General features: G+C 40.9%; 4 protein-coding genes and 1 non-coding gene across 10 annotated transcripts; all 5 read right to left on the bottom strand.

Moving 5' to 3' along the window:
* Positions 1-890: 890 nt before the first annotated feature.
* On the bottom strand, positions 891-51904 carry nckap5l (NCK-associated protein 5-like). 3 transcript variants are annotated; one of them, XM_075475255.1, is made up of 13 exons: positions 51490-51904; positions 22178-22245; positions 14777-14917; positions 12824-12892; positions 12700-12738; positions 12498-12617; positions 12120-12212; positions 7311-10216; positions 6192-6321; positions 5980-6052; positions 4063-4341; positions 3244-3395; positions 891-2690 (listed from the first exon to the last, which is right to left on the bottom strand). In XM_075475255.1, exons 3-13 carry the CDS (start codon positions 14915-14917, stop codon positions 2430-2432), a joined length of 4263 nt encoding a protein of 1420 aa, XP_075331370.1. In that variant the 5' UTR covers positions 22178-22245; positions 51490-51904; the 3' UTR covers positions 891-2429. The 3 variants fall into 3 exon arrangements, with proteins under 3 accessions (XP_075331370.1, XP_075331372.1, XP_075331369.1); XM_075475257.1 differs by lacking the exon at positions 51490-51904 and adding an exon at positions 51038-51438; XM_075475254.1 differs by lacking the exon at positions 51490-51904 and adding an exon at positions 24493-24873.
* A 576-nt stretch (positions 51905-52480) lies between these two features.
* Positions 52481-79578, bottom strand: kansl2 (KAT8 regulatory NSL complex subunit 2). 3 transcript variants are annotated; one of them, XM_075475251.1, is made up of 11 exons: positions 79503-79566; positions 72968-73060; positions 66950-67207; positions 66623-66795; positions 66354-66468; positions 65935-66098; positions 65676-65839; positions 60050-60146; positions 59137-59390; positions 56539-56745; positions 52481-53068 (listed from the first exon to the last, which is right to left on the bottom strand). In XM_075475251.1, exons 2-11 carry the CDS (start codon positions 72985-72987, stop codon positions 53000-53002), a joined length of 1521 nt encoding a protein of 506 aa, XP_075331366.1. In that variant the 5' UTR covers positions 72988-73060; positions 79503-79566; the 3' UTR covers positions 52481-52999. The 3 variants fall into 3 exon arrangements, with proteins under 3 accessions (XP_075331366.1, XP_075331367.1, XP_075331368.1); XM_075475253.1 differs by lacking the exon at positions 52481-53068 and adding an exon at positions 53704-56296 and having other exon boundaries at positions 79503-79567; XM_075475252.1 differs by lacking the exon at positions 72968-73060 and having other exon boundaries at positions 52482-53068; positions 79503-79578.
* Positions 59782-59923, bottom strand: LOC142390996 (small nucleolar RNA SNORA2/SNORA34 family). The gene has a single exon (XR_012770515.1). It is a non-coding gene; the product is annotated as a small nucleolar RNA SNORA2/SNORA34 family (small nucleolar RNA).
* Positions 79579-79764: 186 nt separating the features above from the next.
* On the bottom strand, positions 79765-86660 carry ccnt1 (cyclin T1). 2 transcript variants are annotated; one of them, XM_075475250.1, is made up of 9 exons: positions 86469-86660; positions 85737-85818; positions 85518-85646; positions 84743-84803; positions 84079-84141; positions 83902-83947; positions 83533-83696; positions 83374-83444; positions 79765-83268 (listed from the first exon to the last, which is right to left on the bottom strand). In XM_075475250.1, the coding sequence occupies exons 1-9, from the start codon at positions 86639-86641 to the stop codon at positions 81973-81975; spliced, it is 2085 nt and encodes a 694-aa protein (XP_075331365.1). In that variant the 5' UTR covers positions 86642-86660; the 3' UTR covers positions 79765-81972. The 2 variants fall into 2 exon arrangements, with proteins under 2 accessions (XP_075331365.1, XP_075331364.1); XM_075475249.1 differs by having other exon boundaries at positions 83902-83957; positions 84080-84141.
* A 12545-nt stretch (positions 86661-99205) lies between these two features.
* sarnp (SAP domain containing ribonucleoprotein) lies at positions 99206-108660 on the bottom strand. The gene is made up of 11 exons (XM_075475248.1): positions 108573-108660; positions 106406-106505; positions 105058-105101; positions 104872-104942; positions 103988-104039; positions 103588-103661; positions 103033-103070; positions 102473-102498; positions 102304-102372; positions 100263-100349; positions 99206-100166 (listed from the first exon to the last, which is right to left on the bottom strand). The coding sequence occupies exons 1-11, from the start codon at positions 108603-108605 to the stop codon at positions 100125-100127; spliced, it is 636 nt and encodes a 211-aa protein (XP_075331363.1). The 5' UTR covers positions 108606-108660; the 3' UTR covers positions 99206-100124.
* Positions 108661-111453: the final 2793 nt, after the last annotated feature.

Raw genomic sequence — 111453 nt, 5'->3', positions numbered from 1 at the left:
GAACGAAACGTATAAAAGATATCACTAAACAATTTCATTCAACTGCTGAACAGTCTTGAGTTGTCAAAAAAAAAACATACCAAAATAATTGGTAATGGTTCTTTCCAGAATGATTTAAAATAAAAAAAATCATTCAATCGTGGGGAAAAAATATGGACTCACGTTGTATTGTGCATCTCTGAAAGTCAAATTTAATATGCAAACGAGTCTGCAGGTAAAAGAAAGTGCTTGCAGACCTTCACAAGTTGTTGTACCTGGCTGCTTGACATGAAACATGAACCCCCCCCCAAAAAAAAAAAAACAAGTGCTTCGTTAAAGGATAAGACCGGTTTTTTGACATTGGGCCCTTGATTTCACATTATAACATGATGTTCTACTCACCCCTGCTTGTTGTTGGTCATTTGGAGCTGTTCCGAAGATATTCGCGAGGCGTCTGGCTGCTCTCTTGAGATATTCGGCCATGAAACGGTTTCCTATGGGCAAGCTTATACAGGCACAAACTATGCTGTTTATAATTTATCAATTACTCTACACTAGCACTGATAACGTGGAGGTGCGTCGCTTACTTAAAAAAATCCGGGTTATTGTAATTTTGATTTTTTTGTCGTAAAGTGGGTGTTACTGACGTCATCGTCGTGCTACTGCCACAGGCAGCCCACAGACCTGCTGCCTATTTATTCATTCGGCTAAAATTTAAAATTAGTAACCCGGATTTTTTTAAGTAAGCGACGCACCTCCACGTTATCAGTGCTAGTGTACAGTATTAATAATTTATAAACAGCAGAGTTTGTGCCTGTATAAACTTGCCCATAGGAAACCGTTTCATGGCCGAATATCTCAAGAGAGCAGCCAGACGCCTCGCGAATATCTTCGGAACAGCTCCAAATGACCAACAACAAGCAGGGGTGAGTAGAACATCATGTTATAATGTGAAATCAAGGGCCCAATGTCAAAAAAACGGTCTTATCCTTTAAGTCGGTGAAAAGGATGTAATTCAGCAGGAAGTGTGGAAAAGGGTGTTGGTTTGGCTGTGGACAGTCAGAGGGTTGTAAAAGTGAAGGTCGATTAAGGAAGAAGTCGAAGCTTCAGGGCAGATCGCTAAAAGCAATATGCCTGAAAATAGGAAATGACGAACAACTGAGCAGAAACTGGAGTCAACATGTGCGTCCAAATGTAACCCTAACCAGGGTTAACACCTAAACAGAAGAGACCAAGGTTACAGTGGGCTAAAAAGTAGCAGTCACGGACTGTCGGGTGACGGTAGAATGCAGTTAGGAATCACCAGTCTGCAATGGGAATGGAGAGGACGCTGGAACCTTTGTTTGAAGTGGAAACGTGAAGATTTCTCTGATCATTGACGTGGGGTTGATGTCAGACTTTACCCTTAAAGTAAATGCACAGGTGGACACTTTTTTTTTTTTTTTTTTCCTCTTGTCATTCCTTCAGTCAAAAGTATATTTGGTGATGCTAAGGTCATTTTTCAGGATCTTGCAACATCTTGCCACAGAGCAGAGAGCACTCGAACTGTTCCACAGGAAGGAAATGTCAACTCGGTGGTCTGCAAACATTCTGGATCTCAATCCGATTGGAAACTTATGGTGGAAACTGAAGTGAGAGCGAGAAAAAAATATATATATATTAGATCCATGACGTGTCTCCATCCTGCGAAGCGGTTCTGCCAACTGCTCTACGAGAAAGTTGGAACCTGATTGTTGAAGAATATCTTTTTCCCTTAGAGAGAGAGAAAAGTCCTGGTTGGTTCAGGGTTCCATAATTGCTTTTCCTCAAGAATGAGTGATTTCAGATTTTTTTTTTCTGTAGAAAAAAGAAATGCAAAATATGACGATTTCAGATATGTGTTTTACGAGGCCAGAATGTTCACCTCTTAATTTCAATATTTTTGCATCATAAGTGTGGTTTGTTCATTTTTATAAATACAAAAGAAAATTAAAAACTAATCCTACAAAGAGACGTAATTCCATAATTTTTGGTTGTATTGACACAGTAATTTACTTCATCTATTGAACGGCTCACTGCTGCCTGGATGCACACAACAGATAGCGTTCCACCAGAGTGAGAAAGAAGGAGTTCTGAACGACTCGCGGGAGTGACAAACCTCTCGCACTGATCGCTAGCTTGGCCATGCATTTTGCAGTCGTCTATACACGAGTTCAAGAGAAGTAACCACAGTTAAGACCGACTGTGAAAAGGTGAACAATCTATTTTATTTGGGTGGCTTTTGGTGTCGTGTTCATTGGAAATCCTGAGGAGAAGAGATCCATCTTTCCAGTTTCAACAGCTGAGACGTCCCCAGATTATTCTCTCCAGCCGTCGACAGTTGCTTTTCCTCAAAGGTGGAGATGTCTAAGCAGCATTAAAGTACAGCCAGCAAACAAGTCATCGGTGGAATAGCTCCCAGTCCCTCCCTTTCATCCTTGGCTGCCACAGGATGACAGACTGTCGTACAGAGAGTCGCTCAGAGACTCGGGGGTCTCCAGGACTTGAGGGCGGCTGGGGGAGAGCGCTTCCTCGGGTCGCTCCCTGAGCAGCTCCAGCCCCGCCTCCCGGCTCATCTCGGGAACGCTGGGAGTACGCGTCTTTCCCCTGCGACTCACCCCCGACTGAGCCGGGACCGGCAGACTTCCTGGGTCGATGACTCGGCTGGAGGAGGGACCGCCAGCCTTCATGTTCTAAATATACGGAGAGGGATTGGAGAAAAAAAATTCAGGTCATATTGTGGAATGAGAAAAAAAGCGGGTTAAAGAACACACTGCATTTTTAATATCATTTCTGAGGGGCGAATATGGTCCTGTGTTTTTACATTCTGCACGATGTGAGCACAAATTCAGAGATATACATATACTCTACAACCTGCTAAATATTTAGTCTTTGAGTGACCCGTTCCTTTTCTCATCTGTCGTTGTCATCATGCACAGACAAAGAAAATCTCATGAGCCAGCTGTATTAAGTAAAAGACAATTTTCCACCCGACTCAACTTGTTTTTATATGAATTTTTACCCTTTATTTATTTCCTCATCTGATTTAGAGAATAAATTCAGATGTACAGATCTTCATCTCTCCTGAGGAAACGTTGTGATATGTGATGTTTATTTGATAAACATAACTGAGTCCGCCTCATGTGAAACAAAGGTTTGATGATGAGTTCTCTTGAGCAGATGATAACGTCTTTGCCCTATGAGGTCATTAACCTGGCTTCAGTTTGCATTTGAGCGTGTGCTCACCCCTCTGAATGGTGACCCAAAGGACACGGCCTCCTCCTCCTCCTCTTCCACTGCCAGGTACACCTCTGCCGGGCCTGCAGGAGTCTTCAGGTTGGGGAAAGTCCAGGTCTTCGATCGAGGCGAAAACATGTTCGCTCCGTGGACTTCTTTGTCTGCAGACAGAACAAGAAAAGTCCAAATAAGAACGATTTACAATAGTGGGTTATCAACAAAAGTCCAATTAAGGAGCAAAAGTGCTTTTCAAAAATCCAAAAGTCAGGAAAGTTAAAATGATGGAAGGTGCAACAAAAGGAAATCATGCAGTGGCCGACGTGGTTGCACAACAATTTCTCAACAAGTAATGGCTGGACAGACATAACATTTTGTACAGCTCTTCATAGTTTCCAGAGAATTAACTCCGGGTGTAAGGGGTCATCTGACAGACTTTACTGAGATACAAAGTCATTCTACAAGTAGATTCCACGTTATCGCCGAACTGCAGGGAAGAGGGAAGAATTACTCGTTCTTCATCCCAAAAATCTTAGTGATTTTCACGGCTCTTCAAGGTGTGTTCCTGTACCAGACCGTCAAAATAAAAATGTTCGAAACGTTGTGATTTCTTTCTTTTTTTTTTTATGCCTTTAATGATAGGACAGTATGAGAGAGACAGGAAGCAGGGGGCAGAGAGAGGGGGAAGACATGCAGCACAGGGCCGGCCGGTGCGGGACTGTAGCCTCTGTACAGGGGGCGCCTGCTTAACCCGCTACGCCACCCACCGCCCCTACAGCATGTTGTGATTTCTACCAGCTGTTATGTGTAAGTGGGGCGGTTTACGGTCACCTTCGTGGATGACGCTGGTTGAGCTTCTCCCCTCCAGGATGGAGCCGTACTGAATTGTGGGAATCAGCTGTTTGTGCGGCACGAAGCACTCTTCGTGTGACGTTAGCTCTCTGTCCAGGGTGCGGGCCCGTCGCCCGGCCCTTCCTGGAGATTCAGAGGAGTGATGCTCGGCCCCCGGCCTCGTCTTGGACAGGCCCTTGCCTGTTGCCCCGCTGCTGCAGTCGGGGAGGGGGAACGTACCGATGCCACTGTCCAGGGTGTATGTCGAAGCTCCAGAGCCTGCAGAGGAGGGAAGAAGCATTTAGGAGACAAGCGGGCAGCTTTGTCCAGCGTTGGTTTTCTCACAAGCTGAAGGCCAATACAAGCATCTCCCTTCAGTCTGCAAAATGTCATTTGATCAAACCCTTTAGTGTTAGATGTGTTGGAAAAGGGCTAAAAAGACGAGTGGCTTTATCATTATGTTGACGCCCTGGTCATTTTAACCTTAATATTCCTCAGAGGGAGCTGGCTCAGAAGGCCAACACACTGAACCCATGGCCACCAATGCGTTCACCAGTGTTAGTGAGTGTATGATAGAGACTGGCTGAGAAAACACAGCAAAAACTATGAAGCGCTGTATGATTGCTTCTGTGAATGTTATGTAAAAGCACCTTGAGTGGATAACAGGACCAGCAAATCTCTCTAAAAGATGCATTACCGTTTACCCACACCAGTGGTGAGGAGAACCATGCTGTACACACCATAAATGGCAGACTTGTCAGATCAGACAGTAATTCAAGGGGACTTTATTACAACATTCCATTTTTTGCGTAACAACCCAAAAATGGAAACGGATATTTTGAGCGATTTTATGTGAAAAAAAAAAAAAATCTAGAAAAAGTTGTCGAAATTGGTAAAGCAAAATAAAAAATATATCTTTTTTTTTTTTTTTTTTTTTTTAAATGGAATACATGAACAAAAGTTGTGCAGGCGTATGTATTAAGCCCTGCAAAGAGCCACCCTTTAAGACCTTTCCATATCTAGCCACCGGGAGTTTTGCCCATTCTTCAAAGCAAGACTGTTCCAGCTCCTTCAAGTGGCGTCTGAAAATCAGACCACAGATTCTCCATTGGATCGAGGTATGGGCTTTGACTTGGAACATTACAACACACAAAAACATTTCCCCTTCAACCACTTGAGTGCCGCGTTAGCAGTATGCTGAGGGTCATTGTCCCGCTGGAAGGTGAACCTCCATCCTGGCTCAAATCTCTGCAATTTCCTCGTATTCAGCACCATCCATCATTCTCTGAATTATGACCAGTGCTCCAGTCCCTGCTGATGAAAACATCCCTGCAGCATGATGCTGTCACTACCTCGCTTTACTGTAGGGCTGGTGTTTTTGGGCTGATGAGAAGTGAGCGGTGTGTTTTCCACGATGGCCAAAGAAAGTTAAGTCTTAGTCTCATCTGACCAGTTGAATTGTCGAGTCTTTGAATGTCCGTGTTTAGGCAGGTTTGTTGTGGTACCGATTCTCTCCATTCTAATTTAAATATAATTCTGATTTAATGGTGCTTCACGAGTTATCAGAGTTTCAGATTTTTTTTCTCTCACAACCCAAACTTTATTCGTACTACTCCACAACTTTGTCCTTGTGGATTCACATCACTTTTAAATTAAAAAAAAAAATAAAATTTCACTTAACTAATTTGGACATTTTTAAATAAGAATAAAATCTGGGGGGGGGGGGGGAAATAAATTACAGGTTGTACAGCAAAAAAACAAGAAAAAAGCCAAAGTGGATGAATAATTTTGCACTTAATATCCTTACTTTGCATCAGTTTTAGGAAAAAAGTTTCAAAAAAATTGAATTTCCTCAGCATCAGCTCATATACTTATTTCCCATTCTAAAGTCCCAAACTCCCAGCAGACTTTTCTTACCTGCAAAGTGTTGAGAGTGAACTGAATCGGATAGGTTTTCATCTGATGTGATCTTGCCAATTCTATCCGATCCCTGCATGAAAGAACAACAAGGAAGCACAAGCAGCTAGTAAATGGAAATCACCACTCAGGTGATGATCACAACCAATTAGATGCCAGGTCACAACTTTTTCGATCATGTCAGTCTCTGAATTACACAAGTGAAAAGTTACCTTCTCCATGTTTTCATGGCTGGTGGTGTGACTGATGATGTCGCTCTGCTGAGTGAACACTGGCTTGGAGGTCTTACAGTCAAACGAGAGGCGGCGCTGGGGCAAACTGATCATGTCCTTCCCATCCACTCTACATTTATCAAAATATAAAACTTGGGTTAAGATATTTAATGTTAGCATTCCATTGAATGCCCATTTACAGACTTACATCTTGTAGGTAGTCTAAATAGCTCTTTATCCTCGTTTAAAGACTTTATATTGAGCTAATCTAGCATGCTGCAGATCGTTTATATTTACAGCAGAGTACATCACATGCAACATGTTCAGACACGTGCAACATGTCTTGGCTTCATTAAGCTTTTAATGCATTTGGACAGAGGTGGTTTTACGTCAACATTTTACAAGACTAAAAGCTTAGATTCCCATACCTTAAACAGTCTACTGCACATACGCTTCTGTGCGGCTTCAAAATACAAATGTGTGCACTGAAAATACTAAGGTTTCGGTCATTCACAACTCCATCATTCAAACCCAAAACAACCTTTGCAAAAAGAACACTGAGCATGATGCTCATTGAAGTTGAGGCATGTAGGCATGGGAGACTACACCCCGCCCGACCACTTGGCTCTGCGGCCTCCAGGCGGCCGGCTGCCCCGTCACTCAGCGGTCCCTGCGCACCATCCACACGGTCACGGCTTTTCTCTGTTCTGCACCCCGATGGTGGAACCATCTCCCGACTGATGTCAGGACAGCTGAGTCGCTGCCCATCTCTTCAGGAAACACTACCCTGATCCGCCCTCTTAGGACATCACCTGCTCCGTCCTAGCTCCTTACGCACTTATTTGTTTCCTAAATTGTCTTTGTTTTCTAAATTGTCTTCCCATTTGTCTCAGTACCTAACTTACCGCACTTACTCTAGCACTAGTTATGCTCTTAGCTGTTTGGTTTTGGAAGGAAATGCACTTCTGATTTCTTGTGACCTGAAGTTCTTTTGCCTACCGATGTGGAACACACTTATTGTAAGTCGCTTTGGATAAAAGCGTCTGCAGAATGACCGTAATGTAATGTAATGTAATGTAAAGCTGCATTTGTTATGAGCTTGACATCCTAAGTTGTCACCTGTTTAGCAGCTGTTGCATGAAGCTGTCGGAGCGCGCTCCTCTGTACATAACAGCCAACTGTCCCTGTGCTTGGTCCATCACCACCTCACAGGAGTGGCCCCTGCCTGACCTCTCCACATAGGCCCTCTCCTCCTCCAGGGCTCTCCTCAGCCCTTCGGCCTTCTCCATCAGAGTCGAGATGTTGAGACCTTCCACTCCTTCTTTACACCTGGTGGCCATTTTCACAGAGTCCCTACCCACTGACGGAATGTTTATCTTCCACTCCTTCTTCTCGTCCTTTGCTTTGGTGGCGTCAGTCTTGCGGCTCAGTGCAGGCAGCTTACTTTTCTTCAGACCGAACCAGCTGGCAATGCCATTGGAGGCTTTTTGCTTGACCTCACTCGCCTGCCCTCCTCTGTCCTGCTCCTGGAGCTTCAGCATGTTCTCTTCAATGCCCTTCATCACTTTCTGCTCAATAGCAGAGTGGGGGCTGGGGGCCGGCTGCAGCGGCTTCTCCGCCTCAGCTGTAGGAGGTCTTGGTGGAGGAGGTGGGAGGCTGTCTCCAAACATCGGATTCTTTTTCCCTTTCCCACTGATCTTGGTCCTCTCCTCTGATTTGGATGAATAACGGGGGGCCTCTGACGACTTGCCCCCTCGGTGGACAGAAGGCCCTTGGCAAGGTTTAGATGGCGACTTTGGGGGGATTTTGTTGGGGCTGTTGCTACTGTGAGAACCAAGGCCGGCCTTAACATTGTAAGATAGATTCAAAGAGCCAGGACACTTAACGTTATTGCGTAGCACATGTGAAGCATCTGCGTTGGGAGACGGCAGGCCAGTTTTACCTTTAGAGCCCTCTGGTTTAGTCACACACAACTCTTGCTTAACCACAGCTGGAGCAGATGATTGAGGTTTGACAGCATGTTCATACAGCTGAGATGAGCCCGGATACTTCAAACCAACACTGCTACCTTTGGGCTTCCCATCCAAAGAGTCTGTGTATTTTGAATGTCTCTGCTCCTCTTTATGGATCTCAATGGGCCTCTCTGCTGTCTTGCTCCTTTCCTCTCCATGGGTGCCCTCATTCACTGTGTCAACGGGCCTGAGACCGACTTGTAGATCCTCAGAGCTCCTCAGCTTGCCCAGTGCAGCCAGTCTGTCTTTGAAAGCGTGGTGGCTCGAGTCACCTTGAGCTCTTGCTGCCCCGGCTGTGGGTCTCTTAGGGATGGATGAGGAGTCACTCCTCCGGACTGGAGGAGGAGGTGGGGTGACCTCAGACTTTGACACCCTGGCTTCTCTCATGTCTGCCTCCTGCTTCTCTGTGGTTCGTGAGTAATTTGTTCTGCCAGGAGCTTTGCTGAGGGCAGCTGAGTTGGGTAAGCTGTGATGATTAACCCACACCGGGCTGTCTGAATCCTCCTCATCGTCTGATGTGGACTCTGAAGTCGATGAGGACGACTGCTTTTGTTGAGCGGGAGGATTCAGAACACTTTCTGGTAGCGATTTAACAAGCTTCCGTTCACTGTTCACCTTTGCCTGAGGTGGAAGAGTGGTTCTTTTTTCGAAACCTTGAGTTGGTTCCTCGTCTCGAGAGCTGGACATATCACAGACATTTTCATAATGAGGAACCCTTTGAGAAACTTTGGGGGAGCACAAGGATGTGGCTGAAGGAGCCCCCAGCTTTGAGCCGGCACCGGTCTTAGGCGCAGAGAGGCTGCTGTAGCTTATGTCCTTAGTCTGTGGGGAACAACTGTCTTCGGGCTGTGGAGGGGAGGTCGGTGCCGAGTGTGTGGCTGGGTAGGACTCAGACCTGGACGGCGGGGGAGGGGGCTGTCGGCACCTCTCTGTGGTGGTGGCTCTGCGTGTGGGGACAGGAGAGTGGTACACTTCGTAGTTATTGGTGCGACAGGGGATCCTGGAGTTGCGGGTCAGCTGCGGGCTGAGGCGGATCGCTGAGGTCGGGGGCTGAGACTTTTCCCCTATCGACGGAATCTTCAAGAACTTGAGCAGTTTGGACGGCGAGTTTATGGCTGCGGCTTTGACGTCGCTGAGGCAGGAGGGGCTCGGGCTGACGGACGCACCGGCTCGGACGGATGTAGCCTCCTGATCTGCGCCGTCCTTCTCAGGGACGGATGAAGGGTCATTCGACATGCTGTTGGAGGAGAATGCCAAGCCGTTGGGAGCATCATCACTTGTATCCATGTCACAGTGGGAGATCTGTGAGCTCTCATTCACAGAAGTGGGCAGGCAGGAGGTGGCGCAAAAACTAGTGAGATCCTCGGAAACACCAGCTTTTAGGAAACCCTCAGAGTTATCCTGCTCCACCACCACCACCTCAAGGATCTGATGACCCGTTTCTGTACCTGAGTGGGTGGTGGTGCCCTCTGGTTTCTGGTAGGCTTCATTCACAGTGCAGTGTTTGGGTGGGGTTACAGACTCTCCTGGTCTGGTCTTACTGTGACATTGGCTCGTGGCAGCTGCAGGAGCAACATGGCTTTGGGTGATGGCGTTGGCTTTTGAAGGACTACAGATGTGGTTGCAGGGCTTCGGAGGACCGTCGGGGCTTCTTTTGCAGTGTAAACAGCAGCTGTTTCCTCCTTCACACTTCACCGCCCCGTCACCATTGACATGCTGGTGTGTGTCGCTGTTAGAACAGGAGCAGTGGCAGTGTGTGTGGTGGGACTTGCACGGCAGAGGGACGGGGTCCACAGTGGCCAACACAGCCTCTGTGGACATCAGCACCTGGCTGTAGTCGCAGAAAGACAAGCTTGTGGTGGAGGGGTGGAACTTCAGGGGGTCCGTCTCTTCCATTTTTCGCAGAACCTCCAGGATGTGTGCTTTCTTCTTGAAGAAGGGAGACAGGGCCTCCATTGAGGTGGCAGGGCCACGAGGGCCTGGGGAGGCATGTTGTGCGCGGTAGCCATTTCCCTTTGGAAAGAAAGAGAGATTAATATCAGCACATTATTAAAGTGGAATGGAACAATCAGCCTTTTAAGGTTGCTGTAATAAAACCTTTACTTGAAAAACCTACTCTTGATTCAGAAGTGTTGGCTCATTATAGACCAATATCCAATCTCCTTTTTATGTCTAAAGTTCTTGAAAAAATAGTTGCAGCTCAGCTTTGTGATCATTTCCACAGAAATAATCTGTTTGAAGAGTTTCAGTCAGGATTCAGAGTGCATCATAGCACAGAAACGGCACTGCTGAAAGTTACCAATGATCTCCTCTTAGCCTCTGATAGCGGACTTGTGTCTGTGCTTGTCCTGTTGGATCTCAGTGCTGCATTTGACAAGACAAAGCATTTGATTCAGACAAAACTGAAGTCGTTATCTTTGGACCTGAGCGCTTCAGGGAGAAATTGTCTAGCTATATAGTTATTCTAGATGGTATTTCCTTGGCTTCTAGTTCTACAGTGAGGAACCTTGGAGTTATTTTTGACCAGAATTTATCATTTGACTCGCATATAAAACAGGTTTCTAGGACTGCCTTCTTTCATCTTCGTAATATTGTTAAAATCAGGAACATCTAGTCTCAGAGTGACGCAGAAAAACTAGTCCATGCATTTGTTACTTCAAGATTGGACTACTGTAATTCTTTATTATTGGGCTGTCCCACATATTCTCTGAAAAGCCTTCAGTTGATCCAAAATGCTGCAGCCAGAGTTTTGATGAGAACTAACAGGAGAGATCATATTTCTCCAGTTTTAGCTTCTCTTCATTGGCTCCCTGTTAAATTCAGAATAGAATTTAAGATTCTTCTCCTCACATATAAAGCTCTTAATGACCGAGCTCCATCATATCTTAAAGATCTCATTATAAGATATTTTCCTAACAGAGCACTTCGTTCCCAAACTGCAGGTTTATTTGAGGTTCCCAGAGTTTCTAAAAGTAGAATGGGAGGCAGAGCCTTCAGTTATCAGGCCCCTCTATTGTGGAATAAGCTGCCAGTAAATGTCCGGGAAGCAGACACCCTTTCCACTTTTAAGACCAGGCTTAAAACTTTCCTTTTTGATAAAGCTTATAGTTAGGGATGGCTCAGGTGATCCTGAAACATCCCATAGTTAAGCTGCTATAGGCCCAGACTGCTGGGGGGCCTCATCTGTCACACCTTTCCTCACTTTACTCTCTTTATGTATATGTGACATTATTGTGGTCATTAACTCATGTTTCCCTGTTCCAACAGATATCCTTTGAATGGTGTTACAGTGCCGCCCCCGCCCCCCTCCCCCTCCCCCCCTTTCTGTCTTCTCAAACCCCAGCTGGTCGAGGCGGATGGCCACCCTTCCTGAGTCTGGTTCTGCCAGAGGTTTCTTCCTGTTAAAAGGGAGTCGTTTCTCTCCACAGTCGCCTCAAGCACGCTCAGGCCGGGAGATTGGACCGAAAAGGAAAAAGTTTTCAGTGCAATCTGTTGGTTTCCTTAGCTAGGAAATTGTTTTTGAATTGGCTCTATATGAACGAATTGGATTACAGTATTTTATGAATAATTATGATCACAATTAATTGAATTCCAATTGGCTTGAATTGGACTTTATTATCTAAGTGCCTTGAGATGACATTTGTTGTATTTGGCGCTATATAAATAAAAATTAATTGAATGGAACAATCCAGTTCACGAAGACCCTGAGTGCATTGAGTGTATGCGTACAGGAAATTAGTGTGTGAGAGATTAGCAGCGAGGTCCAACAATGACTGAAAACATAGCAAATGCCAGAAGGACTCTGATGTCCCATACAAGTGGGGATTGTGGTGTCATCCAGAGCTTGATGATATAATCCCACTGTTGCTCTCTCAATGTTTGGTAAAGCTTTGCTGTTTGGCTTTGTGATAATCACCTTGGCTTGTGCTTCAGTCTGTGCAGGCTCCACCTGTTTGGCCGAGTCATTATGCAACTGTGCATTGTAGTCTGGGAGGGGTCCCGCCTGGATCTGCAAGATGAAACAATTAGGAGGACACTACATACACTCCAGGCTATGATATACTCAGACAACTAGGGTCTGCGTTATCCTGTGTGGAGCATAGTAGAAATGCCAGAGATCATTACTGCTTCACCAGCATTTTAAAGGATTAAGCTGAAATTTAAAAAAAAAAAATGAAGCTTTGCAGCTTAATCTGATCTAGAATCAGGGATTTGCATGAACAAACAGAGAAATAGTCCTTATTACTGTATATGTCATAAAGGAGTCGGCACGGAGGAGTGCGAGTTGAGTTACCTGGTAGTGAGCAGTCGGGTGGTTTGGCAGCTTCTGCTGGAAAAGCTCACAAAGAGCTCGGTTCTGTTTCTCCAGGTCAAACACCAACATCTTCAGCTTAATGCACTCCTCTCTCAGATCCTGCTCAGAACAAACAGTGATGCATGGTGAATGTCAGTAAGTCTGTGGTGAACATAGACAGCCAGATAGTGTTTAATGTTACCTTCTGATTTAGCAGAGCTTGGACCACATGGTTAGCCACCTGAGAAATAAGAGAATATTTACATGGATTAACGTTTGTACATCGAGTTCACTGAGCAGATTTTCTAATCATTTTCAAAGCTCACCTCATCCAAGCATCTCTCGTAGGCTTCTCTTTGATTCTCATTTGCCAGCATCAGAGCAGAATTCTCTGCCTGCAACACAACATGAAAAGCAGATTCCATTTTGTGGTAGTTATGGTATGGAATGTTCCATGCACAAGCAAACACCCATCAAGTGTACTTCTGTCAACAACAAAAAAAAACTTGACCAGAGTGTTTCTTTGAACCTTCGACAACCAGAAGTTCTCTAGAAACGCTGAAGAATTCTTTGACATATTTGGGAAAAGTTTATTGCAAATACTGCTGCAGTTATTTTTATAATTGGGTGTTTTTGTGACTTAAAGTCATAATGAAAACATTTTCCTGGTTCTAATCCTGTATTAGTACAGAAATCCCAGAGACAGACACTGGGCTGTGTTTTTCTTTTTTTTGGCCAAGCAGTGAAACTGCATCACTTCAACCCCACAAATGATAACAGGAAAAAGAGATGCTGTAACACAGAAACAAAATGTCAAGCCTAAAAAACGCTTGAAAGGACTTCATTTTTAAGATGTAAGCCATTTTGTTCAATAACATAGAACAAAACTACTACAAAAGCATCACGACTGTTACACACACACATACAGTCAAAGGTGCATCTTCAGGAAAATCCCACTTACAGGCTCTTTCTGCCGTCCAGCAGACAGTCGTGGACACATTTTACTTACCTTTTTACCTGCTTCTCCCCTTAAATAAGTCATCTTGAAATGTGTAGTTTTACCCCGTCATTTGGTAGTTGTATCATGCAATACTATACATTCACAGACAGACTATCTTGCTCTATTACCTTGACTTAGCAAGATGTTAGGGAGCATGCTCTATGGTTGAAAAAACTGAGCAGGGAAGCAGAACATCTGGGTGTCTCAGAGGAATTTTGGAGGAAAAAAAGTATTTTTCAGTCAAATGAAATTTTTTTTATATATATATGTACCTGTTATATATAACTGTTGGCTATGGTTATCTGGTAGAAGCAGTGTCACTGTGCAGAGTAGGTGCAGCCAATTTGATTTAGTCTCCTCTAAGGAATCTGATCGAAATACCAGATGGATATATTTTTCAAAGTAGTCGTGAATGCATCACTGGAAATAAATATGCAATAACTTCGGTGACGCAGCGTGTGCATTTGTAATTTCATTACCTTTGATCACATCCAGGCCAGCTGTTTCCTTGTTACAGTATTAATATGCTAAGCTGAGCTAACAGGCTGCCAGCAGCAGCTTCATACTTGAGAGCAGACATGAGAATTGTATCAGACCACTCATTTACTACCAAGCAAATAAACTAGTAATTGTCAAGGTGTTGAACGCTTCCTTTAAATCTGGCAAATCGTAAGTTAAGAGAATACAAAAAAGATTTTATCGTCAATCTTAAAACTATGACAATATCTATCTGTATCTATAGATAACATTAATACACCTGAATCTGCATTACGTGAATTACAGCGACAATTAACAGTTTTTAATAACTACAATACCAACATCTACTTTTCTCTATTTTACCACTGGGATAGGAAACTGGACAGCCTAATACAGAGCCTCATCAACTGATGGCATGAAAATGATGGGGAAACACTTCATTAAACATCTTTTGCTTTTCAACCTTTTCAAACAACCAGTTGGTACAAGAGAATATTTCAATTGTGAGGATTATTTTCTGTAATTTTATTCACTAAATTAAAGATTTATAATTGAAGACACAAAGTTATTGATAGTGAAAGCAATTAAAAAAAAGCTATCGTGAATATCTTTTATCAACTTAACACATCTATATGTGTGAGCAGTTCATTTCCTTTTATGTATTACAATTCTTATTTTTTATTTTCAATGTCATTTTGTCACCTCTTTTGGTGGGAGTGATGGGGGGGGGGGGGGGGGGGGGGTGAGAGACTAAAAAGACGCAGATAAGGTTTGGATCAGCGCATTCTGTTGACTTCCTCACCTCCAGCTCTCTCAGTCTGTCCATGAGCTCGCTGCTGTTGTCCTCCATGTAAGACTCCACGTCTCCTTCCTCGCCCTCCTCGTCTGATACAAAATCCTCGTCACACATTCTCTGTTCTGTCTCATCAGACATTGTTTTCATCTGCAACACAGAGCATGACACTGCAACTATCAGTTCTCCCACGAACACAGACATCAGCCAGTCAGGAACATTAAGTTTCATTTTGGGAAGACACAAGTTAGATATTTGTGTGTACTATATATATATATATATATATATATATATATATACATATCTTGCTTCTGTAGTTTTAGAAATGAAAGTAATAAAGTTGACTTAGTCGGTGAATTTGAACTGATTGTCAAAAAACTAACATGACTTTTAGAAAAGGACTAAACACCGTTTATCAAATTTCTAGGAAATTAATCAAAATATTGTTGAGATTTCGAGTCCGAACCATTTTAATGGATGAACTGACCCCTCTAGCCAATGAGCCAATGGCCAAAACAATCAGCAATCACCTTCGAGCCTTCAGTGGTTTGGTTTCAGAGCTCTGCAGAATGATTTTAAAAGCCATGAAGTTCACCTATACGCACTGTCGTGATGACATTTTAAACTTTCTAGACAACAACTGACATCAAATAAAAAATAAGAGTGAGAAAACAGGATTTTTAAAAAAGATTTCAAGGGTCCCACATTTTCATACATCCTAGTTTAGCTCGGTTTATGGTTCCTTGTTAGATGAAAGCATAACTTGGGGCAGAGCTTACATTAGTAGATATTAAGTGACAGTGAAGAAACAATGCAGCGAAACCTCAAATTCTTTGAGTGGATAAATGGTATATATCTTTGCTTTAAGTATTCTTATTGCCTGCAAGGAAGGAAGCAAGAAAGCAAGAAACAAACAAACAAAGCAAGAAAATAAATAAAAATAACTTCTGGGATGCTGCCATGGTTGCAGATTGATTGTTTCAGGACCAGCTGATGATGTGTTGCTCCATTAACCCCCCCCCCCCCCCACAAGTTTTTCAAGGAAACCAACAGAAACACTGGAAATTCAGGCCTGTTCCACATCTAACTCTAATCCAAAGAATGGCATTACGGTTATTATCACCATGACACACTGTTTATCAGACTGCAGCAGCATCTCATTTCTATCCTGCTTCAAAGTGGAGCCCTCTACGCTCCACACTGGATTTTCACTGTTCACACATATTACTTCATACATTGTTGCAGTCAAACACATTGTTTTCAGAGGTGAGCCTTCGTGTCCATATTCTGCTTCAAAACATCCACCAATCACACGGCAGCATCACGCTGAGCACACCGGCTGCCTGAGTCCGTGAGTGTGGTGCACTGCAGGGCCTGTGGCTTAGAACCAGCGTAGTAGGCTCGGCTCCAGGTGAGTGTGTGAGAGAGCAGCAAAGGATTGCGAGGGGAAGTAGGCATATCAATCCGACTGACACCTCTTAAGGTGTCTTTAGAGCGGATGAGACGAGCCCGATTCTGTGGCTGAAAGCCGATCAGGAATTGGCACAGTTTTCCTGACACGGAAACTGCAATGAGCCCATAATGCGTGCAGAGACATTTAAATGTTCAACACTCACTATGTTTTATATCCTTTGAAATACTTTTTTTGGTGTAATTTTTAATTGTATTACACATAATGTTGAGGTTGCTTTTATAGAATTTTTGAAGAAAAGGATTGCTTCCTCTCGAAAGTCTTCTGTGTATCCAAAGTTTATCAACCTGTGCCAACAACACATCAGGGTACATTTTCCCTCGATACCATTAGCATTCAATGCAGTGTATTTAACATCTGTCTCTTACTTAGATATTAATCAATTACGCCCACAGATTAATGTTTTCTAAAACCTTCTGCACCAAGCTGTTTTAATTCAATTTTCCACTTTAAAACAGGATGTTGTCTAAACTTGGCTTGATGTTGTTAATCAAATAGTCTTTCCATTCAACTCTGTTTTGGTGTGAGAAAAAACACCAGGTTCTTTGGCTACTACAAATGCTCCGCCACGGTCAGCAGCTACTCATTCATTTTGTAATCGAAAGCCAAGCTGACACTAAAATATGTTAACACATTTGGGGAAAGGATGAGGTCAGCTGCAGTCTGTGAGCAACATCACAAATGAACGTTGTTCAAGAGTTTATTTATGAGTTGTTCTTCTTTGGACATATCCTGCTTTTAAATTCATTAAAAAAAAAAAGGTCAGGAAACACAAAACCTGCCCCGAATTACCTATGAATCAGTGTAATAATGTACTGAAACCTCATCAGAAATGGCTTCCATGGAAAGATGGCTGTCTTTTTAGTCTTTGGAAAGAGAATAAAGGAAATGTCAAAATACACAAGAACTGGACTAAAAATCAGGGCTAACAAGTTCTTTGGAGTGATGAATTCTCCATTAAGCCCGACATTATTGAAGCAGTGTGGGATCATCTTGACAGAGCACGGAACAAAAGGCAGCCGACATCCAAAGAAGAGCTTTGGAATGTCCTTCGAGAGGCCTGGAGAACTATTCCTTTAGATTACCTAAAGAAAAGAAAAACTACACGAGAGCTTGTCTATGATGGGTCAGACTAACTTTCAAGTCAGTTAGAATTGTACAAGCTCTGTTTTAGCTTTGCATACTGTAGTTTCATTTGTGTTTGTACAAGTTTCAGCAAAGCGCATCGATTTCCCATTTCCCTAAAAATATATTCAGAAATTAGGGGTGGCACGAGACTTGAACAGTAACGTCCGCAACAACTTGGAAAGGTCCAGAGTGAATAATGTAGGAAGAGTTAAATACAAAAGGCTCACCCTGCAGCCAGGAAATGCTTTGACTTTCAAAGGATAAGGAAAAAGAACTAATGTATTGACTCCGGACATAAATGGTTCTTTTTAAGGTGAGGAAAACACAACAACTTGCAATTCTACACGAATGAAAAAACAAACAAAAAAAAACCAAAAACACCACGAGTATCATATTGTATTTCTGTCAATGTTACACACTGGAGCTTTAAATTCAACAAACTACACAAATAAAACTAAAACCTAAATGTGTACACGTCAAAATGTACAGAATAAGAACAAGAATAAAAGCCATTGATAAGAAATGCTCAGCAGCTTCCAAGCTGCCACACTTTGTGTAACAGGAGCTGTTTGCAAAGCATTTACAGGAAGATTATCGAACGTCACCGATTATGAACCCGTATGAGCAAACCACCACCCAAAGCAGCACCATCCAAAGGGTAGGCTGATTATTGAGCTATGATTGACTCAACACAGCCAAATCTAAACGTATAATGGAAACCTGATCAATGAAGCCCATTTAAGACCTGAAGCAGATATTCCCCATCCCTTTGACCTTGGCTGCAAGAATGATGAGTGGTTATAAACACCAACTGTTCTCTTCTGTAATGCATGCTTTTTTTTGGCCCTGCTGCTACAGCCAGACCAAATGTGAACACATCTTTGTACAAGCATTCACATGAAAATGACCATGTCAACCAAAAGACAACAAACGTCAGGCTAAATATAACATGGAAATGTGCTGCTGCCTTCGCAGCTGTGGTTTCTTTTGAAGTGCAAAGTAAATGTATCTTGTAACTTATCTAAATCTAAAACAACTGGGTTGAACTAAATTCAGTCACGATAACATTTCTTCACATACGTCTTTCATAACACTACTATTAGTTGGCGACAACTAACAATTCTTTAATCAGAAATTGTTCTGCTTGTTAATGTTGATCCTAGTTTCCCCAGCAGCAACTTTAGTGGTGTCTTTACCTGTTTGGTTAAGTTCAGTGAACTGTGATAAAAAAAAATTTAAAAAACACACACTGCAAGGGCTGTGGCCAGAGATCTGAAATGATCATTTAAAAATAAAAATAAATTTTCTCAGGAAAACCATTTAATGATAACAATCAGCAATATTTTATAATAATTAACCAATTATTGGACTAATCAGACACATTTCTGACATGCTGCTATGCTACTTTAGCGCCCTGAACTCAGTTTCTTTACTTTAAAACCAAATACAGAGAAGCATCTTTTGGTTTGTATACTGCACCAAGTTGAGACTAACCGGAATAAACTGGAATCTGTTTAAATTCAACTTTTCAAACTTGCTTTCTACTTCTGACTGATTCTTTCCGACTTCATTTTTCATCTTTACATTCTGGATTAACTTTATCCCTTTAAGTATTTACAGAATCAAACTTCTTCAGTAGGACTGAGTGGGTGTGGTGTAATGGCTTCAGTTGGCGGATTCATTAAAGATTGTCTCCTGATACATTCACTAATCAAATGTCTGGTGTACTTTCAGAGAATGATCCTGTTTTTTTCAAAATATATTCAGTTATCAATATCATTTCGAGCAAAGGAAAGCATTAAAAGCTTTTGTTTGAGAAAATGAAACCGTTTAACTGCCTTACTGTTAAAAGGAGATTCACGGGTAAAATTGGCTTTTATGTCTGACAAGACATCTTCAGGAAACACAGCGAGGGGGAAAACGACACAAAGAAAGAGTATGAAGGAAAGTGCTGCTGGCTGCTTTCTAAACTGCAGTATTGTCAGGGTGACTGTGCTTTAGGAGGCTGTGACTGGCCTGAAACTGCACACAGAGGCTCATTGACAGGGCCGAGGAGAGGCTGCGTCCCAGAGGGGCCGCAGTGTGGAGTCACAGCTGCTGGTGCTGTCAGAAAGAAGCCATGAGAGGAATGCAAACGGGGTAACGCTGCTGCTCTGCTCGGATTTCTACCCACATATGATGGAATAATGTAATACACAGAAATGAATGTTAATAGCTTCAAAGAAGAATTTATGAAAAAAAAAACAATTGTTCCTGTTGGGTTATTATCCAAAAGGACTAGAGATTAATCTTTGCATGACAAGGATGAGTTATGCTTTTAATCCCATTTTATCAACCTGATTGTTCGATTATTGAGTCCGATTATTTTTCATACTCACAGTCACTCTGACGATGTCATTGTGAGGCTAACTCTCAGTGAAGATTTCTAAACTTAAAAATGTAACCTTCATCTTGAATTGCAGCGTTCTCAACAAGACAAAACGTACAATCGTGCACTGGCTCACGGATTCTGCCGCTTCAGTTTCTAATTAAGTTGTTTAAATCTTTCTCTGAGTCCTTCAGGTTTGTGGGAGATAATATTATATTTGATAATTATAAATTTAAAAAGAAAAGCTGCAAACAAGCCAAATTAATGCGGTAACTAGAACCATAAAACTGAATCAATAATGATCATCGATTAATCAACAATATTCCAAAAATCTGCTTGGTCTAACCTCTAATATGTGAAGCTTTCCTACTCGAATTTCTAATGTATACTAAATAAATTTAGTTTGGGTTCAAAACAAAACTGTTTTAATTTGTCACCTTTGATATTTTTCACTTTTTGATCTGATTAGCAGTAAGTCAAAAATGTGTTTCACAACCAAAGTCTGACAGTAACGGTGAAACAGTCAGTTATTTCCTATAAGAGTAGCTGATCTCACACATCATTTAGTTACGCTGTTATACGCCCGGGCTGCTCGGAAACCTCCCATGATGCACTGATCACCTCTCCACTCTCTTCATGCATTTATTACATGTTCGATCGTCAGTTGCCTCATCGTAAAGTGTTGCACAACGGGAGTCACTGGGTTTTTCAAAGGTTTGTACTTTATCGACAACAAAAATGAAGAGATACACCAGAGAACACAAGCAGGAGATGCTTTTAAGTGATAATGACAAGGAGAAACAAGATGTAAACAGATAACAGAAAGGTCAAAGTCAGCACAAAGCTTTTTGTTTTGCATTTGTAAATTCAATTCAATTCAAGTTTTATTGATATAGCTCCAAATTATCTCAAGGCCCTTAAATAATACAGTCCAATTCAAGTCAATTGGAGTTCAATTCATTGTAATTCATCCATCCATCCATTTTCTATACCCGCTTAATCCGTCGGTCGGGTCGCGGGGGGGCTGGAGCCTATCCCAGCAGTCATCGGGCGAGAGGCGGGGTACACCCTGGACAGGCCGCCAGTCCATCACAGGGCCACACAGAGACAAACGAGACAAACAACCACACACACTCACACTCACTCCTAAGGACAATTTTAGGGACACCAATTAACCTAACATGCATGTTAGTGGGAGGAAGCCAGAGTACTCAGAGAAAACCCACGCACACACGGGGAGAACATGCAAACTCCACACAGAAAGGCCCCAGCCGGGAGTTGAACCTGCAACCCTCTCGCTGTGAGGCGACGGCGCTAACCACTATTCATTGTAATCAGAATCATAAATGTACCCTTCTCAAAAACACAGCCACTGAAATGGATCCAAAGTGCAGCAAGGTGCTGCGTTCACAGCTTAAGGCTCCAATCACTGAACAAAACAAGCAGGATCATGTGTTAGCCTCAGAGCCAAGTTAGCATGTGCTGCTTTTGTCCCTCTTAAAATGACTCAAACCTGTGCACGAAGAATGTGAGCTGCGAGGACACTGGGGTGCATTCATCAGCAAACAAACACAATGCAACTCGACACCAGAGGAAAACTAACCTGTTCTCTACAGTAAAATAAAGAGCCATAGTGTCCTTTATACAAATTACCCAGCAGCGACTGCTCCTAAGATTGCTTTACCTTTTCATGGGTGTATACAGCCAACAAAGAGAGAGCTTTTTATTTTTTTCAAACTTTTTTTGAAAAAAATAAAAAGCCATTCTTTATCAAGACGCCCGATGAGAAGCACAGACGAAGGAAATTAAACAGGGGCCACAAATTCTTCAACGTTTCAAATACCAGCTCAAAAACTTCAGGACTGTACAATAAACAAGATGCATCAGTTAATGGAGAGCATAAAAGAATCTTCTGTATACTGTTGCATATTCAGTCAGTAACTAAAAAAAACCGACGGTGAATAAAATGATTTCAATCTTAAGCTTAAAAAATATCTTTTTGTTCCAACTTGTACGCTGAGAAGAGTTGCTGTTGTAAATGTGAAGTTTTGTCTGGATAAAGCAAGAAATGTGAAGCTAAAAAAAATAAATCTTGTAAGTTGTTTCAGAATTAAAAAGCCATGTGTTTCATGTTTCATGCTTCCAAATGGGAGGATTTGCTGCTTTTCTAAGGTTTGTACGAGTAAAACTTTAATATATTTGGATTTTTTTAACTCAAATGTGGAAAAGGGACCCCATCCTGAGGATGTCACCTGCTGACAGGCAATGTCCACCACTATGGGATATTTTTGATGACAAAAACAAGAAGATAAATAATCAATGACAAAAAAAAAAAAAAGATTAACTAAGAAAGGAATCAGTGCATTTTTACAGAGAAAATGTCTTAGCTGCTACAGAATTATCAGGCTACTCGTGCAGAATAACAAAACATGGAAACACTTACATGTGGGTTGAGCTCTTGTTAGGATCTCCGGTCAGGCACCTCTGTCCCTCATCAACAATACCACAGAGCTGAGGGAACACAAGGACAAGTTTTAATAAATCCGTTCCAAGCCTCTTCTTTCCTACACTAAGGAGTTTCCTTGCATCTTTGTGCATCATTTTTGGCTCTTCAATTAGAAGACAGAAACCACAAGAAGGCTGTGTGTAATGAGAGCTTCAACAGTTCAATGGCAAGGATTATGCTGGGTGGTCTGAGGGCAGTGTCACCTCTATTGGGCTGTGGTGGACTAAGGCTGTAACCTTCCTCCACTCTGAGTGAACAGGAAACTTAGAAGCTGTGGCAGCTAGGAGGATGCTCCATTGCCCCTGGGGAGATACCAGTGCTTGGCAGACACCAGCCCAGCAAAGCCTGCATGCCCCCACTCCTCCATTTTGCTTTCTTCCCTCTCATCTTTCCTTTAATCTCTGAGTCATTGTAAAGTGTAATGAAAGAAAGACTGATGAATAATTCAGCAGTTTAAGAATGACCCTTTTATGTATTTCTGGTAAGACAGGATGCACAGAGTGCCACACTATGATTTTATTTTCATGTTTCAGTCTAATGTAGGATTACCCATCTTGTTAATTAGCTTCCCTTGCTACAAAGAATTAGTATCTAATATAAATGGGACACCGTGTCTGCTGCAGAGACTCCTCGACCAGCTTTTTGTCTCACTGAGCGAGGTTTGTTTCGGCACCGAGCTGCACCATGGACTCTTCCTTTAAAAAAGCAGTCGACAGAGTAGCTGACCCTGATCCTACCAGATCTGGCCCAACTGAAATGGGATTAGAGGTGTTGAGCATCTGCCCACTAAATCTGGCTTTTAATGGGAGATCATCTGGTGTGGCTGTACCATGCTCTGTACACCTGGTCCTGGGAAACAAAACTGTGATCTGTGATCCATGTCAGGAAACCGGCTCACACAGACAGCAGATCACAAAGCCGAAAAGCAAAAGGCACACAACCCCTCTGTGACTGTATATCCAAAGCATTTACTAGCGGAGAAGGCACTTTGATTTGTGATGGTTGATTTCAGGGAAAGGAATATTTAAATATATAGTAACTCAAATCAGGCTTTAAAAAAGGTTTTTGGGAATGCTGTAGATGAAGATTAGATTCATGAACTGGGGGCGTGGAATGAAAAAATAAATCAAAAGCGCCTCGGCTGCGGCTGAGAGAAGAAATGCACAAAAGCTTCTTAAATCATGTCAGTCTCACTGTTGGGGATTTGGCAAAGGCAAGTACATCTGAGGATATGTCAAGCACCTCCCTTTCCATCTGCCAATCGGCAAAGGCACTGACTGAAGTACTTGCTGTGTTGGCAAAGTGTGTAGGTGGAAGATGTAAACAATGTGACAAAAATCTAAATCCTCACATGGTGGAATTAAACAAGACTGGAACTAGCTGCATCCGCCTTGCCCTCCAAAAGAAAAAAAGTAGGCCAAATTTGATTCTTTTTGCAGACATCGCATTACCAACTGTGCCATAAATACAGATGTAGATAAATATCAAAGAGGGGGAGTGATGTGGGTGAGGCAGAATCAGGCTCGCAGGCTCCCTCTGTATTGCTTCCTGTCTGGTGTTTGGCTACACAAACCAAGTCGAATCATACACAAGCAGTATTTGGGATGAGAAGTAGAGGCAGTGGAGGGAAAGTGGGGGAGGGGGATGGAGGAAGAGGAGGAGGAAGGGAGCTCCTTTACCCAAATGATCCTCAAACACTGTATGTTCTCCATATATGTCTGAAAGATTAAAAAAAAACAAAATAAAAAAACACCTTCTTTAATCTCTGCAAAGCTACCTCTACACTCAGCCGGCATTGAGAGACAACACGTCACAGGACCTCCATTTCTGATATCACAAACTAAATCCCACTCAGCATTCACACAGACTGTGCTCTCCGACAGCCATTCAGTAGATTTATGGCACATTGTTAGCTGCAACCAAAACAGTCCGACATGCTTCTGTGTCTCAGCTAAAATAACACAGAGCAGTAACACTGCTGTGAAAAGAGCTAGCCCACATATCTATGCTAACCGAAAGACAAAGTCAATCAGAGCTGCTCTAAGAGTTGTCCAATGTCTAATCATGACAAGACAGCACACACAGAACTACAATAATAAAATATGTGCTTCATTTCAACCCAGAAATAGTGTCCCATAGGACACACAGAGCTGTAGGCCCTGAAAATAGCATGTCAGCTGTAAATACTGCATTACCTTACACACATCTCCAAATAACTCCCTGTTCTGCAAGTACAAATTGTGTCAGCTCACCTTGCTCCTACTGCCTTTTCAGTCATCCAGTCAGAGCATATGAGATCTCCTTCCAGCAAAATTAAATATATGGCATCAGGAGGAGGAAAGCGAAAAAAAAAACAAAAAAAAAACAAAGAGGCTGCAACCCTACATTTCTGTTTTCAGGCATCTGAGGAGAATATTTTCTCCCCTGTTAAATGTGCCGTCACTTTGGAAGTGAGGCGAGGAAGCCGGTTTCCTCTACGCTGCAGCTACAAGAGGCCTGTCCTTGGGCATGTGCATTGTGTGTGTGTGTCTATGCTGTCTGCAGAGGCTGCCATGTCTCCCATTGTTTCGGGACCAGTGAGGCTAGCTTCCTACCCCAATAGACCCTGCCTTCTACAACAGCTGTGGACCAGCCCCCATCTCTCTGCTACTCTGCCCTGTCCCTCCTCCTCTTCCTGCTCCTACAACTCCTGCCTCTCCGCCTGTGCTGCTGGTAAACATTAACCCCACAGCTGCCGGATCGAGCCATAAAGACGAGGAGAGGGGGGTTGCGTTTCATGAAAGACCCTACCATGTAGCAGACAAAGAGACAGAACAGAGAAAGGATATCCGACAGCTCGGATGAACTGACACGAGTTTTGAAAAGAGCCCTTCAGTGCCCTAGAAATAAAACAGGCTCTGTGGTAAGAGGATTGTCTTTCTCAGTCACATTGGTAAGAGGTGTGCACGAGTCCTGGATGAATGCACAGAGGAAAAGAAAACTCTCCAGAAATGAGAATGAATTTAGAAAAAGGAAGTGGCAGCTCAGAGCACATGATTGTTAGTTTAACTTATGAAATGACAAAAAAAAAAACTGTGACAAAAAGGCCACATGCAATCCAATCAACACATATAGACACTGACATAATTACTGGCAGAGACCTCTAAACCTCGCTACTGTGAAAAAAAAAAACACGTGCAGATCTGAGCTCATTTTAGGGACCATTTCAGTTATGGCACTGTAAATATTGGTTGCTAAAATGTTGTACAGAAATCATGTTTCAGGAGGTGTAATAAATATATTTCCAAATCATTCTAACCAAATCACAACTTACAAATGGACTAGGTCTGTTACCAGAAGTCCACCAAGAGCACAAAGTTATACTATTAGTTGTTCAAGAGTCTTAACGTTGATTGTTGACACTAGGAGTTCTGTCACCATGCTTCTACTGATCATTTGTTTTGATTCATTTGAGGTTCCCCCTCTTCTTCTACCGTTCTTATAGGTGAATTTGCACTATCAACTGTTTAGCTGTATGAACAAACCCTTTACTACATAGCATTGGATGGAAATTATGCTTGAAACTAAATGTTATTTTGCAAATTTTCTGAAAATTTGTTGAGAATTCTTTAGGACAAAAAGTCCAGTCAGAGCTCCATTACAAAGCTTGTCTGCTGTAATGGAGACGAGCTTCATGTAGACCTATTGTAGAACAGAGTGCTGCTGAAATCTTTCCATTGCAAAGTGTCCTTCTACAACTAGTGTCAACAAAGAACATTAAGATAATCTAGTGGCATGTACAATACTGTGCAAACGTCTTGAGTTGACCCTCATTTCTGTATACCTTGCCTGGAAAACAGATGCTCCACGGGGTCATCTTTTTATGTCTCAGGGACAACAGTAAACAGTAAAGTTCAAGGACTGGACTGAAAATTAGTGAAAAAACAGTCATCTCCAAAGAAAAATCTTTGTAAGAGTACTAAGGGAACTATAGCTAAAGACCACTTTAAAAGGTTACAAGAAAGTCTATCTCCTTGGATATAAAACTTAAATGAATGAGGGGCGAGTTAAAGTTTTTTCCCCCCACAATTTTGTCATTGTAAACCATTTTAAAACTTGTTTGTAGCTGAAGCAATTTCTGTTAATGATTCAACTACACCAATATGCTTTGGTCATTCTTAAATCACAAGATCAACATTCTATTCATCGTCGTAGTTCTCTTTCAAGCAAAAAATATAAATCCTTTGTTCCTTTAAGGTTTTGTAGGTGATATTGTACAGCTTTACTGATCGCAAATTCAGTGTTTGTTTGCGCATTTTATATACAAAACAACAAATTGATTAGTTATAAAAAAACTGGGTAAAATTAAACCTCAATCAAAATAAAACTACAATATCACAGCTGAAAAGCTGGAGCTGAATGAATACTGCCTTCAGTGAAATTTCATTTGTCGAATATGTTTTTTTTCTAGTTGTTGTCCCCTATCTCCCAAAATGACTCATTCAAATGTTTAGTTTTGTCTAACAGTCCCAAAACCCAAATAAAAAAACTAAAAAAAACTTGAAAATACGAAGCATGTTTGAATTTAGCTCCAGATCTACCTCATCCACCAACTAATCAGTGAACAGTATTCAATTGTTTTGACACATGCACAGTAGCCATAAAAAATTCTAGATATGTTATGTTGGGATGTATATGTAAATACATGCAGCATTTGCTCCAGACTTATAGCAGAAATTTTCCAGCCAGCTATGTTTTATAAAGTGCAGATCAGTGAGTGAGACCATCCTTGAATGCAGCAGTTAATACTCCAACCCATTAAAAATGTCCTCACAGAGTTGAACCATTGCTTCTGCTTCGTCTTATTTTCTGCTGAGCTGGATGCTGCTTTCCATCAACAAATCAGCAGTTGTTATTTGTCATTATACATCCAAATATAAGCGGTATTGATATAAACACAAAAACACAATCAAGGAGCCTCTTTGATGAGCCCCATTAAGTGCTGCAAACAGTGCTTTTCACAGTGCACATTTTGCAACATGAGCCGTCACTCTGTAATATTTCAAGCTGTGAGAACTCCAGTAGTAAATCAACTGTGGAGAAGGTCTGGACCTTAATCTCTGAAAACACCTCAACTGCAGGAATTGCGGTGAACGAGTTTTGCAGTTGTGGCATGTGTTGTCTGAACTAGTCAGCGGCATTCAGCGTTTCTCAGCCCAGGGCTTCAACTTGGTTTGTCTCGCTAGGTTTTACCCCTGTGTGACTCATCTGCTGTCCTTGTTAATGAAGCTACATCATCCCCGTTCTCCAGACATACCAGGCATACTAAACAGAGTCTGATGACAAAATGACTGGGAGCTAAAGCAACAACAGCAGGAGGAGGAAAACAAGGACTTGTGACCATAATGTAAGAGGATAAACATTAAAGCAGCTACCAGGGCGCTACCAGGGCACCGTCCTCCACCAGATCTTGTGATTTTAAAATGAATCGTCTTCCTTTTTGATATCCCAAATCATTTTTGTGTACTGTGTTTAATACAAAGGATCCATACATTCTGATTTGAAAGTTGACTTTTAAAATTTGGCCTGAATTGAGCAGACAAAGAGAGTTGACCTGATTCGACCTGGCAAGTGTAGAACCGTCCCATGCTCATAAAGGATTTCCTGCTCCCATATCTGAAATGAGAGGGGTTATCCTTTTCTTATAATTATTTTTTTTCTTAGATTGATACTGACAACCTTTCAGACATTTCAACATTCACGTTTCAATGTCTTCAAGATTCAAGAAGAAGTCCAGTTGCACTTTTTCAAGCTCTTAGGAATACCATGGCCTGGATGACTGAGAATCTACATCAACATAAATGCTGATGCTGATAAATCATATGGAAAAATCAGGGAAAACCAAAAGACTAAATGCATCTAATCAACTGAAATAAGCATTTTATCTTTGGAAAGTGCACAGGTCATCATCAAGAATTAACCACAACAAAGCATGACAACAGAGCAGAGAGACCAAGCTTCTCATCATCTCCCGGATCAAAGGAGCTTGTGTCGAGTGAGGATTTATCACCTTATTGCTAACACATGTTGCAATCCTGCTCAGGCTGTCCTCTTGTCCAAGCCTTGTGTTCACCAAGGAGGAACATTTCATTGAAAAGATCAGTTTAGTTGTTTCTTCAAGCAATAATTAGCTTCTGTTGCAATCATTCTATTGTTGCTGTCACGATCATGCTTGGCTGTGTTGTTGTTGTCGTTTCTGGGCCTCAGGTGGGGCTTAGGCATGGGCCGGTATGAGATTCTGACGGTATGATAACCTTAGGCAAAAATATCACGGTTTCACAGTATTATGATTACAGCTCTAAAATTTATATTTTGAATGTCTGCAGACCTATTTAAAAACAAGGAAAATAAAAAAACTTTTCTTTCTCAAAGCCACTTCTAGTGAATACCAGTGAATGAAACAACAGCAAATTCCCCAAAAATCTGCCAATCTCCATCAAAGAGTTCTGGGAGTTGATGTGGTCACTATGTTGTTTCAGTGCAGTGTTGTACAGGTGCATGTACCACACTTCTTTGGTGAGTCTGGATTCGAATTGGTCCATCCTGTTTGTCGTTCTCCGCACGCACCAAGTTCCAAATTTTGACTGGTGCACGACTACGCGGCAACCAAAAAACAGACAGGGGGAAAAGTTTGGGGGGCTCGTCTCCTTCGGTCATCATACAGCCTGCAGAGCTGCCTGCTTGTCACTCACAGCAAGCGGAGGTGCGCGGGGGGAGGGGCACTATGCTGCAGCTGCACACGGCGTGAGGGACCTCTCCTTTCTCTGACGAGATGTCACATAAAGAAATAAAAAATAAAGAAACGCTCATACTGCAGGGACGGTATGATAGAAAATTTTAGTGGTTTTGAAACCTTGACTTTTTCATACCATGGTATACCTTGAAACCGTCAACCGGCCCATGCCTAGTGGGGCTGAGCAAGTTTCTAGATTGCTTCTGCCTTCACACCTGTTCCTCGTTGGTCCTCATCAAGACACAGTCTTAGGGAGCTGCAGGAACAGCCAGCTTTGCCAGATTGTCTCACTTCACCAGTTGTAATTAGGCTGACTCCTGTGTTCCATAGAGAGTTATTTTGTAGTACTTACCTTGCCTTGTTTTCTTCAGTACCGCTTCTGTTGTCGATTCTCCTCACTCTGGATTCCCATGCTAAGGACTTAGCATTCATTGTTGGATTCTTGTTTCCACTACCTGCCTGCTCGCCCTTCCCGACCAGGCACATTACCACCAGCCAACCCACCAGTTCTCAGCCAGCTATGACGTTCCACCCGAGTCAGTCTTCTGTGACGCTTCCTTTCCCACCCCGGACCACTTCTCTGGTAATATCAACAACTGTGGAGGCTTCATGCTTTAGTGCTCATTAGCTTTTGCTCGTTCTCTACGTTCCTTCCCCACCGAGTCCTCAAAAATCTCCTACATCATTGGGTTACTAAGAGGTAAAGCACTAGACTGGGCACTAGCCTTTTTTTGTCAAAATGCTATTGACTTTTATCCTTTTACTTCCTTTCAGGGGAACTTTAAGAGAACATTCAATGCTGCCAAAAGACTGTTAAATCTAAAATGGGGAAGTCAGTCAGTGGCTGAATTTATCATTGAATTCCGCATTGTGGGAGCAGAAACTGGATGGCCGTCAAATGCTCTTCAGGGCGTATTGTTGAATGCATTCAATTATCAAATGACAGACCAGTTGGCCTCCAGGCCTCCAGAGAGGAGCAGTCCTCCTTCGAGGATCTCATTACCTTGGGAATCCGAACAGACACTCAGCTAGCAGAGTGGAGGAGGGAGAGGACCTCACGCACCCAACTACCACCACCTCGGCGGACCTCACCCAATTGGTACCTCTTCACCTTTCACTGGACGTGCCTTGCCAGAATCACCCCCGTCAGAGGAATTCCCAGAGCCCATGCAGGTGGGTCGGGCGAGACCCTTTAAGGGCCAATGAGGGCATCTACTGTAGTTCCAAGAATCATTGAATTACCACCTGTCCAATGTGGCCAAAAGACAGAGCCCATCAGTAGAGGCAGGATTACTGGTGGGCGGTACTAAGAATGATAATCCTCCTCACTTAACACTACCTGTGACCATCCAGCTTGGTAACTCCACTAAAGAACTTTTACCACTAGTTGATTGAGGAGCCAAGTAAAAACCTTCTGGATCCTGGTGTGGCCTCTCCGCTTCTTCTTGCACTGGAACCGCTGCCTTCAGCCATCATGGTCACGGCTGTGGATAGAGGTATCTTAACCACTATCACACACAAAACCTAACCCATCAACTTGATTATTTCTGGTAACCACTGTGGAAAAATTTTGTTTGTTTTGTTCCCCATCTCTAGCATTCGTTTAATCCCTGGTTTTCTCTTTACCCCACCCTCTGGTCTGACCACCAGATTGAGAGTTGGAGTCTCTTCTGCTTCTCTAACTGCCTCACATCGGCTCTCCAGTCCTCCAGTTCACCACCACCCAGTACCCCTTTTCCACCGGTGGACCCGTCTTTGGTTTCTACCAAAAGACGGCCTTGTCTGTACCTCCTCACTGCCTTATGACTGCACTATAAATCTATTACCTTGAGCACCCCTACTTTCTAGCAGACAGTACAACTTGTCCCATCCTGAGTGCGAAGCCAAGGAGCTCCACATTAGGCCTTCCTCTTCTCCAGTTCTAGCAGGCTTCTTCTTTGTACATAAGAAGGATAAGAGCCTGAGACCCTGCATTGATTATAGGGACTTAAATCAAATCACTGTAAGAAATAAATATCCTCTGTCACTCGTGAGGTCTGCTTTTGAACCCATCCAGGGGCCACCATCTTCACTAAACTCGATCTCCGCAATGCTTACCACCTGGTCTGAATTTGTGAGGGAAATGAGTGGAAGACGGCCTTTAACACACACACTTCAAGTAACTGGTCATGCCTTTCGGCCTCACAAATGATCCTGCAGTATTCCAAGCCCTCATTAATGACATTTTGAGAGACTATTTAAACCTATTTGTGTTTGTATACCTTGATGTCATCTTGATATTCTCTAAATCTCCCACAGAACACAGGCAGCATGTCCGTTGTGTACTCCAAAGACTACTGGAGAACCGTCTCTACATCAAAGCTGAAAAATGTTATTTTCACGCACCTCCTGTCTCCTTTCTTGGCTACATCTTCCAGGACGGACAGTTGAAGACAGACCCGGATAAAAATTAAGGCGGTGGCAGAGTGGCCCACTCCCATCAACCATAAGCAACTCCAAAGATTTCTTGTTTTCACAAACTTTTAATAGCAGATTCATCCGGAACTATAGCATCATTGCATCTCCCCTAACCAGTTATCCTCTGTTAAAAAACACCTTTGTCTGGACCCCTGAAGCCAACCTGGCGTTCCAACAGCTCAAAGACAAATTCACTTCTGCACCCATTCTCCTTCAGCAGTTCATTCTGGAGGTGGATGTTTCAGACTCAGGTTTGGGTGCCGTACTGTCTCAAAGGTGTGAATCTGAGGGTAAGCTTCACCCCTGCGCATTCTTCTCCCAACGACTGTCCGTCGCTGAGCAAAACTATGATGTGGGCAATCGGGAACTTTTAGCAATCAAACTTGCTCTTGAAGAATGGAGACATTGGTTGGAGGGAGCCAAACAGCCCTTCATATTGTGGAAAGAGCATAAGAACCAAGATCCAGGCACTGGACCTTCCGGTCGCCAGTTTGTTCTCTCTGCAGCCCGCTCCGCCGTTATCCACTGGGTTCGTACCTCCAAGTTTGCCTGCCACCCAGGAATACACTGCACCATCACATTTCTTCAGCACTATTTCTGGTGGCCATCCCTTGAGACGTATACCAGAGAGTACTTGACTGCTTGTACTACGTGTGCAAGAAGTAAGAATAACAACTGACCACTGTTTGGACTTCTGCTACCCCTGAAGGTCCCCGGTTGACCCCTTTCTCATATCTCCCTGGATTTTGTCACTGTACTGCCAGTACTTGCAAGGTAAAACCACTATTCTCACCATTATTGACCGTTTTTCTGAGGCCACTCATTTCATTCCCCGAGAGAAACTTCCATCATCCGCTGAAATTGCAGATCTTCTGGTCAAGCAGGTTTTCCGTCTTCATGGCATTCCCTCTGAAATGGTGTCTGACCAGGGGTTCCCAAATCATCTCGCAGGTATGGCAAACTTTTTGTGCTGCTCTGGGGGATAAGTTTTTGTTGAGCACTGGTTACCACCCCCAGTCCAACAGGCAGAATGAGCAGCTTAATCAGGAGTTCAAGGCTGCTCTCTGCTTTTTCACTGCCAACAATCCATCCTCCTGGAGCCGGCAGTTGTCGAATATACACAACAATCTCACCTCTTCCGCCCACTGGATTATCTCCATTGGAGGCCTCACTGGGTTATCAACCACTCTTGGTTATCAACACCACCTCCAGAGAGCCCAGTGTATTTGGACCCAGACCCCTGAGGCTTTGCTACGCACAGTTGTACGCAACCACCGCTGAGCGGATTGGCACTGTGTCCCAACCCCAAAGTAAGCCCCTGGCCAATGGGTTTTGGCAATGAAAAGTATTATTGTTCTGGTAAGAGGCTAAGCCATTGAAGCCATGAATCAAGAAAACAATCCCATCGATTGATGCAAAAATAATTTATCCTTCTCACACTGGCAATTTAAAAATCAATAATGACTTTCGAAAGGTATAGAAAAATGGTGAAATATTATGAAATTATCTGAAATTCAAACAAGGTTTCAGCAGTCTGTATACATCAAATCAAGTTGATTTGTTACTAAACTTTTCTTTGTCTTAAAATCCGTTATATGAAGGAATCTTTAACTACTTTTAAACCTATGTTTTTTGCACACAAAGTTTTTTCATGAAAAAAAAAGAAGAAATTTTTGGGGAGAAATTAAAACTAAAACTGTAACAAAGTATAATGGTTAGCAACAGTGGAAAAGCATAACGTTACATCAGGACCAACATACTAGCTCTCCCAATTTGTCACATACCATGTTTGATCAAGAGCCCTTTTCAACACACTGGGTTCACTTTAACATCAATTTCCATCACATTGGGAACTGCTATGCAGCTGCATATTGCCAGCTATCCTTCTGCAGTAGTAAGTGGTGCACCAGTTGCACCAAATAGTAAATGACAACAGGATAACATTATTCGAAAGTACTGGGTTATAAACAAATAACATTGTTATTACATGAGGGGGATAGTCAACCGACTCCAATGTTCAAGTTCAACTTTAAGAGTGTTGTTTTTCACTTCACTTTTTTTTTTTTTAATGTTTAAAACTGGATTGTGTTTTTACTTTCTTTCTTCATTATGCAGTTTACAGAAATGTGTTTAAATAAGCTCTTCAAACAGGAGTACATCTACTAAAACAAGCCAATTAAATTTGTTCTCATTGCCAGTAATAGCATGTTAACTTTCAGTGCTCTGAACTACAATAAAATGAAGTGATTATCTTATTCTGTATCCAACACGCTGTTTTGGACAGATTAAGATAATTATAAACCACTAAGATAAGTAGCCTGGTTTATTATGTCATATGGAACTGCAGACATCACCCCACACAGAAGCAGAGTGTGCGCTGTCATGCAGAAGGTAAAATTGATCAATCTCTTCTCTTTTTGTGGAAGAGTTGTTGCTGTCAGTTTAAGAACGCCATGAGGGACAATAAGGCAGGTAAATGCGTGACTCTGACCGCAGCATGAAAATTAGCATGTGCACCCAGGTGTCGTGTTCCAATCTGTGTCGTGCCGAGCCAGAACTGAATAAAAACCTGCATCTACTGAAGAGTCATTTGAGGCAGGAATATAGCGATTAAAACACTTTCACATTGGACTCAAAAGCCAGGTGGGTGGGTGGATGTTCCTTCTTAGGAAAGATTTGTCCATGTTTCCTACGTTGTCATAGAGACACATTATGTAATGGTTATGTTACCAGCTTGGGAAGCCCCGCATGTTCAAAAGTGACATTTTGGGGTACTCTATGTTCAAAACAAATGCAGGTGGCTCCTGCACAAGCATCAGTATGTTAAAAGTTGGGAGTGAAAATGGGTTGTTTGGACTAATCAGGTATGTGAAGTTCAGGCAAAGGTGCTCAATGTGCTGCGATTGTATCTAAAAAGATCTTTCAAGCCAGGTTCTATTAACTTCTGCAGTTCCCAGTGCTTGCAGTGCAACTGAAAAAAAGAAGGCATCTGCTATAACAACTATGGAATTAGAATAGTTTAATTAGTTTTCATTTTTAATCATAAACGTAATCTGAGAACACCATTCCCAGCAAATGTTAATATGCATCTGACTGGAAAATTAGCAACAAAAATGGCTTTGCAGATTTTCCAGATATTCATTATGCATAGGTTCTTTTGCCCATTTTCAGGACATGACGTGAATGAGAGCTGGTCACATGTTGGCCTGGAGCTCACACAAGGATAACTTTCAACATAAAAGTTGGGGGTGACAAAAGGCTTTTTGTAACCCCCTTTTGCCATCTACTTCCCTTTGGAGTGAAGATCTTCACTAACAGCCCAGAAAAACTCTTTAAAGAGAGCTAACATACAAATGTCAATGGGCTATAAAAATGCATTCAAATTGAATTCAAACAATGAGTAAAGTAGTCCCAGTCATGCCATCCGTTTCTCAACTGTTTCTCAAACAGCCCATTGACACTCCACGCAGACAGCATGGCTTCCTTCCTGTGTAACAGCTCAGGTTGCATTTCTGGATATAGCAATAAACTGTGATGGGTGCAAATGCTTTCTAAGGTGCTCCTGAGCCCGTGTGGCTATACTGACTCCTCCCCTCCCCACGAAGAAAAAACAAAGAAAAGAAAAAGAAATTAATTATGGATTCTCTCAAGTGGTAAGCCACGACCCATCCTTACTTGTAAAGATTCATGATTCACATGAAAATGAAGTTATTTCATTATCCCAAAGAGAAATAATATGAGAGAAAAGTGAGTAATTTTCAATAAAACCTTAGGGATTAACTTCTCAAAATGTTTCTAGTTTTTTGAGGCTGGGAAATAAAACATTTTAGGCGACAGTTTTACATTAATGACAGCCTTCATGTTTCAAAGTAACACTCGAGATCAGTTTAGTAAAAAACACAGACAGACCTATACTCATGCATTTGTTTTCATGCCAAAGAGGCAAACAAGGACACCTCAGGAACGATCTAACAATGTCAAGCGACAGTGTAAGGTATTGTTACAGGAAGTAAAAAAAAATAATACAGCTTTTTCTTTTTTTTAAACAATGATATATGTGACGAGCAAACACACTCAAAAAAGAAAGAAAAAATAAATAAAACAAAATGCTCTTGTTTATCTGTAATACGTGTTGCTTCTTCTGATTTACATTGTTGGGAGACTTGAATGGGGCAAATGTCTAATATCAACACGTGCAACAGAATTCACTTTGCTGCTGTAGCTCAGGAAGAAGAACACTTTAATTTGTGCATTTAATTTTCAAAATAAAAACAACAACAACTAAAACAGCTCATTTTTTCCAATTTTTGTTTGTATCATTTGAGACGTGCGTTTGCTGTGATATTTGCACAAACGATAGGCTATTTTTCGCATTACCAAGGGAACCTACAGCATGAGATGTTGAGGCTATGCTTTAATATTGAATATTTGCTGATGTCTGCTCTACACGTTGGATGTGTTTCTAACACAGATTACACAATGAATGAGTCTGTGGTATTTATCACAGAAAATAAATGTTTAATTAAGAAAATAAACATAAGTAACGTTGATTTGCTCAAAAACTAAAGTGCTGTATTTGCTAATGCCACTTGCTAAATGCTGCTTTTGGGAAAACTCAAGCTAAAGAGTTGCAGTTTGTGGGTACTGGGTGGCTGAATGTTGGGGACTGCCTGGATCAGAGCTGTAAATCAGACTCTGGAGAACAAACAGTCATTGAGGAAAAGACAGCTTGATGAGAAATTATGTTCAAGTTCTAACAAAGGAAGCAAAGCTAAAGATGCCTAGATGTGCTAGGTCCACCAAGCTATTAAAATGCCAAATGGACGGGCGGTGTTCTCATCTTTTCGCATGACATCCGGGTTCAAAAGTAAATGGTAAATGGACTGTACTTGCATCGTGCTTTTCTAGTCTAGCTGACCACTAAAAACACTTCAACACTACATGCCACATTCACCCATTCACTCACAGCACTTCTTAGTCCTTAGTACTATACAGTGCTTTCTTCTATCACACATACATACAGCAACATCAGTGGGCAATATGGGGTTCAGTGTCTTGCCCAAGGACGCTTCGACATGTGGCCCAGGCAAGCCGGAAGTAGAACCACCAACTTTCTGATTGGCAGGCAACTGCTCTTCCTCCCGAGTTACAGCTGCTGTATGCGGATGAGCGGATGTGTGAGCGGATGTCATAAATGGTGACAGCCAGTGAAAAAATCTTTGCTTCAAAATAGTGATCATTAACCAACAGATGATGCCATGGCAGCCCCATCTATCCATTAGATACAGTCAATACTCAGGTTTTTATTGCTATTTTTATTCCCATTTAGAGGATGTGAATGAGATTAATAGAAAAGGTAGAATTGTTTCCCTTCTGGAAGTTTTTCAAAGTTGCTTTTGTATTTTATTCCCCCTCGAGTTGTTTCCGGATAGGCTATGCTGTCACAGTCTGGCAACACTGCACAGTCAATGGAAACAGATCACATACCATTTTTTTTCTTTTTTCACACTTGCTTTTTGGTTATTCAATTGTTTAGTGACCTTCAATGAGTATCAGTATTTAATCAAAGTTTCCCTATAATCTTTATGATGCACATTGAAAAAACAAACAAACATGGCTGACGAGGCCAAAGAAGTCATGTCAGGAAACTGAATACACGGGGATTTAAACTACCAGTATCTGTTCCATTTCTGTTTGCTGCTCATCTGAATCGACATTAAGTCGTACAAAAGTTAAAAAAAAAGTAAAAGTAAAATTAATTCAAGCAACATAATTAATTCCTTTTCTATTGGAGTATTATGTTTTTGTGATTGGTTAACTCACATTTGACCCAAATTTGGAAGCACTGCTTCTCCACTACAAATCTATTTAGCACAATATTGCGTATTCATGTACAATTAAGGGCTGCACTTTGTTGTGGTGGTTAGCAACGTTCCTGGTTCCAAATCCCAGCTGGGGCGACCCTGAATTAGATTAAGCCGGTATAGAAAATGGATGGAGGGATGTTCAATTAACAAGTTTTTGGACCAATCATGTTGGTTAAAACTCCCTCTGTTCCCTTAGCTAATCAAAGCTTTACTAACGTTCAATGCTGTACTGAGAATTTACAGCAATAAACAATGACCTCTGCGTGACAGGATCTTTGTTAGATGGAGTGTTGCCATCATTCCCCATAAAGTGAAAGCTCTCTGCAGCTTCAGTTAGTCAGATCAGTGTCATTTTAAATCTTAATTTGCCAGTCTGTTACACTGGACAAATATTCTCTCATGTTATAAAATGAAACTTGCTCACTGTGACTCCTACATTATTACATTTAAATCATATTATCCATATAACGAATAAAAAAATAAATACATTTCCCACTATTATAACAGAAGCATATAGAGCTCGTTATTATGAGAATCATTAGATGACAAGCTTAACATTGATCTGCAAATTATTTTCTGAGATGATCAGAAAATAGTCTTGAGCTCAGAGAGACGCCATTACAACGTGGGATTGGTTCACACCTCTCACTAAACAAATTAAATCTTTGCCATGTATTATTAGTATTAGCTCCAAATAATCTTTGTCAAAATCTTCTTGTGGAAAATAACTTGTATGTTTAGTGCTGTAACACCATTACTGTAATCTCCTTTTAAGTGCTGATCTTTGAACATTTTATTCTTGGGGATAATGACCCTGGCCAGCTCTTCTGTAGCTTATCTGACTGACAATTTTGTGCTTTATGCTCTGCTTCAACCCACATCATGTCGGGACATAAAGCCAAAAAGAGGCTCTAGACTGTGCATTGAGTATTTTGCGTTATATTCATATCAAAATTGATTGTTCTTGTGATGATTTTCACCAGACAAACATGACATTCAATCACTCCCCATTCCCAAAAATGGGAAAAGAATTTATCAGTCGTCAAAACAATTGTTTGATTAATAAAGGACAAATACTGACGCGCAACCTTTCTCGTGTGTACCACCTCAGAGCAGCTTTTATCAGTCTCATTCCAGAGCTCCACAGTCCTTAACAAGACCTATATATGTGAAAAGATCCAAAGTATATAAGGATTTAAATGCTCCTCTCCTGTTAATTTCTGAGATCTTAAAGCATGGTAATGAAAAGCATTTGTTGGAGAGAGGTGCTGTCCCCCGCCAACCAGACTACAAGCCATGTAACCAGGCTGCTTGCCAGAGGAACAACTGCAGTTTCTCCAATTCTACACTACATTTCCACGTGTGTCAGCAAATGCTTTTACGATTGGTCCTCAGTGACTTATTTCACATCAAACTACTGAGCCCTGACAGGCCAGAAAAAAATGTGGAGGTTGAACGAGAGAAGTTGGTGAGACCAGACAAGCTTCCCCACATCAGAGGCAGCCATCCTTTCCAGTGTGAAGCTGCTGAGGCGATGTGAGCATTCTGTTTAACGGGCAAGACTGAGAATGGCGCGCTGAACAGTGGAGCTATTTATGTGGTGCCATATCCCAGAGTTTCCCTTTTAATGTAAAAAAAAAAAAAAAAAAAAAAAAAGCTTCTTCCACACAAACCATTTTCTCTGCACTCACATTACAACACCAAAATGAGTAACTCTTCACCTACAAGGATCCACAAGCGGGTCACACCAAGCAGCAAAAAAACTTTGCTTGAAACTGAAACAAAGGCTCATGAAACTACAATACGAATCCCACTGAAAAGTGATGGATTTTCTCAAAAGACTATCAAGTCGACCAAGTCATTATGGGGTCATTGTGCTGAGGGCTTAAAAAGCCCACAGACACTGATACAAGAGGGTAAACCCGAATGACTGTGAGAATTTATGTAATAAATACACAAAAACAGACTTAAAAATGTTTCCAGTAAAGTTAAAGAGAACCCTTGCCAGTCCCAACAGGCTATTTCAAGTTGACTCGATGATGATTTTCAGCAGACAAAGATGGCCAGAAAAGGAAAATGTCTGGAAACATTTAGGCTGTTTTAGATTTGAACTTATTGTTATGAGCCAGGTTTGGGCTATTTCAAGAGGCAAGAGAAAGAGAAATGCCCACACCATAGATATAAGAGCTGGAAAAACATAAGCGTGTCTTGATATAAAAATGAAGACAGCAAAGCTCATCTGATGCTGTGATACCTTGACCACGGCATAATCATCCATAACCATGTTAACACGAAGGGCAACAGGGTGAGTCTACAGAAAGAATTTAAGAACTTATAAAACCGATACTTCACGATGCACACACGAGTCACCGTGGCTATGCCTTGCTGCAAATCAATTTTAAATAGACAGCAAAAAAAAAAGATGACGTTCCAATAAATGAAATGTGAAATGGACCACCCACTCTCTTGCTTTAAGTCAATCTTGCTCCCCCGTTAATTTCCCCCTTTCTCATCCACAGAAATAGCAAGAAAAAACAATAAATAATCTGAATAGGACACATTTGACATGACGTGACATATTTGCTTTAAATGAAAGATTTTATCCGAACGGATGGATGTACACAGCAAAAAATAAACATCGTAGTTCCAGTCAACATTCAGATGAGACCCTATGTGTAAGCTATATGTTATAATTAGGTTTTAAGTGTCAATCTGCCTTACTTTCCATATTTGGAAGGTTTAACGCCATCATAAAGGCACTTTCTGGTTTGATACAGCTCAATTGTATATCAGTGGATTACATAATGACTTGATAAAATCACTCTTGATTATACAGTCTATTGGCCTGACCACGCTAAGCTAGGGAAATGTTTAAAACCAGACTGAAACTGGAACTCTTCTTCTAGGAAAGACACAAGAAGTTTTGGCTTATCGTCCACACAAGCACAGTTTTTTTTTCACTCAAAACAAACTTTTGGAAAACTACATCCACGTTAAAGAAAATGCTTCTCTCAGTGCTATGGTGTGGACAGGGTGTCCCGCCTTTTTGGTGTCAAATTGAGCGTTATCCTCTTTGTTTACATGAGAACAGATGATGTGGACAGGACAATGTAAATGTTAAAAGGACATTTTACACATAAATGTAAAGTGGCTCACCAACTACATTGAGAAACAGAGGTGCCAGAAAGTGCCACTAAGGCCACGACTACATAATCCAAGATAGAACCTGCTGCCAACATCCCCAGTTTTGGAGTTTTTTTGACAAAAAAATCCAATCACAGTAACTTTGAGAATGAAGTAGTTGTAACTGAAATAACTTCACTTGCACACTGAGGGGATGAAAAACTGAGATTACCTGTCAGTGCTTTCAGAAAAGCTGTATGCCTGTATAATTCAACAGGCAATGGGAGATCACACAGGACAGTCGAGGCTTTTCCATTTATCTTCACCAAGGCAGCTTTCTACCATCTCAGAAACATCAACAGAATTAAAGGTTTCCTCTCCCAAAAAGACCAGGAGAAACTCATCCATGCATTCATCTCCAGTAGACTCGATTACTGTAATGCTCTTTCAACTGGACTTCCCAAAAAGAGCATTAAACATCTGCAGCTCATCCAGAACGCTGCTGCTAGAGTTTTAACCCGGACTAAGAGATCTGAACACATCACAGCAGCTTTAAAATCTTTACTCTGGCTTCCAGTCAGTCACAGAATAGATTTGGTTTACAAATCCCAGAACGGTTTAGGCCCAAAATACATCTGTGATATGTTCAGAGAATATAAACCCAGCAGAGCTCTTAGATCCAAGGACTCAGGTCAGCTGGTCCAGTCCAGAGTCCAGACTAAACATGGAGAAGCAGCATTTAGCTGTTATGCTGCCAACAAGTGAAACAAACTGCCAGTGGAAATTAAACTTTCACCAAATGTAGACATTTTTGTCTTTATGTTCGTTTATGTATTTTTAATGCTTATTATACTCCCTGCTGTAATGCTTTTATTTTATGTAAAGCACTTTGAATTGTTTTGTACATGAAATGTGCTATACAAATAAACTTGATTTGATTTATAGGACATTTATTAGGCCTTACAGAGCAAAACTTGGTTAACAATTCCTTCATAATTTCGATTAAAAATCCTCCCATGCTTTTATACTGAGACATGGACAATTGTTTCATTAACTGACCCAGCCTGCAGATGTATGTGTACTGACTGAAACAACTAAAGTTCCATGCTTTTATCAAACTTAACTGGTAAGACGAAGGAGAAACATTAAATCGTTCTACAAAACAGTTTGAATTCTGCTTCTTTTGTTAAAATGCTGTAACTCAGGACCTTCTTTCACTGAAGAGGTTGTTGTAATCTGATAGCAAGAGACAATAGCCAGAAGCTACCACGTTTCTTTGCTGGTTTTCTGTCACTGGTTCAAGCTCACGTGCCCTCCACCATTGCACAGTAACACAGGTGTTTTCAAATGGACAAAAGCTTTGCATTAATGAGCTGAAGTGCCTGGTGTAGATGTATGTGGTTTTTGTATGAGAACAATGATTTCCAATTTAGATGGCAGATTCGGAAACTTGCTTTTAATCATTGAAGCTGTTTTGCACTGAAAAATTAGCTAAAGTTCCTCTGATCCCATGTGCACGGCTGATAAACAGTTACTGGAAATTCTAGATTTAATTCAACTCTACTTAAACAGCACCTATCCAAGGGGTTACAACAAGTTCTGAAAGCAGTGGCTAACATCCTGTGTCACTCACATACTCTAAATATGATATTAGATTATTTTACTCCATTTACTTATTTTTGTCATTTGATTCTATTTAGAAACTTTTAAGATCTAACCAAAATAAATAAAGTATAGAAATGAATGGACTTTAAAAGACCTAAGAATAGCAGTTTTCAACCACATGCTAACTGAATGAGCCTTTTTTCTTACATCATATACATTTTCCCTAATTCCAAATCAATTTCTGCTGCCACAGTAACTACATCAATCATTTCACCTCCCACACCTCATTATCTCATTTTCACCCATATTAGGGTCGGTGAGGCCAGTTGACCCCCCGAGCACTGGACAGATTGAGGGGTTCGGAGAGCAATGACAACAGACAAAAGAAGAATCACGTGTGGCATGACAATTGACTGGACACATCTGGTCGCCAGCAGCATCAGCTCAGAATCAGACGTTCTCACAATCCACATCCTTTTCCCAAAGTCTGGCCAACAGAAAGACCCATTTATGGTACGTACTCATACATAAATACATACATACATACATGTATGTGTAAAAAGGGAGGGTTATATATGGAGATCCTTGTACCCTCCATGGCACCCACAAAGAACCTTCGGTATACAGTCTGAGGCGATGGGAGAGGCTTTGAAACAGGAAGCTTGTGAGAATTTGAAAACACTCACACAGCAGCAGTTTATTGAGCACTTTTTCAAAGAGATTTGGGAATTGAGTAGGTGGTGGTGGGGTGCCTAAAGCTCCTAAATAACATCTTATTTGAAGACAAATGAAAATAAACTACAGTTCTGCACAAAGAAACCTTCCACTGTAGGTGCTTCTCTTTATCTGCTGTCTTAATCACAGCTATCACATCTCATAACTCTAAACTGCTTCTGCAAAATAAGTCAACCAATCTGTGGCCATTCAACCCCTTTTTGGTCTAACAGGACATAGTGTGGATCCAGTTAGCTTTTGATTAAAGCTACATTCCAAGCGTTATTTTCTCAGGCCAGACTGATAAATTGAATGCGTGTCACAGCTGTAGTGGTTAAAGAGGTGTTTGGCCAGCTTAAGTTGTCTGTATAACCTCAAATTCCTCTGTTGGGGGGATTTTGAAGTCCTCTACATTTGAATGGGGCTCTTTCACACACGATCAGGATTCCTTCAATATACACGATCATGTGTATTTCACAGAAGACAGTGAGCTCAAGTACAAATTATTCAAAAGGGAGAAGAAGAAAAAACAGGTCTATGGGGAAACAATTCAGGCGAAGACGATTCCTTTGATGTGAGGATCTGCCGTGCGTGCGCGCCTGTGTGAACACTTGTGATGAAGATGATGACATCTTGCAGTCGGCTTACCCCCTGCTGGGAGTCTGTTGTATCGTATCACCTCTGTGGGCTAACAGGAATATTTCACTAAGCTAATGCAGATTCTAGAGATGCCTTTGGTGTATAACCATGGTAACTACAGTACCTGCATGCACTGCGTGATAAAGGACTGAGCTGATAAGGAGGGGTCTCAGCCCAAGCCTGCCCTATCTTCAAAGCAGAGCCCTTTCTGCAGAGGGGAGGGGGGGTATAAGAGAGACGGGGTGACTGCATTAAGGTCGGACCTGTCTGTTCTCCCATACTAGACATAAATCCGAATAAATGATTGTCCTGTTGCCCTTTCCTCTCTATAAAAGCAGAAAAATGCCTATAGTGCACTAAAAAGTTGCCCATGAAATCAAAGCCATTGTGATGGGGGGAAAAAATGCTCAGAGGAGCTGAAATGATTAGCTGATTAACAGGTTAATCAACTGAGAAATAATCACCGTCTAAATTCTGATAATTTGGTGATTTTTTTTAGGCTAAATGTCAGACAAACGTGATACATTTCTCCATCGTGATCATCTACTGCTTTTACATTCCAAAGCTTTGGGTTCAGACATTTGAAAATGTCTGTTTTCACTATAAAGAGGGAGCAACATTTTCATGCCATCATCTGATATTGCTTGGAAAAACCACAGAGAAAAGGTAATAAAACACCAATGATGTGCTTTAGGGAACTGCAGCTACCAACTATTTCGTTACTGATTTATCTTGTGATTTTTGTTCAGTTGTCCAAGCTCTTCAGTTTGACATGATACGAAGCACAGAAAAGCAAATCCTCTTATTTGAGAGTTTTGCTTTGGAAATGCTTAAAACTATAAACAAACCATGTAAATTTGGTTTAAAGTCATAAAAAGTCATAAAAACAACCTCAACACAGCTGAAGTATAACAATGTGGAAACCATGAAAAAAGAATGTATTTAGCTATCACAGTGGAAACATAACAAATGGAAGTTAAAAAAAATAACAAAAGAGAAAAGCAAAACCTATCAAGAAACAAAGCAAAAGCAAATAGCATAAGCAACAAGGAAATGAGAAGAAATTAGTAAAGCAAATGCAAAAGAATCTTGAAGAATTACATGAGTAAACTTAGTAAATTTGAATGAAAATGAATATATTTCCATATTCTATCCTCATCTATACCTATTTGTATTTCTGTTGATAGACTTCCTTTTTAAAGCAGAATTTTTTGGCAAAAGATTTGCACTTTTCAATTTAAGTTTCTTATTATTTTAGCATGTTATTATTTAGAAACATGCGTTACATTTGGCGGTACAAAACAACTTCAAGGACAAGGGGGCCTTAAACAGTTATCAAAGTTGTTTATTGATTTTCTGTGGATCAACAAATTGACTGCTTTCCTTATCGTTTCAACCCCGCTTTGTCAACAGTCAGTCAGTCTACGGAACCAAGAACCAAATTAAACACCAACTCTATGCCATGTGACCCCCACGTTGGTAATAAAGTCTTCAGACTGTATGAAGCATCTGCACCGGCCGCCTGCTAGAAGACGTGGGACAAAAAGGCGTGCAGTACACCTGTGAACAATTACAGGCGAACCGAGAGCGCCAGCACTTATACTGCCCATTACACTTGAACAAGTCACTGGCTCGGCTTTTCATGATGTAATGAGGCACAGCTTGGAAACACTATCTCAAAATTGCACTGAGACTGGACCCTTGCAAAACTTCAATCAAGCCCCAACATAGGCCCACACACCATAAATGTTAGCTAGGCAGTGCCTCTCAGAAACACCCAACCCCCACCTCAGGATCACATGTTGGCGGCTCTCCGTGTTTCACAATAAATATTGTTGCGAATGTGACACATTCATACACAGTAAGTCTGAAATGTTTCCAACATTTCCAAAACCAATCCGGTCAACAACCCAAAAAAATCCAATTATTCCACAAACATAGAAGGCGGACTGCACATTTACAGCACACTGCCACTGTCGTAGAAGTTAGGCCCTACTCAACGAAAAAATGGGCTCTTTTTGAGTATGTTCGAGCTCAATTGTGCAAATTTTTGTTCTAATAAGCCAATTCAACTTCTATTACCCGCACCGCGGTTTAAAACAATTTCAAGCCAAAATCATTTAGGGGTGTAGTCTGCAGTAAGTCGAATGTTGTTTGTATATCCTTGATATCCTGATGCCAGACCTGAGGTGTATGGATATGAATTTTACTGTTTAGTTGTCTGCCAGCAGGATTACGCAAAAACTATCAAGTTAAATTTCCGGAAACTTGGTGGCGATGTGGAATAAGGGCAAATAAAGACTCCATGTGCAGTTAAATAAATGGAAGAAAAAAAAGCTAGCTTTTCAACGCCCTGGAGAGGAAAGCATACTTACACTTAGCAAACTGTTCTTATCGAGTCTAGAGGACCACTTAAAGTGCTTTTACACCATAAGCCATATTCACTCATAAATCAGGTCTTAGTCTGTACAGTGCTACAAGCTACACGGTGCTCTTTTCTCTATCACACACATTCACACACTAATGGACAGGGTTCAGCATCTTGTCCAACGGCACGTGGAAGACGGAAATCGAACCACTGACCTTTTAATTGGCAGGCGACTGAGCTATTACCCTCTCCCTGTTACTTCTTTAATAAACTCACTGGCACAGACTGTTTAGCTTAATATTTGAATGACAGTTCTGAGTTTTGATGAGCATCTACTGACAGGGTTACTCGTGGCTTTAGTTGCAATGCGCCGCTGTACGTACACTTTGATTTAAGCCAAATAAAGACAGAAAACTTAACAACTTAGAGGAAGTGAAGTGTCAGCAAATAGTGGTGGGCACAGTCATTGAAACCTAAAATTCAAAGAGAGTAGCAAAAAAAAAAAAAAAAGAAAAAAAAAAAAGAAAGAAATTTTCATTTATACATTTCTATTAGCCTGGGAATTCCCATGCTGCTTTGCGCTCGATTTCATTCTCACTGCAAAGTCAGCCTGGAAACCACCGCCCTTATTTTTGCTAGAGTTTGGGAACCAATCACAGAACGACGGGGGGAGCAAGACAATGACGACGTCCATGCGCTACACCGAAGCTTGTAGAGCGTTAATCCAACATGACAGCGGACACAACGTTACCGTTCAATGCAGCCTTAGAAAGTGTTTCGGAGTAGATTCACCCTAGGGTCATTTGAACCGTGATATCCAGCCAAGTAGCCCACCCGAAGTTTTTCCGATATTGGCTGAACATCAGCTGAGTTACCGAGTTATCCCGAATAGCTTAGTAGGCTACAAGCGCTAACGGACCCTGGCAGTATCTCCAAAATTACCACACTAAAATCACATGTCATGACACCAAACTTCTACAGTAGCACAAATATGGTCTGTACTCACCAAACGATGCATTTGGAAGTTTGTACATAGTCCAGGAGTTTATTATTATCATCAACACAAGCCTGATAGCTTTTCTGCTGCTAAAGCTTCGTTGACGGCACTTCTGGGAGCTGGGAGCTTCAAAGTAAGATGAGGGTTGATCTACTACTGTAGACAACAAAGCAAGGCTGCTCAATTTCTCCATTATTAAAATAAATTCACAACTCTACAACATAAAAATTCATGTAGAATATAGCATATAGGCCTACTTTGTTGTCAATTTGAGTAGCTTAGAGCGCAAGTTTACTTTTATTTTCCATTTTTTTCTTCTTCCTCGTCGAATTTCTGTCGTCATGTGGTATAAGTGATACAATTGGCTATGAATCGCGCGCAAAGCAGCATGGGAAGAACCTGACGTCATTTGATAGACATTCGTAGCGCCCAATAAACGGCTCTAGGCATTCGTAAACCACGCCTCAAATACGAGAAAATGCACACCTAGTTCCCAGACCACCATCTCATCGAGATTGTGGACGCGTCAGCCAGGCTACATTTCTATAACAATTAATCAGACAATTCATTGCACATTTATTCCATCTGTTAATCTTTATGAATGGAGAGTACAGATGCTGTATTTAGTTAAAAAAAATAATAAAATCAGATATATTTTGAAAAAAATAATTAAATAAACCCGTCTGTGCTTGACAGCTGTCTGAAGTGAGTATCAGTTCAAGGATTTAGACATGATACAACATTGGCTGGGTGGTGCCACATGGGTGTGAAATGATGTCATTCAGTGACGTCACTGCTGGAGCTCAGAGTAGTCACGGGATGGGAACGGTGACCAATGAGTATCAAACAGTGTAGTCTGAGGATAACTATAGTTTTCAAACCCTAACCATGTATGCCTTAATGTCCAAACACAACAATATACATTCATGCCAACCCTAGCAGTCTAAATTTAACTCCTAAACCTAACCATTAGTGGTTGGGAGCAAAACTGAAAAGTAAACAACCTTCTAAGTGCGGGAGAACTAAAAAAGTGAAAGGACTGCATTAAATATTGTGCAGGATGAGATTTGAATCAGCAAACTCCTTTAATATGACATCACTGTCTTGGACATGAATGGCAGCTGCTGATATCAACACCGTGTCGGGTCAAACAGGAGTAGAAATATAGAAATATCATCAGCTGTGCAGCGGGAGCTGCTATTTCATGACATGTCATTCAGAAAGAAAATATAGCTATTGTGCATTTTTTAAACTTTACTATGAAACTGCTACATATTTTTCCTTCGACCATCGTATGTACTGTATGATATGTCATGAAATAGCATTGAAATTAGGAAGTTTAAACTCTTGCTTTGCTATTAAAAGCCAATCCTACATCCAAATTCCACTTAATAAACTAGCAACTATTTTTTTTATGAGAACATATGAAAGATTTTACATTGACTTGATTGTCTGGATTCTAAATCAAATGTGAGCCTCTGTTGGCATTTTCTTTAAATTTTTCCCTGTTGAAATTTCTTTATTCAATGTAGCACCAAAAGCAAGGACAAGAGCAACACTGGAACCTGTCATTACTAAAAAAAGATTTTGAAAATAAAGAAAGAAAAAAAAAAGGAATTACAAAAAAATCTCTTTTTTTTTTACCGTGAAAAGTATTCTATATGGTAACTCTAAATTTTAGTGAATAAAAACTTAAAACACAGAAATGGCCTGATAGTTGAGTTTATGGAACTTATATGCGCCCGAGGAAGAATGTGATTTTAATTTGTCTACCACTTGACAAATGGACGTTATAGCGTTCCTACCATTGATTGTGCCTAAAAGAGGGACCCGGTTCCAGCCGTGAGGAAAAGGCGAGGATTTAAAATGAAAGCTGACTTTGGTGTGTGGTAGTGTGAGCTCAGTTTTCCGTGTGTTCTACTGGGAGCTTTTCATACTTATTATCTGCTTTAAGGCGTTTTGAAAGTAACTTGTTTTTAATTCAGTTTTCTTTTCCATGGTAACACAACACTCAGTAGGGTTACATGGCACTGAAAGGATCAGATAATTGGCTACAGATAATTACAATAAGAATGAGTTGAGCAAGGGTAATTATCCTTGGATATATGGCGGTGAATGAATCGAATTACAGGCACAAAGCATGTCATACTCCGATACGATAGGTGGTGCTGTACCCATTTCAACTATTGCTAATAGAGCCACTTCCGGTTGACCCCTTCAACACCAAACTCAGGCATTCGAGAAAATGGCGAATGAAGAGCAAGATGAAGGATGAAGGTAACAGGCACAGTCCCCTAAACCGGCTACCACAAACAAATTTTCCTTGGTTTCCTTGGCTAATTTGACCAAAGCATGTCACACACATTTCATAAAGACCTTGAGAAATATGTCACATTAAGGAAAATAATAATAATGTCTCCTTTAAAGATGGAATTTCACTGCTGATCTTAGAGATCAAATAAATCTATTTTATACATTATGCACTTTATATTTACAAAAGCACAAAAACATAACCACTGTTAACAGTATCATACATGTCAGGAACTCAGTTACCCAAATGTTCCCCCCAAGTTGTGAGCATTCAAGCATTGTTAGTAACACGGGAGCGAGGGTTTGATTGTGAAAAATAAAGCGTGGGAATCAAACACACATATTGCTGCACCAAATTTGAAATTGTTCAACACTGACCATCATTGATCTTATTACGTGAAACTAATCACAAAGATCACAATAGACCTACAATAGATAGAATCTTCCCCATCTCTGTGAACCTTTCCAGGAGGGTTGGAACAATATTCGATTCTCATTTCTTCTGAACCCAATCTGGCTCCTTGTTTAGTAAGCAATAAGTTAATGAAAACAGCATGAACGCATCCCTGGCCTCAGACAAACAGGCCCAGATCATTATGCCGGGATGTTTTTCTCCAACAAGGAGTATCGTTAATAGCGACATAACTTTTGGACGTTTTAAATCTTTCATCACCGACTAAGACAACGTATTGACATTACTGACACATGTGTTACAGCCAATAAAATGCCTCATGAGATGGAAACAAACAGGGAACAATCCACTCCTCGTGACCGGGAACCATTCAGAAAATGTGAAGTCACATTTTGTGAAAAGCAGCATTGTTAAAGCACAACCCATTAACATGTGCTCACTGTTCCCAATAAGTTGTTGTGTGGTGGCTGATAAATAAATCCTTTCACTGAAGAATAGAAGGAACCCTTTTAAAACCCGAAACAACAGAAATGTTCCCGGATTCCTACTTTTGGTAATCATGAAGTCATATCTTTCAATTTGGTCGAGAAAATGATACAATTCTGGTTTTAGGAAATTCAAAAGAGAATTTTTCGTAACTTTCTTATATTTCATTGGCCAAGCTAGTCATTAGTAGCAATCCTAAATCCAATGGATGGCTTGGTGTCCCTGAGAAGGCAATTAGACTCTTAATTACTGGAATCTGCATTTTTGAGGCCATCAGTATTTGTGTACCTTTCATCACACTGACCACACGCCATTTTCACATGGTTCTTTCAAATATACAAACACATATACTACAACGGATATAAATATACCTCTGATGAATAAGGCGGTCGTTTTGCAGCACCAGAAACCACCCAGACAAAGAGTTGAAATGAGAAATTAATAAATGGATCTCGGCTATTTTCAAATGATGGCTCATCATCGTGAACATTTTTATTTCAAGAACAAAAATCCAGTAACTTTTCTGCCGTCAAAGTGGAAGTTTTTGGTCTGTACTTTGAGACTGTTCTGTCTATAAGTCAGAGTCAACTACTCACACTCTTTGACGCTGAAAAGAAAAGGGTTACACGAAGATTAGCACGCAAATGTGTCCATGTTTAAAGGTTGTAAAATGGACCATGATAGCTTTCCACACTGGCCATGTTCCCCACTGTGAGCAAAAAGGAAGCTTTTACAAAAATATAAGTGAATTTCTAATCTGCCAGTAAAATAAACCCGTGAACAGAGTGATGCAGATGTACTGCCTCAAACTTCATCCATTATTTGAGCTGGGCTCATTCTGCTGCATTAACCCGTTCACCAGCAGTTACTGTGAGGCTGCTGTGGTGTGAATGAAGCCATCTGCATCGGAAGAAAAACCGGCTACAGACGGGATCTTCTGACAGAAGGCACTTTGAAGAAGAGATGCAGAACCATTTCTATATGGCTGCATCGGTGCCAGATGGGAAGAAAAAAGAAAAGAAAAGAAAAAAAAAAAGTCGCACCTACATGAGTCAGTCGACACTTCCTTTTCCATGTTCCACAGTCAGGTTTTCGAGGCTAAAATCCACGACCGCATGTAATTTCAATGACCGTACAAAACCTCTAAACAGAACCAGCGTTGGCCTGGACCTGGAGGACTTTAGTAAAATGTCGGGTTTTTTTTCCCCCATTTGTCAAGGACAGGCCCTCCGAACCCGAACACTGCACCGCACTGAAACGGAACGGGTCCCCGTGCCGCCCTAACGTTTCTCTCGCGCAGATAACCACACACTAAATCCCGGCTACTAACCCACCAGCAGCGGCACGCGAGCACTTAAAGTGCACGTCCCTGCAGTTCAACATTTCACCGGTGATTTCACTACAAAAACCTCCGCTGTCTCTGTCGGCAGTCTCGCAAAATCTCGGCCAAGCGAGGATTAAGCATATTAAAAGGCCATTTTCAGCCTCTCAAAACTCACCTCGTCCGGCTGAAGGCTGTCGCCACCGTACCATGATTGATAAAAGTAAACAATTGTTGTTGTTTTTTTTTTACTTAAAACGTGTAGCTCGCGCTCCTTGCAGAGGTATCCCCCATCTCCCGTCCTCCGCCCCGGCGCTGCTAAATGTTTGGGTGAGAGGAAAAGTGATGTCATTGCATGAAATCGCGTTACCCGCCCCGGTTTTTTTTTTTTTTTTTTTTTTTACTTTCCTCCTCTCTTTTCCTTCATAGGTGACCCGAAGCTGCGAAACATCTCTTCACTTCAAAACCTAAAACAAAAAGTTGTTCTGACTTGCATTGTTGAATATTTCAGGTCTGAAAATGAGCAACAGAGGCGCCGTGAAGTATCGTCGCGAGGCCATTTAACTCAAACAAACGGAAAGAATAAGAAAGAAAACACCCACATGACAAACGGTGTTACACTCAATGGAAAAGGGTCATTTTTTTCTTAAGATTTGCCCCACTTGAAGGCCAAAAAGTCTTTGTGGAAATGAAACACGACACTTTGCATAAAGCAAGCACCCATATGATAAATATGATAATCCCATATGATAATCATAATTATGATTACAATTAATGGAATTCTACGGAAGAGTATTAGGGCCAGGCATACGAAAAAATAATAATATTTTGCCCGTCGAGATTAAAGTCGACATGTCGAGAACATATGGACTTTATTCTCAACATGTCGATTTTATTCTCGACAGGCAAAATATAAATATTTTTTCTTATGCCTGGCCCTAATACTCTTCCGCAGAATTCCAATTGGCTTGAATTGGACTTTATTATCTAAGTGCCTTGAGAAGACATTTGTTGTATTTGGCGCTATATAAATAAAAATGAATTGAATTGAATATGCAGAATTCACTGGAATTTAAACGGACATTTAATTTGAAAAAAATGTTATGTCTGATAAGGGGGGGGGGGGGGGGGGGGGGGAGATAGAAAAAGCACACTTGTCATAGACCAAAGATTGGCCAGTTTCAGTCCACCAACATCTATTATATCACATCACTTTATTTGGTGAAAAAGACCTTCCAAAGCTGCGCCAACGGTAAGGCTTCATTTAATGACCCGGCGTGTCTGCCATGAATAAGCAACCCCTAGATATATGAGAACATCCAGTCATTTCCTCTGAAATGTTTATACTAGCTTGTAAATAGGAGTTTTCACTATGCTAATGCAAAGTTTCTGTACTCCACAGTGATGGTGGTTTCATTTAATTTATTCATTCATTTTTTAACCCTGACACTTGAGCAGAGTGGATAGACATCTCTCTTCAGATGAGGAAACCAACAACACCTGTCTAATGACAAACTGCACAGATACAAGTCCAGTTGTTAGTTTTTTTTGTATTTCATACTTATCTTTTCTTCTGGCAAATTAACAACTACCAATGGGTGTTTCATGAGCACCAGATACAACCATATTTAGCTGTGACTGAGGGTAGTATTACAATGTTACAACAGTGTTTTCTTTGAGGGGCTCCTTCATCGAGGAGTGTCGGCTGCAGCGTTGTCCATGGCATCGTCTTCGCCTCCAACCACCTCTGATACCACCTGAGGAGAAGAAGGAAAAGAGAACATATACCTTTTTTTTTGGCCTGGTACAGAAGGTTTCTGAATTTGTTAAAAAACTGTTGCTAAAGAAAGCTTTTCTCTCAAGCCTGTTGGATCAAAAATAGAGTTAAAGGTTTTAGGGTTTTTTTCATCAACTTGCTTCAGTGACTCGTTTTTCATGCGGTACTGAGGTAAAATGTGACGCAACATTAGAAAATGCAGTGTTTCTTTACAACATGCTGAGAATAGTGGATGAGATTCCTAACTGTGTTGATATGAGTACTGCATGTATCAGTACACACTTGTACGAGTCCACAGTAGCGGGGACCGAGTGAAAAGCATCTTACGGGCCACAAGAAAGGGCAAACTCTCACCAGCACACGGAGGTAGCAGATACAATAGCATCTGCTACATCTCTCACCAGCTAATGTGATGGAGATTTTACTATGGGTGGAAAATCTCTGCAAACATTTGCGCTCTCACATTTCACCGCTCTGCAACCTCTCAAGAAAATTTCAGGACTCCAGGCATGTCTGAAAGTGGCATCACTGAAAAATGAAGTTAAACCTTACATCTAGAATGTCACCAATTAGAATTCCCAACCACTGAAATCAGCCAATTCCTTATTTATAAATCGGATCACTTTGCCATTATAACAGTTACTTGGAGCCAGAAATGTAAAAGTTTATGACACAACCCCCTTTTTAATTTTTTGGGTTGAAATCTGTAATCGAAATGGATTTTTAAAATGGTGGGGAAGGGGTCATTCGTTTTCCCAGCCACCATCCTATAACAGATGACCTGCTGCCTATTATTTTAGTCTGTTAATTGCGCTAAGTTTTTCTCATCTTTTGTTGACAATATGCTGCGCTCCTGCCAAAGGCACCGAATTTCATCTTTACATTTCACCAGGTGTATTTGTGTGTCAAAGTGCTGTCAAACTACGGAATGTAAGCTTTTGGAACAGGCCAAATCCAACGGCCTTGCAGAAAACAATCAGTTATCTCTCAAAGTGGGTAGGTCACACTGAGACACATCCAATGATGACTGAGTTGGAGCTTTGTTGATCAAAGACAGACTTCTGTAAAAATCAAACGGCTTTAAAAAGTGTATGCTCTATTTCTCACCCTATTGTACTATAACACATTGGTTGGGCCTTACTGGAATTCCACAAGACACAAAACGAAGGCATGTTAAGCCCAGACATGAATGAGCCTGATGATTCTTATTGATGTGACAATGAAAGTGGAACATGAAATGATTTAATACATTACATTACATTACATTACACTTAGCTGACGCTTTTATCCAAAGCGTAGATACAGGGTATTGGTTACAGCCCCTGGAGCAATGTGGGGTTAGGTGCCTTGCTCAAGGGCACTTCAGCCATGGATAGAGGTGTAGGGAGAGGTAATGGCGGGATTTGAACTTGCAACCCTCTGATCTTAAGTTCGTGGCCTAGTGGTTAGGGAATATATTCTAAGTTCCATTTTGAAATAAGAGCTAAAGTCGAAACCTGGTTTGCTGCAGTTTAAAACTAATACGCGGGTGAATGATACAAACGGATGACTAGGGCTCTGACACCCCCAGGATTTCACCCATTTAAGTTTATTAGGCTAAATCCCTGTAAGCCCTGATTTTTTAAGCAAGCTTCAAGAAACACTGTTCAGGTATAACTTCTGAAATGCTTCTAATATTTAGTTAAATCTTATTTCGTAGAGCTGCCTTAGAGACTAACAGTCTGTCTCCGTCTCTGTTATCTTCATCATTTGTTTTAATCTCAGGCCAATCTCTAAGCTCGCTTTCCTTTCTAAGGTCTTGGAGAAAATAATTTACTGCCAGTTGAAATCATTCTTAGATGAGCACAATTCAATTCAATTCATTTTATTTATATAGCGCCAAATACAACAAATGTCATCTCAAGGCACTTAGATAATAAAGTCCAATTCAAGCCAATTGGAATTCAATTAATTGTAATCATAATTATTCATGATATAATCCAATTCGTTCAATCCACAACGACCTAAAGTTTTAAAACCCGTCACAGTAGTGAGTCAGCACTGTTAAGGGTTCTTAATGATGTTCCTCTTTAGCCACAGACTCTGGTCACTGTGTTGTTTTGGTTCTGTTGGACCTAACAGCGAACCATCAGATCCTCCTGTCTCGCCTGGAGAGCTGGGTGGGCTTCCAGGTGGTGCAGGTCCTACTTATCAGGGATAAGTTTTTGTGTTCGTGTCGGAGTCCTCACCAGCGCCTCTCGTGTGTGGAGTGCCCCAGGGTTCTATTCTTAGGCCGCTTCTCTTCTCCCCTGTACTTACTTCCTCTTGGATCAATTCTTTGGAAATATGGTACTGCGTTTCATTTTTATTGCTGACGATAGTCAAGTGCATATGCTAATGAAGCAGGAGACGGATATTCTACAAATCCACTACTTGAAGTGCATTTCAGAAATTAAGACATGGATGTCAAATAAATTTCCTCCTATTTAAGTATAATAAAACTGAGGTTATGTTGTTGGGGGCCCAGTGATACCTCCAAAGTTCATGCTTTGTTAAGTCAATATTTAACACCAGTAGCAACACACTTCAGTGTAAGGCTGGATAGGAATCTGAAATTTGATGCACAGATTAGCTCAGTGGTCAAATTCAGCTTTTTTCAACTGAGACAAAGCTAAACTATTTCTTTCTTTGCATCATTTTCAGATTTGAATCCATGCTTATGCTGACTAAGTCAAACATCACTTGCCTCGTCTACAGCTGGTTCTGAATGCTGCTGCTTGGCTTTTAACTGGTACAAAATTAAACAAGAGCACATTACTCCAGTTCTGGCATCACTTCACTGGCTTCCGGTTGGTTTCAGAGTTGATTTCAAAATGTTTCTTTTTGTTTTTAAATGTCCTTAATTCAGTCTGAGCTGTTGGCTTTTACTGTGACTTGGTTGTATTGTTTGCGTTTAGTTTTTTACTTTGTATTCTTTATTTGTGTGCAGCCCTTTGGCCATCTGTGTTGTTCTAAAAGCTCTATACAAATAAATTTGGATTGGATTAATCAAACAGGTTCTCCAGTATTGTGTACTGATGAGGGATCCCTAATCCTCTCTTTTATGCAAATCTGACGTTTATGAGTTGGCCAAATCAAGTGACCCTCATTCAATATTACAGGATTTAGTTAAGAAAGTTTGGCATTTCCTGAACAATGTGCCTTTTAAAAGCTATAGCATTAAGGACATCTGCAAAAGAGAAAATAATTAGAAACACAAAAGTAACTTTAATGAAGCCTCACATTAACTTTAATACAAAAAATAGCAATGTATTTTTGCCTGACAAAGGACAGTTCTATTAGTATTCATTTCATTGGTCTCAACTTGTGGAATGTCACTTTTATCTGGTCCGACAGTGTATTGGAGACACCAGCAGAATTAACACAGAATTAAGATCCAAGAGATGTTAAAGTCTTAAACTGAAAATTAACCTGGTCATCCATGATGGCATCAACGTCTCGTTCTGAAAGCTCCTGTTCCGAGGTGTCCAGGTCGACTTGGTCTGGGTGTTCTCCGGTCAGGATGTCCATTGGGGCCTCAGCGATCGCTCTAATGGTCTGGTCCTCCAGGGCAAGGGCTGTGTCAAACTGTAGAGGGGAGGGGGGACCCTGCATGCCATCCCCTTCAACATCCAGGTCCTACACAACACAGATTCATCAATCAGAAATATCAAATATTAAAAAAAAAGAGATCATTTTCAACTTTCCATGTTCATATATAAACAATTCCTGTTTTTCAGTTTTAATATCAGTATTTTGATGTATTTAGGCAACATTCAATTTAAGATTCGAGTACATGTTCATGTGGCTCTTTAAAAATATATAAGCACAGACAGTACAACATCAAGGCATACGAATTCACTGGACAGATTTGTTTAAAATTGTCCTTCATTATCAATGCATCATTTATGTGTTAAAGGGAAGCACCAACATACTGCGTTTTAGTTTAAATGCCCTCATTAATATATCAATATGTTTCTTTCTATTCGACTGTGAAAACAACAGGTCTCTCCTATTTTACCATTTTTGCACAATCCTACCATGATGCTGGTGTAAAATATGAAGCTTTTAAACTGTACACCTTCACAATAGGAGTCAAAATTTTGGATATACTAAGGCTGGACAGTATATCCTCTATTCAATTTCTGATCTTTTTTTCCCCCAAACACAATACAAAACATATTTATATGAATTTAGTCTTACGCTTCTGGTTTCCCTGTAAAGATGTTACAGTTTGTGTATTCCTTCTTTCAGTCACAGCACAGACCTATCTAATCTGGTCGTGCGCTGGATAAACAGCAGCTACTATCTGCTTAAGATCTGATGCTTCCTACTGAGCAACTGCTGCCCGTTGCTTAAATATGACTGTTTGCATGAACTAACCGAGAACTCATTTGACATGTACTTCTGTCTGTGGTGATTTTAACACTGTAAACTAAGTGACTTGGGTAACAGGCCTTGTTCAGTTAGAAATTTTAGGCTTATTATGTTGTCTGATACACAGAAAAAAAAAAGATGCAAAAAGACTTTATTGGGATTTCAGCTGTATTAAAATACAGTATATGAAAGCAGCAAGATGTTATGGCCTGACAGTAGGCCAAATGCAAACAGTATTATATTACCAATTATATAGAAGCAAATAATAGAAAATACAGATATGCATGCATGCACCTCTTTTCAGTCTAAATTACCAACATACAGTATGCCTTATCTTTAAAGTTTAAGTATGCACAAACCTTTGACTAGCGAGCTAAAAAAAAAAAAAAGAAAAGATATTGGTCTTGGACAGAAGCATGAACAGATGGACTCCTTACACCCACTATCAAACCACCACGTCTGCATCTTTTTGGTGTGACCTTACAAGGAAACTGGACTATAGCTACAGGGGTTTAGCCATATTTTGAGCTTGTGGGTAGTAAGACATCCAAGGGTAACTGAGCTCCACGAGCACAAATTGAAAAACATACACAGTAAAGGCCTGCTGTTTACAGTGCTTTTACAACATTGTGGTCATTTTTCCTTATAGCATTACTCCTGGTGATGTTGTTAACTTATCCAATATGTCCAAATGGAGCACAATATGATCAGTTTCAGCTCTGTAACAGAGATCTCTGCTTAACTGATGACATTTCCCAGAACCTTCCTATAAAGAAATCAATAATGATTACAAAATAAATAAATAAATAATTAAAAAGAAAGAAAGAAAAAGAATCAGTGTGAAGCAGGAACAGTTGGAAGGAGTTTGCAGTACCGTAACATCAGTGTAGACTGAAGGCAATGAATAAAAGTTAAATAAGACTGATGCTGAAAAGCAAAAACAGGAACAGAGGAGTGAAACTAAACTCTACCACAGAAATTCAGGAAGGAGCTACTTAAACTACTGAAAGCTAAACACAGCAGGACTTTCACAAACAGAGGCCATAGTTTGACCTGCTACCAGACAGGACCACACAAGTGCAACTCAGCACAGCTATCCCCACATCCCATTTCCTCCCGTGGGTCAACCCTGGAAGCAACTACAAAAAAGAGCGGACAACATTACTTTGAGAACAATCAGGGATCGTGGAGGTAAGCCCTACAAAGCAGCTGGGAAAATGATTGCCTTTACCAGTATGCGGTGCAGATGGCATAATGAATCCGTGATGTCTCTTTATACGAGGGTTGGTCTTGTTTGTTTCCTCCATGAGAAATTGTATGTCCGTAAATATATGTTGAGAAACAAAAATGAGCAGAGCCCCTCCTTCAGTCATAATTGCAGCATACTTAGTGAAAACTAGCTCGTCCATCTAGGTATTCTAGTTACATTAGTGCTGATCAGAGCTGGGATATATAAATAACCACGAATACTGCAATTATTTGACAGGAGACTGAATGGCGACTATACCCCTCCCCATTGCAGATAAAAGACAGGTGGCGGTTGGATTTTTTTTTGTCCAAAGTGAAAGAAGCTTAATGGTAAGAGTTGAACGAAGTATGTTTGTCACAGTGCATATATGTTGGAGGAGAGATCGAAACATAATTTCTACGTACATCACTGAATTCAAGGGGAAGACTCTCTGTGGGCTGAAGTTCTGCTGCACTCAGATACAGGTCTTTACTTGCAGGGGTAAACTGCTCCTGTGGTGGAGGTTCCTGCTCGGGTTGGTACATGGGTGGAGGCAGAGTGAGGTGAAGCGGGCAGCGAGGATCGTCAGACTGACCCATGTGCACAGTACGGTCACATGGAACATCTTTAAGCCCTGGACAAATCTTAAAAAGCACCTGATTGCTGTCCTGGTAGATGTCTGAGCAAATCTTCTTGTAAAGGAGAATTAAACTGCAGAATATTTCCACACAGAAACAAACGAAGCAGAGTAGTTGAGCAGACAAATGTTCTCCATTCTTAAACCCCAAATCCTACCTCATGAAAATGTATATCTATCAGAAAAGAATCTATTTATTGTTACCATTGTGCCCTGATTTCTCTCTGAGCAAAAATGCATTGCAGGTTACTTTTCTTTACATTTCTGAAGCCTGGGTTCAGCTACCAAAAAAAACATCCATTTAACAGCTACTAAAATAAAAATGAATTACTGAACCCAGAAAAGGACAGCGGAGAACCTAATGTTAATCTATTAAACGCATGATGCTACTTTAAATGATTAGGTATGGGGGCAAAAGACCGTTTGGAAGAGATTTTGTTCCTTCCAACTGAAATGATTAGTCCCTTAAACTTTGGGGGGGTGGGGAAAAATCAACAGACCACAGGAAGGACTTTATTGTAGGCTCCGTTGGAAACTAACAGCTACTGCAAGCTGTAGCTTTTGATTAGGGCCAAAGAGAGAAAGAGGTGAACGACAGTTCAAACTAACAGAGCTGGAAGAAGAATATAGATGTCTAAACAAAAGTGGTGCTAATCAACTCATCTGAGGATTCTTGTTTGGAAACAGATCATTAAGGATACGGGAGAGACAGTGTCGGGCCATCGGCAGGCAGGTATTGGTACATCTGGCTCCCTCCACAAAGGAAATGCATTTTTCATTCGCCGTTCTTGTGTAGAGCTGCACAGAAGAAAGCAAGCGTTAGATTGGAAGCATGACACAGAACAATGGAGATGTATCCAAAACAATGAGTCACTTATAAACTATCATCATGTCAAAGAAATCTATCATTCCTTGATGCCACAAAATTGTGTGAACACTGCTGTAAATCCAAGTGTTGCCTGCCAGATGTGGTACACGTGGTGGATTTTGTGATACATATAATTACATTCTGCTGGCCTTAAAAATGTGAATATTTACTGTGGCAATCAGTATATTAGGGATCCCTTCTAAATCTAACATGGAATGTTCACTCTTTAGCTCATCAAACTTTAATGCTCAACATCCTTGTTAGTCCATCTCTATGCCCCTTCACAACACCTAGAACATTAAACTACAGATCAAGCCACGAGACAAGGTTAGATCATGTTCCTTTCATATGTATAGCACTTTTAAAAGATTTTTAGAGCGAGATAAGAAATCTCGATGAGTCGATGTCTTTCTTTTAAGAGTTCGACTGACGAATTGAGCAACAACCCTACTTCAACATCTTCAAAATGTTCTTTACTGCTATTTTGACATGTTGTTAAATTAAGTTTTTTCCCTTGCATCTCAATAAGAACCTCAGAAAATTGTGTAAATTGTTTTAAAAAAAAAAAAAAAAAAAGGGTATAATATGTCACCTTTAAATTTAGAACGGAGAATAGACGAGAGACATAAATTACAGGATAAAGGGGCTCAACAAATCTGTTAGATACGCAGGTGCCATTTTATAAAGGGCTTTGTATGCGAGTGATAAATCCTGGAAATCAATTAGAAATTTTACTTGAAGCCAATGAAGGGAGGCAAGAATTTCAGTAATGTGGGACCACCCACTAGTTTCTGTTTGCAGCCAAGCTGCTGCATTCTGGGCCAAAAGAAGGCGGCTTATAGAAGACATATAATAGTTCACATGAGAAAAGATTAAAAACTTATGTTCCCAAAAGGTCTGCTGAAGGTAGTGGTTCAATTCTGGTAATATTTCTCAACTCAAGAAGAAAAAAACTTTCGAAATGAAAATGCTGATCAAAGACAACACCGAGATAATCCCAGGTGGTCTCAATGTTGCCAGAGGAGGCAACACAATGAAAACAGTCATGTTACAAAGATCGACTGTTGTGGGACTCCACATATAGATAGATATATTAGACGATGTGCATTTTTTTGTATAAATTAGGGCTGAAATGACTCCTTGAGTAACTTGAAGTAATTTACAAAAAAACCCTCAAAGTAAATGATCTGCTTGAATTCGTTGTTTGTTTCACACAAAATGATCCGCTCAGCGGTCATCCTGCTTCACACGGACGATCATCGCTGCCACACAAAGTGCGTTTGCAGCACGCTTGATCTGATGGTGCGATAGAGGAAACCAGAGAAAGCAACGACAAGCGATATCAGACAAAAAGATGAAAAATGTCAAAACTTTGGAACAATTTCTAACAAAAGAAAAGTGAAATTACTGTATAGTGTGTCCATTGTAAGATCAAATAAGCTTAGCAAAATAGCACAATGTTGATGCTACAGCATCTCAGCAGGAAGCACCCAGTTCACATGTCAAGTCCACTTAGAGCAACCCACACATGGTACCAGTTCTGTTAGCATTTAATGTAAATCAGTAGGCTTGTTAGTTGGACGGCAGAACAGAAGTAAGCTAAGGCTGGGCGGTATTGCAGCTATTTAATTTTAATTTTAAAGTACAAGCACAATGGATTTCAACATGGCGCTGTGACATGCTGTTGAATATTTTAATTTGTTGTATTGTACTTACTGCAAATGTATTTCTTGTCCAGTTACTGGATTAATCGATGGAATTTATGATAGACTATTGGAATACCTAAATAATAGTTTGCTGCATCCCTAATGTGAATATTACAGAAATACAACACATTGCTAAATAGTTTAAAGCCACAAGCATGATTCAATTTCCTTTCTTTCGTATACACTGCCCGACTACACTTCAGTAGGCTTGATTACTGTAACAGCATCTTTACAGGTCTACCTAAAAAGTCAGTTCGACAACTGCAGCTCTTTCAGAACTCTGCTGCTCGAGTCCTCACTAAGACCAAAAAAGTGGAGCACATCAGTCCAGCTCTGAGGTCTTTACACTGGCTGCCTGTCCATCAGAGGATAGACTTTAAAGTTCTGATGCTGGTATATAAAGCTCTGAATGGTCCAGGACCAAAATACATCAGTGACCTCCTGACCCAGTATGAACCTTCCAGACCCCTCAGATCATCTGGATCCGGTTCCCAGAGTCAGAACCAGACATGGAGAAGCTGCATTCAGCTTCTATGCTCCACATGTCTGGAACAAACTCCCAGAAAGTCTCAGATTAGCTGAAACACTCAGTGTATTGAAGTCCAGGTTGAAGACACACCTATTTTCAGCTGCGTTTGAATAAAGCTCCAAATCTGAAGCTTGAGTTTCAAAACTTAATCATATTTAAACTACTGATTTTATCTTATTTCATCTATTGTTCCTCTTGTTATTCTTCTTCATCTATTTCTTTCTTTTTTGTTTAAAATTTAAAATCATGCTTTTTATTTCTACTGTTTTAATGTCTCTGTAAAGCACTTTGAATCACCTTGTAGTTGAATTGTGCTATACAAATAAATTTGCCTTGCCTTGACTAAAACAAAAAAATAAGCGAGCCACAGTAAGATTTTATTGGACCTCCTTTAGCTTTGATTGCCAGTCACATCCACTGTGGCATTGTTTCAGTAAGCCTACGCAATGTAAAAAACATTAATTTCTCTCCAGTAGAGATCGGCCGGCCGGCCGGCCGATACTTCAGGCCGATTTTTGCGTATTTTTACTTGTAGCGGCCGATACGTGCGTGTGTTCGCCATCTCAATTAGCGCATTCAGCAGCCATGCCTTGAGATGCTGGAGACCCCCCCCCCCCTGCTGGAGAGCAGCTGTAAAGACAGCCAACAACAACAAGGGTAAGTTTTCAACTTTGAATGTATTTTTAACTAATTTAGCTGTATTATCTGCACTTTGAAAGACTGTCTCTGTCTCACTGTGAGCGGGAGGAAGCAGCTGTGTGTGTCTGTTTCACTCTGAGGGCAGTGTGTGTTTCTTTCTCTTTCTCTCTGCCACTGAAATTAGTGGGTCAACACGGGTGTTTAAACGCTGCTCGAGCCGCTTAGTCAGCACAGGGCTCCTTTCCCACCATCTAAAAACCTCACGTCTTATCTCCAGTTGGCGAGCTGCCACCGCTCCCATGGATAATCATGTATGCACATGAAAACAATTACCTATCACTACGTGTACAGCATCTAACTTTACATAAAGTAATGTACATACACTGCAGCGGTGCTCAGTGTTTTTGCGCCTCCTCTTCCTCGCTGACACTGACACGCTCATTAAGTGCAGCAAAGCGCCGCCGTGTACGAGTCGCGACGCGGGTTGGTTCGGTGTACCTGTCCCACTGCGGTCTGAAGCAGACTGTCAGCTGGTTTAAACGCAATTTTTGCCCAGTGGGAAAGGCGGACTCAGAGCGGGTCCACAGGACACGTAACAGTCGACGAGAGAGCGCCGCGTAACGTAACGTCTCAGCAAGATCCCAGCAACGTCTCAGTAGCGGCTCTCGCTATCTTTACGTTGCACTTCTATGTTTGACGGAGTCGTTGCTGAAACGCCTCAAGCTTAAGAGAACAGATTGCACCAGCACAGGAAATCAGAGTGGTGCAGAGCAGCTATCACATCGCTGTATCTGTGTGTGTCTGTCTGTCTTTGACAGTTTCCTTTAGGCCTCCTAGTGTGTTGTCTTTGCATAATAGATAGGATAATAAATCATGGTCATTTTAATTTAACAAACTGTTTAATTTGCAAATCAAACAGAAGATGTAGCACTAGATAAAAATATACTGAATTTGTGTTTTTTGTTTCCTTTTAAAGAAATGGCTGAAAAGAAGTCAAATCCCGTATGGCAGCACTTCAGTGAGCCAACACCAGGCAAGTCTCAGTGCAACACCTGCCATTCCGAGGGTCATTTGCACTACAATGGCCTCAAGCTGCTCATTGTTAATATTGTTTAATTTATTGTTATATATTTAAATGTTCTACATTGTTTGCTGTTAATATGCTTTGTTAATAAATGTTTTTTTTTGTTTAAATTGAGACTTGTGTAACATTTGTTATCATTGTGTCATTTTCATCATGTAAATGGAGGTAGAAAAACCAATATCGGCTTCAAGAATCCCCCCCCCCCCCCCCAAAAAAAAAAAAAATTTAAAAAAAAAAAAATCTGCAGCACATATCGGGGGATCGGTTAAGACTGATGTCAAAATAATCAGCATCGGCCTTAAAAAAAAACCTGTATCGGTGGATCTCTACTCTCCAGTGTTGCATTCATTTTTCACCAAGATCTTTTATTGATGATGGAGAGCGGATTGTGGTCTTCTGCAGCACATCTGAAAGGTTCTGAATAGGGTCAAGTTCTGGATTCTGTGCCAGCCAGTCCATGTGTGGAATTTTATAAATCTCATGTTCCCTGAACCAATTACATCCTGATCAATCCTGGCACTGTGATCTCAGAAAATGCCTGCGTCATCAGTGAAGATCTACTGATGGAAAACCTAGTCTTTCATAATACTCGGGTAGTCACGTGACCTCGCAGCATTGCCAGATCTAGACCTGACTAGCTGAATCAACCCCTGATAGGCTTCTTAGTTAAATCTTAATCTTAAATCTTAGTTAAAGAGATGACTTTTCTTTGGCCAGGCAGTGTATACACGCTCTACGTTTAGAAAATATGAAGCTAAACCTAGTGACATGGCTACATAACTGTAGGACTAAGGGGCACTTTACACGGAAACGAAAACGGGTTAAAAACGCAAAACCTTTTTGCGGATGCACTATATCGTTTAGATGGTAAGGGCGTTTTGGGGGCATGAAAACGCAAAAAAGTGAAAAACGCCCTCCAGAGTGGAATTCTTGAAAACGCTCCACTGTCGCGCCACCGAGTAAAGGATGAAAAACGCAAAACTGCGTTTCTCGTCACATAGAAATGACGTGACAAGCATAATAAAGCGCCAGAAAACTGTGGGAAACACATCAGTAGGCTATATAATGTAATTATATCACTTATAATGTAATGTAACATTTAGCAAAAGCTCAACGTCTTCGTCAGTCCACACAAAATTGTCTGATTTCTTCTTCGCCATTTTGTCTACTGTAGGCCTACTTTGCGTGCGAGGTAGAAGAGAAGTAGAAAGACTTGATCTTGGTAGTGTTGCCACCCAGCCATCTGGCGTGTTTACTGCATCGATAAATATGAAACGTCACACACATGCACGCAGATTTTCATCCTAAAACGCTCGTCTAAATGCAGATTTAAAAGTGAAAACGAAACGCCACTTTTGCGTTTTGGTTTCAGATCGTTTCCGTGTAAAGGTAGCCTAAGGGAAACTTTTTTTTTTTTAAACCATGGAAAACCATGGTATTTTTTTCATTACTTTAAAGCCAACGTCTCAATAGTTTGACTTGTTGGTACTTTTGTTCACACCTGAGGGGCTCCTTCTGTCACAGCCTGCCGCCTCTCCCTGAGCTGCCGATGCAGCAAGGCCTCTACCCCATACCGACGACGGTAACGACGCAGAGCTTTGAGCTTCTTCAGGTTCTCCTTCTCCTTCATAGACAGACCTTCGGGCCCAGTCAGCAGACTGCTTCCTTTTAACAACATAAACAACATATAGATTATCAATGACAGCTGTGAAGACAGGGCATTTTACACTCACTGAATCTACAGTTGGCTGTGAGTTCACCTAGGGTTTCATGTTCCACTGTGCGATTATGCAGGTATCTGCGCTTCTTCTCTTTCAGCAGGTGCTGCAGACGCTTGAACTGATCGATATAGAGGGACTGGAGCCGAATGAGTTTTTCTCGAGTAATCAATGCCACTTCCTCTGCTGTGTAAACTCCTGCATGTCTGCAAATATTGAGAAGTGAGAAAAAAAAATATCGAGACTATAAAGTACAGTACAATGTGTTTCATCTTTACAGTCTTAACTTTCGTCAGTTTCATACTCCAATACTCCACAACCAGTATAGCTTTATATCTCTTTTAAAAAAAAAAAGAAAAAGGAAGGGAAATATGAAAGGAAATGCCTCTTTAATAAACAGAAAATGAATTTGCTTATTCATATTGCAATGGAGATAACAAGATTCAAAGAGCTGAGCTTACTTCAGAGGATCCTCGTGATCACTGTCAATGCTGTCAGCATCGCTGTCAGGGTCTCCTCTCCATGTCTGGTCTAGTACTAAGGGCCCCTGCTCTTCTTCACTCAGACTGTCCTCATCTGCCACCAGGGCCAATAGTTGGACATTAAAATCATATCGACATACACATCTTAAAAAATTGTATATTCACATCAAGTATCAACATCCCAATGCAGAAATTACTTAAGAATCTATGCACATTAGAATACACTGACTGAAGTTGAGGTCTTTTACCTAGAATGCGGCTAGCTTCTGAGTGCCCTCCATCCAGACTGTGTGTTTCTGAACGGTTGTAGCCGCTAAGCTGAGATAATAGCGCTTCTGGGGAAGGACCAGACGTTGTCTTTCTCATCTGAGCTCGGAGAGCCATTGCATTCCTGCGAGCATGTTCCGCACAGAATGTCACTCTGCAGAACAAAAATGAGGGAAAAAAGATGCACTTGAGCATTGTCAGAACTGGCAAAATGTTCACATGAATGCATAAACATACTATACAAAGCTGCAATTTCATTTGTGACCTAGTATGTTTACAAACTGATGGAAATATGTCCTTGCACCCACCCATCTTTCCTCTCAGCTTTTGGGGCAGCATTAGGGCAGCGCTTGCCATTCTTGGCAGAGACGTAGCTACATTGCTTGTATGGTGCATTCTTGTCCTCCAGAATGTGTTTGATACAGAATTCCAGACCTTCGAGGCGAGGCTGGAAACATGGTCGCTGGGCAAAGGAGCAGGCCTGGGGCTCCTGAGGTCGGGGCGCCTGGGTCACCCGGTTACGACTTGATGGCAACACGTGTATTCGGATTCTGTTCATTTTAAGTCTGCAAATAAATAAACAAACAAATAAATACTGATGTAAAAGTTTTTCAGAAGCTCAACAAAGTTGCTTTGTTTACTTTTCTCATTTGTTTCACAGACATTTATCATGTAAAATCAAAGAATCTCAAGATTACCAAGAAGGAATTTGGTAAAAATATTTTCCACTTTAGTTTTTTTTTGCGTAAACAAAAGAATTTATTAAATGTAAAAGACAGCAATCATTTAAATCCCAAAACATCAAAAGCTCCCTCTCAAATGTTGAGAGCGAGACATTTTATCATTTAATGAAAAATATATTTGTTCATCTTAAATTTGATGGCAGCAAGATGTCTCAAAAAAGTTGGGATGGGGGCAATTGGTGCAAAGAAGAAACAGCCGGGTGACCATGTTGAACTAATTTATTGGCAATTGGCAACAGGTATCAGAATCAGAATCAGGTTTATTGCAAAGTAGGTTTTCACTTACAAGGAATTTGACTTGGTGTAGTTGGTGCAAACAATATGCACACACACAATATAGACTATGCATTAATGTAACGCAGAGGGTCTGAAGATGCTACGCTAATGTAGCTTGTAGGTCTGGAAGGGTAGAGGGAGAGAGTCAGTGTCATGGGGGGCTCCGGGCCTTGTTGATAAGGCTTGTAGCGGATGGAAAGAAACTGTTCTAATGGCGGGAGGTTTTGGTCCTGATGGACCGCAGCCTCCTGCCAGAGGGGAGCGTCTGAAAGAGTTTGTGACTGGGGTGCAAGGGATCAGCCACAATCTTCCCTGTCCGTCTCAGAGTCCTGGAGGTGTACAGGTCCTGGAGAGATGGAAGATTGCAGCCAATCACCTTCTCTGCAGACCGAATGACACACTGCAGCCTGCCCTTGTCCTTGGCGGTGGCAGCAGCGTACCAGATGGTGATGGAGGAGGTGAGGATGGATTCAATGATGGAGTAGTAGAAGTGCACCATCATTGTCCTTGGCAGGTTGAATTTCTTCAGCTGCCGCAGGAAGTACATCCTCTGCTGGGCTTTCTTGATGAGGGAGCTGATGTTCAGCTCTCACTTGAGGTCCTGGTAGATGATAGTTCCCAGGAAGCGGAAAGACTCCACACTGTCAAATGTGGGGGTGATGGGGGTAGGTGAGGCTGAGTTCTTCCAGAAGTCCACAACCATCTCCACTGTCTTTAGAGCGTTGAGCTCCAGGTTGTTCTCCCTGCACCAGGTCGCCAGATGATCAGCCTCCCACCTGTAGGCGGACTCGTCGCCATCAGAGATAAGTCCGATGAGAGTGGTGTCGTCCATGAACTTCAGGAGCTTAACGGACTGGTGACTGGTGACCGGACTGGTGTACAGGGAGAAGAGCCGAGGAGAAAGAACACAGCCCTGGGGGGAACCAGTGCTGATGAGCTGTGAGTCAGAGACGAGTTTTCCCAACTTCACGTGCTGCTTCTTGTCAGACAGGAAGTCTGTAATCCACCTGCAGGTGGAGTCAGGCACACTCAGCCGGGATGATTGTGTTAAAAGCAGAGCTGAAATCCACAAACAGGATCCTGGCGTAGGTACCTGCGGAGTCCAGGTGCTAGAAGATGTAGTGGATGGCCAAGTTGACTGCATCATCTACAGATCTGTAGGCAAACTGTGAGGGGTCCAGGAGGGGGTCGTGATCTTTTTCAGGTGTGAAAGCACAAGGCGCTCAAAGGACTTCATAACCACAGAGGTCAGGGCGACGGGTCTGAAGTCATTAAAGCCTTGTTTCCACTATGCAGTCCGGTACGGATCGGTTCAGAACGGTACGGTACGGGTCGGGTCGCTTTGGGGTCAGCTTGCGTTCCCACTGTACAAAGGGGACCCTCAGGGGTGGGCGGAGTGCGTGCCGAAGCGTAAATAGCAAATAACAGCAAATAACAAACAACATCCATGATTTCGAACCACCTCCAAGCTTCTTCAGCTTAAAGGCGGGGTAGGGGATCTTTTTCTGGAACATTTTTTTACATATTGCTTGAAATACTCTTCACACCCTCATTGCAACCAATTAATTAAAAGTTTTGACACAAATATGAAAAGTTTTAGTGGCCTCTAGAACGTACAATCTAGGAAAAACAGTATCCAATCATACTGAACGGACCGTTCACAATGATTGGATACTGATGCCGTCTATCAAACTGCAATCTGCTCCTCCCTCCCCCTCCTTCCCCCTGTGCGCGTACCCTGCTCCGTGAACGAATTACGCGTCCAGAAGCTTGGCAGGAAGCTAAACTAGAGCCAGCTTGGCTAGCACCTAGCATTATTAAACGTATAGTTAGCATAAACTAAATACTAAATACGGCAACGATCGATGCTTGCTGTCAGAACAGCGCTCGTGCACCTTCGTGTACTCTAGAGGCATGCCTTCGGGGGGAAAGTGAAGAAAAGGGTTGGGACTTTTTACCTGTGTATTTTCAAAATGCAGCTTCGCTGGACTAAAAATCCAGGATCTCCTACCCTACCTTTAATGCGACACCGGCTCGTGGTCCGGTTGAAACCACTCTCTGCCATTTTTGCAGCAATCAGCTGGAAAACTTTTTGGTTTGGCACAGCGCCATCGAGCTCCCGCTGCACAGCCTCCTCCCCAACAACGGAGAGCAGTGCCTGGAACCGGTCCTGTGTGCTAGGTACCCCAAGCAGAAGGGTTACAAAAATGGTAACGGGTTCCATGGGACCGGTGCGCTTTGTGATAGTGGAAACACCGAAATAAGGGAACCGTTCTGAACCGACCTGTACCGGACTGCATAGTGGAAACGAGGCTTAAGTCCTGTGGTTCTTGGCTTCTTGGGAACAGGAATGATAGTGGAGGTCTTGAAGCAGGCTGGCACATGACACGTCTCCAGTGAAGGGTTGAAAATGTCTGTGAACACTGGAGACAGCTGATCAGCGCAGTGCTTCACGGTGGATGGAGACAGAATCTGGCCCAGCAGCTTTCCGGGGGTTGTGTCTCCTGAAGAGTTTAGCCGCATTCCCACTGTAGGAACCTTTGGCAGTTCCTATAACCTTTTCAGGAACGGGGCCATTTTTTCCCGGATTCGGACATACAGGAACTTGGAACCATGGCCTTCAGTTCCTATAACCATTTTAGCTCCTTCTCCGAGGTCGGGTCTTTTCTAGGTTATATAGGAACTAGGGGTGGGACGATATGCTTTTGTCACGATTCGATTGTATCCCTATTCTAAGGTGCCGATTCGATTTGTATCACGATTCTTGATAATTGCGATTCTACAAGTATTGTGATTCGATATAATCAGTAATTGCAATTTTCTTCCTCCTTAAAAAACAAACAAGTTGAATCATACACTTCTAGAATGAATGTCGTTCCCATAAGCAATGCACATCAGTCTGAGTCAGTCATTCCAGCAGCTGACATTTATTTCAATTGAGACAAAAAGAGGTACCGCAGTACCTGTAAATGTACAGCATTTTTTTACAGTTACAAAATTAATTGAAATGTCCACACAGCACAAATGTGGGCTAGTTTTAACATAACTTAATGTAATGAATTAATTAAGTTTTTCTGGACACGGATATGACGTAATATAATCGATTCAGGGGAGAAAAATCGATTTTTAAAATCATCCCATAAAAAAAAAAAAAAAAAAAAAAAAAAAAAAAAAATCGCGATATGACCATGAATTGATTTTTTTGCCCACCCCTAATAGGAACACATCTGACGGAGGTGTTTGGTGGTTGGTAGCTCCGCCCCTTGTCATGCTGTCACGGCTGAAATGTTTCCTCATACGACACAGACACAACCTGCGCGTGTTTAATAAGTTAAATTTACACGTCGTCTCCTTTGTCTGTGGCGCTCTGCTCTCCTTCATGAAACCAAGAAGTATCGCCAGCGCTCGATCCTTCATCTCCTGACTCTCTCTGTGAGCTCTTCCAGCCTCGATATTAGACGCCCGATGTGATCGTCCATGATTAATATCACCATCATGCAGACCATGAACACGGTGGCCTCCCCGCTCTCCATATTAGCTTCTTGGTGGTGTTTTTTTCTTCTCTCCTTACTTTTCGCGGGTTTTGTTTTGTTTTGTTGTTGAGTGTGGCGCTAAAGGAACACGTCGCTGTCGCAGACGGCTGCGCCGCATCAGTCCCGACCTGGTCCCGACTCATGTGCGAATGCAAACTGAAACAGTTCCCCTGGGGAAGGACCGTTATTAGAACGAAATTCGAAGAGGACCGTTCTTAGAACGCAGTTCTTAGAACTGCTCTGTCTGAAAGCTATGGATGGAAAGAGTCTTCACTGAGGTGGGGGAGGTGGAGGTGATACATTGAAGCTGGAGCTGGAGCTGTTGAGAGGTGTCGTGGGGGATGGTTGCAGGACTGTCCCTTTGTCTGTCCCCATTCAAAGCAACAGTAGAACTCATTCAGGCCGTCGCTCGTTCAGGCTAGGCGTTGGTCGTTTATGAGTTATGACTGGATAAATGTCCGGGAAGCAGACACCCTTTCCACTTTTAAGACTAGGCTTAAAACTTTGCTTTTTGATAAAGCTTATAGTTAGGGATCTATCAGGTGATCCTGAAACATCCCATAGTTAAACTGCTATAGGCCTAGACTGCTGGGAGGCCTCATCTGTCCCACCTTGCCTCACTTTACTCCCCCCCCCCCACATTTGATTTCTCAAATGGTATTATGTATGTGACATTATTGTGGTCATTAACTTTGTTTCCCTGTTCCAACAGGTATCCTTTGAATGGTGTAACAGTGTTAAAAGGGAGTCGTTCCTTTCCACAGTCGCCTCAGGCACGCTCAGGAAATTGTTTTTGAATTGACTCTGTATGAATGAATTGGATTATTTTTAAATTAATTAGTTGGATTTCATTAGAATATGATTACAATAAACTTAACTCCAATTGGCTTGAATTGGACTTTATTAAGTGCCTTGAGATGACATTTGTTGTAATTTGGTGCTATATAAATAAAACTGAATTGAATTGAATATAAAAACAGCACCTAAGAGAGGCAGTGTCTCACATGGGATGGGCAGAAGTTCAGCTATCAGCAGAAGCTGTGTCTGGAAACTGTAGAGCAATTATTGAATTGATATGTATTAACAGTTATACTCATGTTACAACAGAAGCATTCGGATAGTCGCTGCGTAACTCAACAAACTTTGGTCGTACACATATTGATTTGGTAAATTCTCTCACTGTTTGCCAGAGAGAGAGAAGGGGCTAAATGGATGGACTGTGTATATATATATATATATATATATATATATATATATATATATATATATATATATGGAAAAAGAAGACACTGCTATTTTTGATAGTAAAAAGATTACTAAATTATAGTGGTGCAACGGATCATCATTGATCCGTGATCCGTTCGGATCAATGTCGGTTCGGCACACACATGATCCGCAGATTGATTTATGAAAAAAAAAAAATAATTGTGCGCATGTTCAGTCCTCACACAGCCATTACCATTCCTGCTAGTTCCAGGGAAAGAGCTACTTTCCACGCTCTGGGTAAAAGTCTGCAACAGTTCCCTCTTCAATAAGCAAACAGTCCTATGGCTCGTTTGTGATTTATTGTCCTCAGCGTACAACATGTGGAACAGTGGGCATGGAAAATAAAAGTAGGCAAGACTTCAGTGACTACTGTAACGATAACTGCTGCCTCTAGTGCTACGTCTGTTTCCATATACTCGCGCTGCCACGCCAACCTGTCGCCTAGGTTACCACACGGACATAACACGTAGCTGACATAGCGATAGCTAACATAAAGAAAACCCCTAACCTGCAACACAGCGTGGTCATGGCGAGCGGAGGAACAGAAGAGCTTCACGCCCCACGTCATTTAAATCCCCTGTTTGGGAGCATTTTGGCTTCCCTGTCAAATTTAATGAAGAAGGAAAGAGGTTGGTGGATAAAACCGTGACGGTGTGTAGGCACTGTGGCACAAGAAAGCCACACAACAGTGGAAACACATCGAGCATGGCCACGCATTTGCAGCGACATCACCCCGGTGTTTCACTGACAGGAGTGAAACCGAAAGCAGCTCAACAACCGCTCATCACCGCGGTGTTTAAGCAGCCCCTTCCTTCAAAATCCGACCGGGCTAAAGCGATCAAAAAAGTTGTTTTTCTTTGATTATGTTGAAAAGAAGATGCTAATTGTGCACTTTGAGTTGATTTTATATATTTCAATTTAATAATTTAAAAGTGTTAATAAACAAAAAGACAAAACATGTTTATATGTCTTGTCTATTTTTTTTTTTTTTTTTTGCTGATCCGAAAAATGATCCGATCCGTGACTGATCCAAGGAACGATCCGAACCGTGAGTTTTTTGATCCGTTGCACCCCTACTAAATTACCTCAACCTTTTGGATGAATACAGATGCAATGATGTTCGCTGCACTGGTCATTGCGCAAGTGAACGGAGATGTCAACATAGCTTCATAACCAAGCACTCAGCACATTTTTCACTGAAGGCATAGCTCCTCAAAGGCGGTGGGATCAGCTGTTTATCATCGCATTGTGTTAAGCTCCAACAACTCATAAAAGACACACAACTTCCCCATGTGTATTCATTACATCCTCCATGTTCCCAAGACACTTAATCCAAACCAATAAATGATTTGTATATGAATACATAAACAAACGAAGAGTATAGATTTGGTATTGCAGAATTTGAAAGTGTTAGAATGTATTTTAGAAGTCATGACCACTATACGCAGCCAAATTACTGCCAGAAGACAAAAAAAGATCAATTTGAAAACCCAGTTTACTCAGTTTAAAAAATATGTTCAGGTTCTAATTAGCCAAACATACAACATGCAATTTGTCAGCACAAATCGGATATCTGGGAATTATGTTCTCGGTTGTGTGCCAGACTTTTTGAAGCCTGCTGGAGTGTGGGCACCTGCTGGTGTGATGGATACACTCCATTAGAATGTGTTTCACAGAGAACCGACTGGGAGGTTTTTGAACACCAGGACCTGGAGAACCACACTACCACAGCAGTCTTGAATTGCATCAGGTTCTGCACAGACAATGTCACCAGGAACAGACGTATGAGGATTTATCCCAACAGGAAGCTCTGGATCACTAAGGAGGTCCAGAGCCTGTTGAAAGCCAGGAACACTGCTTTCAGGTCGGGGGATACGGTACGCTACAGTGCTGCTAGAGCCAACCTGAAAAGAGGCACCTGCAAGGCCAAGGCAACATACAGGAGGAGGATAGAGGACCAGCACGGAAGTAACAACACCAGGCAGGTGTGGCAGGGTGTCCAGCACATCACCAAACACAGATCCAGAAACTACCCGCCCCCCCAGGGAGACCCTTCCCTGGCAGAGGAGATGAACATCTTCTTTGCCCGTTTTGAGGCGAGACCAAAAGCTCCATCACAGCCGCCTGTCAACAGCAGCTTCACACTCACGGTAGAGGAGTGTGAGGTGAGGCGGGTGATGAGGAAGGTGAACCCAAGGAAGGCCGCGGGACCTGACGGGGTGACGGGACGGGTGCTGAAAGACTGGCTGGAATCTTCACCAGGACTTTTAACCAGTCCCTGTCTCAGGCCATTGTACCAACCTGCCTTAAGTCCTCCACCATTGTACCGCTGCCAAAAAAACAACAACATCGACACCCTGAATGACTACCGCTCAGTGGCATTGACACCTGTCATCATGAAGTGCTTTGAGAAACTGGTGTGGAGTCATATCCTTGCCTGCCTGCTGAGCTGGGCCCTCTTCAATTTGCTTACAAAGCAAAGAGGTCCACGGAGGACGCTGCATCTACAGCACTTCACGCCGTACTGACCCACTTGGATCAGCAGGGGAGCTACTTCAGAATGCTCTTTGTGGACTTCAGGTCCGCGTTCAAAACCATCCTCTCACAATGACTGGTGTTCAAGCTGGTGGACCGAGGGCTTCCACCACTCACCCGTAGCTGGATTTTGGACTTTCTATCAGGCCGCTCCCAGAAGGTCAGACTGGGTTCCCACACCTCCACTGCTCTCAGCCTGAACACCGGCTCGCCACAAGGTTGTGTGCTCAGCCCACTCCTTTACACCCTCTACACGTATGGCTATGTCCCCACCCACCTCAGCAACAAGGTCGTGAAGTTCGCAGATGACACGACCGTGGTCGGACTCATCTCAGGCGAGAAGTAGGGCTGGGCGATATGGACCAAAAGTCATATCCCAATATATTTAGGTTTAATATCGATATATATCCCGATATTTTTTCCGCAAAGTGAGAGCTGTGATATTAAATGCTCAGTCAAAGTCAAAGCCAAATACGAGTAGTTTTATTGAAAACTCGCTATAAAATGTAAACATAAACACTGTATAACAAAGCTCCGTAAGGTGCACATTTAAATAAAAAAAATATATCAAATAAAATTAGCCTATAAAATAAAATAGGTAAATCTTTTTCTGAGGGCAGCATTTATATATAAAGAGATAACAAAATAAAGTGCTCAGTTTAAGAAAAACGTTTTTAAACATCAGCTTGAGATTACCTGTTTCTTTTTGTTAACTTAATAGCTTATCTGAACAGTCTCAACCAGTTGCACAAAGTAACTTGTTTGGAGACTGTTTTCATCTCCCAGTCTTGCATGAAGTGAACTGTCACGCTCATATAGTATACATTTGCGGCAGTGCTTCTCGTGCAAAATAGTTGCGACTGGGAAGCTCGTATCTCGGGTCCAGCTTTTTAATTAGCTCTTTGAACCCAACCTGTTCCACTGTTGCAACAGGGACCATGTCTTTGGCAATGTGAAAGGACACCGCCTTTGTTATTGCAAGTCACTTGTCGCTTTTCTTCTCATACGGCACACAGAGGGAAAATGAAGCTTGCAGTGAGCTTTGTTTTGGGGCTGGACCTTTGTCAGGTTGGGGACGGCTTGTGCCTGTGGCTTCTGCAGCGCGCAGTTTCACACACTCTTCATATTGCACTTTGTGCCACGTTTTTAAGTGATAAGAAAGATTCGTAGTGCTTCCACCACTGGCTGCAATGTGCTTAAGGCACTCCCTACATATAGCTTGGTTTTGTTGCTCGTCTGACAATTTGTATCCGAACCATCTCCAAATGATTAAGCCACTGATTTTTCTTTTACCAACCAAGGGGCTCTCCTCCGTACGCTCCGCAGGTGTTGTTACCTTCTCCATGTTTGTTTAAGAGTCCCAGAGTGTCCCTCCCCCTCCCCCCTCTGTGCATGAAAGAGGAGGGGCAGAGCCGGAGCGAGGGAAGCAGTGCAGAGAGCTCTGATCAACGGCTTGCCTGAAGCAAGTATTACAGCGCAAATTTGAACTACATCGATACATGCGATATGGTCTAATTCCATATCTTATTAAAAAAATATATATTGATATATCTTAAATATCCATATATCGCCCAGCCCTAGCGAGAAGGGTGAGCTGGCATAAAGATAAGTGGTGGAGCGGCTGTCAGAGTGGTGCCAAGACAACAATCTGCTCCTCAACACCACCAAAATAAAGGAGCTGGTTATTGACTTCAGAGAAAAAACAAAACTGACACCCAGCCACTCATCATCAGCAGGGCCTGTGTGGTGGTTTCTCGGCATAGAGTCCAAAAACGACCTTACCTGGAGTACCACCACCAAGGAGCTGCTGAAGAAGGCGCAGCAGAGACTGTACTTTCTGAGAATCCTCAGGAAGAACTGTCTCCCCCAAGATTTGCTCCTGGCCTTCTATCACTGCTCCATAGAGAGTGTGCTCCCGTATGGACTGTGTGTATGGTACGGCAGCAGCACATCCTCAGAGAAGAAGGTGCTCCACAGGGTCGTTAGGGCAGCAGAGAAAACAATAGGCTGCCCCCTCCCCACCCTGGAGCAGATTTACACCTCAAGATGCTGCAGGAAAGCAATGGTCTTGTCAGTGGGGTCACATGGCACTGAAAGGATCGGATTATTGGCTAAATTACAATAAGACTGAGTTGCTCCTTATTTGAGCAAGGGTAATTATCCTTTGATATATGGCAGTGAATGAATCGAATCACAGGCACAAAGCATGTCATACTCCGATAAGATAGGTGGCGCTGTACCCATTTCAACTATTGCTAATAGAGCCACTTCCGGTAGACCGCTTCACCACCAACAACAAACTCAGGTATTGGAGAAAGATGACGAATGAAGAGCAAGATGAAGCTACGTGCCTCTACATTTAGTCCGTGATTCTCCATCGCGTTGTTTGTTTCTTTCCGACGGTGGTGACAACAACAGTAATATCGTCTCTTCCAACTTCCGGTTCATGACCCCGGGAAAAAAATCTCAAGCATGCGCAGAACGCAACGTCTAATTCACGACGTGCTTCACCCGTCTACAAGCACGTTTAATTTGACTTTCAACTGAGTTATCTAGGGGTCTTAATCCGATCCAATTTCTTGTCCGATTAAGGTGTCTACATGAATTTAATAACTCAGTCTTATTGTAATTTAGCCAATAATCCAATCCTTTCAGTGCCATGTAACCCCACTGACTGTCTCTTCCAGCTCCTGCCGGCAGGAGATACAGAGCAATGAAAACCAGGAAAAATCGCCTAAAAAAACTGTTTTTAATCCCAAAGCAATTGAAATCAAAGGTGCAATAAAAAAATAATAATTTTAAACTGCCCTGCCCCCCAATGTGCAATCTGTGTATGTATATTTACACTTATTAGCTACCAATACAACATTCTGTCTGTCTATATTTTAATCTGTTTACACCAGTGCAATATTTACCACTACCAGTGCCATTTTTCTGTAAATACCTGTGTTTTGTACATTTTTACCATCTTACTACTCATTTTTTACATTTTGTTTGTTTTTTTTAACTCTAAATGAGTCAAGCACCATTTTAATTTCGTTGTAACTTTGCAAAGTGACAATGACAATAAAGTCGGTGTGAGGTAAGTTAACAAGGAGTCGTTTATATTAAGTAAACATTTTTTCATCACTCCACTGGCTGGGATTTTTGATAGGGCTGTTTCACAAAAGCCCTAGCGAGCAGAGAAAATCCCTTACAAGAGGTCTGTGAGCACACAGCCTGAATGTAAGGAAAAGGACATTCAGAGAGTGAGAGGACATTCATTTGTGCAACATTTCATCTGAAATTTAATTCAGTTTATTTATAGAGCGCAAAATTACAACAAAATGTCATCTCAAGGCACTTAAATAGTACAGGCCAATTCAAGCCAATTGGAGTTCAATTCATTAAAGCAAATAAGATATGCATATACTTTTAGGTGTTGTTCTCAGATGCATATGGACTTTTGTTAAAGAAGAGAGGGTGCTATTTTACTGAAACGTCTGGGTCTCATCGAATGTGAAATAAGCTAATATTTTTTATAATTAGATTTTTTTCAAAATTTGATATTTTCTATCTTCTACTGAGGAGGAAAAAATTAATACATTTTATAGTAATTTCAGAGATTCCTTTGCAAAAATGCCAAACTTTCATGTTAGCCTCTTAAAGAGTGAAGAATAGATACCCAAATCTTAGACATTAATTACATTAAATTAAAAGTCTTGGGTTCTGGGACTTGCAAATGAGCAGTAAACATATCCTGTAACTAAATATTTTTTTTTAAATAAGAATGGTTTAAGCATTATATATATATATATATATATATATATATGTATATATATATATATATATATTACTGCTTGTACAACTTATAGCCATAAATGTATGCGTCTACTTTAGCATACACTTGGCTTAATTTGTCTCTAAACACAAGTGGTCTAAGCGTCTGAAATGTGTAAGCGTACAGATGGTCTACAAACTGAGTAAACATATCTACACTTAAATACATGATCAAACTATCATTCAAAGCACTGTGTCTGCATAGACTATCGCAATAAGCAGAAAGAGAGTTTGTTTTTTTCCACTGTACCTAACGTTAAGCAGACGGTGGCACGTTAGGTGGCTTGTCAGTATTAACAGTAAAGTCTAATAAAAAAAAAGAAAGATTATGCACATAAAAGACGAACATAAGTATCGAACAAAAATATTGCAGCCACAATAATGACTAAAGAGACAAATTTTAAGTTATTTCAATCTACATGAGGCGCATATCTCCGTCTCGCCAACTCCAAACACGCGCTACAACTAGCTTTAACCCGCCTCTTTTTACTGCGTCACTGCTTCAGTTAAGGAGTTGCCATCTTTGTTTAGCAGATAACACTAGCTAAGCGCTAATTTTGATAACTCGCATCTTAAAACGCGTTTTTGCTAACATATCGCCTCGGCAGCCGTCTATCGTGATATCAAAGAAATGACTCGACACAAGGAAATGGATAAACCCTCATTTCTTTTGGTTTAAAACGGCTTACCTTCGTCTCAGTCGTCCGACCAACCGGAACCAGCCGAAGCACAGTATGGTGAATATCCTGCATTCTTCGACTACTATTGCCCCAGCCTCTGCAGGCAAAAGCTAATCCCGCCCATCAGAACTCTGATTGGCCACAACGGCACATTTCAGAATAGTTCATTGGCCAATATAACTGCTATTCAAAATGTCACCAAACCTACGCTTTCTGATGCGCCCACAAAATAGCAGTGGTAAAAAAAAATAATTATAAATTGCAATAAACATTTTCTTAAAATATTTATTGACTTTCAGAATAAAGCAACCACATAATATCAAAAAGAACAGTGCTCACATGTAAATTTTGAAATAACAAAAACCCAAAACATTTTTTTCCAGACCTGAGTGTCGATAAAAACACCATCACTTGAAGAAAAATTAAACTTGCGCTATCGTAGCTATGATTTTTGCATTGTTAGGTTGCTTGAGTGTCCTCCTTTATCATATATGGTTTTAATATGAAATGTGTACTTTTTTTTTTAAACTTTCTCACAGCATGTTAATACTTAAATTGAAAGATTTGCCCAGATCAAATAACGTGTTTTAAAAATATCAATGATATATTGGAAACCTACTCTAGTTTAACCATTATACATGTAACACTTTGTCAATTGCATTGTAGGCAAACCTAAGATAAATATTCAGTGCATTCAACATTTCCCTGTTACAATAAAGAGTTGAACAAAAACTTCTGCTGCCTGAGCAAGGAGCATTTCTTTTCCAGCATATTTTTCATAAACCAAGGGAATAAAAATATTTCACAATTTTATGGCTGATTTGTTGTCCTGTATTACTGTAAACTGCCTAAAACATGTTTTTTTGATCAACTGAAAGGAAAGCAGGTCAAGAGCAGTAATACTACACAATCAAACCCATATAAAACTTAAAATGAATTAAATGTACATATGATACCCGATTCTTTTGCCAACAAATAGAACCTCTTCGCTATTTTGCTCAAACACGAAATTTAAACATTCATTATTGGACTTCATGCTCAGGATCCTGTAATGGAGGTATATCAATAGCTTGTTTGCATCTATGATTTCATACAAATACAGAAAACATGCAAAGAGATATGATAATTGGTGGCTTGTGGATGGATTATAAACATCTTAAGTATCTGACAACTTTAAGGGAACGAACCAAAAAAACAACTTTAAAATGATCAAACCAAAGCCATATTAACTTGAGGAATTATACCTTAAAACATTGCCAATTTAAAAAAAAAAAAAGATTAATTTATATTGTGTATTGTTTATAATCCATTGTGTTCTGTGTTCAAATGGGTCACAAAAAAACAAAATACATTTCTCATCTGAGTTGTCTGGAAATGAACACCCTGAAGCAAAAGTCAAAAATCAATCTTGTATTTTCAGAAATGTAGCCTTTTTCAACATTTGCTCTGATCACTTAAAATGACTGACACTCTAGAGAAAACAACCAAAAAAAACACTGCTAAGTTCTTCATCATGACCATATCAGGTGGATATGTTTAAACGTTGAACAGATGTATGTCCTTGGTGTGAATATAGTGTATTTAACAGAGAACTGAATATGAATATTTTACAACCATTTAAAACAATGACTGCAACTTAAAAGTCTAAAAAGAAAGTACAATATTGCTTTTTTTATTCCCCATATTTTTATAACAAAATGTAAAAAAATCTTTTGTTTTAAACATCTTGCAATCTTTGTACACAGTAACCGAATAATGCAGGAAATAGACATAGTTATAGGGCTAGGTTTGTTTCTGAGAGGTTATGGCTGTCTTTCTTTTTCTTTTTTTCAATGAAAGAAAAAAAAAAAAAAAAAAGAAAAGAAAGAAAATCTCCCAAAACAAAGGACGATCATATTTAAAGATGGCTTTGGAGACATGCACTCTCAAACTAGCCTGTACAGTCTTGATGAAGAAATTTCCCCTTGCCCAGATGGAGCAGATGGGTACTTAAAAAAATAAAAATAAAAAATAAAAATAGAAAAGGTGGACAATGTTACTTTTAAAAGCACTCAATAAATAACATACTATAAAATCATTACAAAAAGACAATTGGTAAGAGGGCCTAAAAGGTTTGTGATCAGTTAAAATTTCTTTATGGTTTCAAGACAATGAATTTCTTTAGATCAATTATCATAATAGCATTTCATTTGAATGGAGCAGATAAAGAAAAAAAGGTTATCTACACTTATCTACAATTTCCTTTTTTTCCCCTTCACATTTTGCAAACTGTTCAAACCTCATTATTGCCCCACCAATTATGTAAAAAGAAAAAATTCCAATTGCACCAGTACATTTCTCTGCTGTCACCCTGAAACCTACAAAATTGCCGGGTGAATATATAAAAAAAAAATGAAACATTATACAATACTTAATGTAACAAGGTGGATGTTTGTCATGTCAAGTATAATGTACATAATGGGATCTCTTGATCAAAGGATCATTTGGGTAATGGTGGGAGTGGGGGGGGTGGTTCTGAAGGCAGTGGCGGAGGCCTAGAGTTGCTCCCCCTTGAGCCACCAGAGTACCGAAAGTCTCCATATTGAGATCTGTATTCAAAGACGGACGGCTGGGATGGCTGGACCCCCTGCGCACTTAGAAGCGAGTTTAGCATTTCAAAAGTGTCCTGGTACTCGTTTGATTGGGCTCCGCCTGCAGCGCTGTGTCCGTTAGTGTCTGTCTTGTCACTTTTGGAGTGTGAATAGGTCCCTTGATGGTGGGAAAGGCCCAGGGCAGGGAGGAGGTCAGGACCGTGAGCCAGTGTTTGCCCAGAGGAAGAAGACAGGGACGGTAGCTGATAAGGATTCCTGGAGGACTTGCTGAGTTTAGATGCTGAGTGAGACCCTGGTGTGGGATCTTGGGAGTGTGTTCTCTTTCGGGAGGTGGAAGAGGATGAAATGACTGTCCTGGAGGAGTCACTCAGAACCTTTTTAGAGCTCCCCAGCACCCCACTAGAACTAGAGGAATGTTTGTGTGACGAGGAAAGTGAGGCACTGCTAGAGGAGGAGGAATGGTGGTGGTGGTGGTGATGGTGGTGGTGATGGTGGTTAGATCGTTCTCTATGCTTGTCCCTACTCTTACCCTCCTCTCCTGAACTCCCTCTTTGCTTTTCAGGCACTCGTATTCTGACTTTGATGTCACTCGGATCCTGACTTCGGGCGCTACTACTGTGCCCGCCGCTTCCTCCTCCAGCAAGTGGAAAGCGCACTTTTAGAGGCCTGTCATGCCTTTCCTTCTCCAAGGGGATTTTAAGAATAATGGGCGAGGGGTTGGACATGTCGGAGGAAGAGGAGGAGGAGCTGGACTGCTGGTGATGATGCTGCTGCTTCTCCTTCCTCTGCTGCTGACCAATTAAAGCCTGCGCTGCATTAGCATATTCTCTCTTAACGCTGGCTTCCATGTTCTCAAGCTTCCTTTTCTGGGCAGCCAGGACATCAGCATTCTTGGCACGGTACTCACTTAGTGATACCTTTGCTGGGGCATGGACCTCGTGGTTGGGCTGCTGCTGCTCAGCTACAGCCTGCCCTTTGCCACTCCAAGTCTGAGCACTGCCAGATGTAGCCCTGTCCTTTTCCCCCACAGATGAGGAAGATGAGGCAGATGGTGGCGCCGACAGGCTCATCAGGCCCGCAACAGTACTCTCTGACGAGGCCATAGAGATCATGCTGATCATGGTGTCCCTCTGGTCGCCCTCCTCCTGGACTTTTGGCTTGACTTTTGGTGTCTGACCTCCAGCCTAGACGCCAAGACACCGGAAAGTAAAATTAAGTTAATTTGTGTAAATGTCAACACTACGCCTGAAGATTTGCATTTTCAAGTAAGTGGAGAAAAAAAGCTGTACCTTCCAGTTCCGAATTCGTTTAAGACGACTGGGAGTTTTCTCCAAGATCTGGAGGAACTCGTGTGTGAGCTCTGAAAGAGGTTTAATGGGTAAAATGATCAATTAATTATGAATAAATATATCAACATTCATTATCATAAGGTGATTTATAGTACATACCATCCAACAGCTCGAGTGTAACTGTGGGATCAACATACTCCCACCAGTGTTTGCCATCTGTAGACACAGGAATTTCCCAGTTGGACCATTTGCAGGCAAGGTGGATGCACACACAGGCCACAACAGGTGGGCTATACTGCAGGCAGAACGTGGTCAAATGCAGACTATGTGGCAGGATGCGCCCGGGACGGCAAAAAAAAAAAAAAAAAAAGGGGGAAAAAAGAACAAAGAGAAGACGACAGACATTCAGGGCTGTGCAATTTCAGGGATAGCACCAAAATATAAATGAATAGATCAACAAAAAGCTATGAAAAAAAAAAAGGTACCCTAAGCAGTCTAGCAAAACTATGTTTTAAACAGTGAGTATACCTGTTGGTGGCCATAAAATATGATGTTTGGGCCAGATCCTTACTGGCTGGAATAACAACAAGAGCAAAGAAAATAACTTTAAAACCTGCAAAATAACTAGTTTAAATGCAAGCATCACAATCCCGCTGAAATACTGAAGCACACATTTCTCTTCAAGACCGAGGACCTGATACTCACCTCTGACGAGCTGAGTGCACTTGACAACATGAGTGTGTGGATGATCAATTGTGATTTCAAAAGCTGCAATAAAAACGGGACAAAAAAAAAAAAAAGGGTTGAGATTAGAAAACTGAAAGCTGGATGAAAAGTTCTACACGAATATGAACGATTTGGGCCTCTTTAAATCCAGTTCCCATGGCAAACTTAAAACTATAGTCCCTGAAAAATAGAAAATGGATATTATTAAACCATACTAAAGGGGGAGTCTGTGTAATGTGAAATATTACTTTTCACGAGAGAACACCTCAGACAAGATGAAAACATCAAAAAATGGACACAAAAAAAAAACAAAACAGCGATGTCATGTCTGCAAAATTATTTTCAGGAGTTTCCGGGCCAATGTTGTTTGCCACAAAGTCGTCAAAGAAATGTCTGAAACTATGTTTGAAAACAACAATAATAAAAAGGATGGCGATGTGAAAAAGTTGGGAACATGCCAGAAATAAAAACGCTGAAACGAAAAGTCATTTAACAGTGGGAAAGTACTTTTAATATTAAGCATAAATGCCACTTTCCAAGTCTGCTAACCACATTTGGAGTTTCTGTAAACCAAAAATTTAACAGGTTAGCTTGGGTTTTCTGGAGGGAAATAAAGGGACCCAGTTCTTCCTTCCAAACTTACCCAGGGTCTGGAGAATTATGCTCTCAAGAATGACCAGGTCTTGGGCTTGTTGCAGGTAAGCCTGAGGTTGAGAGGACAGGCACGTTACTCACTGGGAGGCCTCTGTACGTTGTCAAACAAGAGTAACTGGACATGCTGTGAGGCTTTAACAATGTCTGGTCATTCATCTGAAAGGCTTTCGTTGCCCAAATGAAAGTTTCAGCTACTTGTGTTAAATTAGTGACGATATAGAGTTCCGCATATTAAACTTATCTTTCTTGTGGAGCCGAGGAAGCCTCAAAGATAAACGATAAAAGCGATAACAGCAAGTACAGACGCTCCTGTTTTACAACTGCTAGACATCACATCACCTGGATGACTGAAACCTATACAGACGGAGAAATTTCGCCTTTTGCTGTCTCAACCCATACATCAAGCCACCTCAACGTCTGATGGAGCAGCATTTCAAAATGCTTGATCAAGTACTTGTTCCAAGATTATATGCCATGTGAAAAACAGGAGTAAAGAAGAAAACTGAAATTTCTTCTCCTTTTTTTCACCATTACAGTTACCCAAAAATGGGGGGGGGGGGGGGGGACGGGTGATTATGAGTGCCACAAAATTAACACAACAAAAAAAAAGTTCAAAGCTGAGAACACACCGCTTGGAAGTCTACGGACGCTCTTAAGATTATAGCTTCACTGATTACACTAAATAAATCAAATCAACCCGAGCCAGTCTTAACAAATTCACTTTCCACATTGGCAGGTAATTTTGACGACTTTCCAAAACTTACATCACTGCGGATATCTGGTGGAGGATCCTGAGGATTGAGACATGCATGGGCCACCTTGATGACATGTTCCAACTTTCGGGGTTGCTCCTCGACTTTAGCAGCAAGGAAGAGAGCCGCAGGAGAAATAACCTGAGGAGGAGAAAGTAACTTTTCTGTTTGTGGACTAAAGGACATACCGGCTGCACAGCGGGATGGGAATATGAAGAAAATAATACTTACATTTCTGTGAAATCTGGTGAATGACTGGACCATGTAAAACCGGTGCATGTACACGATGGCTGTATTAATTGTTAGTTGAGATCTGAGACACGACCGTAAAGGACAATTTGGAAAACAGTGCCAACACACAAACACTACCTGCATCAGAGCAAATACCTTCAAAATAACAGAACTGCGGTGGTTTCATTTAGCTTATGACAATAAAGTCAACACTACATTGCCCAATTACCAAATCGGCAGAAGAACAACAAAGTTGAAGCCCCAGTTAGCTAAACATATAGCCTAAAGATATTAGCCGGAAGAAACAGATAGATAACATATGATAAGGTACGTTCTAAATTTAAGCCATTCATCTAAAAAAAACACTCTGAAACATTTTCAAACAGAATGGTCAATTTGTTAAGACACTGTTCCACTTTATATGTTATCTTCTTAAACATTTACAGCGGAGGCAAAGCTAATGCTAACGCCATGAAGGCCTGTCGACCATACGGGCCTTCTTGGCCCCAGTTAGCTTGTTACGCCACCGTCGGATAACGTTTACAAGCCAAAGTAGACTAAAATTACCAACCACTGTGTGAAACAGATGGGAAACATAGGAAAAACACGAGATCAAAACACAATAACAGATACTGGCCACGCTATCGGTCGAGCCGGCTTGCAGGAGATGCTAAACTTCGCTAGATAGCTAGCTAACGTTGGCTACGTGCGACGAACCACGACAAAAGATACACATTGAGCCGCTGTCCCATGTCCTGGAGAAGGTTTGCCGCCTGTTGTCTGTAGGACAGCTCCTTGTCTGGATCAAGTCCAGCTCGCCGAGATGGACTGCTGTCGATCTCTTGTCGGGTATAATACCATTTGTTATTACAGCTTACAGGGAGAGAACGAAACGAAGCCGCCATCACTGAGAAGGACGAGAGTTTAAAATTTCTGCGCGTCACAGGAACATACGTCACACCAAGCCCAGAGGTCTGTGTTGTTCCGCGGCTCACCAACAGGTGTCCTCAAAACAACCTCAAACCTTTCTGAATCCATGCAGTCAATTCCATTTTTCAGATTTCAAATTAATTTGACCCAAAACTGTACAGGAGTAATACACATGCCTTTTTTAATTTATTTGCCATTTAACATTAAAGTGAAAGAAACGTTTCGAATTGAGTCTATTTTCTTTCTTTTTTTTTTCTCACTGTATAACGTGGTTCATGATTGAGATTTTTTTTTTCTCAGGGAAAAAGGGAACTTTGTTATTAAGCCAACAAAATAAAATAAAAAAATGCTTTGAATAAAATAAGAAAAGGAATTGTACATAATTGTAAGCCAAAACTTTTAGTGGACTTGTTGGTGGCATATCCAAGCAGTCGTTGTTTATTTACCAAATGACATTAAACGATTGGTAATACAGCTGCGACACCTCATCTCAGAAAGGTTCAGTAAGAAACCTCAGACCTTCCAACTCTCGGGATAAGTCAAGTCTCACATAAACAAAGCACAAACCCGTTTTCCAGAAAACTTAAATCAACCAAAAATTTATTTTAAAAAAAACAAGGGACTCTATTGAATAGATGTACAAGCAAAACCAAGGCAAATTATCTTTTCAGAATTTTATGTCAGAGACAAAAACACGGAGATTGAACAGAAAAATAGAATGTTAGTTTAGAATTTGTAACAAACAAATAATGATAACAATGATCTTTATCAAAGTATGAAATTAGGTAAGCAAAAACGTCTCTGTATTGTTAATTTGTTTGAACCATTAGTGCAAAGGAAATCGTGTCAATGTCTTCGCTGTATTTGGAAAATTAAGTTGGGAGAGAAGGCTGCTTTGTGGTGGTAAACGGTGAAAGCTCAGAGAAAGAAAGCACCTGGTTCAAATAGGGGATGAAACACTTCAGTTTGAGTGTTCTTCCTGTGCATGCTCTCTGCCTGTGCTTTCTCTTTTTACTCTGGCTTTCTACCACACTTCAAAACCATACACATTTGGTTTGTTCATGATTTGGAAATTGACCATAACAGCAGGTGGGATTGTACATGGTTGTTTGCTGCTGTGTTAGCCCTGTGATAAACTTGTAACCCTGCCTTTCTGAAGTCTGTGATGCTGAATAATATGCAGAGGGTATGGAAAATTGACTGAATGAAAGTTTGGTGAGATGTTTGGTTAAAATAATCTAAGAAATGAGCATACCGGTACTTATTTTTGCAGTTTTGTAAAAGGGATCCATGTCCATTTAGCTAAATACAATAAATCAGCGGCTGAATGATTTGCGGTGATCATCCTCTTATTATCCTCTTCATAATTCAGCACATATTTTCAATGTATGACACAACATATATGTTGAAGTTGTGCTGATGTAGGTCTTGTAAAATGAGGTCGTATTATTCTGCTGAAATAACTATGTAAAAGACTATCACTTTGATTGCAGATTATGTCTCTATGTCTCTTCAAAATTCCAACGTGCACCTCTGCATGAACGCTGCCATCACATATGTGCAACTAACCCATACTGTCACAAATGCTGGCTTTTGCAACCTTCTCTGATAACAGTCTGAATGGTCAAATACCTTTGGCACAAAAACCTGATGTCTGTTTCTTCAAAAAACGCAGCTGAACTGTGAACTCATCTGACCACAAAGAACATTTCAAATAAATTCAATTCAGTTCAATTTAATTCAGTTTTATTCCTATATCGCCAAATCAGAACAAATGTCATCTTAAGGCACTTCAATAATACAGTCCAATTCAAGCAAATTAGAGTCTAATTTATTGTAATCATAATCCGATCAAATCCAATCAATTAAATTAAAAATAATCCAATTCATTCATACATAGCCAATTAAAAACAATTTCCTAGCTAAGGAAACCAACAGATTGCACCGAAACTTCTCTTCAGTCCAATCTCCCGTCCTGAGCGTGCCTGAGTGGAGAGGAACGACTCCCTTTTAACAGGAAGAAACCTCTGGCAGATCCAGACTCAGGAAGGGTGGCCGTCCGCCTCGACCAGCTGGGGTTTGAGAAGACAGAAAAGAGGGGACAACAAACACCGTAACACCAGGATACCTGTTGGAACAGGGAAACACAAGTTAATGACCACAATGAGGCCAAACGTACATGATGTCATATGAGAAATGAAATGGGTGGAAAAAGAGAGCAAAGTGAGGAAAGGTGTGACAGATGAGCCCCCCCCCCCCCAGCAGTCTGGGCCTATAGCAGCTTAACTACAGGTTTTATATTTGTTTTTATTGAGTGCCATATTTTAACTGCATGTTTTGTTTAATTCATTTTAGGTATGTTTTGTATTTATTAGTATGGTTATTTCCTTTTAATTAAGTTTTATTGCATGTGTTGGAATGGCGTTTTATGATTTTTAGGCAGTAATGCATCCTCTGACCAAAGGCTGCACCAGCCAATCGGCTGCTGCAGCGGCCCCACCCTAATTGAACAGGTAGCCGGAAGTGGGTGGACTGTTCCCTTTAAAGACGCTGAAACGCCAGAGCGAAGAGAAAAGGAGGATAGCTAGAAAGGAGCAGTGCAGGAAAGAGCGCAGCGGCACCGCCGCTCCGCGCTGCCGAGGCGAGGCGAAGAGAGAGAGCCTGAAGCGTGGCCGTGAGCCTGGAGTACCCTGGTTGTTAGACCGTTCTTAAATTGACTTTTGAAAGGAGGCTTTCCCCTTTTTAAGAACAGACATTCTTAAACTCTTTTTATTCTTTTTTTAATACTGTTATTCTTTTTTACATCTTGTAATAAATTATTGTTGCATCCCTACTAACAGAGAACGGAAATATAACGTTTGACTTTGGTTCTCTAAAGGTTTGGTTATAACCAAACCAAAATCTACCACTTAAAAACGTTCCCTTTCGGTACAGTGAAACCCAAACGTTCCTTGGATGTTTAGGGAACCACCCATATGAAACGTTAGCCAGTAGTTACACTGCTACCAACCAACAACGTTATGCTTAGTTGTTTTTCGGTTGTTTGCAGAACTTAAGGTTAAATGTCACAAAAATGTCACAGGCTGGCCATAATGACATTGACATTGACATTTTTCATTCATTTCTTACAATACAATTGCTCATTATTAGTATTATTGCACCAAAAAGAAAATATTAAAATACAAAATGTATGATATATTTGTTTTAAAGAAGGGACACAAAGGTCACAAAGAAGTTATTGTTTCATTCCAATTTAAGTGGGCCCATTTATTGTTTGTGTGTACGTGTGTGCGCGTGCATGTGCGCGTGTGTTTTGTAATGTTTACAAAAAGTGGAATAATTGTTAATATTGCATACAATATTAACAATTATTCCCATTCCGGTGCACTGTGTAAGATGGTGGCCAGAGTAGGTATTAGCTGCAGATTGAAACTGTGCTGTCTACTGCCAAATTTGATCTTTTCATCAATATTTACTAAATAATGATCTCATATTTACTAGTACGACCAATGAACATTATTTTTTGCAGGTAAAAATGTATATTTTTGGAAATTGTGTGTGTGTGTGTGTTTCTGGTAGGCACGCGCTGCTATTAAAATTCCCCATAGTAAATGGCAGATTAGTTGGCCACTGCATTTTATCTTCTGCAAACATGTTTAAAGACAACATTATTGGATTTGTCCCTTCCATCAGCTGTCTCCTGACATGATCAGGGGTGAAAGTCAGTGTAGCGGTGAGGCGTGGAGGTGTTATGCCGGAGAGTGCAGTCAGCCTGGGAGCCGGGGGAGGAGGTCTGAGGGGGGCCATCACAGGAAGATGAGGCTGTGGGACGGGGGAGGTTCACAGAGTCTGTTGAAAAGCAGATTCATCTCGTTGGCCATGTCCACAGTGCCTTCCAATCCTCTGTTGCTGGATGGTCTGAAGCCAGTGATGGTCTTCATTCCACTCCAGACCTCTCTCATGTTGTTCTGCTGGAGTTTTGACTCCAGAATTCCTCCTGTACTTATCCTTGGCCTCTCTAATCTTCCCTCTCAGCTCCCTCTGGATCGTTCGCACCTCCTCTCTGTTGCCAGCTCTGAAAGCCCTCTTCTTCTTGTTCAAAGCTAAAATAATAAAGTTGTATGAAGTAAATTAAGTAGACTGCAATACAAATTAAGATGTGATGTCTCAAAGTAACCTATTACAAACTGAGTTTTAAATTCACACAAAAATAACTAGACATGATCCATTTGGCCTACTTTAATGCCTTGCCAGGGGTAGGCCTACATGAAATGGCTGGGCTATTAAGGTCATTGTGTGCATTCTGGCTTTTGGGAACTGGTTTGACTAGTTTTGTTTTAGACAAAGCAGCTACAGCAACACTTTGCAAGTCCAGCACATTGCCTTTCTATATAAAGTCCAACAGATTGCATTGCCTTGTGTGTAGCAGTGGACTGAAATTAATAATTATAATAAAAAAGAGGTATGCCTTTAAGACTTTCTCACGTGTATGTGACGTCATGGCCTGCTCAGGCCTGCGTTATGTACAATAGAAGTAAATGCTATAGTTTGGATTAAAATAAAGAGCATAAGCTTACTACAACAGCTCTGTACTTTAATGCAGAAAGCAATTTTGTGGACAGGGAACACTGCCGTCCTGCCAGTAGGAAAAAAAGTGTTGCTTCCACATAAGGGATATACTCTATTTACTAGAATAAAAGGTTGTTGTTGCAAACTTTATGGCTACTGTATGTGGATAGAACATAAAAAAATGGTTTTATTTATCTATTTTAGTCATTTTAAAGACTTTACCATCTAAAGTTTAGATATCACAAAGACCGCCCCAGAGCCATGGCTCTGGACCGCCCTCAGTTTGAATTCCAAATAATCTGCTGATTGGCCACCAGGTTAACTGACGTTGTGGGGGCGTGGCTGTGGGGACAGGTATGAATGGGCTGGGCACAGTGAACAGGGTCATTCCCTTTGGACGCAGCCGGGCACCTTTTGGATTCTGCTGGAGGACCTGTTATTGACTATTGAAAAGGTAACATTCATTTTTGTTGACTAGTTAAAGTTGCACTATGTAGAATGGCAGCAAAGGCGTTTTTTTTTTTTATCTCTTGGACTGAGCATACCACATTAGTGCAGCTTTCATTTATTGTTTCTCCATTCATTGTTTATATAGCATATTATTGAACCACAGATGAAATGGAATAAGTAAAATAGGCTACAGTAAAATAAGCTGTTGTTTTAAATTCAGTTAAATGCAGACACACTCAAGCAAGTCAAGGGCCTAATTACTTGATAATGAGTTCCATTGTTAGCTGCAGTGCCTGCATGTTTTTGTAGACTTCCTTTAGCAACGTGCCCTATGCACCAAATCACCAAAACCCATGTTTTGGGTTCTTGATGATCTGGGGAAGTGGAAAGACAACTGGAGCATTCTTAGAAATGTGTTTATTACTAGCTTATTTAAAACAGCCTCAAAAAAAATTTGCTCAAATAAAAACACCCATTTACTGCAATTTATTATTGTACAGACTGAATTATTTACAAAATTAAATAAATGTTTCCCTGTCAGTACAAATTATGGTCTTTCGTTGCAGAAGAGTCTGCTCTGCAGCCAAGGAAGCAGGCCAGGAATGTGCGGCGACGTGAAAGCCCAGTTGGTAAGTTTGGTGCCAGCATCACAGAAATCACCCATTACATGTTATGTGACTAATCTAATTGGTTCTTTTTTTTCTTTTCAGAACAACACATTCCTTCACCACCATCATGTAAGAGTTTTCCCAATTGTGCGATGTATTGGCATGGGCTTCTGTTTTCAAATTACATTCATAAGAATCTCGTCATAACATAATTGACATCTGTGTCATCTTTCTATGCAGATCAGAGCCGTGTAGCCGCCAGTCCCTCCAGCCATGCACCCAGGACACAGACGGGTGAAGACTCAGATATTGAGCATGAAACACTACCCCCGTAATTCGAGGGTATATTTGCTTTGAATTATATATTTATGCGATTACAAGCTACTAACCAAGAAAGCAGGCTAACAATTTTCTTTTCAAAAACTTCAGGAATGACCCTTGGCGAAGGCATGGCTGTCCTAATAAAGCGTAAGTACTTGATACACAATTGATGTTCACACAGCAAAAGTGTTTTGAGTGTAAAACTACAATGAATTTTATCTCAATTCCACCTTTAGTTATGAAGGAACAGAAGGCCATCCAGTTGCAAACAAGAAGAAGTAAGTACTACATGCACACATTTTCACATATAACAAGTATATTAATTTAAAAAAAATAAAATCAATTCTATAATAAATACACCTAGCAATGGAAGAGCACATGGGGCGTGTGACGCGAAGGATGGAGGCGATCGAGAGGAGGATTGACGGTTTGGAGGCTGCTGTTCTCTCCAGCCGACCTCAGCATCAGGCTCCTCAGCAGGAAGAGGTCCTGCTGAGTCAATGTAAAACAGTGGAGGAGCTGGAGGAGCTAGACAGGAGTCTGGCCCAACCAGAGAGAAAGAACCAAATGGTAATTAATTGGTTATAATTATATATGAAGATGTATGCATGTAATGTGTTTAATTTGAATAATGAAAGTAGACCACATAAGCTTTTCATTTGTTTTCACTTCATTTAATTTGTTTTGTCTTTTTCTAGAAACGTTTCCTGGGAAGCCTGGGTGGGGCGAATCCGGGGGCCGCCGTTCGGCGCATGTTACGCCAGGTGGCTACAAACCAGGTCCTGGGGGAGTACAGCCTGAGGGGGAGGAGGGCAAAAAAGGCCTTCCAGGGTATTTTTTTTACAATTCAGTGTTATGCCAAGTTTGATTGAGGTTTTAAAGTGTAACTTTGTTTAAACTTTCATTTAACTTTCATTTGTAGAGGCCTGCATGCAGAACTACCCGCTAACAACGGTTGCTGACATAGAAGAGTGCATTAGCCATGCACTGAAATTTGCACCGCACAGAAGGTAAATGTAAACTTTAGTCTGTCATATCAATCTCTGAATAGTCGCATTAATGAAATTAAATATTGGTACTAAGTTGGATTAAACAGTTTCGTATTCTTTTTAGGCCAGCTCCTCAAGACGGAACAGACTGAACCATATCACCATCAGCACCAGCACCAGCACCCACACCCATTTTTTTATTATTGTAGTAAATTGTATTTTATTCATACTGTTTTTTTGTTTATATTTTATTATTATTGTTTTATTGTAATAAAACCATGCAAATACACCCATTTTTTATGTTTATTCTTGTATTTAACAGTATTGATTTGGTAAACATTCTCGTCCTGCAACATTTGCCATCACTGCTTAGCTCTGAAGTAAATAGTTGTCGTGCATTTTTACAAACTAGAAATATGACAACATTGTGGGAAAGAACCCAAATATGTACCATGTTACTAAAGTGCATAATAACCTTGTTACAGAGAACTGAAACGTTTTGACTTTGGTTCTCTAAAGGTTTGGTTATAACCAAACCAAAATCTACCACTTAAAAACGTTCCCTTTGGTTGTATAGGGGAACCAACACATAATAAACAAGGTTGGGGGAACCTCATGAGAACGTCTAGGGAACCAAATATCTAACCAACTACGTTGTGGGAACCATATGGGAACGGCAAGGGAACCATATGGGACCCACAAACATAACGTTCTGGGAACAAAAATAGGTGTAACCTGCTAACCAAATTAGAACCCAAAAAAACCCCAAAAATCAACGTACTCAGAACCTAAAAACAACCAAGGGCTCATGTTCCAGGAACATTCTCGGAACGAAAAATTGTTAGTAGGGATACAATTTGTGGTGGTGGCGGCTTTGAGAGCGGGACCCCACCTCTGTGTATCACATTTATCAAAAAGGAAAGTTTTAAGCCTGGTCTTAAAAGTGGAAAGGGTGTCTGCTTCCCGGACATTTACTGGCAGCTTGTTCCACAAGAGAGGGGCCTGATAACTGAAGGCTCTGCCTCCCATTCTACTTTTAGAAACTCTGGGAACCTCAAGTAAACCTGCAGTTTGGGAGCGAAGGGCTCTCTTAGGAAAATATCTTATGAGATCTTTAAGATATGATGGAGCTCGGTTATTAAGAGCTTTATACGTAAGGAGAAGAATCTTAAATTCTATTCTGAATTGAACAGGGAGCCAATGAAGAGAAGCTAAAACTGGAGAAATATGATCTCTCCTGTTCTCATTGGAACTCTGGCTGCAGCATTTTGGATCAACTGAAGGCTTTTCAGAGAATATGTGGGACAGCCCAATAATAAGGAATTACAGTAGTCTAATCTTGAAGTAACAAATGCATGGAGCAGTTTTTCTGCATCACTCTGAGACTAGATGTTCCTGATTTTAACAATATTACGAAGGTGAAAGAAGGCAGTCCAAGAAACCTGTTTTATGTGAGTCAAATGACAAATTCTGGTCAAAAATAACTTCAAGGTTCCTCATTGTACTACTAGAAGCCAAGGAAATACCATCTAGAGTAACTATATAGCTAGACAATTTCTCCCTAGAGCGCTCAGGTCCAAAGATAACGACTTCAGTTTTGTCTGAATTTAGAAGCAGACAGTTCTGAGTCATCCAGGTCTTTATGTCTTTAAGACATGCTTGTAGTCTGACCAACCTATTGGGTTCATCTGGTTTTATAGATAAGTACAGCTGAGTATCATCAGCATACCAATGGAAATTTATGCCATGCTGTCTAATAATGTTACCTAATGGAAGCATGTATAAAGTGAAAAAAATTGGTCCAAGCACAGAACCCTGAGGAACTCCATGACTTACTCTGGTGTGTGAGGAAGATTCTTCATTTACAAGAACAAACAGGAATCTATCAGATAAATGACCTAAACCAGCCTAGTCCAGTTCTTTTAATCCCATTAACATGTTCAAGTCTCTTTAATAAGATACTGTGATCGACCATATCAAATGCAGCACTGAGATCCAACAGGACAAGCACAGACACAAGTCCGATATCAGAGGCTAAGAGGAGATCATTGGTAACTTTCACAAGCTTTTTTTCAAGCTGCTGTACTTGATGATGCATCACTGATAATTGTGGGAAGGACTCTTTCAATCTTCTCTCTAATGGAAACAATTTTCTTGATAAAGAATCTCATGAAATCATCACTGCTGAGAGTTAAAGGAATACCTGGCTCAACAGAGCTCGGACTCTTTGTCAGTCTGGCAACAGTGCTGAAAAATCCCTGGGATTATTCTTATACTCTTCAATTAATGATGAATAATAAGCAGTTCTAGCTTTACGAAGGACTTTCTTATGCTTTATTAAACTATCTTTGTTTAATTGTTTGTGTTCAATCTATTTTAGGTTTTCTAAATTTACTTGATTTATTGATTTATTTAATTTGGGTGGCGTGGGAGCAGACACAGTCATTATGGGGTTTTGAGGGGTAGCAGCAGCCGTAGAGAAGTGTGTAAGACTACAACTCTGCATCCTGGTCTCAACCCTGGGTTGTCATGTTTTAGGATGACCTTAAATTCGTCCATATTTCTAGAAATGAATTTCATATTCCTTCCAAAGTGGGATGGATGCCGTCTCTCATCATATCAGGCTTTCCCCAGAAAGATTGCCAATTATCTATGTAGCCCACATTGTTTGCTGGACACCATCTAGACAACCAGCGGTTGAAGGAGGACCTGCAGGTAAACATGTCATCACTGGTCAGATTTGGCAGGGGTCCAGAGAAAACCACATTGTTTTGTTCAAAACATTGATCAGAAGATGTCCACTGTCTTTCTGTCCATCTGAGATGAGCTCGTGCTCAGACAACTCAACAGCCATTCTCCACAGTTGATAAATAGCTTCCTCTTTGCATAATACAGTTTTTTGAGGTTACATTTCTGGATGCAGCAGCAGATTGAGTTGATTGATCGTGGTTTTCCAAGATACTTCAAAGCTGACGTGGTTTTTCATGCAGGGCTATGTCAGGTGCATCCACCATGGCTTTTCTTTTCTTGACCTATTCGTGCTGAGGCCTCCCCAGAGTCCCCAAGTGTTTCACAATATTATGCACTGTAGATGTTGAAAAACCAAGGTTCTTTGGTATTATGCATTGAAAGATATTTTTTGAACGGATCAATGATTCTTTGAAGGAGTTTGGCACAAAGTGGTGAGCCACAAGCCATCCTCGCTTGGAAGGGCCAGATCATACTTCTACTACTTTTTGCACCTGGGCTTGGTAAATGCACATCTTCGTACTTCTGTTTGTTTTTGTGCAGAGTCCACCTGGCACTTCATCTGAGTTTCTGTCTGAAATCTTTTTATCTCACCTAGTGTTGAGTCTTTATTGTGGGTAACTTTAAGATTCATGTAACGTTGAAAATGACACACAAATCATCACATTTAGTTCTGGATTAGACCTATTTGTTTTTTTCTTAAAATGCATACATACCTAGTCACACCCTTGATCTTATTCTGACCTGAAAGTGAGTAACTTGCAGTAGTTTCTCACAACCCTGTTTTACTCGTTTTTAACAGCCTTTGAGTTTACATTATTTGACTGAGCAGCATTTAAGAAATGTCATTATTATAGGAGTCTATCAGAGAATACTGTAACCAAATTCAAGTAATAAGTTCCAGCATTGTTTTCTTCAATGCCGTGTGCTAATACAACATACAACAGCTGCCCTGACTTTGCTCCTACACATGTAGATCAACTTGTGGGCAGAGCTACAATCTTCACATGTACAACACTTAACAATATTACCCTTCTGAAAAAGATGGTTATCAGTTAGAGGGGTTGGCTCCTTGCTTTGATTCATAGCCGCTTCTTTAAAACAGAGTTCAAGATAGCTTGAAAGAAAGTGGCCTTCCACTTATTTAGAGGAATTTCATCGTAATCATTTATAAGAAATCCCATCACAGAGCGAGAACTGCTATTATATAAATATATATATTATATATTCATCTTCAATAGAGAGAAGGAATAATCCCGGATTTATTTCCAAATGCCGGAAATAAGAATGCTCCTGTCTAACATTTCTTTTGATACTTTCCAATCAGGCTTTAGGCCCCACCACAGCCCTGAGACAGCTCTGATCAAGGTGACAAATGACATCCGCCTGAACACAGATGGAAGTAAAGTCACAGTCTTAGTTCTGCTGGACCTGAGTGCTGCCTTTGACACAGTTGACCATGCGATCTTATTACAGAGGTTAGAAGACTGGGTGGGAATCTCTGGTAGTGCTTTAAACTGGTTCAAGTCCTATCTGGAGGACAGGAAATATTTTGTTGAAATTGTCTCAGACCAAATGGCTATGACCTGTGGGGTTCCCCAGGGGTCAATCCTGGGATCCGTATTGTTCAATCTGTACATGCTTCCACTAGGCCAGCTAATACGCAGCTATAATGTGTCCTACCAAAACTATGCAGATGACACTCAGATCTACGTGTCACTGACGGCAGGAGAACACGGGCCTGTAGATACATTGTCACTGCATCGAACAGATCAGTGTGTGGATGCAAAACTATTTCCTCCAGCTAAACTCAGACAAAACTGAAATCATTGTCTGTGGCCCACAGAAACAAAGAGAAAGTGTTATCAGTCACCTTGAGACTCTCTCTCTAAAACCTAATTATCAAGTTAGAAATCTCGGGATAATATTGGAGTCAGACCTGAACTTTAACAGCCACATTAAATCAGTAACATCAGCAGCTTTTTATCATCTAAAAAACATTGGCAGAATCAAAGGAATAGTGTCTAAACCAGATTTAGAAAGACTAATCCATGTGTTTGTCTCCAGCAGGTTAGACTACTGTAACGGCCTGCTCACTGGGCTCTCTAAACGGGCTGTAAGACAGCTGCAGTACATCCAGAACGCTGCTGCTCGAGTCCTGACTAGAACCAGGAAATACGAAAATATTAAAATACCACCATATTAGTCCAGTGCTCAGGTCTCTGCACTGGCTTCCTGTCGCTCAGAGAATAGACTATAAAACAGCTCTGCTTGTGTACAAGTCTCTTCATGGTCAAGCGCCAAAGTACATCTCTCACATGTTAGAGCCATATGAACCAACTCGGCTGAAATCCAGGCTGAAAACAGTTCTTTTTAATTGTGCATATGACAGCTGAAAGTATTTTATCTGCACTCTTCACTTTTAAATTAATTAATTAATGATTATTTTTAATGGGTTTTTTATTTTTTATTTATTTTTACTGATTTTATGTAGCTGTAAAGCACTTTGAATTACCTTGTGTACGAATTGTGCTCTATAAATAAAATTGCCTTGCAAAATCAGTGGACAGGCTGACGAAAAGATATTGCAGTTGAGCTATGCATTCTTCCTCAGTACTGATGCATTCGTGAGCTTCTTCCTCAGTACTGATGCATTCGTGAGCTTCTTCACTAATAAACTCTTTCATATTAGAGAGAAAACCCATGTCACTTGTCAATGTTGCATCATTTACAGTAACATGATGATCCAGCTCACCCTAAAACTTGGGCTGGGTTTTTTTTATTTATTATTATTCATGACTTCAATGTCAACACTTATACTCAAAGTCCAAAAATAACAAATGAAAGAGACAGATTTCAAAAATTGAAAACAATTTATTAATCACAAAATGTTATAAAATGGACAGAAAACCAAAGCAGAGCAACAATGGAATCCCCCAAAAGAAAACAAGAACTTAACAGGCTGTCTGTCTGAGGAGTCAAAAGTACAATCAAATACAGGGTCTACAAAAGTGAGTTGAGTCACTAACGAATCACTAATTAAGAACTTTTTTAATGCCCATAAATCAGAAATACCATATCTTTATATTTCAGCAAGTGTCATTTTTCTGTTTTAAGACATCTCTTTCAACATATTTAATACATATTATCAATAAAATGACCAACATCTCCCAGATTCTTTGTTGTATGGGATGAAAGCGACTTTGTTTATATGTAGAGTCCTTATTAGAGTTCTTATTCTTCTAGATTACTTAATCAAAAAAACGTAACATTTTAGTTAAAGTCATTTTAAAAAGCCACTCCTAATTTAGACTTTCTGCAACTGCTTCAAAGGAAAAGCTTTTGTTGTCTAAACCTGCTCGTGTCATTTAAACACATTTAGGTGGTTTTATTTAAACAAAATCACCTGAAATGTGAAAAAGAATTCTTCCTGAACAACTGGAAGAAAGTTTAGAATCAGAAAAGAACTCTCCTCAGGAGCTAATGCTGCCTTTTAAATTTCCACAAAAGGCGTATAAAATGACAAATGACCGACTTAAGAGCCTCCGAGGAAAGGGGAAATGTCAACGTATTAGATCATAAATTGGCTGAATTATCAGATGACTCAGTCAGTTTTTGAGATTGTTCTCAGTTTACTTGATCTGACACTCACATTTATCTTTGTATTTAAGTATACTTTTGATGAACAAGAATCATATTTGAGGCAATTGTCATCCTTGGGAATATCTGACGAACAGCCATATAAACACTACAAAAACAAACTTTAACATCATTTACACATTTCCAAATCTTTCAGCACGCTTCATCTTCTTTGCCTGTGAAGATAAAGAAAGGACAGAAATAATACTTCAATATATTCCTTGCAATCATTTTCTACGACTCGCCATGACTGTTCATACAAAGACAACTACCTCGACCTCTCCTGCACCAGCTGCAGGTGCCCCTGCTGAGACCCCAAACCGCTCCTTCCTCTTTTTGAACTTTTCATCTTCTTCAATCTGAAAAAAATAGAAGTTTATGTCACATAATGCTTGATTCATAAACATTTGATTCAATGCTGGATGACTATATTGCACAGTAAGTGACCAGTCACCTGCACAACTGCCCGCCTTTTCACCAAACTATGTACCACCACCTTATGGTCAGGTTTTAATTGGGTCAATTGGCTTCGATTGTGCCACGCAGTCCAACAAGCTTATGCAACGTCACTACGTTCTTTTTCTATCCTCGCACCGAAGTCTTGAAATGAGTCTAGGAGCAAAAATTCTACACAAAAAAAAATCTGTTGATGGGAAGGAAAACAATAGAAAGTAAATAAATAACAATCGAGCTGACCTTAACTTTTTGGGTAAATGTGGGAAATAGAACTTCCTATCTGAACCAGCAACAGCTTATTTGCAAAGTTAAATCCAGGTGGTGATTTTTTTAAAGATGTAAACCTACATAAAAAAACAAAAAACAATATGTAGTGGCGATTGTTTGTCAAACCAAACATCCTAAAAGTTCAAACAAGCCACTACTGAACTGGGGTTGGGCTTCGTACGCAGGCAAAAGAACTCCAATGTCCGAAACTTGAAGATTGCGTTTGACGGTTTATTTATCCAGCTGGCAAGCAAATAATACAGATCAAACTTTTCTTTGTCCTCTGCTGCTTCTCCTGCTCTGGTAAAAAAAAACAAAAAACAAAAAAAACATAGGCCCCACCCCTATCCATACTGGTCCTATACCAGTCCCTATATTTATAGGAAATGGACCCACAGTTCTTCCTGTCCAACTTAAAACAAAGAAACAAAAAACAAACAATTATTAACCGACAAATAAACTCTGTAAATAACCCCCCAAAATATAAAGTAAACTAAGAATAAGTTTGAACAAAATTCAAAGTAATGAAGATAAGGAGTAAATAGCTCCAACACTATAAACTAACAAAATTGGGTTTTTAATAAACTAATAGAGTTTTAAGAGATTAACCGAATGATAATGTTGAGGGCAGCATATGAATATGCTGCTGGTTCAGAGGTAGCCGGCCTGTTATACATGCCCGCCTTCCACATCGATGCATTTCCTGTTCAGGGCTGCGGGAGGTCTGGAGGCTCTCCTCGCTGTCACAGAGTGAGAGACAGGACGCACCCTGGACGGGTCTACAATCGATCCAAAAGTCCATCACAAACTGGACAACCAACCAACCAACCAACCAACCTCCAAACTCACGCCTACACCTATCCTGAGTACCCAGAAAAAAAGAAACTTACAGAAAAGGCCCCAGCCAAGATGTGACCTTTGTGCTGTGCAGTAACAGAGCTAACCACCACACAACTGTGCTGCCCAAAAGTCCCAACACTGACAAGACATTTTGGATGGCCGTGCAGTTCACAAAAACACTCTGAAATATGACTTCTTTAGTCTTCTGCAGTCGCTTCAGAAAGGATTCACACACACATGGGCCTTTGCACACAGTGGCGTGTTGATAAAGTGTTTAAATAAGATTTCTACTTTTGACCATAAATAATTTTGCAATAACAACGTCTGAAATTTGTAGAAACGTTGTTTCATCTCTTGCTTTTTTAGAGTCGAGTGTAGACGAATTGTCAATTTTATCCATTTAAAATCAAAACACAACAATTGTGTATGAAAAGCTAATTCCTTTAGCAGCCAATGATAATGAGTAACAATCTGAATTATATGGATATCCAAAAGGATTTCTTCTGGCATGTGGGGGAAAAAAATTATGTAGTTTAAAAAAACAAACAAACAAACAAAAAAAAAAACTATTGTTCAGTCCACTGAAGAAGGCATGAGCCGAAAGATGAGTATCTGAATAACAAACCAGTTTATGGTGACGTGCTTCTTTACTGGACACAATCACAAAAATGCCAAACTCAAGACTCCAAAAGGGCAGAGAACAGAGAACAAGGGGAGAAAAGCATCTCTCAAACATAAAAGCTCAGTCACCTTTTGTGAGACGGATGAAACATTCATGCCAAATCTTTCTGCTCTCTTCTTCAGCTGGTCAACATTCACCTGTATGAAACACAAAACACATTAAAAAGGCTTCTCATTAACTGGAGCGACACAGAAATAAATGACCAGCTCAATGGTGCACACTTTCTGTAATACTTACAGGAGCTTTACTGTTTGCAACAAGACCTGTTTGGAAGATGGCAGGACAGAATGTGAGAAAAAAGGACACTATGGGCTGCCACACTAAGGTATATGATGTTCTTGTGCCACATCGTGGCAGCATTAGGATAGTGTTTGATGCAGTGAGTTAAGATCACTTAGAACTCTAACAATCTCATCAGTATGATTATCAAATAAGACATTAACGAAGACAAATATATCTTCTATAACCAACATTAGAGTTACTAGCAGAGCCACTTTATACATCAGTTCCTGTGGTAATACATCTCAACAGAAGCTGTTAAAACAATCAACACATGAGAAGAATATCCGCATGAACACTAAACCATAAACACATATTTTTTTCTTCTTCTTTTTAATTTCTTCAATAGATGTGTGTTTAATATAAACCTCAAATCAAATCAAATTTATTTGTATAGCACATTTCATGTACAAAACAATTCAAAGTGCTACACATAAAATAAAAGCATTGCAGCAGGGAGTGTAAGAAGCATTAAAAATACATAAAGAATCTCAGTGAGACGTGCAGTGATAACATACCCGGAGAAGGACTTGAAGCATCACTCGGTGAACCAAACCTGGGGGGGGGCATCAGAAATTTTAACATCAATATTTAGATTTAATTAAAGGACGATTCGACTTTGCTATAACTTGGGTGTCCTGAGGGATCTGTCGATCAAAATCTAAGCGGGACCACCTGGAACCAGTCAATGATGAGGAACGCTCATTGTTGACTGTCACCCATGCAACCGCGCCTTGGCTACTAGTACAGCATGCTGATTGGTCAGCCACAAGCTGATGGATTAGAGCCTGGCAAGATTCTTTTTCTCATGATCTTGCGAATCTACAGAGAATTTAGCTGCTTCATAAGGTTAGAAAACAAGCTGAAACCTGATACTTTGGTTGTTAACAGTAGCAGTACTTAAAATATCAATATTTTACCGTTCATTTTCTGTTCTCAGTGACTACAAATCACCTGCAGTCTCACAAATTTGCCAGTGAATCTAATGTTGTTATTGGAATAAATGATGGTCACAGCTATCAAAACAGAATCCATATTATTAAAAGAAACTCAGGAGTGGAGTTAAGCCTTGCCTTGCTGCCCGTATCGCCTTCTTGCTTTCACTCGTTGCTGGCATGTTGAAACGTTCAGCTCTCTTCTGTAGTCTCTGCTCAACGAAAGGTAGACTTTAAACGTCCGAACATTATATCCATGTTCAAACAGTCATGACGAGCAGTGCGTAAAGCAGGGGTTAATAAAGAAAACATTAAAAAAAGGGAAAGAAATGCAGTCCATAACGTAGATACATCACACATTCAACAATCCCACAAACAGTCCTGGACATCCAAAACTTTGGTGAGGACCACTACCATGAATACTAGTTGTTGTTTAGCTCGCACATACGTTTACACTTAATCCGAACATTTTAGATTATCACTGCTCCCAAGTAATCCCCATGCTTGTTATTAGTGGGTGAAACGATGCCATACATACCTCAGTGGCAGATAATGGAGGAGCTATTTTCACCACATTCTTCTCAGCAGGGCTGAAAGCAGAAAATGAAAGAAACAAATGGTTAAAAACAGGATATGATCTGTGGTGTTGAGCAGGTTGGACACTTTATCAAATCACGTATTTCACATGTGAAAATCCGTCAATGATTTCCTGATGGTTGGCAACCTCATGCGACCACAGGAAATCCCAGCAGAGAAATTGTTTTGGCCCATTTCAGCCTGATTTTCTATTCTTCCATCAAATAAGTTACAGCGCATCGTAAAAAAAAAAAAAAAAAAAAAAAAAAATCAAACTTCAACTTTTACCACCAAATCTAGAATCAGAAAAATTAAAGCATACTGACGAGTGGTTGGAGGGCACAAAATATTGAAAACATTGATTTGCTGTGAGGTTTTCTTGCTTTCTTTTAGTTGGCCAGATTACCTTCTCTCTGTGTCAACTTTCTGTGCCCAGCTGAGCTCATCGCCTTGCTTCTAGTTGCTCGAGGTGGTTAATGAACAACCATGTGAGTAACGCACATTATTTTCAGATTAACAGCGTATTTCCAAAAACTGTCAAACTAAAATTCTATCATTTATATTCACTACATAACTACTGAAGAGTTATTTGCCATGACTGAGATGCGAAGGAGAGCTCTGTCACAAATGTCTAAAAATAACATTCATTAAAAAGAAAAGAAAAAATAAATAAATAAAATTCAGTGTCAGACTTTTTGTTCCTTCCATTGTTGGTTTCCTAACATTCTTCATAAGTACAATGCACTTATGTCTAACAATGGCAGATACATAAGAAAGATAGAATTCTGTTAACTGACAAGAACTACCGCACAAAAATAATAGTTTCCTAAATGAAGACAAACTTACAGTTCGCTCTCAGGTGTTTCAGTATGATTATCCTCTTTTACGTTGTCGGAACTCTCAACTTTAGTGAAATCCTAATGAAAATGAAAACAGAAACAGAAATTTTTCTTTGTAAAATGATTCAAGGAGGGCTGAGAGGGCAAGCAAAAGCACATGATGGGGGGAAAAAAAAAAAAACTATGGCACTACCACTGCATCCTCTGCCAGCACATCATCTACGTCCACATCTTCCTCTGTTGATTGAAACATAGGAGAAATTAATTTCCAGCAGACAAAAAGAAGGGCAGACCGAGACCAGCACGTTTATCTAAAGAATGCTTAGAAGACGATAGAAGGATGTACGAGTAACGGCATTTCGATTGCATGTAAAAAACAGTTGTGCCTCATATGCAACTAAAACATTTATTAGAAAGTTTTACCAAAGGCTGAGTGATTAAATCCAGAAATATTTCATTAAGCCTTGTCAGCAGCCTCTTTTCTGACTGCATGCTGCAATTTCTGAGCTGGGCGGGAATCAACTTTTTATCTATATTGATATTTTCACCAACAGAGTAGACAATCAGATCATACCATCTGCATAAAAAAAAAAAATCTAATGCTGCTCTCGATCACTTGTGTTCTCTGCAAAACTTATTCCAGAGTGCGTAATTGTCCTTACTGTTTCTAAGAGTTACAGTAAGCTGAAGACTCACAATTTCCATTCCCTAAACCTCATTGTTGGCAACTAAAGGCCATTTTAAACCTTCACAGAGGCATCCAGAACAATGTTTTCTGAGCAGGCAGACAGATGTGCATCTCTCCAAAAAGCTATCACCACACAGGCTCCAGAGATGAAGCTACGTGTTGGTTGAATACTAATTTCATGTTGAAAGGAGATCTCTGCCTACTGTTTCCAAATCTTATTGTCAATATTAACACAGGACTGCTGTGTCATAAGAGGCTCTGAATGCACAGTTCTTAAAAAAATGAGTCAGCAGCAAAGCCAGAGGACATAGGTAGGTGACGAGCCGCGCAGTTTTAATATCTCACAGATGCGTTACTATGACTGAGACAGACTCTGTGTTGTGTTGACTCGAGTTTCTTCCTCACACAACGCACAAATGATCACTTTCCCCTGGTGTTGGTGTATGAGAGGAAAAAAATTATTCAAAGTGCTGTGTGAAGTAGTTTCTCTGTCAGCCGAGACCGCGTAACTGAAAAAATGTCACAACTGCTGTTTAAAACCGACATTTTCTTCTTCTTCACTGAAGTAAACGCATCTGTCATTTCTTTCCATTTCCATTTCATTGAACTGCTTAAATCAGTGTTTCCCAACCCTGGTCTTCAAGGCACACTGCCCTGCTTGTTTTCCATGTTTCCCTGCTCCAGCACACCTGATTCAAATGAATGGGTCGTCCTCAGCCTTCTGGAGAGCTTTAAGACCTGACCCAATTATTTGAATCAGGTGTGCTGGAGCAGGGAAACATGAAAAACATGCAGGGTAGTGTGCCTTGAGGACCAGGGTTGGGAAACACTGGCTTAAATTGCTACTACTTACCATGCTCGTCAAGATAGGCTTGGAGTCGGGCGATGAGCTCTCCTTTGTTTCCCTTAGTATCCAGACCTCGGGCCTCGCACTCCTGCCTCAATTCAGCGAGCTACAACGCAACAACAAAACAACAGCAGCACTTTAAATTCAACAGGCAGAAAGTGTGAACTTCCTTTGTAAAGTAGGAGAACTAACTGACACGTTTCTGGAAACTGATATTGCTGTAGAGTTGTTAAATGTAAATGTATTTTATTTCTACAGCCCTTTACAGACAATCCTTACGATGTACTAAAGTGTTTTACAGCAGGTAATAAATAAAAAGAAGAATAAGTAAAAACAAATAAAAACAATAAAAAGAACAGTGAAAGCAATAAAATACAACAAAATCAAATAAGATAAAAGTGTCATCATACTACTGGGTATTAAAAGCAATCCTAAATAAGTAGGTTTTTAGCCTAGATCTGAAGAGGCCCGGGTCAGAAATAAGACGCAGCTTGACGGGGAGCTTATTCCAGAGCCTGGGGGCAGCGACGGAAAAGGCTCGGTCACCCCAGGGTTTGTACTCTGACCTGGGCACTTCCAGCAAAAATGGATTTGTTGACCTCAGAGCTCTACCAGGATTGCAGACTGTTAAAAGCTCAGATAAATATGATGGGGCGAGGCCGTTAAGAGCTTTAAAAACAAACATTAAAAGTTTAAAATCAATTCTATAAAGGACAGGAAGCCAATGGAGGGAGTTAAGAACAGGAGTGATGCGCACACGTCTGTTCGTGTTGGTTAAAATAAATGTGAAGTTGAAATCTTGAAAGAGATCCAGAATCAAAACCACATTCAATTTCATTATTGCAGTAGAAGCAGAAGCAGTTTTCATGAAGATTCCGGGGTTACGGTTTAACCTGCGTCCACATTAACTGGCGACATGCAGCTAAAAGCGCCGGTGGTTGCTGGTTGCTACGGCAGCTGTTAGAAAACTGGAGGACGCTGCTCAGCTGTCCTGGTCTATGCCACATTGCGAGTGTCACATCAAAATCCAAACGTTAGCATACTTCATTGTCACAATATTCAGTCACATATGTATTGTTGCAGCCCAACAGAAAGAGCCGAGAACAGGACGAGAGGAAGAAGCAAATGGTAACAAATGTCACCACAACGCACTTCAAAGTCTTGAGATGACAGTTGTTGTGATTTGGGGCAATATAAATAAAACTGAATTGTATTGAATCGGTAAAGACACTTTACCGAGACTCAACCAAATATTAAACTATTCATGGGGGCTATTGAAAAAAAGAATGTTAGCCAACAAATCTTAATGTCAGTGGAGACCCTGTGTATTATCATTAAATCTCCAATTTATTTTTTCCAAATGTGCGGTACTGTTTGGATGGAAAGAAAATGTAAAAGTATTGAAATCTAACAAATATTGTACTGTACCACTTCAACTCCACACCAGAGATGAGTAAATGTATCACACAACAAAAGCACCTCACTGAGAGGAAGGACTTCAGGAAGTCACCCGTGGATATTACGTTTCCGTGGTGGATATTACGCAGTAACACGCTTGAAGGAGGCCAGCCTTAATGAAAATATTTGCTTTTATTAATATAAAGAAAAGCACATATTGTTGGTGTCGCTCTTTCTTGCTGCTTTGAGTAAGACACAGCGGTAAATACTGACTAGTTTTAATAAACTATTTGATGTTTAGTTAAAGAGTACACTTGTGTACTGGAATAAGAGTATTTATTTCAGTTTACTTTCAGACAGCTTGTGGATGCAACCGAAGCGTACCACAGGATCTCCTCGTGCTAATATTCGACTGTTATTAGATCAAACACACGATTACCATTACTTCATCAAACCAGAAGAGAATTGCTGAGATACATTGTATCTATCAACAGTTACTGTTTTAAGTTAATCATATATATATGATCCGTACTTTGTTCCTAACTTAGCTACCCTTACATGTCCCACTGTTAGCTTGGAATTAGCTACTGCTCAATGAACACATGCCGGGTTTTTTTTCCCCAGCTTTCACAACCGGAGAATACATTTCGTTTTTCGAACCATTTAGTCGTCCGTTATTTCACCTTGCGGTTCTAAAATTATCACCAGTCAAAGCCGGTCTTCACGAATGAACCACCAAATAAAATTAATGTACATATTTTATGGCTCTACCAACCTTCAATTTCTGCAGTTCTACCACTTCGGCCATCTTTCTTTGTTGATGTATTACTTCCTCCAATCAAACTGGAGATGATCTCCTTCTGAACTCCTACACTCGCTTTACTCGTTTTGTCACAGCGCCCCCTAACGCCTAGAATGACACCCTGCAGACGTCCCGCCAAAACCACATCCTCACAGTAAACAAAAATCATTGACCAAAATACTACTGAGCCTGTAGTCTGGTTTTACTGCAAGGTAAAATATGAAGATGAAAGGGAAGGTATGTGCAAAATCATTTACTCAAGTTACTCAATTTGCCAGCTGAAACATACAAACAAGAGTTTGTATAAGACAACTTTTTTTTATATAGATTAAGAAAACAAATAGTTTGTATAGCTGAAACAAGCGATTTTTAATAGTTAATTGGCACCAATTTAGATTTTTGTTTAACCAATTCATTTTCTATTTATTTCATATTCGAGTAAAAAGTTTTCATGATAGCAATATCTGGGCTATTTTCATTTAATGACATTTATTTTCAATTACTCTTTTTTTTGGACAAAACAAATCCTTAGAAGGTTATACTGTGATAGTGACTTGTATTTCCCAACTTTTTTTCAAACTCTTTTCAGGACATTTGGATTCAGAATTTGCATATGTAAATTGAAACCAACCCCTCCCTCTGCCCCTGCAGGTTTCCTGGAATATTTCTATCCCCAGGTTTGTGTGAGAAAAAGTGTTCTCTTTATTAAATAATCTCTTTATCTATTCAAAGATTTTCAAATCATATTTTCGTCATACCAGCTTCTGAAACTATTTTGGTTTATCCTTTTGCAGACCTCAGACACCGTCTGTGATGTTGTGATGATCAGGTATGTTTCTCCTTGGGGGCTCGTCCAAGTTCAGGGTACATGTTTAGGTTTCACTGTACAGTGAAACAGTACTTAACCATTCACATGCCCCTTTGCTGTCAGAAAATTGTGTTTTGTGTTCCAATTGTGTTTTTTTGTATCAATTCACCCATCTCACATTATTAGCTCTTGTAGGAATTAAAAAGTGCAAATTAGAACAAATTTTCAGCTCCAAGTTCTATGTTGCTACCCTGTGCACTAAGCGCTCCTTACTCTCAGGCTTTGAGACATAAACACTTCCACTGTATTGCGGTAAGAATATAAAGCAGTTTGTTCTTTTTATTTCATATATCTTATGTATATTGTAAGTTCTGTCCAAATATGATAATCTCAGTCTGGGTTAGTTTTCTTTCATTTAGATTTAATTTGTCTCTGTTTACCTATTTAGAGGAAAGATGAAGGCAGGATAGCAATGTGATCCACATTCTTGTTGCTGGGCAACATGACCCTATTACATTCATCTCCAGTAGAACTGTAATGCTCTTTTAACTGGTCTTCCCAAATAGAGCATTAAACATCTGCAGCTCATCTAGAACGCTGCTGCTAGAGTTTTAACCAGGACTAAGAGATCTGAACACATCACACCAGTTTTAAAATCTTTACTCTGGCTTCCAGTCAGTCACAGAATAGATTTTAAAAGCCTGCTGGTGGTTTACAAATCCCAGAACGGTTTAGGCCCAAAATATATATCTGTGATATGTTCAGAGAATATAAACCCAGCAGAGCTCTTAGATCCAAGGACTCAGGTCAGCTAGTCCAGTTCAGAGTCCAGACTAAACATGGAGAAGCAGCATTTAGCTGTTATGCTGCAAACAAGTGGAACAAACTGCCAGTGGAGATTAAACTTTCACCAAATGTAGACATTTTTAAATCCAGGTTAAAAACATTTCTTTTCTCATGGGTCTATGTGTAGCAGCATAGACCTGCTGCTCTATGTTACAGCTGCTTGCCATGAGTGCTGATTGCAGCCAATCAATGAGGGCCTCATGGAGAGGGTGAAGCAGTGTGCTCCTGCTGGCATGCCAAATGCCGGGGTTCTTTTGAGAGACCAGTTTGTTGAGCATGTTGTTAATAGCTCTTTGCGCCGTGAATTGAAGCAGTATTTGAGTGGCCATCCTGACTGTACGTTGCTGGAAGTGAGGTGCGAGGCAATCCGCTGGGAGCGTGAGGGTTCGCCTGGCGGGGCAAGAGGTCGTAGTCAATCAGTCCCCTCAGTGTATGGTGTCCAGTATGGTGTTCATGGTGGCGTCCAGGCTGCTGATTCATCCATGTCTGAGATGCGGGCCATGTTGGAGCGTCAACAAGAGCAGCTTAGCCAGCTTATGGGAAGCATTGCTCAGCTGCAGAGCTCCCATCAGTACCGTCGTCCACCACGGTCTGGACCCTTAATATGCCGACGTTGCAATCAGCCTGGGCATTTTGCACACGAGTGTGACGGGGTGCGTGTCCCATCCCGCTCACAGTTCCCTTCACGAGCCCCTTTGAATGCTGGTCGGCATCCTCGTTCTCCAACGTCGGAAAACTAGTGCCCACCGAACTGCAGAGCCACAGTTTGGGTGGGGCCGTTACTGGCTCACAAGTTGCTTCACGTAATGTGGAGGGTTCTGAGTTGATTTCATCTTGTCCCCATTTGGAGTTGAACATGGGTGGCATGAGGGTTCCTTGTCTGGTAGACACTGGCTCTATGGTGTCTACAGTTTCTGAGAGCTTCTTCTGCCAGCATCTCGAGCCTTGGGGTCAGGAGCGCCTCCGTTTGTGTCACTGGTTGGAGCTTAGAGCTGCCAATGGGCTAACTATTCCATACCTCGGGTACCTGGAGCTTGATGTGCAGCTTTGTGGTAAACTGATGCCCCACTGTGGTGTTTTGATTGTGAGGGATCCCCCTGGTGGTGTGCCTTCTCAGGTGCCTGGTGTTTTAGGGATGAACGTAATCCTTAAATGTTACCAGGAGCTTTTCGGACAGCATGGTGTAGCTTTGTTCTCTCA

Source organism: Odontesthes bonariensis, chromosome 10 (assembly GCF_027942865.1).
Source record: "Odontesthes bonariensis isolate fOdoBon6 chromosome 10, fOdoBon6.hap1, whole genome shotgun sequence".
NCBI lineage: Eukaryota > Metazoa > Chordata > Actinopteri > Atheriniformes > Atherinopsidae > Odontesthes > Odontesthes bonariensis.
The sequence above is the reverse complement of the archived record's forward strand: the minus strand, read 5'-3'. Positions and strand labels throughout refer to the sequence as shown.

Bases quoted from the DNA above. Each gene is read 5' to 3' on its own strand.
- nckap5l (XM_075475255.1), bottom strand. From the start codon at position 14,917: ATGAAAACAATGTCTGATGAGACAGAACAGAGAATGTGTGACGAGGAT. The intron at 10,217-12,119 runs GTGATTATCACA...TTCTTTCCAAAG, and splicing joins AGACTGAAGCACAAGCCAAG to GGAAATGGCTACCGCGCACA. The intron at 4,342-5,979 runs GTAAGAAAAGTC...CCTCCTCTGCAG, and splicing joins TCACTCTCAACACTTTGCAG to GCTCTGGAGCTTCGACATAC.
- kansl2 (XM_075475251.1), bottom strand. From the start codon at position 72,987: ATGACCACGCTGTGTTGCAG. The intron at 66,796-66,949 runs GTGGGTGCAAGG...TTTGTTCTGCAG, and splicing joins AAAGCTGAGAGGAAAGATGG to AGTGACATTCTGTGCGGAAC. The intron at 56,746-59,136 runs GTACGTAGAAAT...TGTGTTGTGTAG, and splicing joins TTCCCCTTGAATTCAGTGAT to GACCTGGATGTTGAAGGGGA.
- ccnt1 (XM_075475249.1), bottom strand. From the start codon at position 86,641: ATGGCGGCTTCGTTTCGTTCTCTCCCTGTAAGCTGTAATAACAAATGG. The intron at 84,142-84,742 runs GTAAGTTTGGAA...TTTTTATTGCAG, and splicing joins CATAATTCTCCAGACCCTGG to CTTTTGAAATCACAATTGAT. The intron at 83,958-84,079 runs GGTGAGTATCAG...TTTGCTCTTGTT, and splicing joins AGTGCACTCAGCTCGTCAGA to GTTATTCCAGCCAGTAAGGA.
- sarnp (XM_075475248.1), bottom strand. From the start codon at position 108,605: ATGGCCGAAGTGGTAGAACTGCAGAAATTGAAG. The intron at 104,943-105,057 runs GTAGTGCCATAG...CATTTTCATTAG, and splicing joins TGCTGGCAGAGGATGCAGTG to GATTTCACTAAAGTTGAGAG. The intron at 103,662-103,987 runs GTATGTATGGCA...TTCGTTGAGCAG, and splicing joins CTCCATTATCTGCCACTGAG to AGACTACAGAAGAGAGCTGA.